The sequence below is a fragment of the Geotrypetes seraphini genome, chromosome 5, assembly GCF_902459505.1.
Source record: "Geotrypetes seraphini chromosome 5, aGeoSer1.1, whole genome shotgun sequence".
In the NCBI taxonomy this organism is placed as follows: domain Eukaryota; kingdom Metazoa; phylum Chordata; class Amphibia; order Gymnophiona; family Dermophiidae; genus Geotrypetes; species Geotrypetes seraphini.
This window is the reverse complement of record NC_047088.1, coordinates 255,190,158-255,334,336: the sequence shown is the minus strand read 5'-3', so window position 1 is coordinate 255,334,336 and position 144,179 is coordinate 255,190,158.

Sequence of the window (144,179 nt, the reverse complement as noted above, 5' to 3'; positions counted from 1 at the left end):
CCACAACGCGGCGCGATGTGTATAAAGTAAAGTGGGGGGGGGTTCCCCCCCATGCCCCCCCGTCGGAGCACCCAAAAAAGATTATTAAAAAGAGGATATGAAACTTAACATTATAAAAAAATAGGATAAACCATTTTTTTAAGGGCTCCGACGGGGGGGCGTGGACTTTACTTTCTACAGATCGCGCCTCTTTTTTATAATTTTTTTTGGGTGGCGGGGGTTAACTTTTTGGCGGGGCTTATCTGGAAAAGATCCGAAGAGTCTATGGAAATGCTCAATGAGGGCAGAACATAGATGAGAGAGATTTTAAGAGAGCTGAATCTATGGTTATTTTCCTGAAGGAAAGGGAGGGGGATCTTATCTGTTAATACCCCTTTACCTTAGGTGGAGGCACCGAGCACCTTATATAGGGTTACCAGGTGACCGGCTTTCCTTGCACATCTCCACCTTTTGTCCAGGTTTTGAAAAGCCTCCTCTAAATCGCGTTGGGCAGGAGGAAATCTGCGCATGGGCGGATGCCACGTGATGTCATCGTGTGGCATCCGCACATGCGCGGATTTCCTCCTGCCCGGCGAAAGCAGACAGCGGGGGAGGGGGGGTGGAACTGGGAGGGCCTGGAGGAGGGTCTAAGGGTCCAGATTTTACTATAGTGAAATCTGGCAACCTTAACCTTATATATAGGGGGCTGATGGAGCTGGCTCCTGGGGCTCCTGTCAGGTCACGCGCCAAACCTAGATATGCTGTTGAGGAGTCATTACACCAGGGTAAAGCCAATATTTGTGCCTGTACCTGGATAAATATCCAGGCAAGTTTAGGCTGCTATTTGTGTGGTTCTATTTGTCCAGATGGTCGTCCAGGCAGCGGCACTGGTGGTGCCGGGGGTAACTTACAAGCCAACCCTGACTCTGCCTCAACACTGCCTTAGAAATTAACCAGAGAGTGTCGTGGAGCTTAGAGCTAAACTATCCAGGTATGTACTGTCAGTGCTACTATTAGCATTTGGGGGGAAGGGGTAAAACACGGACCTGACGGACCTGGCAGATCTAAACCCATACGGCTTTAAAAATCCGAGGTCCATGTCGGTCCGGTGTCCGTGCCGCTTGTAGTTTCTGTCGCTGACAGACCTTGATGAGATTTTAGGGCTGACTGATCCGTTTCAGCATAGGGAGGGAAAAGTGTTAGGATCCGTCAGCGCTAAAAATCTCTTCGAGGTCTGTCAGAGCCAGAGACTAGTGCTGGAGCGGCAGAGCAGAAGCCAAGAGAGCGGGGACATAGGTTTTGAACGTGCGTTATGGAAAAGAAGTCTCCAAACTCCAGCGCTAGTCTCTGGCTCTGACAGACCTGGAAGAGATTTTTAGCGCTGACGGATCCTAACACTTTTCCCTCCCTATGCTGAGACGGATCCGTCAGCGCTCAAATCTCATCAAGGTCTGTCAGCGACAGAAACTACAAGCGGCAGGGACATGGACCGACACGGACCTCAGATTTTTAAGGCCGTACGGGTTTAGATCCGCCAGGTCCGTGATGTCCGCGTTTTACCCTTTCCCGCATTTGGGTTGGCCAAGTAGACAGGAACCTCTTCAGACTAGCTAAATTGCTCTGAATTAGAGAATGACACGGTGACATAATTATCACCGTTCCCGTCCCCGCGGATAACCGCGGGAAATCATCTTCATGTCATTCTTTAAGGAGAGAGGAAAGAATCAGAGTATAATTGGGCACAACCACTGACCCTCAAGCTTTGCTTTGAAAAATGCTGGTGTAGAAGGACTGAGGTTGAGATAGACACTGAAGAATGACAGTCTCTGGTATCCAGAGCAGATATTGTGATGTCATAATGGCTCTTTCCACCAGTGCCTAAGAGCCAATCATATCAGTGATGTCACAATGGCTTCATTATCCTTGGCTCCCATAAGAATCAGAGTATGAATGGCCACAACCACTGACCCACAAGCTTTGCTTTGAAGAATGCTGGTGTAGAAGGACCGAGGTTGAAATAGACACTAGAAAATGACATGGGATTATTTCCCGCGGTTATCCGTGGGGACGGGGACGGTGATGAATTCTGTCACCGTGTCATTCTCTACTCTGAATATCGACTCAGGATTTCTGATATACACGGTTTTCTCTCATGCACATTCAATGCGGATATCCAGAAAAACCCACTGGCTGTGGGCTCACGGATACAGATGAGAAAACCTGATCTTCCAGAAGCAGTTTAATAAAATTAGCAAATGAGGTAGATCCCGTCAGCAGGTCAGGAAAATAATGCACTGCCATGGCACAATAAAGCTCTACGATAAAAACCCTATCCTCATTTCTTCAGACTGTATAATAGAGTGCATCTCAGGGACTGTGTTATTGCAGAAATGCGCAGAATATACGATCTGTAGCCCCAGGGGTTTGCCGGTGTGATTATTAGCTAATAACTTTCTTTTTGCAGAATAAAATAAAGATAATTCTGCAGTGTCACCTCCCAGGAGATAAGGTATCCATTAAAAGCGCACTCCGAGACTTCCAGGTGCTTAAATAAAGATACAAATGAAGATTCAAGCTCTCGGCGTATCGCGGTCATTAAACTTAGTCCACAACATGGAAACAAGTTTAGCGCTGTCGTAATATGTTTTACTTGCAGCGTGACAGCTACAATGGGACATTTAACACACCATGAGCTGTAGTCTAAGAACATTGATGATTTCCTAAATGTTCATATGCATGTTGATAATCACACTTTTTTTGAAAAATCTTGCTGTAGTTTGAGGTACCCTCATAAAATATTCTTTGCAGATATAAAAGGCATCTATATGAAACCAACAGTCAAAGAGGGTTATGGGAAAAAAAAAAGAAGCAAATATGTTCTGTTTCTAGCAGACTTCAAGTCATAAGAACATAAGAACAACCTTACCGATTCAGTCTAATGGTCCATCAAGCCCAGTAGCCTGCCCTCACGGTAGCCAGTCCAGATCACTAGTACCTGCCAAAAACCCAAAGAGTAGCAGCATTCTAAGCAGACTATGGACTTTTCCTCCAGGAACTTGTCCAAACCTTTCTTAAAACCAGCTACGCTATCCGCTCTTACCACATCCCCTGGCAACACGTTCCAGAGCTTAACGATCCTCTGAGTGAAAAAATATTTCCTCCTATTGGTTTTAAAAGTATTTCCCTGAAACCTCATCGAGTGTCCCCCTAGTCTTTGTCATTTTTGACGGAGTGAAAAATCGATCCACTTGTACCCGTTCTACTCCACTCAGGATTTTGTAGACTTCAATCTATCCTATTTCCCCTCAGCCATCTCTTTTCCAAGCTGAAGAGCCCTAATTATTTTAGTCTTTCCTCATACCAGAGGAGTTCCATCCCCTTTAACATCTTGGTCATATCTTATCACAGATAAATTGAAGTTTTCCTTTTCTTTTCTGGATGAGAAACCTAGTTCAGACATCTATGAATGAAACCTAAAATGAAACTGGGCCTATGGCTTACTGGCACACTGCAATTTGGAGCTCGCCCAGTCCAGTTTCTTTGGAGTCTTTCACATTCTGGTTCACCCTTGGACAGTTGGATACTGGTGTACTTTATTTTCACTCTCTGTAAAAAAGTATATTCTGAGATACTCCTAAGTCTACCACCTCACAAACTCAATTTGTGACCGCCCATTTGTAGTTCCGTACTGATGGAAGCAGTAACCAACAATCTGATACCCACTGCCAACCTCACTTAGGGACGATAGACTTCCACTATTGCCCCTAAGGAGGCGTCAAACATTTGTAAACATTGCTGTCAGACTCATCCACTTAGGCCTATATTCTATAAACACATCTGGGGAGGGGCCTGAGGCTCTTATTGGCCCAGACACCTAAGGCCCCTCCCATAGGAGGGGCATTATACAACCTAAGCTAATCAGGACCCTCCCTGGTGCACCCCAGGATGCACCGGGAAGGGGAAGGCCCACCATTTTGAAGAGGCGGGCCTGCTGGCTGGAAGGAATAGGTGCCTATCTGAAAGTGGAAGACACCTTCCAAGTTAAGCACCTACCAACCAATTAAGTGCAATTAACGTCAATTATGAGTTGTTAATTGCCAATTATCAGTGCTGATTAGGCCTTTAAATAGGCCTTAGTGTATGCACTTAGCTTTAGTAAAAGAGTGCCATAGAAAAGAGGCTTGGATAAGTTCCTTGATGAAAGGTTCATAAAACAGATACTTGTCAAGAGAACTTGAGAAAATCATTGTTTATCCCTTTGCTAAATTGTGTACCATTCAGATCTTCTAGGTGTTTGTAACTTAGACTGGCCATTGTCAGAGACCAACTTCTGGGCTCAGTGGGCTTTGGTCTCACTCAGCGTGTTTTTTTCTTATGTTCCTCTGTAACGGTGTATTCAAGATTTGAACACAGACCCAGCACTACTGCTCCATCAGATTCTCTGATGCAGGAAGAAGAACCTCTGCACAGAAAAGACAAAGGAAGGGCAGATGGTACTCTCCGACTCTCAGGACAGGAGGGGAGTGCAATCCAGAGCTGTCTGCGGTGCCAGATGATGCGATGTCTGTTTTACATGTGATGCCGTGTTAGGGAAAAGTGCGAACAACTGCTCAGATCTGATGGAATGCAAATTGAAAATGAACTCCGCTGTGCCGCCTTATTAAAGAGAACTGTAAAAGGATATGAAAATGCATATTTTGCAAAAGAGATTCTGAAACGGATGATAATGCTACAAGCTATTATTACAGCTCTCCAGACAAAATGAGTCATTATCTAATAACATTTGTGCCCCCCAAATATCTGTTTTCTGTTCAGATGAAAGAGCCAAGGATAATTTCTTTTTCTTTTTTTTTTAATGCTTAATAGGGAAACAGATTTTGGCTGCTCAGTCAGAAGGATCCCACTATGTTCATAATGTTTTATTAGGGAGGTGTATTTCCAATGTCGTTTCATGTCATTTTCTAATGGAAAAAAAACCCAGTAAAAACAAAATATAAAAAATAAATATTAGGTCAGAGCATGGATTAAAAATGTTAATCGCATGATTAATCACCCAGACCAAATGCAATTCTGTGGATCACAAAGTACAGAGCATTGAACTGAGGCCAATGTCTCTAAAACTATCATTCTGAGACACATAAGAACATAAGAAGTTGCCTCCACTGGGTCAGACCAGAGGTCCATCGCGCCCAGCGGTCCTCTCCCGCGGCGGCCCATCAGGTCCATGACCTGTGAAGTAGTTCCTGACCATTTTTATAACCTACCTCTGCTTCTATCTGTACCCCTCAATCCCCTTAACCTTTAGGAACCTATCTAAACCTTCCTTGAACCCCTGTACTGTGTTCTGGCCTATCACAACCTTCGGAAGCGCGTTCCATGTGTCCACCACCCTCTGGGTAAAAAAGAACTTCCTAGCATTTGTTTTAAACTTGTCCCCTTTCAGTTTCTCTGAGTGACACCTTCTCACAACGTGAACCTTGGCCGCTTGCAAAACCAATGAAACCACAATGACGTGAAAATTCCCGTTGGAACGCAATGTGTGAGAAATGAACAAGATCAGAGCATGCCATAGTGTGCGTTAGGCAGCAGTGGTGGTTTGGCGCTAGAAAGCAATTGCTGCGGGAAAGCAGTCTATGAGCTGGACAAGAGGTGGAAACGTGCGCCGAGAACTGGAGGTTGGAAAGTTCAAGAAAAATGGAAATCCGGGCTGCAGAAAAGAAGCATTAGATTCTTGCGGCAACACAGGTAAGATAGGAAAATACTCTATGGGGTACTAGAAAAAAGCATATCTCACGAGGGAGCCAACCAAGAAGTAGGGTTACCAGAGTCCGTATTTCCCCGGATGGCTTTTCAAAACCTGGCACTTTGTTCGGGTTTTAGAAAGCTTCCTGTAAAAATTGCGTCGGGAAGGGGGGCATCCGCACCTGAACGGATACAATGTGGTGATGTCATGTGCATGGGCGGATGCCGTCTGGAGGTGGGGCTGGGAGAGGAACGTGGCATGACGCAGGCGGAACGGGGTGTAACTTTTGCAGGCCTGTGAGCGTGGCAATGGGTCCGGATTGTCCTTCAGGAAAATCTAGGTAACCCTACCCGGAAGTAACTATCCCGTGCAACTCTGGGGACATAACGATGAGCCAACCATGACCTACTTGAACTCGTAACTATGTATTTGTAACCTGTACTAGCAGCTCTATTGAATGTCCATGTCAAACTGTCCATTGTAACTTCCTAGGTAACTGACCACCGGTGTAGCGAGAGAGGCTGGTGCCAGGGGATGTTGCACCTGTATACTTTGGAGGAAAGGTGGGAGAGGGGAAATGTGATAAAGACGTTTAAATACCTACGTGATGTAAATGCACATGAGTCGAGTCCCTTTCATTTGAAAGAAATCTCTGGAAAGAGAGGGCAAAGGGTTTATGTTTCCATCGGTAAAAGTACGTCGCAGCAAGAGATTCTTAGGAAAAACTTTTGCATTCCAGACTAGTGCAATGAATTCATGTTGGAATGCTCTTATTCCCCAAGCTCAGTCTTACTATTTATTCAGAAAAATTCTTAAAACTTACTGGTACCTGTTTGATAAATATGTGACTTAATTGCCATTTGTATTCTCTGAGAAATATTTGATATGCTCATGGATGTAATTTACTGTTTGCACAGCGTCTTCTTGTTGTGAACCGCCTAGAACTGATGGTTTGGTGATATATAAGAATAAATTATTATTTTTATTAGTAAGAGGTGGTAGGCTCAGGAGTAATCTAAGGAAATACCTTTTTACAGAAAGGGTGGTAGATATATGGAACAGTCTCCCAGAAGAGATGGTGGAGACAGAGACTATGTCTGAATTCAAGAGGGCCTGGGATAGGCGTATGGGTCTTTCGGTGAGAGAAAGAGATAATGGTTACTGTGGATGGGCAGACTGGATGGGCCCTTTGGCCTTTATCTACCGTCATGTTTCTATATTTCTATAACCATAAAATTCTATGACCTCACAATGCAGGTGTAAAGAGCCTTAGCCAATAGGGAGAGGAGATGCAAATGTTAAGAGCCTTAGCCAATAGGGAGAGGAGGAGATAGTGGATGCTGTGGATGAGCCATTTGGTCTTTATCTGCCATCATGCTACTATGTTTCTATACCACTAATAATTTATTTTGAGGCAAAAACGTGAGCCTAATAGTAAATATATTGAAAATACGTTTTATCCAATTCAGTTATAAGCAGGGATTCATTCAGACCAAAAACCATACAGATAAAGCTGACATACTGAAAATCAAAAAGATGAAAAGGAGAAAAATAAACCTCAATTGAGGGTCGTTGGGACTACACAAGTACCCAACCATCCACTCATCATCACGGGTTTATAAAAAACTCCAAAACATGTATAAATAATCAATTCTCACATCTTTCATTCACACGAGGTCTTCTTTTTGTTATTTTTCACAGTCTTTTTTTATATATGTATAAAATTTCAGTTTAAATGTCAAGCAATGAAAAAGGCCCGAATCCCAAGCTTAACCACATTAATGGGCGAGGACTACAGCTGAATATAATCAGTATAAGCAGTTTTTAGAGATATGCAGCATATGTCTGAAATCGTGAAAAAATACACTCATCTGAAATCGAGGATTTTCACCAAGAGGCTTCCAATTCAAGATCCCGACAGAAAAGACTTTCTGTTTCGCCCGACGAGGGCTACTTCAGGGGAACAATATCAACTCCAATATCTCTCTGCTTCTAATTATCTGCTGGAAATAGAGCCGACTCCTCTCTATTTCCAGCAGATAATTAGAAGCAGAGAGATATTGGAGTTGATATTGTTCCCCCTGAAGTAGCCCTCGTCGGGCGAAACAGAAAGTCTTTTCTGTCGGGATCTTGTATTGGAAGCCTCTTGGTGAAAATCCTCGATTTCAGATGAGTGTATTTTTTCACGATTTCAGACATATGCTGCATATCTCTAAAAACTGCTTATACTGATTATATTCAGCTGTAGTCCTCGCCCATTAATGTGGTTAAGCTTGGGATTCGGGCCTTTTTCATTGCTTGACATTTAAACTGAAATTTTATACATATATAAAAAAAGACTGTGAAAAATAACAAAAAGAAGACCTCGTGTGAATGAAAGATGTGAGAATTGATTATTTATACATGTTTTGGAGTTTTTTATAAACCCGTGATGATGAGTGGATGGTTGGGTACTTGTGTAGTCCCAACGACCCTCAATTGAGGTTTATTTTTCTCCTTTTCATCTTTTTGATTTTCAGTATGTCAGCTTTATCTGTATGGTTTTTGGTCTGAATGAATCCCTGCTTATAACTGAATTGGATAAAACGTATTTTCAATATATTTACTATGTTTCTATAACCATAAAGTTCTATGACATCACAATACAGGTGTAAAGAGCCTTAGCCAATAGGGAGAGGAGGAGATAGTGGATGCTGTGGATGGGCAGACTGGATGGGCCATTTGGCCTTTATTTGCCATCATGTTTCTATATTTCTAATAGAGCAACCTCTCAGCTCTCCCTTTCAGCCCCCAAATAGTGTAGCCTATTTTCTCTGTTCATCCCCCCCCCCAATGCAGCTTCTCTACCTTCTCCATGGTGCAGCCTTTCTTCTCTGCTCTCCCCTCCCCCCTCCCTTACAGTGTAGCCTCTATCTTGTCGACGTCCCCCCTCTCCCCCCGCATCCCCCACAGTGCAGCCACTCTCGACTCCTTATCACTGGCTGGAATAGCTCTGATCGTCTGTCGCAATGACCGCTTTCCAGTTTGTGGCCACTAGCACGTCCAGGTTCACGGCTGCCTCTAGCTCTTGTCTGCATTTAGCTTTGGCAGCTCTAGCGTTTAGCAGCTCAACGCCCCATGCTCAACATGATAATCATTTGACATGCAGCAAAGGGAATTTTTTTTTTGGGGGGGGGCAGGGGCAACAGAGCTGCCTGCCTTCCAATCTCACAACAAGTGTCTCTTGTTGCTCTGACTCAGGAATGCAGCCAAGAGCGGGATCCTTTCGTCAACTGCATATTTTTTTTTCATGTAAGCTAATATTTTAACTGAGCAATCCTGTTATTAATGTGTTAATTGTGCAGCCCTAATATAATTCATTAGGGTTGATATTCAGAGTGATTTAAGCAGCCAGAGATGTCTTCTGGTCATTTAAATCACCTGTCCAGGACTAACCGGGCATATTATTTAGAAAAATGACAAAGACCAGGGGACACTCAATGACACTGCAGAGAAATACTTTTAAAACCAATAGGAGGAAATATGTTTTTCACTTAGAGAGCAAATTCGACCACGTGACTCCTTTGCTTTTCTCTCTTCATTGGCTCCCGGTATATTTTAGAATTCAGTTTAAGTGTTTACGTATTGTTTTTAAGATTTTGCAGGGCATCTTTGCTCCTCTTGTTCCTCTGCTATGGAATGTTTATAGATTTTCATATGCGAGAGGCATTCATCGATTTGAATTTTCGCTTCCTTCTAGGAAAGGAATTCAAGGAGTTAGGAATTTTAGAAGCTCTCTGGCTTTTAAATTTCCCCAACTATGGAATGAACTTCCCCTAATTTTGAGGTGTCCCAGTTCCTTCCAACTCTTCCGTAAACTTCTAAAAAAAAATTTTATTTGCTTTATTTTTTGTAATTTATTGTTTGTAATTCACTTTATTTTTTGTAATTTATTGTTAACCACGTCAAGCTTCTTTTGGTTGAAAACCTGGTCTCAGTGCTTTCTATGTTGTTTGCCCAGTTTTCCTTCCTGTCCATGTACACTTCTTCTGAAAAATTATTTCTTAGTAAATGTTTTATTTTAGGGAAGAAATGTATTTTATGTTGCTGGATTTCTCCGGAACCCCCTTCCTTTTGGCATTGGAGGAATCGACTTCACGAACTTATGGGCTGGGAGGCCCGTTTGGCCTGTTCTTCTCGTCGCCGGAGCTGAGACTTTGTTAACACTTGGACTCCATATTTGAACATTTTGTCCCCTGAGAGTCGTAGCCGTATCCTGAACAGACTCCGCCTTTGATTCAGTGCATCTATTTGTCATTGTTGTTCCCTGCTTGTGAGTTGTATGTTTCTCTGGGTGGGTGGGGAAGGTGGGAAGGAGGGGGGGGTCTTTCTGTGAGGTGGGGGTGTTGCTTTGATCGTGGAGGACATCAGAGTCCAGTCCTCCGCGGTTGTTGGGTGAAATCGTATACACTGTTTTCTATTGCTGTTGTACTTGCTTAATAAAATAGATTTGAACATAAGGTTAAGGTTTAGTTTAGTTAAGATCTAGAATGCATTGCCAGAGGAAGTGGTTACTGCAGTTAGCATAGCTAGGTTTAAGAAAGGTTTGGAGAAGTTTCTGGAGGAAAAGTCCATAGTCTGCTATTGAGACAAACATGAGGGAAGCCACTGCTTGCCCTGAGCTCGAGAGCATGGAATGTTGCTACTATTTGGGATCTTCACAAGTACTTTTGACCTGGATTGGCCACTGTGGAAACAGAATACTGACTTAGATTAACCCTTGGTATGACCCCATTATGGCCATTCTTATGTTCACTTAACTAGATAGTGGCCCTGAAAATGTCCAATGAGTGTCCAAACTGAAATAATTTTCTGGGTGTTCCAGGGGCGGAGTTATCACTTAGGTAGTTAAGTGCTCGTATTCAGTTAGCATAGCTAGGTTTAAGAAAGGTTTGGAGAAGTTTCTGGAGGAAAAGCCCTTAGTCTGCTATTGAGACAAACATGAGGGAAGCCACTGCTTGCCCTGAGCTCGAGAGCATGGAATGTTGCTACTATTTGGGATCTTCACAAGTACTTTTGACCTGGATTGGCCACTGTGGAAACAGAATACTGACTTAGATTAACCCTTGGTATGACCCCATTATGGCCATTCTTATGTTCACTTAACTAGATAGTGGCCCTGAAAATGTCCAATGAGTGTCCAAACTGAAATAATTTTCTGGGTGTTCCAGGGGCGGAGTTATCACTTAGGTAGTTAAGTGCTCGTATTCAGTTAGCATAGCTAGGTTTAAGAAAGGTTTGGAGAAGTTTCTGGAGGAAAAGTCCTCAGTCTGCTATTGAGACAAACATGAGGGAAGCCACTGCTTGCCCTGAGCTCGAGAGCATGGAATGTTGCTACTATTTGGGATCTTCACAAGTACTTTTGACCTGGATTGGCCACTGTGGAAACAGAATACTGACTTAGATTAACCCTTGGTATGACCCCATTATGGCCATTCTTATGTTCACTTAACTAGATAGTGGCCCTGAAAATGTCCAATGAGTGTCCAAACTGAAATAATTTTCTGGGTGTTCCAGGGGTGGAGTTATCACTTAGGTAGTTAAGTGCTCGTATTCATCATGACTGGCTAAGATAACCGTATAACTAAGAAAACACAGTCCTATCTTTATGCAGTTTTTCTTAGTCAGCTAAATAGCACACTTAACCAACGTTTTGACAGCTATTATCAGATATGGCGATTTTATTGTTTATATGTTTAAAGAATATTGAGCTAAAGTGTCGGGCACTAGTTAAGTACACACGAATGTGTGCTAATATATACTGTAAAGAGTGAACGAGGCCTAGTTAGGTCATCAGGGACAGGTTGGGTCATATGGTGTTTGCCTCCTTCTGCAGGCACTAGGTGTAAACCAGTGGTCTCAAACTCGCGGTCCAGTGGCTACATGCGGCCCGCCAAGTACTATTTTGAGGCCCTCGGCATGTTTATCATAATGACGAAAGTATAATAAAACAGTTTCTTGATCTTATGTCTCTTTAGCTATAAATGACAATATTATGATTAAGACTTAGCCAAAAGGAAAGATTTATAAACTATAAAGAGTTTTACCTCATGCAAAATTGTCATTTCTTTAATAAGACATTAACTACTTTTTCTGAGGCCCTCCAAGCACCTACAAATCCAAAATGTGGCCCTGCAAAGGCTTTGAGTTGGAGACCACTGGCTTAACTGTAACCATGACATCCTGTTTGCCTTTGGGAAGAAGAGCTGAGATTGTGATGTCATAATGCCTCATTCCACCAATAAGAGCGAGCCTCAAAAGTGATATCACAATGGCTTGATTGTCCTGTTCTCCCCTCTGCCCTCCAACCCAGCCAGCAGATTAACTGTTCCCCTTAACTCAGTGATCTCAAAATCGTGGCCTGGGAGCCACATGCGGCCCGTCAGGTACTATTTTGAGGCTCTCGGTCTGTTTATCATAATCACAAAAGTAAAATAAAACAATTTCTTGATCATATGTTTCTTTAGCTATAAATTACAATATTATTATTAAGACTTAGCCAAAAGGAAAGATTTATAAACTGTAAAGCATTTTACCTCATGCAAAATTGTCATTTCGTTAATAAGACACTAACTATTTTTTTCTGAGGCCCTCCAAGTACCTACAAATCCAAAATGTGGCCCTGCAAAGGGTTTGAGTTTGAGATCACTGGTGTAACCAAGCCGACCTATATATGGCATGTGTTGGGCCTCTGTGCTCAGCAGTACAGATTTCAAGAGATCGTTCACACGTGGATCTGTTCTGATCTGGTGCGCTTTCGGCCGTACTGGATGCTCTGCCCCCTCCGATGTCAACTCCTGTTCCAAGGCAGAAGACCGGCACAGCCGAAAGCCCGCCAAAACAGAGTGACCCCGCGCGTGAGCGGACGTTTGAAATCCGTGAACAAAGCTCACAAAAACTAGGAGCGCTGGTTCACACGCTCACGCTAGAGGGGACGTAGAACAGGATTCCTAAAAAGAAAGAGGACAGTATCAAAACCAAACTTGACAGGTCAAAGCTGTAAGTTCAGTTATGATGCGCAGCAGTGGTGGTTAATTGGCAGTTCGAGCAGTGGGGAAATGAAGCCGATGCCTGATGTACTTCTATGGCAAGACAGATCAGGATGGGTTGGAGTAGGGTTGCTAGACGTCCGGATTTCCACGGACATGTCCTTAGTCAGAGTTTTCAAAAGCCTCTCTCATAATTGCCGCCAGGCAGGAGGGCAACACGATGACGTCACGCACACGCCCGTGCGCGTGATGTCGTCTTGTCGCATGCATGCATGAGCGCACGCCCTCCTGCCCGACCAGAGCAGGCAGCAAGAGGTGGGGCTTGGGCGGGGCTAGGACATGATGGGGTGGCCTGGGCGGGCCTGGGGGGTGGGTCTAAGGGGGGTCCAGATTTTCCAAACGGAAAATCTGGTAACCCTAGATTGGAGTGTGTTTTGACGACAACTCCAACAGTGGGGCAGTGTAACCAATGGCGGACGGTCTTCTACAGATCAGGATGGACCGGAATAGGTTTTGACAGCAATTCCAGTAGCTTGGAAGTAGGGCCAGTGCAAGGCAAACTTTTTTTTATGGGCTGAGCCCTGAGAATGGCAAGGATGGATCGGGAGCAGGTCTTGCATATTTTATACTACATGCATATCATATGAGTGCAGGTCGTGTTTATCTTGGTGGGGGAGGAGAGGACATCTTAGAGCAAGTTATTCGCGGGGGATACGGGCAGAGCCGGACCGCAAATGGTGAAAAACCGCGATTATCCAGCTCTCGAGACTACGACGGGAACTCCCTACAGCCATTTCCTCATGGCGATCTGCACGGGGCAGGAGCGTAGGAAGATCGCTCCTGCCCCTGAAAGCCCGCTAGACCACCAGGTAAGGCCAGGAAGGCGGCAGGGAGGTAAAAAAATGTTTTTTTTTTATTTTCCCCCTCCCCAGAAAAAAAATCGCGATTATGTGAAATCGCGAGTGAAGAAACCGCGAATGTGGAGGGGGAAGTGTAATGCTAGTACTGGATTGTTGGCTCATTATTGCCATGATGCTGAATGTGACTTTTGGGCGGATGGATCACTCAGGTCTTTGTCTGCCGTCATTTGTTATGTTACTATGGGGCTCATATTCAAAAAAGATAGACGTCCAAAAGGGCAACATAAAGCAGCAGTTGGACGCCTTTCAAGTCAAAACGTCCTCGTGGGCATTCTCAAAACAGACTTTCTAGACGTCTCTCTGGTCGTTTTGTCTCCAGTGCGTCCAAATCTTAAAGGGGCGTATTAGAGGTGTGTTTTGGGCGGGGTCAGACATAATCAAACCTTTAACAAAAGGTTCTGGGCTTCTTTATTTAGACGTTTGAAGCTAGACCTGTTTTAAAAGCGTCTAAATGCTAAAAAAAAGGTGCCCAAACTGATCAGATGACCTCCCCTTACTCCTCCAGTGGTCACTGACCCCCCCTCCCATCACCTAAAGATGTTTAAAAAAAAAAAAAAAACACAAAACAGTACGTTCTAGCCTATATTACAAGAGGGTGCTGAAAAGTTCTCAGCCCAAGCAGCTTCAAATGTTAACACAGACATTTGAGCCCAGAAGGTTCTAAGGGTTACTGCAGTGAATTTCACATTAAAAGTTACATGTACAGATGTCACCATATCTTGCTTATATTGTGTGGCGAGGCCTCCAAAAACCTACTGTACCTACATTAGGATACTTGCAGGCATAAGGGCTATTGTTGTGGTGAACAGGTGGGTACAGTAAGTTTTGGGTGGAATTTGGAGGGCTCACTATACATTATAAGCAAGACATAGTGACATCTGTACCTGAGACTTTTAATGTGAAATTCGCCACAGTACTTCTTAGAAGAGCCCCTCTGAACAGTTTACTAAGAATGCTTTTGGGATGACTTTTGTGCGTTTTTCATGTGGACGTATTTATATTTGAGAATGGCCATAAAAGATAGACGTACTAAGGACTAAAACATCTACATAGGTCATTAAAAAAAAAAAAAAAAAAAGAAAAGATAAAGCTCTTGCAGTTTTGAGAATGGATTTCTGGACGTCTTTCCCAAAACGTCCAAACTCAGACTTAGATGTCCTATCGAAAATGCCCCTCCACGTTTTTGTCAACTGAAAATGTACACTTCTCCCTCCGTAATCGCTGTGATAGGGGATTAACAGAACCGAAAATACTGAAAAACTGCAAATAACTTTTTTATATATTATTTGTTGATTTCTATTAAAAATATGGTGGGAGACCTGGCCTGTTTCTGAAGGAGAGGCAAAACACGGTGAACAAAGTGCTGGGAATCAGCGATTTTCTCTATGCAAGCTGATGTAATTTTGGGGGGGAGGAGCCAGCAAACTAAAAACTAAAAACCGCGAATGCTGAAACCGCGAATACGGAAGGAGAAGTGTAGTTATTTCATCAACCTCAACCCCTACCCTCAATCTACAGCGCTTGCATCAAAGTCACTGCTCTGAATTATTCTCAGCTCAAGAGAGTAAGGTGTCCCTTTCTGCTTTTCTGGAAAATAATTTTTAAAAGAATGAAATAAATGTTATAAGAATGCACTGAAAAGAGATCAGCTTTAGGGTTTACTTGCAACTGTGAGCTTCAGGGGTGTCAGAAAGTGTTGACTTGTGCAAAAATTGTGCAATGCAGCTTCTGAGTTCAGTTTGATATTCACGTGCTCTCTTTTTTGCTTTGGTGACTTCAGAATAACTAATTTTTGTATACTGGAGAATAATTAGCTTTAATTTACGCTTTGACGGGTTGTGCACATCTGTGAGAGATAGAAAACGACAGCAGGTGCATCCTGTCTTGTCCTTCTTTGGAGTATCCCTGACAAACCATTATTCTAATGCAGGCAGTGGCATAGTGGGGGGGGCGGGGACCGTCCGTCCCGGGTGCCATCTTGGTGAGAGCAAAGGCACCCATTCCCCCCTTCCCTTGCCCCCCCCCCACACACTGTTGTGCGTGTGCACTGATTCCCTTCCAACCATACCTCTGTAACATTCCTGGCGCGAGCAGCAACCCCCAAACCTGCTGTCGCGCCCGTGCCCGCTCTTCCTCTGATGTCACTTCCTGGACCTGCCCCAGGAAGTGACATCACAGGAAGAGCCGACGTTGGCATGACAGCAGCTTGGGGGTTGCTGCTTGCGCCAGGAATGTTATAAATACCTAATAACTTTAAGAAACCTTCTACTGCACTTATTTTTTATTACCACAGAATAAATATATTTATATTACACTGATTTAAATAACATATTACTAAACCACACTCTCTGTAATAAACAAATCACACTACACAACTGTTTTCTTTATAAAATAGCTCAACGGGAATACCCCATTGGGCCAGAAAACCCGGACTGGAATGAAGACTTTTCTGTTTCAGTTCCTTTCCAAACCACATTGTCCCGTTTTTAAAATTACCACACGTTCTCCTGCTGTATTGCAAATTGTTACCACAGTCTCTTGTCGCTCAACCCCAATGATTATACTTTACGCTTTCAGATATCACCATTGGACTCTCCAATCATGTTGCTCAGTCGGCCCAACACGGGGCTGTGTTTCGCTGGATCAGCGTCTTCAGGAGCCGCGACTGCTTCAGGTTTTCACTGAGTTATTTCACCTCTTCTCATAAGTCATTTTATCATATAACAAAAGCAGTGGCATGAGGTTCAAAACCTCTGTAGCAACTCTCTCCTCCTCCAAACTAAAGACAGACTGTTGCAGAGGGGAAAGGAAGCAACGTACGCAGGGCAGGAGAGGGCGGGGAAGGAGCGTGTGGAGGTAAGTGGGGGAGAAGAGAGTGGGGGAGGGGTGCCTCTCACCATCGCCACGCCACTGAATGCAGGATTATATGGGCTGGAATGGAGCGCCCGCCTCTTTAGCACGATCTGTTTGCCTCAAAGCAAAGGCCTGGTCTTTTAAGTCCCAGATTCTAATTAACCTGCGAAAGTAAAGCACCATCCTCTGCTGATTGGATCCATGGTCCTATTAACAGACTTCCAGAAAATTGCTTCATGTTAAAAGTTTCCAATTTGTAATCAAAATTATAGTTTGACCTATGTCTATATGCTGCAATATATTTAGACTGGCACATCACGTTACAAACGTCAAATCTCTAACTATGCCATAGTTTCTGGTTCATCTCTTATAGCTAATTATCAGGGAAAGGGCACCCTGGCTAATGTCATCAGCCTTAATTTGAATCCCAATTAGTCCTGATCTGTCAACAGCATCTGAATGACCATTTGATCTGTCTCTTCAGATCTTTTGCACTATCGCATTCTTTATTTTCCCTTCAACGGTATTCTACCTGATCCAATTCTTATTTTCTTCTCTCTGCCATTAATATGCTGGCTGCTCTAAAAAATACAAAAAAAAAAACAAAACTTGAGAGAAATAGGAGAAAACCCCTCATGGCAGTAAATAGCAAAAAAGACAAAAAAAAGTGTTGTTTAAAAACTCTGTCTCTAGTCAATGGTAGAACGACACAGAAAGGGGAGGAGTGGGTGGCATAGTGGTTAAAGCTGCAGCCTTGGCGCCCTAAGGTTGTGGGTTCATAGAAACAGGACGGTAGATAAAGGCCAAATGGCCCATCCACAGCATCCATCTCCTCCTCTCCCTATTGGCTAAGGCTCTTAACATTTGCATCTCCTCTTCCTATAGGCTAAGGCACTGTGCACCTGCATTGTGAGGTCATAGAGCTGCCCACCTGCAGTTACCATTATCTCTTTCTCTCTCTGAGAGATCCCCACGTGCCTATCCCAGGCCCTCTTGAATTCAGACACAGTCTCTGTCTCCTTCACCTCTTCCGGGAGACTGTTCCACGCATCTACTACCCTTTCCATAAAAAAGTATTTCCTCAGATTACCCTGGAGCCTATCACCTCTTAACTTCATCCTATGCCCTCTCTTTGCAGAGTTTCTTTTCAAATGAGACTCGACTCATGCACATTTATATAATGTAGGTATATCATATCTCCTGTCTCCCGCCTTTCTTCCAAAGTATACAGATTGAGATCTGTAAGTTCAAACCCCACACTGTTCCCCCTACCCCTAGCAAGTCACTCAATCCTCCACTGCCCCAGGTGCATAAGATAAATTGTGAGCTCACCAGCACAGAAAGGGAATATGCTTGAACTACCTGTACATAATTCACTTTGAGTGTGGTTGTAAATCTACAAAAAGGTGGTATACAAACCCCAATCTCTTTAGTTCGCAGGGAAATTGAAGAAAGAAGACTCTAATTCTAAAATTGTAATTACAAACACTCTTTTATTCACAAGCAGATGAAGAGCATTCAGCGAGGAAACCTGCATCAGGAGTCTGCATAACCTTATTAAAAATCCTGAGCAAATATAAACCACAAATAACTCATATTGAGGACCTTGGCGGCAAGTTTAAAGAAGTCGAGCGATTATGCTTGTATGTCTGATAAGAATTTGTTATAGTTGTTTTTTTGTTTTGTTTTGTTGTTAAATCATATCTGGTGTCAGGTCAAAAGCGCGCCGAGACAAAGGCGCGCCCAGACAATTGAGCGCAGCGCGCGCCGCCGCACTGCTCTAAATTACTGTTTTTAGTGCTCCGACGGGGGGGCGTGGGGGGAAACCCCCCCACTTTACTTAATAGACATCGCGCCGCGTTGTGGGGGCGTTGTGGGGGGTGTGGGGGGTTGTAACCCCCCACATTTTACTGAAAACTTAACTTTTTCCCTGTTTTTAGGGAAAAAGTTCAGTTTACAGTAAAATGTGGAGGGTTACAACCCCCCAAACCCCCCATAATGTCGGCGCGATGTCTAATAAGTAAACTGGGGGGGTTCCCCAACAAAAACCCCCGTCTGAGCCCCTAAAAACTGTAATTTAGAGCGGCGTGGCTGCACGCGCTGCGCTCAATTGTTGGCGCGCGCTTTTGTCTTTCGCGCCATTGTCTATGAACCTCATATCTTTATTGAAAGCAGAAAAGGCACACTTCAGCAAATACAATAAGTGGAATATGAAATAGGTAACCATGCACAGCAATGAAGCGTCCAATGCGGCGCAGCCTCCAGCATATACCCCACATATGGAATCACAAGACTACTACAAAACAAAAGCTAACCAGATCTCAGTGTCCAAGGCAGAGGATAGAGGAAGTAGGTACCTCGGGGTGGGGAGGGTGGGAGGGTGGGTGGTAGTTTTTGGATGAGTGTTGGTGAGTTTGTTGTCGGAGAGTGATGTGCAGTGGGTGGCGAGGAGGCTGTTTGAGTGTCCAGGGGTATATGAAAATTAGCGGTGGGGTACATGATACGCTTTTCTATAGTTTTTTGTGGGTTTTTTTAAAGTAAAAAAACATCTTAGCGATAGCATTTATTAATAATCTTCTATATATATAAAATCGGAGGTATGTATGTGTGTATGTATGTATGTGTGTGTGTGTGTATGTGCCACGATCACGCAAAAACGGCTTGACCGATTTGAACGAAACTTGGTATGCAGATCCCTCACTACCTGGGGTGATATGTTCTGGGGGTCTCGCGGCCCACCTGCACACGTGGGCGGAGCTACAAACTGAAAATCAGATTTCAACCATTCATGTCAATGGCAAAAATTTAAAAAGCTGCCAACGCAATAACGGCTTGCCCGATTTGAACGAACCTTGGTATGCAGATCCCTCACTACCTGGGGTGATATGTTCTTGGGGTCTCGCAGCCCACCTGCACACATGGGCGGAGCTACAAACTGAAAATCAGATTTCACCCATTCATGTCAATGACAAAAATGTAAAAAACTGCCTACGCAAAAACGGCTTGCCCGATTTGAACGAACCTTGGTATGCAGATCCCTCACTACCTGGGATGATATGTTCGGGGGGTCTCGCGGCCCACCTGCACACGTGGGCGGAGCTACAAACAGAAATTCAGATTTCACCCATTCATGTCAATGGAAAAAATGTAAAAAGCTGCCATTCTCACAGTAATTCAAAAACGGCTTGACCGATTTGAACGAAACTTGGTATGCAGATCCCTCACTACCTGGGGTGATATGTTCTTGGGGTCTCGCAGCCCACCTGCACACATGGGCGGAGCTACAAACTGAAAATCAGATTTCACCCATTCATGTCAATGACAAAAATGTAAAAAACTGCCTACGCAAAAACGGCTTGCCCGATTTGAACGAACCTTGGTATGCAGATCCCTCACTACCTGGGATGATATGTTCGGGGGGTCTCACGGCCCACCTGCACACGTGGGCGGAGCTACAAACAGAAATTCAGATTTCACCCATTCATGTCAATGGAAAAAATGTAAAAAGCTGCCATTCTCACAGTAATTCAAAAACGGCTTGACCGATTTGAACGAAACTTGGTATGCAGATCCCTCACTACCTGGAGTGATATGTTCTGGGGGTCTCGCGGCCCACCTGCACACGTGGGCGGAGCTACAAACAGAAAATCTTATTTCACCCATTCATGTCAATGGAAACAATGTAAAAACCTGCCATTCTCACTGTAATTCAAAACCGGCTTGACCGATTTGAACAAAACTTGGTATGCAGATCCCTCACTACCTGGGGTGATATTTTCTGGGGGTCTCGCAGCCCACCTGCACATGTGGGCGGAGCTACAAACAGAAAATCAGATTTCACCCATTCATGTCAATGGAAAAAATGTAAACAGCTGCCATTCTCACAGTAATTCCAACTATAAAACACTTTCTATGACACTATAACCACTAGGGACATCGTTTCTATTCTACCACGGACACCATACATATAGAGTTTGTATATTCTAACTGTGTTTGTAACTGTTTCCTTCATGCACCCTAGTTCATAATGTTATTACATTACATGAGTACTCACATATCCTGAACTAGGAACACAGGTTCCATTCTGAACCAGAAACAAACTGCATGGAGTTTCTTTTCAACCTGAGTTTCCACATATTGAGTTGTTTAAATCAATACTGAAACTTTTGGATGCCACTTATTCCAACAGATCTTCCTTTTCAGTTTAAGATATTGCAAATTCCAGTGAGACTTGCATTCTCTATCACAATCAACAAATCACAGGGACAGACTATTACATACTGTGGAGTGGATTTAAGATCCCCCTGTTTTTCCCATGGACAACTCTATGTTGCTTGCTCAAGGGTGGGTTCACCCAAGAATTTATATGTTCTTGCTCCTGGAGGTGAAACTAAAAATGTTGTTTATAATCAAGTTTTGTGTTAGTTGTATTGTATTCATTTTGTCAAATATTTCACATTATAATTTGATTATTGTACTTTTTATAAAGCTGTAAAAAAATAATTTCATTCACCACTATAAAGTATCTTTATTTCAATCCATTTACTGTGTTATTGCTATAATTAAATACCCGTGCAACGCCGGGGCATCAGCTAGTAATAATAATAATTTTATTCTTATATACCGCCAAAGCCATGGTAGTTCAAGGCGGTTTACAACAAGAAGAGCTGGACAATCAGCGAAGATAATTACAATGACGTTGTTGAGTACAATTGGAGAACGGTGGATACAAGTTGAGTGGGTGTAAGTCAGAGTGTTAGACACAGAGTAGAGGCGTCGAGTACATGTCGGAAGCATACTTGGTAAGGTATTAAGAGTTCTTGGTTACAATCTGTCCCAAGATTGTCTGTTTCCCCATATTTTGTTTTTAAATTGTACATCGCTTAGAATGTTTTATATAGGCGATTTATCAAATAAACTTGAACTTGAACTTGAACTTGAACAAATCGGTTGAACAGGTTTGTTTTAACTAGTTTTCTAAAGTTGAGATAGGATGAGGCGTGCTTAATAATGTTACCCAGCCAACCGTTCTGTTGGCCTGCCTGGAAAGCCAGGATCCTGCCCAGATATCTCTTGAATCGGCTAAACATATGTACCCTGCGAGTAGGCCTGGTGGAACAGTCCAAGTTGAAGTGGGAAACCAGATATATGGGGGCCAAACCTTGAATGGATTTGAAGCATAGACAGGCAAATTTGAACAACACTCTTGCTTCCAGGGGCAGCCAGTGGAGTTTTTGGTCGTAGGGGGTTATATGTTCCCATTTTTTTATGCGAAAAATCAGTCAAACTGCCGAATTTTGTATGATTCGGAGTCTCTGGATGGTTTTCTTGAAGGACCCTAGATAAATGATGTTGCAATAGTCGAGCAGGCTTAAAATGGAAGATTGCCCAGTAAGCGGAATGATGCTGCATCAAAGTACTTTCTGATGGTTCTTAGTTTCCACAATGTCGAGAAGCCTTTTCTAATCAGTAACTCAGTGTGAACATCTAGAGTGAGGTAGCGGTCCAGTGTTACTCCCAGAATTTTTATGGTGTCAGCAATAGGAAAGATCTGACCATTCAAGGAAGTTGAAGTGTCTTTTATTTTGTCGTTTGGACTCGCCAGGAAGAATTTGGTTTTTTCTGAGTTGAGTTTGAGTTTGAATACGGCCATCCATGATTCGATTTGCTTTAAAGTTGATGCCAGGTGATTCTTGGTCTCAGAAGTCAGGCTTGTTTTGGGAAGAACTATGGTGATGTCATCAGCATAGATATAAAATTTGACTTTTAAGCTTTGCAGTAGGTTCCCCAAAGGGGCTAGATAAATGTTAAACAGAGTGGAGGATAGGGGGGAGCCCTGCGGGACTCCGCATGAATTTACCCAGCTGGTGGATATATTGTTATCGCTATAGACTCGGTACGAACGTGTAGTCACGAAACCATTTTAATACATTACCTGAGAGACCAATTGACTCCAAACAGTCAATTAAGATGGCGTGATCGACTAAATCAAAGGCGTTACTTAAGTCTAGCTGCAGGATTAGTGCGCTTGTACCCTGGCTGAATAAGTTCAGGAGGGAATCTAGCAATGAAGCAGTAACTGTTTGTTGCAGTATTGACAGTAACCCCCGACCCTGATGAAGATATGAAATGCCTCGGTGGGGGCTGGTGCAGCAACTTTAAAAACTAAGTTGACTTTAAAATCTTTATTTTATTGAAAAGAATTTGATGAAGAAACAAAATGAAAAATGTATATAAAAGAAGAGAATAAATAAAAGTAATTGGAAAAATATATATGTATATATATATATATATATTTAAATTTAAATCACACACAATATTGGAGGAGTTGGTGGAGCTCGGACTAAAGAGGACTGCAAAGAATTACAAAGGGACTTGAACAAACTGGGGGAATGGGCGACGAGATGGCAGATGAAGTTCAACGTTGAGAAATGTAAAGTACTACATGTGGGAAGCAGAAACCCGAGGTACAACTATACGATGGGAGGGATGTTATTGAGTAAGAGTACCCAAGAAAGGGACTTGGGGGCAATGGTGGACATGACAATGAAGCCGACGGCACAGTGCGCAGCGGCCGCTAAGACAGCGAATAGAATGCTAGGTATAATGAAGAAGGGTATTACAACCAGAACGAAAGAAGTTATCCTGCCGTTGTATCGGGCGATGGTGCGTCCGCATCTGGAGTACTGCATCCAATATTGGTCGCTGTACCTTAAGAAGGATATGGCGATACTCGAGAGAGTTCAGAGGTGAGTGACACGTTTGATAAAAGGTATGGAAAACCTTTCATACGCTGAGAGATTGGAGAAACTGGGACTCTTTTCCCTGGAGAAGGGGAGACTTAGAGGGGACAAGAGGACATGGTTTGAAGCTAAGGGGGGACAAGTCCAGGACAAATGCCAGGAAGTTCTGCTTTACACAGCGAGTGGTAGACGCCTGGAATGCTCTCCCAAAGGAGGTTATTAAGGAATCCACTGTGCTAGGATTCAAAGGCAAATTAGATGCACATCTCCTTACGAGAGGCATAGAGGGATATGGGTGACTAAAACTACATCAGGTGTATACCTGACTGGGCCTCCGCGTGTGCGGATCGCCGGACTCGATGGACCATGGGTCTGATCCGGAGATGGCAGTTCTTATGTTCTTATGATAGAGACTTACAAGATCATGAAGGGCATAGAGAGAGTAGAGAGGGACAGATTCTTCAAACTTTCAGAAAATAAAAAAACAATAGGGCATCCGGAAAAGTTGAAAGGGGACAGATTCAAAATGAACGCTAGGAAGTTCTTCTTTACCCAACGTGTGGTGGACACCTGGAATGCACTTCCAGAGGGCGTTATAGGGCAGAATACGGTACTGGGGTTTAAGAAAGGATTGGACAATTTCCTGCTGGAAAAGGGGATAGAGGGGTAGAGATAGAGGATTTACCGCACAGGTCCTGGATCTGTTGGGCCGCCGCATGAGCAGACTGCTGGGCACAGTGGACCTCAGGTCTGACCCAGCGGAGGCATTGCTTTTGTTCTTAGGAGTTCTGCCACGCTGAAAATCCCCAAGTGTGGTGAATAATATATTCAGCATGATGTGGTAATGTGGGTCCTTTTACTAAGGCACACTAACCGATTTAGCGCACGCTAAATGCTAAGGCATCCATAGAATATAATGGGTGCCTTAGCATTTAGAGCGCACTAATCTTTAGTGCACCCTAAATCAATTAGCACGCGCTAAATCGGTTACTGTGCGCTAGTTTGTCTTTAGTAAAAGGACCCCTGTGTTTGTGATAACTGTGAGTCCTGAGAAGGTGGCTGCGGACCTTTTCATAATACTGACCTCACAACAACCCAATTGCTGTATATAATAAAGGTTTATTAGCAATAGACAAAAGTCAGTTTACATGGAACAATTGTACAGCAGATTGAGCCAATGGATAACATACAGAGTACCGGCCTCTGTTTATGGATCCATCCTGAAGTCTAAGGCAACCGGTATGCTACTTATATATTTTAGTAGCCTAGAGCACAGTTCTTCAACCGCCGGTCCGCGGACCGGTGTCGGTCCGCAGGAAATTTTTGCCGGTCCGCAAAGGGCCGGCAAGACTGACTGACTTCAACTTCCTGCTGGTCCGCGCAGGGCCGGCAAGATCAACATCCGAAGTCTGCGCTGGGACGGAGAGATCTTGGGGAGCCTCCGAGAGTGGCTTTCTCCCCTCTCTGCAGCTCTCCTTTACTTCCCAGCGCAGCGATTCACGAAGGCAGCCTCGGGGCTTTTGCTGAGTCGCGGCTGCCTCTGATGATGCAACTTCCTCTTTCCTCAGAAGCGGCGCGACCCAACAAAGGACCCGAGGCTGCTTTCGTGAATCGCTGCGCTGGGAAGTAAGAAGAGCTGCTGGGAGGGGAGAAAACCACTATCAGAGTCTGGGAAGCTGCTGGGCAGGGGGGGGAAAAAGGGACAGCTGCTACTGGAGAGGGAGAAGGAGAGATGCTTCTGGGAGGGGAGGAGGGAATGGAATCTGGAAAGCTGCTGGGCAGGGAAAAAAAAGGGACAGCTGCTACTGGAGAGGGAGAAGGAGAGATGCTTCTGGGAGGGGAGGAGGGAAAGGAATCTAGGAAGCTGCTGGGCAAGGAAAAAAACAGACAGCTGCTACTGGAGAGGGAGGAGAAGGAGAGATGCTTCTGGGAAGGGAGGAGGGAAAGGGATCTGGGAAGCTGCTGGGCAAGGGAAAAAAAGGGACAGCTGCTACTGCAGAGGGAGAAGGAGAAGGAGAGATGCTTCTGGGAAGGGAGGAGGGAAAGGGATCTGGGAAGCTGCTGGGCAAGGGAAAAAAGGGACAGCTGCTACTGCAGAGGGAGAAGGAGAAGGAGAGATGCTTCTGGGAGGGGAGGAGGGAAAGGAATCTGGGAAGCTCCTGAGCAAGGGAAAAAAAGGGACAGCTGCTACTGGAGAGGGAGAAGGAGAGATGCTGCTGGGAGGGGAGGAAGAGAAGAGAGTTACTGCTGGACAGGAGGAGGAGGGAAGGGAGAATGAAAAAAGGAAGGAAACAGCTGGCAGAGAGATTAGAGGAGGGGAAGGGGAGACACAGGCATGAGAAAGTAGAGAGATTGATGATAGGAAGGGGTCAGCAGAAAAATAAGCAGAGAGGGACAACATGATAGATCTGGTGTAGGAGAGATAAAAATGAAGAGCAGTGAAGTTGGAATGAATCATGTAAAAAGGAGAGAGGGGCACAAGCTGGATGGAAAGGGGAGAGGGGCATAGAAAGAAGACAGATACCATATGGAAGGGGGAGAGGACAGACAGTGGATGGAAGGGGCAGATGTTGGATTGAAGAGACAGAGAGGGCATACGCTGGAAGGAAGAGAGTGAAAAGAAGATTGAAAGCAGAAACCAGAGACGACAAAAGGTAGAAAAAAATAATTTTATTTCTATTTTGTGATTAGAATATATCAGATTTGAAATATATATCCTGCTAGAGCTGGTGTTAGACATAACTGGGGACTGCAAAGTCCAGGCACTGGCTTAGGGCTCTCTCTGACCAGGGGGCGGTTGCCCTAGTTGCACTCCCCTAACACTATTCCTGTCATGTGTGACTGCGGTATTCTGTTAGCATGATATTTCTTTGTAGCATTCTGTAATAATTTGGCTTGTTCAGTTTTCTTGATAGTAGAGGGGATATATGTGAAGGGGAGGGGAGACATGGGTTTTGTTGATCCTTGCTCTGAATTATTTGTATTTATAAAATGACAATTGTGCAGAATATTGTTTCTTTTTATACTTTAATAAAATACATTCAATATAAAATCATAACTGAGGCTTGTGTGGATGGGATCAGATGATTTGTGGGGACCGAGCTCGCGGAGATGGGGCGGAAACGGGGTTTTTAAATTTTAGTCCTAGTAGTTTGCCGGTCCACAAAATAATTCTTTTTTTTCTGCCGGTCCACGGGTATAAAAAGGTTGAAGAACATTGGTCTAGAGTACCACCTAGTTATAGATTACATACTTGCTTTCTATTGGGTTGACACTTCTAACATATCTATTGATTGTATAGTCTGCATGATATCACTGATAATTTTTGGGAGGACATCTTGTCCTGTACTGTTGCTTGACTTTATCTTGTTTATCTTCTTGTTTGGATTTGTCTTCTTGAAAAGTCTCAAAATGTCCAAGGCTGCTACCGTCAGCAGATAACCAATGCTGTAATAGTCAGCAGATGCTTGCCAGCTTTCTGGGGCAGAGGTGAACCTTTTCACACAAGCATATTATTTCTGCTAACAGGGAGAGATATGATTGTTCAGAAACTTGAATTCATAAGCACAGTGTCTCTCTTAAAAATATAACTTTTGGGGTACCATAGGGGTCTTCACCTACATTCTCATGAAGGTCTTACTCCTGATTCTTCCTCAGTGCCAATATTTTTGAATGACTCACTAACCTCCTTTCCGTGTCCAATCCGTGCCCGATTGCATGCAGGCCGACGAATTCACTAAAGGCCTGCATGCATATGGGGGCTATCATTGGCACGCCCCCCACCAACCGCACGGATCGCTGGAGAGCGATCGTTGTGCATGCGCAGACCATCTTCCTAGACTGTTGATGGTCTGCTCATGCACTGGTGGTCCTTCGTGCCCGTTTTTTTTTCCTTTTTTTAACTTCGTGAGCCCATGGTTTTAACCCGCGGGTTAAAACCATGGGCTCATACTGCGGGGAAGGGCAGGCGAGTCGGGGCAGAGAGCAGAGCAGGAGAATCGGGACAGAGAGCTGAGAGCAGGGCGGCCAGAGCAGGAGAAGCGGGGCAGAGAGCATGGTTTTAGCACAAGTGGCTGGTCCTCACCAGTCGCTAGTTTTTGATCGGTCAGCCAGTCGGTAAATTTAGTGAATCGCGTCCTTCCTGCTTTGCATGCCGATTCTCCTCATTTGTATGCACGGATGGTGATCGGGTCAGAGGGAAATCGGATCACAAAGGGCTCGCAAACCGATCAGTACATGATCAGTTTGCTTAGTAAATCTATCCCTTATATAAGTGCAGCATTAAAGGATGCGGCTGCCACAGGGTAAAACCCTGCCTCAAGCCACTATAATCAAAACGTTCGCAGTGGTTTAGTAAAGTGGCCCTTTTATTGCTTGGAACTATGTATTGTTCCTATTTAACATACTGGTTTTCGATTCTTCTTGAATTAAAGGTTTGCAATTATTTTAGGTGGTTATTTTCTGAGGCCTGCATAGTGGCAAAGGGGTGGATGTTGTACCCTGGAATGTGTATAAGTAATATGACAGATTGGAATTGACTTATTTCTGACAGCTCATAACTTGGCTTTTGTTTGGGAATGAAGTTACTAGGCAGGAACACTTTTATTAGATCACAAATGACAGATTTTCTTATGATATTAGAAAATGTTAATGCCAAATCATCATTAAAGCATCTCTGTAGAGATTAGAATACTTCAATATTCAACCTCCCCCCTCTTCCCCTGGATAAATAAATGAATAATCACTTCCCAGCATGGATTATTTAATAAAAACATCCGACTGCACTACCTTTGGGCCTTATATTTGGCCATTAATTAGAAGCATATAAAAATTCTGATTCAGAATCCATTATACATAGGATAGAGGGTGATATTAACCAGTGGTGGAGATATCAGATGGTCATGCCATAGTCAGGTTAGATAACATAGCCAACCCTACCTTGGGTGACTCCCATACAGTTTTGGAATCGCATGCTGTGGTGTAACGATGGTGAGAGGCACCCAGTTTGGTGGTGCCCCTCCCCCATTCTCTTCTCTGCCCCCACCTCGCTCCTTCCCCACCCCTCCCCCACCAAGCACCCCCATCTCTTCCCCCTACCTCTTTAACTTTCCCAGCGTCCACTCTCCTTCTGATGTCACTTTCTAGACGCGAGACCTGAAAGTGATGTCAGAGGGAGAGCTGACACTGGCACAAGAAGCAGGTTGCAGCTCGCGCCTGCAAAGAGCTGGAGGTATGGTGGGGAGAGTGAAGGCACGGGCGCAGCAGGGGGAGGAGTGGGAAGGAGCTGGCGGAGCAGAGAGGAGGATGGTTGCCAGCACTCCCATGAAGATGGCACCTGGGGCAGACAACCCCTCTGCCCCACCTTACTACGCCACTGATCACATGGTCTGAAATAGACTGAGTCCTTGGGTCTCATCCCCACAATTTCTAGTGGTAGTTTCATGCTAACACCAGTAGAGGTCAGCCTTTCATGTAAGGGTAGAAGAGGCTTTCCAGGAAAAAAAGAGACACACTTTTGGGGGGTGGGGTTGAAGGCAGGGCCAGAGGCAGAATGGGAAGGGTTGGAGGCAGAATAAGGCGGTATTGGAATGGAATGGGGTGGGGCCATGCATCCAGGATTTTCCATCGTCAAATATGGTAACCCTGTGCCTAACATTGACTCTGAAAGACTCTACCAACCAAAATGTCCCATCCAGCTAGCATTTTGTTTACACATTGTCCATGGTCTAAACCAGGGTCTTAAAGTCCCTCCTTGAGGGCCGCAATCCAGTCGGGTTTTCAGGATTTCCCCAATGAATATGCATGAGATCTATTTGCATGCACTGCTTTCAATGCATATTCATTGGGGAAATCCTGAAAACCCGACTGGATTGCGACCCTCAAGGAGGGACTTTGAGACCACCTGGTCTAGACTGTTATTTCCTTCTGGTATAAAAACTCACTTCTAGAAGACACTGTCACTGAATCTTTCTGTCAAATATCTCATACAAGGAATGCCTCACATTGCAAAAAAATATATACTGTGAGACGATGAGTTCATCACTATTTAATCCTGTCAGAGACTCACTTAAAAAAGCAGCAATTTCATCAGAACACATTGCTATCACTGGTCCTTTGAGGATTTTCTATCTGATATATTCACTGCAGCCGAAGAACGTGTTTTGGCAAGGGTCTACTTTAAGACTGATGATAGATATACTCTCTTGTGGTCAAAAATATTGAGGGAAAAGGTCCTAAGGCTAAAGCATCCTAAAAGTAACAAATTGAATTTTCCACTCCCCATTTCTCAAAAAGATTTCACAAAGGCTGAATCAATCCCGAAAGCCGATGCAGCCAGCTTTTGTGCTGTTGGGAGCCAGAGGTGTCAAACAGATTTGTGTATTTGCATCTGTTCCCCCAGACGTGTGGGTTATGCCATGTCTCTGTCTGCATCTGGCAAATCTATATTCCTCGTACCTGCTGAGACTGCAAAACATTCCGAGCGATATCGCTGAGCTCACAAACTTTACCCAAAAATTTCAGGAAGCTTTCAAACCTTGAACGCACAAGGAAAGTTAGTAGCTCATGTGGATGTGTGTGTGGAGGGAAGGATGCAAGAGGCAGTGAACATGTTTTAAAGAGAAACACTATTCTGTATTTAAGGATACCCACAATGAATGTGCATGAGATCCATTTGAATGCAGTGGAGGCTGTGTATGCAAATGGATCTCCATGTAAATTCCTTGTGGGCATCCTAAAACCTGATTGGCTGGTGCTCCCTCAGATTAACCAAGCCCCCTAACTGTATCCATGACATCCTGTTTGCTTTGGATGTTTAGATTTTAAGCTCTTTGGAGCAGGAACTGTCTTCTTTGTGACTCTGCGCTGTGTGCGTCTGGTAGCGCTATAGAAATAATTCACAGTAGTAGTGTGAAGAGTTTCAGTCTTTGGGAAGCAGAGCTGAGATTGTGATGTCATACTGCCTGATTCCACCAATAAGAGCCAACCTCATCAGTGACGTCACAATGGTTTGATTGTCCTGTACTCCCCTCTGCTCTCCAAACTTGCCAGACGATTAACCGTTCTCCTTAACTGTATCCATGACATCCTGTTTGCCTGTCTTGTTTGCTTAGATTGTAAGCTCTTTGGAGCAGGGTCTGTCTTCTTTGTGACTCTGTACTGCGCTGTGTGCGTCTGGTAGCGCTATAGAAATAATTCACAGTAGTAGTGTGAAGAGTTTCAGTCTTTGGGAAGCAGAGCTGAGATTGTGATGTCATAATGCCCCATTCCACCAATAAGAGTCAACCTCATCAGTGATGTCACAATGGTTTGATTGTCCTGTACTCCCCTCTGCTCCCCAAACTTGCCAGACGATTAACCGTTCTCTTTAACTGTATCCATGACATCCTGTTTGCCTGTCTTGTTTGCTTAGATTGTAAGCTCTTTGGAGCAGGGTCTGTCTTCTTTGTGACTCTGTACTGCGCTGTGTGCGTCTGGTAGCGCTATAGAAATAATTCACAGTAGTAGTGTGAAGAGTTTCAGTCTTTGGGAAGCAGAGCTGAGATTGTGATGTCATAATGCCCCATTCCACCAATAAGAGTCAACCTCATCAGTGATGTCACAATGGTTTGATTGTCCTGTACTCCCCTCTGCTCTCCAAACTTGCCAGACGATTAACCGTTCTCCTTAACTGTATCCATGACATCCTGTTTGCCTGTCTTGTTTGCTTAGATTGTAAGCTCTTTGGAGCAGGGTCTGTCTTCTTTGTGACTCTGTACTGCGCTGTGTGCGTCTGGTAGCGCTATAGAAATAATTCACAGTAGTAGTGTGAAGAGTTTCAGTCTTTGGGAAGCAGAGCTGAGATTGTGATGTCATAATGCCCCATTCCACCAATAAGAGTCAACCTCATCAGTGATGTCACAATGGTTTGATTGTCCTGTACTCCCCTCTGCTCTCCAAACTTGCCAGACGATTAACCGTTCTCCTTAACTGTATCCATGACATCCTGTTTGCCTGTCTTGTTTGCTTAGATTGTAAGCTCTTTGGAGCAGGGTCTGTCTTCTTTGTGACTCTGTACTGCGCTGTGTGCGTCTGGTAGCGCTATAGAAATAATTCACAGTAGTAGTGTGAAGAGTTTCAGTCTTTGGGAAGCAGAGCTGAGATTGTGATGTCATAATGCCCCATTCCACCAATAAGAGTCAACCTCATCAGTGATGTCACAATGGTTTGATTGTCCTGTACTCCCCTCTGCTCCCCAAACTTGCCAGACGATTAACCGTTCTCTTTAACTGTATCCATGACATCCTGTTTGCCTGTCTTGTTTGCTTAGATTGTAAGCTCTTTGGAGCAGGGTCTGTCTTCTTTGTGACTCTGTACTGCGCTGTGTGCGTCTGGTAGCGCTATAGAAATAATTCACAGTAGTAGTGTGAAGAGTTTCAGTCTTTGGGAAGCAGAGCTGAGATTGTGATGTCATAATGCCCCATTCCACCAATAAGAGTCAACCTCATCAGTGATGTCACAATGGTTTGATTGTCCTGTACTCCCCTCTGCTCTCCAAACTTGCCAGACGATTAACCGTTCTCCTTAACTGTATCCATGACATCCTGTTTGCCTGTCTTGTTTGCTTAGATTGTAAGCTCTTTGGAGCAGGGTCTGTCTTCTTTGTGACTCTGTACTGCGCTGTGTGCGTCTGGTAGCGCTATAGAAATAATTCACAGTAGTAGTGTGAAGAGTTTCAGTCTTTGGGAAGCAGAGCTGAGATTGTGATGTCATACTGCCTGATTCCACCAATAAGAGCCAACCTCATCAGTGACGTCACAATGGTTTGATTGTCCTGTACTCCCCTCTGCTCTCCAAACTTGCCAGACGATTAACCGTTCTCCTTAACTGTATCCATGACATCCTGTTTGCCTGTCTTGTTTGCTTAGATTGTAAGCTCTTTGGAGCAGGGTCTGTCTTCTTTGTGACTCTGTACAGCGCTGTAGAAATAATTCATAGTAGTAGTAGTAGTATATTCCTCTTAACTAAGCTTAGAATTTGTTTTGGATATTTTCATAACCTAGCAGTGAGACGTGCAGCATTAAAAAAGCATTTTTTTTAATAAGCGTTTGTTGCTTGTTAACCTTCTAATGGCAGAGGCACTCGAGAGTTTCTTCTTGCAGCAGCTGGTTTTTAAATGTATGTACGCTTGTACGTCTCTGTCCTTTTAATCATGGAGTTCAATTTCTATTTTATGTAAACCGCCTTGATTTGCACTGCAACAAAGAGCGGGATGTCAAGAACAATAACGGTGCTTAAAAATATTAGCGTACCCTAATATGGCCATACCAAGATGTTCAGCCCTTCCTTTTGGTGCGTACATGTTTGCGTCATGATGCATGCACTTTCCCATATTTCTCTTTTTATAGAATCACGTATACTCTGGGTTGCTATATATGGCACCTAAAATTACGTGCCAACATTTGGCAGACGCTAGGCATAGGATGGGGTGCTGAACTCTGAGTGTTGGGAGCAGGGCAGGCCATTCAGCGCAGCTCCCCACGCTAAAACCGCTAGCGCGGTTTAGTAGAAAAGGGGGTTAGTCTCCCATCGAGGGCTTCAGTATACACTAAAGCCCCCTTTTACTAAGCTGCGGTAGAGGTTTCTACCACAGGCCAGAGCGCTAAATGCGCCCGATGCTGCTCCGACGCTCATAGGAATTCTTTGAGCGTCGGAGCATTTAGCGCTCCAGGCCATGGTAGAAATCTCTACCGCAGCGTAGTAAATGGGAGGTTAGTCCATCGAGTTTTGAGGTTTTTTGGGGAACTATTGATTATTCCCTTCCACGTTACGTAAGCTCAGAATCTTACTTATCAAATGGGGAAAATGTGTTTGTTTTTTTCCCTCAGTATAATCTTTCCTAACAGAAAAAAATATAATAATTCATTGCTACGCTAGAAAATTTCAGCTATGAAGAACTTATTGAGAGTGCCAGTCTAATAAAGATACTTTCACTCCTACAGTGTCTATTTTGACAAGCTCCAAGTACATTTAGGTGTTACCAGTGAAAAGCATGAGAAGGAACCTCCAGTAATCTATCTGTTATTACTTTTCCTCCCAGTGGATCACAGTCCAGGCAGCCTGCAGGAGAAATAACCCTCTCCTTTATTGTGTGTTTCAGTCCATAAGCACAACACCTCGCTGTATCAAATCATCCATAGGTCTGTGAGGCAGGAATATATAAGAAGGATAATGTTTCATGCATGTCAGGCACCCTCCACCATCCTGCCCCCCCCCCCAGGCTACGCGATTGACCGATCCACTAGTCTCTACGCACATGGCAAATTCTTTCAGATGAAGCCTTCCTTAAAGTCGATCAAACCAGTGCTCAGATTTTCATTGTAAACAGTGAGCCTCCGATCAGGGCCTGCTGCAAGGCTTTTGGGTGCCTTATAGGCAATTCCCCTTCCCCCAATTATAACCTACCTCCTTGTAGTTTTGACAAGGTTCTGGAGGTGGCGAAAAGGCTGCAGGCAGGTAGTTTAAAAACCTTCCCTCGGCCAGGGTGCCTTACCCCAGTGCTTCCCCTGGCAGCCTGTCCCCTGTGAATCGAAGGATGAAGGAAGATTAATAGAATGCATGTTTCCTCTGGCACAAGGGGATGCTTTCACAGCATGATGCAAACAGTTGCGGGATCTCATGGCTGAGATTGTGAGATTGACTCTGCGCCTTACTGCAGATGAAATTACTATAGTAGAATGACATAAGTAACATAAGTCTTTATTTGCATGCCGCAAAATGCCTTTCGGTTCGATGCGGTTACAGAAAAATAGGTACGACAAAGGGAAAAAAAGTCTTAACATTAAAAGTGTATGAATACTGGAATACTGTGTACAATTCTGGAGGCCGCATTATCAAAAAGATGTGCGGAGAGTTGAGTCGGTTCAGCAAATGGCCACCAGGATGGTCTCAGGACTCAAGGATCTCCCGTATGAGGAACGACTGGGTAAGTTGCAGCTGTACTCACTCGAGGAACGCAGAGAGAGGGGAGACATGATCGAGACGTTCAAATATGTCACAGGCCGTATCGAGGTGGAAGAGGATCTCTTTTTCCTTAAAGGACCCACGGCAACAAGAGGGCATCCGTTGAAAATCAGGGGTGGGAAATTTCATGGCGACACCAGAAAATATTTCTTCACCGAAAGGGTGGTTGACCGCTGGAATAATCTTCCACAACAGGTAATTGAGGCCAGCAGCGTGCCAGATTTTAAGAAAAGATGGGATTGGCATGTGGGATCTCTTCATGGAGGTAGTTAGGGGGTGGGCCATTAGGGTGGGCAGACTGGATGGGCCGTGGCCCTTTTCTGCCGTCATGTTCTATGTTTCTATTTGGCATGTGGGATCTCTTGATGGAGGTAGTTAGGGGGTGGGCCATTAGGGTGGGCAGACTGGATGGGCCATGGCCCTTTTCTGCCGTCATGTTCTATGTTTCTATTTGGCATGTGGGATCTCTTGATGGAGGTAGTTAGGGGGTGGGCCATTAGGGTGGGCAGACTGGATGGGCCGTGGCCCTTTTCTGCCGTCATGTTCTATGTTTCTATTTGGCATGTGGGATCTCTTGATGGAGGTAGTTAGGGGGTGGGCCATTAGGGTGGGCAGACTGGATGGGCCGTGGCCCTTTTCTGCCGTCATGTTCTATGTTTCTATTTGGCATGTGGGATCTCTTGATGGAGGTAGTTAGGGGGTGGGCCATTAGGGTGGGCAGACTGGATGGGCCGTGGCCCTTTTCTGCCGTCATTTTCTATGTTTCTATGTAAGAGGCCAAACGTTAGGTACCTATGTCGGAGGCGCCCAACTAGATAGGTGCCTAGCTAAATCGATTAACAAGCTTAAGCTTTTTAATCCGCAATAAATGAAACTTAGGTGCCTAGCAAGAAAGAGCGATTCTGCAATAAGGCGCCTGTAAAAATGTAGGCGGCCTTCAAAAAAAAAAAACAGGCGCTATGCATGTTAGGCGTGGGCGTGGCTACGTGTCAGGCGCCTTGTTGTAGAACTGCCGCTCTTAAGCGTGCTTAAGAGCTCGCACAGGCGCCTAACTTTTAGCTGTGCCTAGAGCTGGCCTACTGATTGGGCGCCTCCAAAAGAGGCTCCGCCCAGCGCGATTCATTAAGCAGCGCCCAATTTTACTCGAATCGCGCCACACGGCGCCTAACTTTTGGGCGCTTCTTATAGAATTTTACCCCAAGTGACTTGCCCAGGGTCACAAGGAGCGGCGGGGGTTTGAACCCACAACCTCCGGGTGCTGAGGCTGTAGCTTGAGCCACTGCGCCACACTTTTTTTGTAGGCACTTATGCGTGTGTACGTTTTTAAATGACATTTTAATTGTCTGTAGACTACACAGTCAAGTACCGCACCAATTAACACGAATTAAAATGATTAAGTTAGGCGGCGGTAGGGTGCATCCTGCTATCTATCTTACGGCGCTGTTTAGAGAATTTGAGCCAGAGAGCGCAAAGAGAGAAATTTGAATAGCAACTTCCTCCTATCTGTGTTCTAAATGAAGCTTCAATTTATTGCTTCCTCTGTGAGGATTCAGCTGCAGAAATTACACAAGTTTTTATATAATAATAATAATAATAACAGTTTATATAAGAACATAAGCACATAAGCAATGCCTCTGCTGGGTCAGACCTGAGGTCCATCGTGCCCAGCAGTCTGCTCACACAGCGGCCCAACAGGTCCAGGACCTGTGCAGTAATCCTCTATCTATATCCCCTTTTCCAGCAGGAATGTGTCCAATCCTTTCTTGAACCCCAGTACCGTACTCTGCCCTATTACGCTCTCTGGAAGCGCATTCCAGGTGTCCACCACACGTTGGGTAAAGAAGAACTTCCTGGCATTTGTATTGAATCTGTCCCCCTTCAACTTTTCCGAATGCCCTCTTGTTCTTTTATTTTTTTGAAAGTTTGAAGAATCTGTCCCTCTCCAATTTCTCTATGCCCTTCATGATCTTGTAAGTCTCTATCATATCCCCTCTAAGTCTCCTCTTCTCCAGGGAAAAGAGTCCCAGTTTCTCCAATCTTTCTCTCTCTCTTTCTCTCTCTCCCTTTCTCTCTCTCTGTCATTCTATCTCTCTCTCTCTATTTCTCTCTGTCTCCCTTTCTCTCTCTTTCTGTCCCTCTCTACTCTCTCTATGCCCTTCATGATCTTGTAAGTCTCTATCATATGCCCTCTAAGTCTCCTCTTCTCCAGGGAAAAGAGTCCCAGTTTCTCCAATCTTTCTCTCTCTCCCTTTCTCTCTCTCTGTCATTCTATCTCTCTCTCTCTATTTCTCTCTGTCTCCCTTTCTCTCTCTTTCTGTCCCTCTCTACTCTCTCTATGCCCTTCATGATCTTGTAAGTCTCTATCATATCCCCTCTAAGTCTCCTCTTCTCCAGGGAAAAGAGACCAAGTTTCTCCAATCTCTCAGCGTATGAAAGGTTTTCCATCCCTTTTATCAGACGTGTCGCTCTCCTCTGAACCCTCTCAAATAACGCCATATCCTTCTTAAGGTATGGCGACCAATATTGGACGCAGTATTCCAGATGCAGGTGCACCATCGCCCGATACAGCGGCAGGATAACTTCTTTCGTCCTGGTTGTAATACCCTTCTTGATTCTATTCGCTTTCTTAGCGGCCGCTGCGCACTGTGCCGTCGGCTTCATTGTCATGTCCACCATTACCCCCAAGTCCCTTTCTTGGGTACTCTCGTTCACTAACATCCCTCCCATTGTATAGTTGTACCTCGGGTTTCTGCTTCCCAGATGCAATACTTTACATATCTCAACGTTGAACCGTGAAGTTCTATGCGGTTTACAAAAGATTAAGCAAAGGTACAAATTGATTGACTTTAAGAGGGGTGGAAGAAAGAAAATTAATAGGACAGGAAATCCATTGTTGAGGAGAAAGTGGTCAATAGGACAAGTTAATCGCTATTGGGGGGAGAGAGATGAGTGGATCAGTTGTCTAGATGCTTTAGGAACAGGTGTGTTTTTAGACGTTTCCTAAATTCCTCATAAGTAGTGGGCGAAAGCAATTGTTCTAGGTCTTTACCCCACGATGCTGCCTGGTGTGAGAGAAGGTGTTCGTGGTGTTTTTTTCAGTTTACCACCTCTCACTGGGGGGGAAACGAAGTTGGAATGTGAGCTTCTCTTGTGTCTGTTGGCTGAGAAGGAGAAAAGGTCAGTTATGTATTTAGGGGCAAGTCCGTGTAGTGCTTTAAAGCACAAGTTTTTATATACAGTGGTGCCTCGCATAACGAACGCCTCGCACAACGAACGCTGCACACAACGAACTTCATGTCTTGATTCACACAACGAACTTCGTTTCACACAACGAACTTCGTTTCACACAACGAACTTCGTTTCACACAACGAACTTCACACAACGAACTTCGTTTCACACAACGAACTTCGTTTCACACAACGAAGTCGCCCGAGCTGCCGATGTATTGCATCCTTCCGCGCAGGCACTGCAGGCAGTCGTTAGTCACTGCGCTTAACTGCCCTCTCTCACTGTATACAGTCGTCCTTTTAAGATAAACTCAATATTTTTTATATACTGTATATCATGGCTTCTAAAAAAAGCAGGAAGGTGATTTCTGTTGAAATGAAACGGGAAATAATTAGAAGGAGTGAATGTGGGGTAAAACAGTGTGACCTCGTCAAAGAGTTTGGCCTCAGCAAGACCACCATTTTCACCATTTTCACAAATTTATCTTTTTTTATGTCATCTTAGCATATTTTATGCTGCAGAACGAATTATTTTTTTTTAACATGTATTGTTATGGGAAAACGCGTTTCACATAACGAACTTTTCGCATAACAAACTTGCTCCTGGAACCAATTAAGTTCGTTGTGTGAGGCACTACTGTATATTGGTTGCTGATATTAAAATGATGCCTTCTAGGTAAACTACTTTATACAGTATGACTGTAGTATCCTCCCAGAAGACTTATGGTAGGTTTGTTCAGATTGTCTATAAATCATTGTTAATTCAATAAAATATGCATGAACATTAAAACAGAGTTACGCGTATATCATTTTAATTGTGTTTAGTTATTACTGTCTAAAACTGTCGACAGTCAACATTTGCTTTCTCGGATTTCAGGAGTACCAAGGAAAATAAACTCCAAGATTTTTTTAGGCAGCCTCCTCTGTTGTGTACAAAACCCCATCAGGTACTGTACGGTATAAATTCTCATTTGTAGAGATTAATGAGGGGGTGAGTTGCAAATGCTCGCCTTACAAGTCAGTCGAAAGGTTTGAAGTCTCGAAAGAGTGATGAAAGAAGTGTCATGTTGTAAACATGACACTTGTCTTTCAGAAACAGATGGGTACAGGCTGTGATAATGCCTATAATATACCATTTGTTTAGAAGGCAGGGGGGGGGATTCAGGGCAGGATTAACTCTTTGTTGGGCCCTGGGCAAGCAGGTATGTTGGGGCCCCTCATTGTAATTGAAATATATTTTAAAGCTCCCACTAATGGAGCCTTGCATGATTCTGACTACAGAGGAAAACGGGCAGAGGAAGAAACAGCAGATAAGAGGCCTTGCTCGCTGGCTCCCCCTGCTGACTAGAAGGCAGTACACAGGGAGTAAGGAAGAACAGACAGACCTCTGTGGTGAACAATGGCTCTGCACCCTCCTGATTCTCTTCTCTGTAGCAGCAGCTAACATACCAGGGCAAAACTCTGTGTTGACTTACACATTTGAGAGGGCCCCTCCTACATATTTGGGCCCTAGGCCCATGCCTAGTTTGCCTGTGCTTTAATCCTTCCCTAGGTGGATTTAACCCTCAAGCTGCCTTTTTGGCACTGGAACAACCAGCTGCCCCCTCCCCCAACCAGGAGTTACCCCATAAAATTTTAAGTTGATGTTGGTCTACTATCTACTACGACTTATCATTTCTAAGCCCTACTAGATGTACACAGCACTGTACATAGTTAAGGTGACCATACGTCCTGTTTTGAACGGGACAGTCCCTTTTTCAGATCCCCTGTCCCGTTGTCCCCACTCACAGCTTCGGGACGCCGAAATGTTCTGTTTTCAGAGAGGGCGTCCCGAAGCTGTGAGTGGGGACAATGGGACAGGGGATCGCAGCCCGGATTCAGCAGTGGCAGCATCATCGCTTGGGCCCCGCTGACCCTCCTATCTCTCCGCCCCCCCACAAGCGAACCCTTCCGTCCCTCCCAGCGAGATGACCGAGCAGCAACCCTCCCTCCTGTAGCATCGGCAGCCACAACACGTTAAACAGGCTGCTTCGCGGCTTTCTCCTGCCGGTGAAACGTCGCTGATGACATCATCATTGACGCGGCAGAGGGACTCACCAGTAGGAGAAAGCTGCGAAGCAGCCTGTTTAGCATGCTGCGGCTGCCGACGCTACTGGAGGGAGGGTTGTTGCTCGGTCATCTTGCTGGGAGGGTCGGGAGGGAGAGATAGGAGGGTCAGCGGGGGTTCGGCTGGGAGGAGGGAGAAGCGGTCTGCCTCAGGTGCTCCAAGGCCTGGCGCCATTACCTTCTTCTAGCAGCAGAAGCGTTTACAATTCGCTGCTGTTGCCGGCTTCAGGCCTTCCTCTCTGACGGGTCCTGCCTACTTCCTGTTTTCATGAAGACAGGACCCGACAGAGAGGAAGGCCTGAAGCCAGCAACAGCAGTGAATTGTGAATGCTGCTGCTGCCCGATGAAGTTCAGGACACCAGGCCTTGGGTAACAGAAGGAGGAAAGGGAGCAGAGGGGGAGAAAATTGGGGAGAGTGTTGCTGTACCCAACTGGAGGGAATGAAAGGAGATGCCAGGGCTTGGAGGGAAGGATTGGGGGCGGGACTGAACATTAATAGATGTCCCGTTTTGATGAAAAAAATAAATGGTCGCATTATACATAGTATATGTAGATACTTTCTCTGTCCCTAGCGGGCTCACAATCTAAGTATTGTGTCCTCATTTCTCTTAACTATTTCACGTTCTGTTTATCCCATTGAATGCTTCCTGTGATCTCGGGCAAGTCACTTTCCCTCCAATGCCTCAAGTACAAAATAGATAGTAAGCTTTCTTCAGTAATGAAATAACCTACTGTATTTGATTGCAATTCTCCTTAAGCTCTGATTTGGAAAACAAATCCAGTTTGCTCATTGGGCAGTGTATCAAATGATAAGCATAAAAATAAAATAAATCTAAACCCCAGTTCTACTTGTTAAAGCCCTTTCTTGAAGGGTCTGGATCACACCAAAGACATGGCTGAATCCTTCTGCTGGCTCTCCGAATCAAAACTCCTTCCTTCCTTCCTGTATTAGGCCAAAGATGACACCAGGACACCATATCAATGCCACAGACATGGCCTAGCTACCCCCTCCCCCACCCCTTTTACAAAGCTACGTGAAGACCCTAGGCCTTCACAGACAGACCACTCAGCTCTCTCTATGCTGGTTCAAATAATATGAATTTAATAATCAAGTAATAAAATCTTACAGGAACAAATCACACAGCATACAGAGTGATAGAGCATACACCAGGCTGGCCAGACTGGTGGAGAACTTCCGATGAGTTTTGAAACTATGATCCAGGGAGCTTTCTTTTATATGATTCTGGCAGCTCTGGCCCATGTTGGTGCATGTTACATTTCATACTTTCATTGGTTAATTATATTCATTATCTCGTATATTAAGCTATGGATTGGTCAACATGATTGAGTGATTCTGTGTCACGCCTTTTTCCATATGCTTCTCCTTCACTTCCCCATAAGTGTTCTCTTAATATATTAAGACCCTCCCTCGAGCACCTGGGCCTAACGGTTTTCCAGCTCTGTGGTTAGCCTTCTTGTATACTTCTGTCCGTGGTTCGTCTTTCCTCTGGTGAAAGTTATCATGTTGCTTATATTTTTCATCAGAATTGTTTTTCTCTACAACTACGCTCGCTGTTTCTAGGAAAAAGCAGAAGTGTCTTTCACAGTTCACAGCTTCTCTCAGAGTTTGACAATTTCTAGTCAGAGAGCCTATTTGCTTTTTCAGCAACCATTTTAGGTCTTAGCTGTACTGGCCTTACTTTGGCCTGCTACTGCTGTGACAGGGAAATTCTCGGGGGTCTTCACCTGAGCTTACAGGACTTTCCCTCCCCCTCCTCACACGCTAAGCTTTTTTTTTTATTGCCAGCCACAGCAGTATTAGTTGCGACGCTCATAGATTCCTATGAACGTCGGAGCTAATATCGTCGTGACTGGTGATAAAAAAAAGCCTAACGCGGCTTTGTAAAAGGTAAGGGGGGCAGGAGTGAGATGAAGAAAAAAATGCTATTGCCTCAGGAATCAGGATAATTCAGACCCTGAACTTAACAGCGCAGACATGCTCAAAAGAGTTACCAATTAAATCATTTCTCCACAGAAACATTGTCTGCTTCTGAAATAAAATATTTGTTTTTGACAACTGTTTATCAAACAAGTGGTCCCTATTGCATATTGCTCCCATTTATATAAAGAATATTCATTGTGCAATCTGCGCGTGTTACGATTCAGTATGTGGCAATATCTCGTGCATATTTATTGCAGATATTCTGAAAGGCTAATTGGCTGCGGAGTCTCCAGGAGAGTTTTGGGAAGCGAAGACCTATTACAAACGTCACGCATCCAGACAAATAGTTGCTGATTAATAGATAAAATTACACAAACCAGACCCCCAACTTACATTGGTTTTGACCTAAGGCCTCTTTTACGAAGCCCAATAGTGCAGGCCAACACCTTTAGGGACTGAATGGGCCAGGGGACACTCACTAGCGCCATTTATACACGGCTCAAATTACACATTTTATTCTATTAAAAATAAGAGGTCGGGATTCACCTAATAGGGCGATCCAGCCTCCAAAACAATCAACTCCCCAGTTATATATATGGCCTAGACACAAAAATATTCTTTCAAAGGTAATAATAATAATAATAATAATAACAACAGTTTATATACCGCAGGACCGTGAAGTTCTATGCGGTTTACAATGGGAGATCATGAAATTGTCAATGGGAGATCAATTATCAATGGGAGATCATAAAATTATCAATCTATATAAGTCACTCAAATTTAAATTTAAGACTTGTGAAATAGGTCCTCAGTATTCACAACTCATATCCAGGAAAATCCTGTTCTCTGAGTTGTAAGCTCATAATAACCCAGCAGGGTAAATCAAACATGAAACATCCTTGGACCTTGTGCTATATGTGCATATCAAATCAACACAAACAGTGAAAAATCAAAAAATATTATAATATGATCGTCTCCAAGCGAGTATTCTCGTGAAATTATTCAAAACATAATGTCAAAAAGAGGCCCAACCCCCTAATAATGATTCCCTTCTGTATTGAGATAAGGTCAGTTGATGAACAAAGTTGTACTTATCTCCAAAAACGTTGTTGGCATACAAGTCAAGAGCGTTTTGTTGGTTAATTCTACTGAGCTCCATTTCGGAGGCACAAGCTCCTTCTTCTGGAGCGGTCGCACTGAAGAGAGACTGTAGAACGCCGAGTAAGGAGGATCTCAGACTGAATCTCAAGACAACAATGGCGCTTCGGCCTAACATGTCCTCTTCTACCTGGCAGAGCTATAGTATGTGAACCCGTGTATTCTCTATTCTCTGTCCCACAGTGACTTAGTGGTTACAGCAATAGACTATAACTGACGGTTCATAGACAACCCCGTGAAAGACAAAGGCGCGCGCCGACAACTGAGCGCAAGACGGAGGCGCGCGCCGAAGAAAATTACAGTTTTTAGGGGCTCCGACGGGGGGTTTTGTTGGGGAGCCCCCCAGTTTAATTAATAGAGATTGTGCCGGCGTTGTGGGGGGTTTGGGGGGTTGTAACCCTCCACATTTTACTGTAAACTTAACTTTTTCCCTAAAAACAGGGAAAAAGTGAAGTTTTCAGTAAAATGTGGGGGGTTACAACCCCCCAAACCCCCCACAACCCCCCCCCCCCACAACAAGGCGCGATCTCTATTAAGTAAAGTGGGGGGTTCCCCCCACGCCCCCCGTCGGAGCCCTAAAAACAGTAATTTTCTGTGTTGCGCGCCTCCGCGCTGCACTCAATTGTTTGTGTGCGCCTTTGTCCCGGCGCGCTTTTGACCTGACACCATAACTCACTCTTGCAAAGTCACAAGGAATATATTTCCCATTGCCTGTAGTAGCCATTTACAGTATATTGCAAGCTCTTTAGTGAAAGAACATATTTTTACCTGAAATAATGTTGTCAACAGCCTCAAGCTTAAAGAAAATAATTGAAGGGATTCTGTAAAATCACAAATTACCATATTAAACTGCTGCTACTTCTCCAGCATCCTGAGAATGGAGGATTTGTGTCTGAAATTAAACCAGGTCCTCTGCATTCTACCGAGCCACAGGCTGTGCCTACCTAATTGCTTTTTCATAATCACTGTATGTGCAAATATTGTATGGAAATTTTTGCCATGTGTGCATAACCCATTTTCAATGTATCAGATTTTAAATACGTAACTTATTAGTACATCACCCCTCAAGATTGGAGAAACTAGGTCTTACCTGAGAATTTTCTTTACATTAGTCCTTCACACTATTACAGACCAGTGGGACAGTGCCATCCATTGACCAGCAGGTGGAGACAGAACTCACAAAGAAGAGATGGCCCACATAGGTCCTACCCAACCACACAGGCCTTCAACATTTACATCGACAAGCAGAGTGAACCCAGATAACAAGACTCTTGTCACCACCCATGCTCGTGCTGCCTCTGGCAAACTTACAGATCTTCACTTGAGCTCTTTTTTTTTTGTAAATCTTTATTAAATTTCCAAACTACCATAGTGCAAGCAAACAATTTCAATATACATAGGTTTACACGAAATGCACATTAAACTTATAGACATTAATGTACAACTATTCCCCCCCTCCATCAAATAATCAGAAAAAGTACATACCTAATGGAAACCCTCCATATATTCCCCGAATGAGATTCATTCTTTTTTCATTTTCTTTTTTAAGAAAAGAGAGGATGGACTCAGCAAGGGCTGTACTTATTTATTACTCATCCTGGTCTACTCAGAAGCCAAAGAGCAATGAAACAAAAGAGCAATACAGCTCCAGCAGTGCAACATACCGAAAGAGGAAAGGCTTCTGGATTAGTGTAAAGGACTACGAACATAAGCATCGCCTCTGCCGAGTCAGACCATATGTCCATCGTGCCCAACAGTAGGTTCCCGCGGCGGCCCCGCAGGTCAATGACCTGTAAGTGATCCTTTACTACGACATTTTATCCTGTATAGTACCCCTCTAATTATACCCTTCAATCCCCTTTTCCTTCAGGAACTCGTCCAATCCCTTTCTGAAACCCAAAATCGTACTCTGCTCTACCACCTCCTCTGGAAGTGCATTCCAGGTATCCACCACCCTCTGAGTGAAGAAGAACTTCCTAGAATTTGTTCTGAATCTGTCTCCCTTCAATTTTCTTGAGTGCCCTCTTGTTCGTGTTGCCCCTGCCAGTCTGAAGAATCTGTCCCTCTCTACCTTCTCTATACCCTTCATGATCTTGTAAGTTTCTATCATGTCCCCTCTAAGTCTCCGCTTTTCCAGAGAAAAGAGCCCCAGCTTCTCCAGCCTTTCAGCATATGAAAGGTTTTCCATGCCCTTTATCATTCTTGATGCTCTTTTCTGGACCCTCTCGAGTATCGCCATATCCTTCTTAAGGTATGGCGACCAGTACTGAACGCAGTATTCCAGATGCGGGCGCACCATCGCCCGATATAGCGGCAGGATACCTCTTTGGTTCTGGAAGTGATTCCCTTTTTGATAATGCCCAACATTCTGTTCGCCCTCTTTGAGGCCGCTGCGCATTGTGCCTCCGGCTTCATTGTTTTGCCCACCAAAATCCCCAAGTCCATTTCTAGGTTGCTTATCCCTCCCATCCCTCCCATCGTGCAGTTGTACATCGGGTTTCCTTTCCCTATGTGCAAGACTTTACATTTCTCTACATTGAAGCTCATTTGCCATTTATTTGCCCACTCACTCAGTTTGTTCAGGTCGCTTTGTAGTTCTTTACCTGAACTAATGGAAGGAAAATGATCAAGACCTAATTTCTCGTTCCATAGCATCTTTACCACTATTCCAGACCACATACACCACTCCCCATAACATGCGCACAATAGAATTTGCATGCAAAACTTCTAGAATAGTGGCTGAGGGTAGTTGGGCACACTATTGATAATTGCTGCCAATTTAAGTCAATAATTGGTTGATAACTCCAATTAACAGCCCAATAGTAATTTAAGTTGCATGTACAACTGAAGTGAGTCTATAAATTACAGGTGCAAATTTGTACAGGAAGTATAAATCTGGGTGCACAAGTTTAGAGAATTAGGGACAATTTCTATATAGGCTGCCAGAAAAATATACACTGGCTAGAAAGGCGTTTAGCACAATTCTATAAAAAGTGCACATACTTAATCGTGTGCCACATAACTTTTCGGCACACCAAGGGAAACCAGGCCTAAGTACCTGTACTAAACTTGTGTGTGGATTGGGCGTATTCTCTAACTGTAGCCTAACCTTTAGGAATGCCCACTGTCCTAATCTCTCACTCTGGCTCTAGGATTGTCAAAAGCTTAAACTCATTGACCCTGTAGCCTACAATATTATCAGACTGGACTCTGTGGTTCCATAAACAAAAACGTTGTTAATGCAAACGAAAACCAAAGAAATGAACTCACGGTTCCGTCGTTCTTAAGGATCTCGTCTTCTACAAAGGCCAGGATTCACTAAGCAAACCGATTGTGTACCGATCGGTTTGCGAGCCCATTGCGAGCCAAATTTCCCTCCTGCACTATTTACTAAGGCCTATAGCGATCCGATCACAAACCTCCCATGCAAATTAGTAAAACCCCATGCAAAATAGCCAAGCGATTGATTCACTAACAATTGCTTGGCCATTTCAAATTGACTTTTACTATTGGCAAACCCGACTGCTGCAGACCTGTCGGTAACTGAGTTACCGACAAGTCTGCAGGTTTTTTGACAGGCCTGCCTGTCTTTGTTATTCATTTTTTTCCATGGCACAGATATTTTGCGTGTGTTACACACGTAAAATATCTGCCCCCATTAAAAAAATGAATAAGGCAGGCCTAACAAAAGTACCCCTACACATAAAAGGGCCCCCCAAGCACAGCCGCCCCCACCCCTGACCGTCACAGCTCTCGCCCTCCATCCCTCCCTCCCCATGACCGCTCAGTCCCTCCTGCTCCTCAGCCTCCCACCCCCTGGCCCACCCCTGTCGGCCCAGGGGCCCAGGCAGTCGAGCCCGGCCCACCCACCCAGGTACCTTTGAAATAGTTGGGAGCAAGAGGGGTGCCTGGTTCATCCTGCTCCTTCCGGCAAGGAGCTCCATCTTTGGGGGCAGGAGGGGTGCCTAGACCCTCCTGCTCCTATGCCAATGTTCGGGAGCAGGAGTAAAGTCTTCCTGCTCCTGCTCCCCAGGCCACCGCTGCACAATAACGGCCTTAGGCCCCGCCCCGGCGCATCATCTGATGCACGGGGGGGGAGGGGCCTAAGGCACTGATTTGCTGAGGCGCCTCGGGCTCCTCCAGCATATTCCAGAGGTAGAATGGTCAGGAGTATATCTCACATATTCCATGGAAGATAATGCTGTCCTCCAAACTTAGCCAACTAAGCTGTATCTAGACTTGCAGATTCAAAGGTTTAAACCGGATGAGGGAACGATACTTTCCTATGGCCATGCACAGCTAAAAACTGGAGTCAGCTCTCTGCACAGGTAGAAGAGAGCCTACCGAGCATACAGCAGTGCACACTTGGAGATTGAATTGAGGAAACGCGCTCTCTTTACATATTTCAACGCAATCAATTTGCTCCCATGTATGTGGCCGCGCTCCCTTTTCAGATTGCTTCTGCTTGTTTTCCAATGCTTTTCTCACCTTTCATGTTCCTTTTGTATTGAGTCTGTTACTTTGTTGATTGTACTTGCTTGTCTGGCCCGTTTGCCATTTTCAATAAACAAATATTTAAAAAAAAACAAAAAACTGGCACGCAGCACTTTACAGAATACGCCAAGTAAGTGGTATGCATAACTTCTAATTAATGGCAATTAGTGTCAATTATGAGGTGTTTGCCAATTATCATTGCCGATTAGACTTGTCAATTAAGTTGTGCTTGCAAACCAGCTGACCCAGAACCAGACCAACTCAGCCGCTCTCCAGCACCCCCTCCCCCCACACCACCACCACCACGGGCCAGGTAAAACTTTTAATTATTTTTTTAACACCATTTACAATAGCAAAAGGGGCAGCGAATGGAATGTGAAAGTTGTTCCCCCAAATCCCAATGAATATGCTTGCTCGAGAGTCGTGAAAGGCTCTGCTCAGATGACAATGCTGAACGGATTCAGTACATTCAGAAAACAATTGCCTATCACTCTGAACGCTTTCAAGGCACATTTTGCACAGAACAATTACTATTTTAATTTAGAATCTATTTTCCAGCTGCTGTGATCATGGATAATAATTGGCAGCTTCACAGCTGTAGAGGTTTTAGCTTTAATTAGGACAAGCGTCCTCGTTGCATGTCAACTCCAATGTTGCGGTAGGCTGTGCTTCTTTGAAACTGACGTGCCTTCAATCCATTTTACGGAGCTTTCCTGCTGTGAATTGCTAAACAAGGCTTTGGTGGAGGATTGTGGGAAATGAAAAGAATCTCTTTCAATATTTCTAAATGAAGTCTCCCCCCTCCCGCCCCCAACTTGATAAAAGCCCACGGAATCTTCTGAATGAGTTGTAAGATCTCGATAGGTATACATTGGAGGAAAGGCGGGAAAGGGGAGATATGACAATTATTTATTTATTTGTTTTATATCGTGTCCTTCCCAGAGAGAACGGGTTACAAGGTAACGTGAATAATATTTGGACAAACAAGCTATATAATGATAATTAGTCAAATTGTACAGTATAATATAAGTTCCTAGATTAATACTCGAATATCATAAATTAACATTCAAATCCTAAATTACCATTCACAGATAACACGATTTGATCATTCTAGATTAACGTTACAGTTACATAACAATTAGTCGACAGGTGCTTGGCATTTATAGAATACAGTTTGTTCATCTTAAAATACATTTACAGGGAGAAATTGTGTCTGGGATACATTATATCTAAGGAAATATTTTTTTACAGAAAGGGTGGTAGATGTATGGAATAGTCTCCCAGTGGAGGTGGTGGAGACAATAACTGTGTCTGAATTCAAGAAAGTATGGGACAGGCATGTGGGATCTCTAGGGGGGAGGAAGAGATAATGGATGCTGCAGATGGGCAGACTGGATGGGCCATTTGACCTTTATCTGACATTACGTTACAATGTTTCTATACCCATAAAGCTCTTACAGTATGTGTAATACATATCCTTCAGCACAATACCTGTTTCCCCTTTTGGCTGGATATGGTATTACACATTCTGTGTGGAGGAAGGAGGAAGCAGTGGAAGACAAGCAGGACTTTGCAGTTGAATTTTAATGATTTGGACTGTATTTGGACAAGATTTGAACTTTGAACATTGGATATTTTTTGGTTTTTTCCTTTTTTTGTTGCACTTTAAGCACGAAGCACTTTTTAGAACTGAGCACTTTGGATTGGCAGCAGCTGAGGCCTGGGATTTTATACAGTTTCAGCAGAGATAAGTACTCCTTCTTGTTTGACATTCACTGAATGTTATATATATTTTTTTGAACTTTAGCTACTTTAAGAGTTTTGTCTTTAGCTGTTTTATGGCAGGAAGGGAAGAGTGCTATGATGTATAAAGCCTGAACTGGCAGAGCCCCGTGTCCTCATGCTTTTGAGTTTGTATAGGCTAACACTGAGCACTATTTAGTAATTTAATAATTTATTATTTTGTAATAAGGTTATTTATAGATGAATAATTCTCTTTTAGTAGAATAATATAGTAACATAGTAACATGATGGCAGATAAAGGCCAAATGGCCCATCCACAAGGCTCTTTACACCTGCATTGTGAGGTCATAGAGCTTTATGGTTATAGAAACATAGTAACGTGATGGCAGATAAAGGCCAAATGTCCCATCCACAGTATCCACTGTCTCCTTCTCTCCCTATTGGCTAAGGCTCTTTACATTTGCATCTCTTCTTCCTATAGGCTAAGGCTCTTTACACCTGCATTGTGATGTCATAGAGCTTTATGGGTATAGAAACAGCCATTACCAAACGCCATGAAGTCCTGTACGGGATTCTATTCCAACGTGAGGCTGTATGCTGTTTGAAAAGGATAGTGCTGTACATATCTTCCTTTTGAGAAAGCTGGAAGGGAAACACTTATGGTGTCAAACAACTACTGGAGACTACATACTGTGTTGAGGAAGTCTGTGATATTTTGATATTTTGAATTGCATCGAGTGTTTGGATTGATGAACTTGGACAGTGGTTTTTTTTAAAGTGGAAGTTCTGGGATGTTGGATTTTTTCACCTGTGATTTTGTTTGGGAGCACTGAGCACTTTAGAATCTGCAGCTGAGCCCAGGATGATACGACAATTCTAGAAGATAAGTACTCCTGTATTCTGATGGATTGACTGGTTTTATTTATTTTCTAATATAAGAAAGGAGTATTTTGATGATTTTTTTATGTGATGAAGTGGTATCCTGTGCTTATATGTTTGATAGGTTGTATTGTACACTGATTGTTATGTATTTATATGAAAAATATTTAGAATTAAAGAATATTGAAGATTAATAATTATTTTTTTGTAGTATGTTTAGGAAATTTTTAAAGAATTAGATGTAATTAATTGATACTCCCATTATAGTGTGTGTGACTATGTTTCTATAACCATAAAGCTCTATGACATCACAATGCAGGTGTAAAGAGCCTTAGCCTATAGGAAGAGGAGATGCAAATGTAAAGAGCCTTAGCCAATAGAAAGAGGAGGAGATAGTGGATGCTGCAGATGGGAAGACTGGATTGGCCATTTGGCCTTTATCAGCCATCATGTTTCACCTAACTCATCTCACATTGTCACTTACAATCCCCTCATCTATTCTTTCACTCGTTCAGCCATCCTGTCACACACATCCATCCTATACACTCACTCAAACACATACGGTACTCTAATAATGAAATGCATCTTTGCGAGGCTTAATCCAGGGCTACTGACTTTAGAGGCAACGGCAGGATTAAGGCAGTACAGTATGCTGCTGGTGTCAAATTGTTTATAATAATGGACCTGAAAATGCCCCGAGGGATATTCAAGCACACAGAAAGGTTCTTACAGCCTTCCTACCATCTTTAGCTTTGAATACATTTACATACAGTTCTTTTGACAGCTCTCCATTTGTCGTATTTAGAGTTTTGTTTAAAATTCACTTCATACAGCAGAAACAGCTTGATTCTTCATCCAGCCGAATTCAAATAAGCTCTGCTATTGTGATTGGACACAGGTGGGCTCTATTTAACTTATTATAGGCCTCGTGAAGGCAATTTCTGGAAACAGAGCTGATCTGGGTTTGCTATGACAAAGAATGTGGAGCCTTCTGCAGTCAAGACTTTTTGCTTTCTTTTTTTTTTTTTTAATTTATTCTCAGTATTTCTGCAGACGTTATTTCATGTTAAAAGTGCAGATTGCACAGACTAGTGACAGCAATCCCACTTTGTCGTTTTAGGGTCTACTAATTACTATTACATATTTGCATAGCTCTTCTAGACATGCGCAGCGCTGTAAATCAAACACGGAAGAAACAGTCCCTGCTCGAAAGAGCTTACCATCTAGTTATGGCAGACAAACTGGACAAAAAGGTGCATCTGTACAGACCGATCAGATGGAGAATTACAGAGGGAAATGCAAGACAGATGAGGCGCTAGCAGATGGGTTGGAGTTCGGACTTCAAAGAAGTGTGCTTTGAGCATTTCTTTGAATACTGCCAGAGACGGACCTCGTCATCCTGAGTCAGGCAGTTCGTTCCAAGCATGCGATTGCAGCAAAGGAGTCTGGCGTTGGCCATGGAGGAGAAGGGTACAGATAAAGAGAGGCTTACCCAATGAGCAGAGCACTGAGAGAAACGAGAGAAGAGAGATATTACCGGTTACAATTTGCCATATTTATCCTTCCAGTGAAAGATTTCCTGTATGAGTTTTATCTTAACTCGACACACCGACAGTTTACAGGTTAGATATGCCATAGTATTCCACCTGAACTTACAGCACTGTTATAAATATAATCTGCTATCTTCATATTATCGTAACTTTACGTTGCTATTTATCCCCAACAGGTCCTGTCGGACATTACCTACTAAAATGTACATATTACATCTTCGCTCAGCAAATTGTATTTCTATACTATTGCCTCCTGAGGTCTCTGATCTCTGTATTTCCTCTGAATATCTACTTATTGTATTTCGCTGATTGTCCAGCACTCTTGATTGTAAACCGCCTAGAAGTCGCAAGATTGTGGCGGTATAGAAGAATAAAGTTGTTATTATTATTATTATTATTATAGTACGGTGCAAGATTTTACAATATAAGTTTCCTTTACGTGACACATGCCAGGTACCAATATACATTTTTATGTAATCCATCGGTCAAGGGCAGACGAGTTGGGTGAAGAGGTCTGTTTTTATTGCTTTCCTAAAGTCGAGGAGTCCTTCAGGGTATCTGATCTGCGGGGGCAGTCCATTCCAGTGGCTCGATATGAAGTGGGAGTAGGAACATCATTTGGCGTTTTGCAGTTGAAGGACACGACCACGGTCCGTTTTCAGGCGTATTTCATCCTGGGAGCAGAGGGACCGGTTCAGTACGTACGGAGGAAGCTTAGCCATCACGTAGCCCGGCACCATGTTTCCCCTTCAATCTGTTCAAAATTCTGCCTCGCAACTTGTCTTCCACCAGGTATACCCTCTCTTCAAGTCACTTATTTGGCTCCCTATCTGTTTCCATATACAGTTCAAACTTCTCTTATTGACATATACATGCATTCCCAGAATCATTCCACTCTGATCTCTCTGTAGTTGATCTCTCTAAAGTTAAACTAAACTAAACCTTAGGTTTGTATACCACACCATCTCCGCATGCGCAGAGCTCGGCACGGTTTACAGAGGTTGAGAGGAAAGGAACTACAAAGAAGGGATATAGGAGAGGGACTGAGAAGATAGAGAGGGACAGGGTACTAGAGAATGGGAGGTGATTAGATTTTTGAGAAGAGCCAAGTTTTCAAGTGGTTACGGAAGGATTGGAAGGAGCTAGAATTTCTGAGCGGGGATGAGAGGTTGTTCCAGAGTTCTGTGGTTCTAAAGGGGAGGGATGTTCCAAGTTTTCCTTCGTGGGATATACCTTTTATAGATGGGAAAGATAGTTTCAGTTTTTGGGAGGATCTAGAAGAGAGCGGGTTTGAGGAATTTCAGAAGAGTGGGATAATGGGAGGAAGGACGCCATGTAGAATCTTGAAGGCTATGCAGGCACATTTATAGAGGACTCTGGAGTATACTGGGAGCCAGTGAAGCTTGGAGAAGAGTGGGGAAACGTGATCAAACTTGCCTTTTGCGAAAATAAGCTTGGCTGCGGCGTTCTGAATTAACTGAAGTCTATGGAGGTTTTTCTTAGTTAGGCTTATATAGATGGAGTTGCAGTAGTCCAGTCTAGAGAGGATGGTGGATTGAACAAGGATGGCGAAATGAGAATGATGAAAGCAAGATCTTACTTTCCTCAACATATGGAGGCTAAAGAAGCATTTTTTTACCAGGGAGTTGAGGTGATCGTTGAAGGAGAGAGAGGAGTCTAAGATGATGCCTAGGACTTTGCTTGAAAACTCAAGCTGAAGAGTGGGGCCGGAAGGTAGAGGGATGGAGGTGGGTAAATGATCTGAAATTGGGCCGAGCCAAAGTAGTTTGGTTTTGGACTCATTCAGTTTCATTTGTACAGATTGGGCCCAGGATTGGAGGTTCGTAATGCATGTGGAGATGTTCTCAGCGAGGTTCGAGAGGTTCGAGTTGGTTTCGAGGAGGATGAGGATGTCGTCAGCGTAGGAGTAGAGAGTTTCTAGGGGGGATAGATGAAGGAGTTTCAGAGAGGACATGTAGATGTTGAAAAGGATAGGGGAGAAGGGTGAGCCTTGCAGGACTCCACATTTCGGCTTCCAGGCGGGGGATGAGGTACCGTTTGTGTTAACGGTGTAGGTGCGGAAGCGTAGGAATTTCGAGAACCAATCTAGGACTGTGGAGCTTATGCCTATTTCGGAGAGTTGGAAGATTAGGATGTCGTGGTGAATGACATCGAAGGCTGCGGAGAGGTCGAATTGAAGAAGAACAGCGAATTTGTTGCGAGAATGGAGTTGTTGCACCTTAGAGATTAGTGAGGCCAAGAGGGATTCGGTGCTGAAGTTGGGTCTGAAGCCGAATTGGTGGGGTAGGAGGATAGAGAATCGTTCTAGGTAGGATGAGAGTTGGGTGGATATGATGGATTCTAATAACTTGGTTAGGAGAGGGATATTTGCTATAGGACGGTAGTTAGATGGAATGGAAGGATCAAGGTCGGGGATAGATTCCGTACAAACGTAAGGAAGTTCTTCTTCACCCAGAGAGTGGTGGAAAACTGGAAAGCTCTTCCGGAGGCTGTTATAGGGGAAAACACCCTCCAGGGATTTAAGACAAAGTTGGACGGGTTCCTGTTGAACCAGTACGTGAGCAGGTAGGGCTAGTCTCAAGGCACTGGTCTTTGACCTTGGGGTCACCGTGGGTGCGGACTGCTGGGCACGATGGACCACTGGTCTGACCCAGCAGCGGCAAATTCATATGTTCTTATGTTCCCTAGGAACTCTGTTTGGGCCCCTTATGTCAAAGGCTGGCGAGATACGACTAAATGTTCCGATGCTCATTCAAATCCTATGAGCGTTGGAGCATTTACCTCACTGGCCTGCATTAAACTGCTCTATCACGGCTTGATAAAAGGGGGCCTTCGTTTAATAAGTCTGTCTTATCCAGTGACGTACCTAATATATGTGACACCTGGGTCAATCATTTTTACAACCCTTTCCTCTTTATTAAAAAAAAAAATTCTAAAAGAAGATATGTGTTAGTAATTGAATTGTGCATTTCTCCTTTTAAATTTTATTTTATGTAATTATTTTTAACTGTTTAAATGTGTGAAGTGAAAGCTGTTATATTACATTTTAAGCCCTCCAAAAAACAGCAAAATATCTGCTGTACCAGAATGTAACTTGCATTATTACCGAGAAAGGTGTGATATTAATTCAAATCCAAAATCCAGTGCCAGGCATATTGTTAATTAACACAAAACATCATTCATGGCCAACAGAGCAATTTTACCACACCATTAACAATAACTTCTGTCTCTCCCTCTCCTTTCCATGCAGCATCTGCCCTTTCTCTCTCTTCCCCTTCCATCCAGTGCCCTTGGTACACTACTGCCCCACCCCATGGTCTGGCATCTCTGTCTCCATTCCTTCCATCTCTCCTTCCCTTCTTCCTCTCCCCCATGCTCTGGCATTTCTCTCCTCTGCTTTCCTTCCTTATTTCCCTCCCTATACCTCTCCACTATCTGGTATCTCTGTCTCCTTCCCTTCCACCTCTCTCCCCACCCCTTGTAGTCTGGCATCTCTCTCTTCTTTTCCTTCCCTTGTCTTCCTTCTTTCTTTCTTTCTTCCTCCCTTCCTCTCAATTTGGTGGCTTTCTCCTTTACCCCCCCCCCCTCCCCAATGGGATGTGACATTTCTTTCCCTCCCCCTCTTCCCCTGTGGGATGGGTACCTCTCTCTCTCTTTTTTCCTCCTGGCTACCACTTACAATCTTTGAGCCACCGGCAGCATCGGTCAACTTAACATCCTGCCTTCAGCAACCCCGGAAGCTTTACCTCTGCTTCAAATTCCTATCCCAGCAGAAGCAGGACAGTGTAGAGGGAAGATTCCGAGCCACTGAAAGGAATTCATACACATGCCTTTTATGCAGATTCATAAGAACATAAGCAGTGCCTCTGCTGGGTCAGACCAGAGGTCCGTCATACCCAGCAATCCGCTCACGCGGTGGCCCATCAGGTCCAGGACCTGTATAGTAATCCTCTATCTATACTCTTCTATCCCCCTTTTCCTTCAGGAAATCATCCAACCCCTTCTTGAACCCCCAAAACCGTACTCTGTCCTATCACACCCTCTGGAAGCGCATTCCAGGCGTCCACCACCCTTTGGGTGAAGAAGAACTTCCTAGCATTGGTTCTGAATCTGTCCCCTCTTAATTTTTCCGAATGCCCTCTCGTTCCTGTAGCTTTCAAAAGTTTGAAGATTCCCTTGCCAAACTTATCATTGCTATTAATCACTTATATAGCACTGAAAGGCATACCCAGCGCTGTACATTTTGACATTTAATAGACGGTTTTTGCTCCGAAGAGTTTACAGTCTAACTTGGACAGACAGACATGTCATATAGGGTTGGGGGGATGGGTGAAGTGAGAGGAGTTAGGAGTCGAAAGCAGTCTCGAAGCCCCTCCCATGTCCGATACCTTTCTGAGCTGCGCACTATTAGAGAGAGACACCGTGGGGGCTTATTTTGAAAGCATTTAGGCACAAAGGCCTGGATTCTATAAACGTTGCCGAGCGGCTCCTACCGTTCAGCGTGGTTGTCAATCCACCGCTAGAATCCATCACTAGAATCAAGCCTTAGGCCTCACTAGGTGTCCTAGACAGGTGCCGTTCCATTAGGCCAGCTTTTCACTCACCTCGTTTGGCGGCGCCTATGTCGGACTTCTAACCATGCCTAACTCAACCACACTTATTCTCCACCCTCCTAACCATGCCTACTTTATTTCGGATAGCGTCGTTAGGCATTCTTAGGCATGGTAGGGCACCTCCACTTAGCCTTAGCTAGGCATCCTAAGAGTTCAGCGCCAAGCTCTTAAATTGTTTCATTGATCTTTCATTTTTTTGATTGGCTGAAAACCGGCACAGTCAATTGCCATGCCAATTAAGACCATTTTAAAAATTAAGTTTGACGTGGATCCTGAACTTACGCATCACTAGGCGGCCACAAATTAGGACACCTAGTGGCACCTAATATAGGCACAGTATATAGAATATGGCCCTCAAAGAATCAAAGAAACCTCCAGATGCTCAAGGCCCAGCATAGAAAAGGACGCAGATCTTCGGGCACCGGCATGTCCTCTGCGTTGGTGCCGGTGGCCAGATGGGGGTAAGCAGCGTTTTCGGGTGGGTGCTGGGGGATTTCAGATCGTAGCGGGGGGGGTGCGACGCGAGCGGGGGGATGCCGGATCACGGTGGGGGGAGGGTGCCGGATCATGGGGGGGTGGCAGATCACACGGGGGGGGGCCTTCGGGGGGAGCAATGCCGGTTCTCGGGGGGGGGGGGGGTAGAGCAGTGCCGCTGACCTCAGGGGGTGGGGGTGGGTGGGAACGTATCAAGCGAGTTTCTCTTAGTTCCTATGGGGAAACTCACTTTGATATACGAGTATTTTGATTTACGAGCATGCTTCTGGAACGAATTATGCTCGTAAACCAAGGTACCATTGTAGTTTATTTTTATATACTGCCAAACCATCAGTTCTTGGCGGTTTATACAATAGTAATTACAACAACTAATTAAAATACAGATCCATATAACAATGGGCTCCTTTTACGAAGTCGTGTCAGCGGTTTAACGCGCGTAATAGCTCACGCTAAACTGCCGGCCATGCTAGCCGCTACTGCCTCTTCTTGAGAAGGCGGTAGTTTTTCGGCTAGCGTGGGGGTTAGCGCGTGATGAAGAGTCACATGCGCCGAAGCCGCTAACGCGGCTTCCCAAAAGGAGCCCAATGTCTTTGAAAAGAAAATAACATAATTTAATAAAAGATACCGACAACAAAATACAACCCTAACTTATCGCTGCATGTACTGTCATATTGTAAATAAAATGGAAACACTTCTCAGTAAATGTCTCCATGACTGCCTGTGCTGAGGGCGCAATGAAAAAAAATTAAATAGAAACATATACATAGAAACATAGAAATAGACGGCAGATAAGGGCCACGGCCCATCTAGTCTGCCCACCCCAATGACCCTCCCCTACCTTTCTCTGTGAATAGATCCCACGTGTCTATCCCATTTGGCCTTAAAATCAGGCACGCTGCTGGCCTCAATCACCTGAAGTGGAAGACTATTCCAGCGATCAACCACCCTTTCAGTGAAAAAGAATTTCCTGGTGTCCCCGTGCAGTTTCCCGCCCCTGCTTTTCCACGGATGCCCCCTTGTTGCTGCGGGACCCTTGAAAAAGAAGATATCTTCTTCCACCTCGATGCGGCCCGTGAGATACTTGAATGTCTCGATCATGTCACCCCTCTCTCTGCATTCCTCGACTGAGTATAGCTTTAATTTATCCAGCCGTTCCTCATACGGGAGATCCTTGAGTCCCCGAGACCATCCTGGTGGCCATTCTCTGGACCGACTCAATTCTCCGTACATCTTTGCGGTAATGCGGCCTCCAGAACTGTACACAGTACTCCAGGTGGGGCCTCACCATGGATCTATACCACAGTTCTTCAACCGCCGGTCCGCGGACTGGTGTCGGTCCGCAGGAAATTTTTGCCGGTTCGCGCAGGACCGGCAAGATTGACTCATTTCAACTTCCTGCCGGTCCGCGCAGGTCCGGCAAGATCAGCATCGGAAGCGTGCACTGGGCCGGAGAAATCTTGGGGAGCCTCCGACAGTGGCTTTCTCCCCTCTCTGCAGCTCTCCTTTACTTCCCAGCGCAGCGATTCACGAAGGCAGCCTCGGGGCTTTTGCTGAGTCTGCGGCTGCCTCTGATGATGCAACTTCCTCTTTCCTCAGAGGCGGCGCGACCCAACAAAGGACCCGGGGCTGCCTTCGTGAATCGCTGCGTTGGGAAGTAAGAAGAGCTGCTGGGAGGGGAGAAAATCACTATCAGAGTCTGGGAAGCTGCTGGGCAGGGGAAAAAAGGGACAGCTGCTACTGGAAAGGGAGAAGGAGAGATGCTTCTGGGAGGGGAGGAGGGAAAGGAATCTGGGAATCGGCTAGGCCAGGAAAAAAAAGGACAGCTGCTACTGGAGAGGGAGAAGGAGAAGGAGAGATGCTTCTGGGAGGGGAGGAGGGAAAGGAATCTGGGAAGCTGCTGGGCAAGGTAAAAAAAGGGACAGCTGCTACTGGAGAGGGAGAAGGAGAAGGAGAGATGCTTCTGGGAGGGGAGGAGGGAAAGGAATCTGGGAAGCTGCTGGGCAAGAAAAAAAAGGGACAGCTGCTACTGGAGAGGGAGAAGGAGAAGGAGAGATGCATCTGGGAGGGGAGGAGGGAAAGGAATCTGGGAATCTGCTAGGCCAGGAAAAAAAAGGACAGCTGCTACTGGAGAGGGAGAAGGAGAAGGAGAGATGCTTCTGGGAGGGGAGGAGGGAAAGGAATCTGGGAAGCTGCTGGGCAAGGTAAAAAAAGGGACAGCTGCTACTGGAGAGGGAGAAGGAGAAGGAGAGATGCTTCTGGGAGGGGAGGAGGGAAAGGAATCTGGGAAGCTGCTGGGCAAGAAAAAAAAGGGACAGCTGCTACTGGAGAGGGAGACAGAGAGATGCTACTGGGAGGGGAGGAAGGGAAGAGAGTTACTGCTGGACAGGAGGAGGAGGGAAGGGAGAATGAAAAAGGAAGGAAACAGCTGGCAGAGAGATTAGAGGAGGGGAAGGGGAGACACAGGCATGAGAAAGTAGAGAGATTGATGATAGGAAGGGGTCAGCAGAAAAATAATCAGAGGGACAACGATGATAGATCTGGTGTAGGAGAGATAAAAATGAAGAGAGCAGTGAAGCTGGAATGAATCATGTAAAAAGGAGAGAGGGGCACAAGCTGGATGGAAAGGGGAGAGGGACATAGAAAGAAGACAGATACCATATGGAAGGGGGAGAGTACAGACAGTGGATGGAAGGGGTAGATGCTGGATTGAAGAGACAGAGAGGGCATACGCTGGAAGGAAGAGAGTGAAAAAAAGATTGAAAGCAGAAACCAAAGACGACAAAAGGTAGAAAAAAATAATTTTATTTCTATTTTGTGATTAGAATATATCAGATTTGAAATATATATCCTGCTAGAGCTGGTGTTAGACATAACTGGGGACTGCAAAACCCAGGCAGTGCTTCTTTAGCTTCCAGCTGGCTTAGGGCGCTCTCTGACCAGGGGGCAGTTGCCCTAGTTGCACTCCCCTAAAACTATTCCTGTCATGTGTTACTTCAGTATTCTGTTAGCATGATATTTCTGTGTAGCATTCTGTAATAATTTGGCTTGTTCAGTTTTCTTGATAGTAGAGGGGATATATGTGATGGGGAGGGGAGACATGGGTTTTGTTGATCCTTGCTCTGAATTATTTGTATTTATAAAATGACAATTGTACAGAATATTGTTTCTTTTTATACTTTAATAAAATACATTCAATATAAAATCATAACTGAGGCTTGTGTGGATGGGATCAGATGATTTGTGGGGACCGAGCTCGCAGAGATGGGGCGGAAACGGGGTTTTTAAATTTTAGTCCTAGTAGTTTGCCGGTCCACAAAATAATTCTTTTTTTTCTGCCGGTCCACGGGTGTAAAAAGGATCTATACAATGGCATAATGACTTCCGGCTTACGGCTGATGAAACCCCTGCGTATGCAACCTATGATTTGCCTTGCCTTGGATGAAGCTTGCTCCACTTGATTGGCAGTCTTCATGTTCTCACTGACGATCACCCCTAAGTCTCGTTCTGCTACCGTTCTTGTTAGGATCTCGCCATTTAGGGTGTAAGTCTTACATGGATTATGACCGCCCAGGTGCATAACTTTGCATTTTTGGGCATTGAAGCTGAGTTGCCAGTTCCTAGACCAGCGCTCCGGGAGGAGCAGGTCGTGCATCATGTTGTCATCTTCGTCCGTTGTGTTTATGCTCACTACATTGCCCAGTTTGGCGTCATCGGCGAATAATGAGCAGCACCCTCTCACAGTTATGATATACAGATAAGGATGAAGAAAGTTTATAAAAAAAAAAAAAAAACGTCCTAGATTAGCACGCACAGTCTTCGTTTCTTTCTAACATCCGTATTTCTTTTTCAGTAACAAAAATGTTTCAGTGCTTGTGAGTTGACCTCAGCAAAATCCTGTGTTATCTGCCAGGGACATTCTTAAGCAAGGGGCAGACCAGAAGTTGTTGCATGCTCTTCCCCTCACCGTGGTCACCAGGGCAGGATTAATTCGTCGAGGGCCCCCAGGCACACAAGTACACTGGGCCCCCCTGCCCCGCCCCACCCCACCATGCGCCCAGGCGGAAACAGGAAGCTGCGTCAGAGGGACAATTACAGCTTGCACAATTACAGTTCCCGTTGCCTTTCTTACCCGCGTTGCTTGCTTATCTTATTTTCCGTCGATGGGGGGAGGCGCTTTGCCGATTGGGGGGGGGGCCCGTGTTGCCGATCGATGCTGGAGGGGCCCATCGCCGTTTGGAAAAAACAATGTTGATGCCCTCCTTCATCGTGCCCCCCTGACCATTTCGGGCCTACTTGGCCTATTGGTTAATCCTGCCTTGGTGGTCACTAGTCTCAGCAGATTCCAATTTTGTCGTGCCGGTTCTTGACCTACCAACTCGAGGGGCCCTTTTTACTCCACGCTGAGGTCACTTTTACTCCCCCCCCTTTTTTTTCAAAACCATAGTGTGGTTATTAGTGCCGACCGTGGCGGTAACAGCTCCGACACTCTATGAACGTCAGAGCTGTTACTGCCGTGGCTGGCATTAAAATAATTAAAATTAATGAATTCCACACGGAACTCACCAGAACGCCTACCCGTGCCTACATGTAGGTTCCGGTAGGTGTCGTCCAACATCTAGCAGGGCCTAATGCCTAAGTAGGCATGGTTAGGGCAAAGTAGGCGCAATTCTATAAATGGCACCTAAATTTAATTAAACGGCGGGGGGGTAGGAAGCCCAGGTTGTTTGGGGGAGGGGTGGAGTTCCGACAGGAGGGACTGTGCATGCCTCCTGCCAGCGATGTACGGAGGGATGGAGGTTGGGGGGATTCCGGCAGGAGGGACTGGGTATTCCTCCTGCTGACGATGTACGGGGGGGATGGGCAGCCGCAGCCACTAAATTTATCACGGCAGATGAAAATTCTACCAACACCGTATAGGGTTCACAGATCAGATTAGTGTCTGGTCTGGTGCAAACTTCTATCAGAGCTAATAGGGAAAATAATACCTATAACCAATATAGGTAAGCGGAGAGAATTTACCCCCTCCTTTACAAGAAATCTTATGAGCGACAGAGCAGTTACCGCCGCTGACGGCGCTAAAACCCGTGATACACGTTAGTAAAGGAGGGGGTTAATGTCTTATTAAAATGAAAAATCAGAGGAAAGCGTTGCCCTCGATGGAATAATGCACCAATACAGGAACTGCTTTCAATCTATATTATTTTGAGTGTGCCTTGCTTTCTAACACGGAAATTGTAAATCAAACATTGTTGAAATTGCTATCACACTGAAAGATGGTAAAATTCACACCAGCCTTAAACTTGTGAATAGCAGTGTCACTCCCTCCCAGGCTTCAGATTTTGTACTCTGATAAGTGCCGATGGCTTGATGATGGCATTACTACCCACAGCTTTCAAATTGCTGCTCTTTCAACCAGAGATGAAGGGAGGACAGGAAGATAGAGAAGGAGGAGAGAGAGGAGAAAGAGATGGACTGGCAGGGAGAGAACATAAGAAAGGAAATGTATCCAGAGGTTGTTGAACTTAGAAAGGCAAGTGCAAAATAAAAACAAGGAAACAAACGCCACGAAAAAAAAAGTGGGTAAGGAGCTGCTTTTAAGAAAGGTTTGGACAAGTTCCTGGAGGAAAAGCCCATAGTCTGTTATTGAGAAAGACATGGGGGAAGCCACTGCTTGCCCTGGATCGGTAGCATGGAAAGTGGCTACTATTTGGGATTCTAGAATCTTGTTACTCTCTGGGATTCCAAAATCTTGCTATTCTTTGAGATTCTGTATGGAATGTTGCTACTCTTTGGGATTCTAGAATCTTGTTACTCTATGGGATTCCGGAATCTTGCTATTCTTTGAGATTCTGTATGGAATGTTGCTACTCTTTGGGGTTCTAGAATCTTGTTACTCTCTGGGATTCCGGAATCTTGCTATTCTTTGAGATTCTGTATGGAATGTTGCTACTCTTTGGGGTTCTAGAATCTTGTTACTCTCTGGGATTCCGGAATCATGCTATTCTTTGAGATTCTGTATGGAATGTTGCTACTGTTTGGGATTCTAGAATCTTGTTACTCTCTGGGATTCCAAAATCTTGCTATTCTTTGAGATTCTGTATGGAATGTTGCTACTCTTTGGGGTTCTAGAATCTTGTTACTCTCTGGGATTCCGGAATCTTGCTATTCTTTGAGATTCTGTATGGAATGTTGCTACTCTTTGGGTTTTGGCCAGGTACTAGGGACCTGAATTGGCCACCGTGAGAACGGGCTACTGGGCTTGATGGACCATTGATCTGACCCAGTTAGGCTATTCTTATGTTCTTAACTGTACATATCAAACAGATATAAAACAAATAAAATTTATTACAAGTATAAGTAAAATATTTCTGTTTGATATGTAACATAGTAACATAGTAAATGACGGCAGATAAAGACCCAAGTGGTCCATTCATTCTGCCCAACCATACATGCTCCATAAATTAATTTAGTTTAAATAGTCCTTTTTCTTAGATATTTCTGTGGCAGAAACCCAGAGCCCTGCTTAAGTTCCATCTACTGGAGTCTCCATCAAAGCTCACTCCAGCCCATCTTAACCATCTCAGCCATCGAAATCCTCCCCAGCCCGTCCTCAACTGAATGTCCATATATAGGACACAGACCATGCAAGCCTGCCCAGTACTGGCCTTAGTTCCTTCAATGTATACCCATTATTTTCTGAATAGAGATCCTCTGTCCATCCCATGCTTGTTTGAACTCTGTCTCTCCATTTTCTTCTCCACCACCTCCCTCAGGAACGCATTCCACGCATTAACCACCCTCTCCGTAAAGAATTTCCTAACATTACTCTTGAATCTACCACCCCCCTCAACCTCAAATTATGCCCTCTGGTTTTACCGTTTTCCTTTCTCTGAAATAGATTTTCTTCTACGTTAATACTTTTGAAATATTTGAACGTCTGAATCATATCTCCTCTGTCCCTTCTTTCCTCTAGGGCCCGGGAGGCCACATGAGGCCCGCCAGGTATTATTTTGAGGCCCTCGGTATTATAAAGAATGATTCTTTATGGAAAACTTGTGACTTAAGTGTCCGGTGGTCGCGTTCTGGAATGTTGCCCACCTCACTGCTGTAACACAAGCGCTTTCCTGCATCTGTACGCGATTGTCCTCTCTACTCCACCTCACATTCTCGTACAGACGCAGGAAAGCGCTTGCGTTACAGCAGTGAGGCGGGCAACGTTCCAGAATGTAAGGTAACCATTGGAGGCCGTGCATCTTGTGTGTCATCGACGTTGTGCGTGATCATAAGCAACGTGCAGGTGGGATGTCACTCGGCTGCGTAGGCTCAGATAGAGGCTCTCCAACATGTGGAAGGCACCCGGCATGGAAGGCTGGTCAGCGGACGGAAGAGGAATCCCAGCTGTAAGTGCTCGTTTATCGGGGTAGTGCTCGGTTTGCGAGACGAAAGCCTGCTGAGTGTTTTGCTCGTCTTGCAAAACACTCGGAAACCGCGTTCCTCGCAAAACAAGGTTCCACTGTATATCGAAATGAAATATGCAGTTACATGCTCGAATCTACCAGTCCCATACCACAGATGACTCATTAAGTTCTAAGCAATCTGCAGGGCTTGGAGACAAGATGATGGAATCCCCAAAAGCACGATGTTGCAATCATCGAAGCCCGCAAGGACACTAGCTTGCATCACCTGTTTAAATTCAAACTTGGATAAATACACTTGCTAAGCCTTTGCATTCCTGATTACATTCTGCACATGAGAGTGAAAAGTTAATTGAGTATGTCAAATCACCCCAAAATATTTAACTTTCTGCAGAAAAACACAACGCATTGGTTAAAACGGACACTCTTTTCGGACTTTCCAAATGCACATCCTTTGCAACGATCACAGGTTTAGTTTTAGCAATATTCAACATCATCTTATTAGGGGAGGGGGGGTGGGAGTGAGAGAGGCGTGGACTGAGAGAAGGAATAGTTAGGTGTACATTTTTCCAATAGGGGGGTCACATGACCAGAATTCGGGGATGTACTTTTTGGAACAAAGGAAGAATTTCTCTGTATAAAAAACATGTGCATCACAGATAGGGCCAGAGAGATTCACTTACTTATGCTACGGGGAACTGCTAGCCCCCTGCTAAGCATATGGGTGAAGTTCTTCTCTCCATTGCATATTCTGAACTGACAATATATTTATTTATTTCTGCTATGTTTGCTGCTATAATTTTGTAAGCCATTATACTAACAATATTGTCTGTTTTGGAAGATACAATGCCGTCTCGTAGTTATTCCAATGAGGTAATCAAAGCAGCCTTTACTTCAGCAGATAACCAATTCCTCATTTCCTCCAAAACAGCATTTAAGCGAACGATTTTTTGAGATAGGAAGTCTTCATTCAGGGGGGAGGGGAATAAACCCTTGCAAATCATCCATGTAAAGCTTATAAAAAATGCCTAACTTTTCCATTAATTTACACAAGCAGAAACAGATTAAATTAGAATATTACTGGTTAAGTTATGGGCAGGCTGGGGACAGAGCATGGATGGAGTGCCTACATATGGTTAGCAGTGATTTTCAGTCTGCTAAGCAGCTAAGCGACCGCATAGAGTCAGGATAGCAGCATGATTATATGTTGCCCATAAAGGTCAGTTCCATATGTATGAATAGGGATGATCGATGCATCTATGATTACACATTAATATGGAACGTGTGTGTTTCAGAATTCCATTACCCTTCCACCGAGGGTTGCTTGAAACATGATTGTGTCAGTAGCTCAGGCTCTGGGGATCTCTTAGACCAGGGGTAGGCAATTCCGGTCCTCGAGAGCCGGAGCCAGGTAAGATTTTCAGGATATCCACAATAAATATGCATGAGATAGATTTGCATCTCAAGGAGGCAGTGCCTGCGTATTCATTGTGGATATCCTGAAAACCTGACCTGGCTCCGGCTCTCGAGGACCGGAATTGCCTACCCCTGTCTTAGACTGAAAACTAAGTACTATTTTTCTTCTAATTTGTATATTGTAGTTGCAAACAGTGTTTACAATTAAAAAGACGTCCGATTACAAATTATCAGCGTTAATGGAGGCATGAGTTATCAGAATCTCCGAAGGCCGAAAGTATGGTAGTTCACAAACAAGATAAATCCAATTTACAAAAGTATACGATTATTGACTCTTAAATACTTTGGAATGAACTCATTTTGTGAGAATTGCTTTTGACTGCTATTCCTCAAGGATGTAGTTATATTGATAATTCATAAAGGCAAAAGATCAATATTAAGGGGTGGAGAAAACCTTACACAAACACTACATTTAAACCACTCCACCAAAATACATAGGTACCTTAGCTTACGAGCATAATTCGTTCCAGAAGCATGCTCGTAAACCAAAATACTCGTATATCAAAGCGAGTTTCCCCATAGGAACTAAGGGAAACTCGCTTGATACATTCCCACCCACCCCCCGACCCCAGAACCGGCATTGCTCCCCCGAAGGCCCCCCTGCGTGATTCCCCCCCCCCCCCCCGTGATCCAGAACCCTCCCCCTGTGATCAGGCATCCCCCCGATCGCGTCGCACCCTCCGCTGCGATCTGAAATCCCCCAGCACCCACCTGAAAACACTGCTTACCCCCATCTGGCCACCGGCACCGGCACCAACGCACAGGACATGCCGGTGCCCTAAGATCTGCGTCTTCTTCTTTACTGGGCCTTGAGCATCTGCGCATGCTCAAGGCCTTCTAGTTCACGCTCTCTCCGAGAGCTACAGCCTGGACGCTGCACATACGCTGTAACTGGGTACATAAGTGTGCTTTAACTGGAAAACTAAGCAAACACAAGTTGGAGATCTCATAATAATAATCAGTTTATATACCGTAAGGCCGTAAAGTTCTATGCGATTTACAATAATTTAAAAAAAAAAAAAAACCCAATAAAAGAAGTTGAATAGAACTAAAAAAGTTAAAAGCCAATAATTAGAGACACTAAAATGATCAAAAATAGTGCATCATAAAATTTTTACGAATTTGCCGCCTAAATACTTCGAAAACTGATATGTTTTTCGATGTCTCCTAAATTCCCCATAAGTGTCAGCAAGCAAAAGCAATTGTTCTAAATCCTGACCCCATGACGCTGCTTGAAATGAAAAAAGGTTTTGATGATGTCTTTTTTTTAAAAAAAATTATTATTTATCATTTTCAGATTACAAATGAAGTATCCACTTGTACAGAAAGATAAAGATAAGCCAATGAAAAATATTCAAATACAAATTACGACTTTGAAAACAAAGAAAATAATAATCATAATCATACTATCATATCAAATATCAATAGGAAAAGTTACTATAGCTTAACTTCAGCTCAAGTCCACAATGTTTTTAAGTTTACATTCTCTAACAGGCGGAAAAACAGAATTCAGATGTGAGTTTCTCTTATGTCTGTTGGTTGCAAAAGAGAAAAGCTCAATTATATATTTGGGAGCTAAACCAAACAAAGCTTAAAACAGAAGCCACCAAACTTAAACTTCATCCGCGCCTCCATTGGCAGCCAATGCAATACTCGATAGGAGGGTGTTACGAGAAGCGTGCAGAAACTCAGAAGATCCCCATACACTGTGGTCTTCATCACAACAGAAACCTGTACCTCCGAAAAGACAATACTGTGGCGTAGCTTTGCTCTGCAAATTTTTCCAATAACAGAATGTTCCCAAAAAAATATGTTTGATGTGCATTGTAAACAGACAAGAGACAACTCAACGTGAAATTGCTTTTCAATGGTTTCTTGTTCCTGCAATTTGAATCTTACACATAGATGTTTCAAGAACAAGAGTTCTGTACAAAAAATGTTACCAGCTAATTTACAACACAGAGTGTTAAGGAGGTCATCCACAGCTCTGGCTGTTAACAGAACCGCAAGAAATTCATCTTAATAGAGAAGATTACGGCATCGGTCTTCTCATCTGGAATCTTTTTGAGTATCGTAATAATAGTGTCATGTTGCGGAGGGACCTCAAGGTACTTATTCTTCAAACAGCCCACTTCTAATGTAATGAGAAATGGTGGCTTTTAATTCAATTCCAGCTGACCGATTGAATCACATTTTTAAGTGCTATAATAGCCTTTTTCAGTAGATCTAAGTTTGTTGCTTCAAATCTGGATTAAATGTGGCAAAAATAATGACGGCTCCAGGAAACCATTGTCAATAAATGCATGTTTTCACATTTGTGAAAAATCACTGTGGGCTATCTCACCTCAAAGAGACTTAAGGTCAAATATATTGAGAAATTCAGATTTTCTGAACAGTAGCTGTTATAAAAAAAGATACTCAGAAAATATGTGGGATGGATAGACAGAAAGAGGACCTCTCTGTTAAAAATATTTTACAGATGCTGCAGGGTTGTGAATTAACATTGGTTATTCTGAATTCCACCAGCTGATTTACCCCCCCCCCCCCCCGGAGGAATTTGTTTTTCACTCAGAGAATAGTTAAGCTCTGGAACGCATTGCCAGAGGTTGTGGTAAGAGCGGATAGCATAGCTGGTTTAAAAAAAGGTTTGGACAAGTTCCTGGAGGAAAAGCCCTTAGTCTGTTATTGAGAAAGACACAGGGGGAAGCCACTGCTTGCCCTGGATCGGTAGCATGGAATGTTGCTACTCTTTGGGATTCTAGAATCTTGTTACTCTCTTGGAATCCGGAATCTTGCTGTTCTTTGAGATTCTGTAGGGAATGTTGCAACTCTTTGGGTTCTAGAATCTTGTTACTCTCTGGGATTCCGGAATCTTGCTATTGTTTGAGATTCTGTATGGAATGGTGCTACTCTTTGGGTTCTAGAATCTTGTTACTCTCTGGGATTCCGGAATCTTGCTATTCTTTGAGATTCTGTATGGAATGGTGCTACTCTTTGGGTTCTAGAATCTTGTTACTCTCTGGGATTCTGGAATCTTGCTATTCTTTGAGATTCTGCATGGAATGTTGCTATTCTTTGGGGTTCTAGAATCTTGTTACTCTCTGGGATTCCGGAATCTTGCTGTTCTTTGAGATTCTGCATGGAATGTTGCTATTCTTTGGGGTTCTAGAATCTTGTTACTCTCTGGGATTCCGGAATCTTGCTATTCTTTGAGATTCTGCATGGAATGTTGCTACTCCTTGGGTTTTGGCCAGGTACTAGTGACCTGTATTGGCGACCGTGAGAACAGGCTACTGGGCTTGATGGACTATTGGTCTAATCCAGTAAGGCTATTCTTATGTTCTTATTATTTATTATTTCTATAGCGCTGAAAGGCGTACGCAGCTCTGTACATTTAACATACAATAGACAGTCCCTGCTCAGAAGAGCTAACAATCTATTTTGATAGAACATTTCAGGGTTGGGGAGATAATGGTAGAGGAAATGATACACTGGGTGTAGGTATCTGACAGCAGTGAGTGGGAGTTAAGAGTTGAAAACAGATGCAGAAAAGTGGGCTCTTAGCCCGGATTTGAAGACTGCTAGAGACGGAGCACGGCATAGAAACATAGAAGATGACGGCAGATAAGGGCCATAGCCCATCAGGTCTGCCCACTCTACTGACCCACCCCCAAGTCTACTATCCTAGGGATCCCACTCCTGGTGACAGGTTCCCTTGGCTTAACCCTCTAAGGGATCCCACATGGGCATCCCATTTGCTCTTAAATTCTTGCACGCTGTTTGCCTGGTGTATATTGTTAGAAGCAAACAGATTCCTGATGCAGGTTCTTCTGCCAAAATATAGAAATTCCTTTTTTTTTTTTTTTTTGCGGGTGGGCAATGTGCGCGCATCTAGAAATTACCGCAGGATGTCTCAGCGCACCCGGCGGTAATCTCTTTTTTTTGCTGCTGTTAGTGCTTAAGGAAGCCTAGTCAAGGGCTCCTTTTTGCCCACCTTATTTCCACCTCTGTTGCCGCCCACTTTGTATACTCCAAAATGAAAGTTTAGCGACATTTTGAATATAAACGTATGCACCAGGCCCTCGGTAAACTTTTTATTTCTGTGAAGCGTTTGGGAATGAAATTATTCATGTTTATTGAGAGGATTTGACTCTGCAATATGACTCCAGAAATTATGATGATTAGGCTACATTCAGATTTAATTTAATATTAGATTTAATTTTAAATTTACTTTATTATTATTATTATTTTAAGGAAGATGGTGTCTTTTTTAAGACAAATGTGATATGTTGTGTGTGTGTGTGTGTGGGGGTTTCTCCTTATTTTGTCTTTGAGGTCTTTCCTATTATTATTTGAGTTAATTTTTAATTGAATTTTTCTTTTCGATTGTATGCTTAAGCGGTATAACAAGTTTTAATAAAACATAAATTTGAAAGAGGCCCGTTTATGAGCATAACTGGTAAATTTAGGTACATAAATCCTTTGCATATGGGTCCTATAATGAATTTTCATTAAGGGGGTTTATATCACTTCATATGAAAATGACAAGAATGACGTGCAAATGCCATTGACATTTTCATGCTAATCGCAAGCAAAAGCACATCTCTGCATCCCCCCTTCTCCTTCAATTTTGATGAACATGCCTTACTTGGAAAATGTCAGCTTTGGTGATAACTCTTTCTCAAGAGGGGAAAGTGTGGCACAACCCTGAGGTTGTGGGTTCAAACCCACACTGCTCCTTGTAACCTTGGGCAAGTCACTTAATCCCTCCATTTTGACATGGGAAAAACGCTTGAGTATCTGAATAAATTCATGTAAACCATTCTGAGCTCCCCTGGGAGAACAATCTAGAGACTTAAATAAATAAAAGAAGAGGTAGCTGGAATTTTTATATAATTTTTAGACCCTCACTGTAGCTTGCAGGTCCGCAAAGGGTCCCATGGGTCTGCAAACTGATTTTTAAGAGCAAACTCCCTGGAAAGTTTCCATTTAAACACATGGCAGCACATATGCTAAAGCTACCTGTGAACTTTCCACCTTCTTTGCAAAATATGAAATATAAAATCTGCATATTAACTCCTCCCCCCCCCCCCCAATCTAATGCTGGCCTTTTTCAGAGGCAATGCTTCCAAATGGGTTATTTACCCTCCGAGTAAGGCAGGTGTATTTTGAAACGGTTCGGTGACTTTTTGCTTACTCTGACGGCAGAGTGGCAATGTTCCAAAGCGGTTTTTTGAGCAAGGTAAACGCAAGAAGACCGCTCTCTATAATGTTGGCGGGGTAAGAGGAAGTATTCGGCAGAAGCTACTTAGAAATAACTCTTGGATGAACACTGAAAACCAGTTGTGCTGCATTTGCAGATTACCATCTGCTGTAAGCGTTAAACCATAAAGGTGAGGATGTGACAAGGTTACAGGCTGGTTCGGAGAGACTGGCAACCATTACAAAAAAAAAAAGATAAAAATGAATAATGTACAGAAATGGAAGGTGATGAACTTTTCTGGAAGTAGCAGACGTGCTGTGGTCTATAAGCTAGAAAAGGAAGGAGATAATTTACTAATACGTCGTGAACATAGAGGTGTTCATTCACTGCATATCCTTTCTAATCCAATAGGGAAAGACAAAACCCAAATTGTCAGGTTACATACATCGTAAATGACAACAGAAAAAGACCAAATCAACTATTAATATACTTATTCACTCTCTGGTCATCTCCAAAATCAAGTACTGCAACTCACCCTTCTTTAATATTTCACAAAAATAAAAAAAAAAGGTTACAAATTATTCAGGATACTGCAATTAAACTAATACATAAGGCAAAAAAATTTGATCACGTTACACCTCTGATGATTGATTCACATTGGCTTCCAATAAGCCATCGAATCACATTCAAAATACTACTTCTAGTTTTCAAAGCCCTAACTTACAAGGAACTTATTCCATACAATGCAGCTAGGACTCTTCGATCATCCTCCAATAATTTATTAACAGTTCCATCTTTGAAAATAATCGGAACCAGAAGACAGGAGATGTTTTCGGTCACAGCACCTCTTCTATGGAACTCCATTCCTCAATTTATTAGAAACGAAAAAGACCTTGTCTCCTTTAAAAAATCCTTAAAAACTTATCTCTTCAAAGATGCTTTTAATCTATGATTTTCTCAACCAAAATTTCTTTTTAACTTGCTATTTTAAAGTCCTATTCCCCTTATGTTATTTTCCTTTATATGTTCTTCAATTCCTGAAAAGAAATTGTAACTTCTCCCTTTTTTACCTTCCCTATTCGTGTATTGTCTTTTTTTAGTTTGTCTTTTATTTATTATTGTATTAGTTGTTATATTTTAATTTGTATTGTACATCGCTTAGGAAATTAAATAGGCGATTTATCAAGCATTAATAAAACTTGAAACTTGAAACTTGATGGCACCATATTCATATTCAGAATCGCGCTTCTTAGAAAGATAGGCACTGGAAACGTAGGCCTATCTGGTGCCTATTTTTGCCATGATAGGTAGATGCTTTATGGTTCATAATGCAACTTCCAGCCAGTAGAAACATAGAAAATGGTGGCAGAAAAGGGCCATAGCCCATCGAGTCTGCCCCTGCCAAGTATCCGCCCCTCTGAATTTACTCCCTCAAAGATCCCACTGATCCACCACTCTTTCGGTGAAGAAGTACTTTCTGGAGTCGCTATGAAACTTCCCTCCCCTGATTTTCAGTGGATGCCCTCTGGTGGTCGAGGGTCCCACGAGACAGAAGATATCATCTTCCGACTCGATGCGACCCGTGATGTACTTAAACGTTTCAATCATGTCTCCTCTCTCTCTTCGTTCCTCAAGTGAGTACAGCTGCAATTTTTTTAGTCTTTCTTCATACGTTAGATCCTTGAGCCCCAAGACCATCCTGGTGGCCATTCGCTGAACCGACTCGACCCTCAGCATGTCCTTACGGTAGTGTGGTCTCCAGAATTGAACACAGTACTCCAAGTGAGGCCTCACCATGGATCTGTATAATGGCATGATGACTTCAGGACTCCTGCTGACAAAATCTCTACGGATACAACCCATCATTTGTCTTGCCCTGGAGGAAGCCTTCTCCACTTGATTGGCAACCTTCATGTCCTCACTAATGATCACCCCTAGGTCATGTTCTGCCGTGGTCTTAACCAAGGTCTCCTTGATAGGCTCCTTCATAGGCGTTATTCCGGCATCATTTTTTATGCACTGGTAGGTGCTTTAAATTTAATGTTAATTGCCTACCGGCACCTAAGGGCTCCTTTTATCAAGCTGCGGTAGGCGGTTAATGCGCGGAGTACCACACGTTCAAGCGCTTGCCGCGCTAGTCGCTAACACCTCCATCGACGAGGCGTTAGTTTTTTGGCTTGCCGCGGGGGTTAGCGCGTGATGAAATGTCCGACACGCTAACCCCCCCGTAGCGCACCTTGATAAAAGGAGCCCTAAGTTTAGGCGCCATTCATAGAATTTCCCCCTAAGGGGCTCATAATCAAAACTTAAACACATCTAAAATCTCGCCCAAGTTGGTACTTGGACGACCTAAAAGACAGGTCGTCCAAGTACAGATAATCAAACCGACTTTCCGGACGTGTCTCGGGACTTTTTATGTCTCTGAATGCCAAATTCTGTATGAAGCGCCCAAAACTTAGACGCTTACTTAGGCACTATTCAGCGCATTTCAAGTCATATTGGGGGCTGTTAAGTGAATCGCGCTGAGCGGCACCTATTTTGGAGGCGCCCATTAAATAGGCCAGCTCTAGGCCCACTTAAGTTAGGCGCCTAGCTGAGCGCTTAAGAGCAGTGATTCTATAAGAAGGCGCCTAAGACATAGCCACGCCCACGCCCAACATGCATAGCACCTATTTTTTTGAAGGCCGCCTGAATTTTTTGAGGCGCCTTGTTACAGAATTGGGTTTTTCTTGATAGGCGCCTTTCAATCAGTGCTGATTAAAAAGCTTAATTGAGCTTGTTCTTCAATCCAGATAGGCGTCTATCTAGTTGGGCGCCTCCGAAATAGGCTCTGGTTACAGAATTTGAGCCTGTGTGCCTAGAGCTGAAAGGGGCGTGTCTGGAGGAGGGGTTAGGATGGGATGTGGGCCGACCTAGTCTTAGTTGTCCTACAGGAATAATTGAATGTTTTACTAGACATCCAGGACGAAACTTAAACGTTGGGAGTTAGATGATGCAAAAACAGGAATGAGTGCCAAAAAGGTATCCAAAGTAGCCAGAGACAAAGTAAAGACCCCCCTCCACACACACACACACACACTCCCCCAGTGTTCACTGACCCCTTCACACCAACACAAAGAACAGAATAAAAAAAGTACATACCTGTCTCCAGAACATCAGCACTTGGTATAGGAAAGCTTAGCAGAGCTGTACACAGGTCTCCCAAATAGCCTGGGGGTGGGTGGGCTACTGAACCATAGGGAGGAGGACCGAGGCCCATAAGCCACTCTAACTGCTACATTTATGGTGGAATGAATATATGCGCCCCCCCCACCCCACCCCACCACACACACACATACACACACACTCTACTGCCATATTGATGCTACCTGTAAACATAAGGCCATCGCTGCCTTAAATTCCTTCCTTGTAATAAATAAAGAAAATTACTGAATATTTATTGAAATGTGTTCCTTCATTCCTCCTTTATTCTAAAGCTATTATGGAATGTTCTGGCATATATAAATTTCCATATGTGCCTGCTGTGAACATTACCAGAAGCTTCTGCTAACTCATCATTTATACGAGTATACCCTCAATATATCAAAAACTGCTGAAGTGAAACTGTTAGTGGAAGACATTATATAAAGCATGTCCTTCGTTAACCAGGGGTGAATTTTCTCCATACTGGTTTCAAATCCTGGTTAGATGTGGTGCAGTTAGAAAAGGTTCAAACAACGAGTGACCATATGAGGAAAGACTAAAGAGGCTAGAGCTCTTCAACTTGGAAAACAGATGACTGAGGGGGGAGGAGGGGAGGGAATATAATTGAGATCTTCAAAATCCGGAGTGGTGTAGAACAGGTAAAAGTGAATTGATTTTTTTTTATTCTTTTAAAAAGTACAAAGATTAGGGGCACGCAATGAAGTCACACGGAAATGCTTTGAGATACAGGAATGTTGCTACTATTTGGGATTTTGCAAGGTACTTCTAACCTGGAATGGCCACTGTTGGAAAGAGGATTCTGGACTAGATGGACCTTTGGTCTGACCCGCTATGGTTATTCTTATGTACCCACAAAAGACAGTGGGAACGGACTATGAGCACTTCACTGAAGATCCCTGATGTAAAAAGATCGTTTATTGCATTAAAGGACACACACACAAGCTGTGGGTCCACAGCTTGTGAAAAAAGGGTCCACAGCTTGTGTGTGTGTCCTTAATCAGATCACCTCTCTCAGGTGTTTTTTTTTTTTTTCTCCCCCTTATAACCCCATTGTATTATGTAACATCTTTCTTCTCTCATGTATTCTTCCCCCATGCTTCTCCAATTCATGATGTAACTTCCTTCTTGTATTTTGTAATTCGCTGATTGTCCAGCCTTCTTTTTTTAAAAAAATTATTTATTCATTTTCAAAATGTATATATATTCAGTCACATTAACAATAAATATATCATTTAACATTCTATCATTTGTACAGTACATAAATTTTTATCCCTCCCCCTTCCCACCCCTCCCTACCATATATTCCATAATCATATAAAAAAACATATTAATAAAATATCCCTCACCCTACCCAAATTAATTGATACATTAAAGGGAAACATTTTCAACTAATCCTTACAAAATTTTGCTAATGGTTTCCACAACCTGAAATTTCTTGAAATACCCTCTTTGTACTGCAATAAATCTTTCCATTTTATAGATATGGCACAAAGAGGTCCACCAAAAACTGTAATTTAGTCTTTTCCAATCCTTCCAATTATATGTAATTTGCTGAATGGCAACCCCAATCATTATAAGTAGTAATTTATTGTTATTCGCAGAAATCTGACTTTTTGCTCTCATTTCCATACCAAAAATCACAGTATCATAGGATAATGCCACTGGGTGATCTAATAAATTATTAATTTGGTCCCAAATTGATTTCCAAAAATTCATAATATATGGGCAATGAAACAATAAATGATCTAAAGTTCCTGCTTCCAGATGACAATGCCAACATCTATTAGACAAAGAACTATCCAATTTTTGCAATCTAACAGGGGTCCACAACACTCTATGCAACAGAAAAAACCAAGTTTGTCTCATAGATGCTGACACCGTACACCTCATCCTCCAAGACCAAATCCGTGGCCATTGAGATGCCCTCTTTCTATGTGAACCGCCTAGAAGTCAGTTTGACTATGGCGGTATTGAAAAATAAAGTTATTATTATTATTAAACAAGATCTTTTTACATCAGTTATATTTGGTTCATAGTCATTCATGTGCGAGACTTCAGCGCGCCGACATTGCAGTGCAGACAATTCGGCGCAAGACCCCAGCGCACCGCCTAAAAAGTTACTTTTAAAGAGCTCCGACGCGGGGTGTGAGCCACGCCCCCACTCCCCCCCCCCCTGTTTACTTCATACTCTTCGCGCTGCCATTGGGGGAGTTTGGGGGGTTGGAACCCTCCATTATAGAGTAAACTTAACTTTTTCCCATTTTTTTTAGGAAAAAGTTAAGTTTTCTCTATAATGTGGGGGGGGTTACACCCCCTACTCACTCAAAACAAAGCCCCACACGGACAAACGATACACACACCCAGCAACACTACAAGGCCTTAAACTTACACCCAACAGCATTCACACCCCCACAAGAAAGAGGGAAAAGAAAAAGAAAAGAAGTGGAGAAAAAGGCCTCAGTTCGGCTTCATCTGGCCTAAAAAAAGCTCCACTCCTACAAAAGCTGTTTTATATGTAAATGCCAAAGAATAGTCCAAAAACAAGGCAACTAAAGCAGCCTGCCAGGTGGTATCAACCAGCACGCCTAGTACAGATGAAAGTCAGTGGGCGAATGTAACAAAAGGCAGTATAGTCCAGCTCATAACATCCACAGTAGAAGCAAGAAAACAATAACTTAGCTGCTAATGGCTTCCAAATCCAGGCCGGGCAGTCCTTACACCCAACGGGGAACCCTCCGTTTCGCATGAAAATGCTGCGTCAGGGGTGTTCATATCATTGCTTCACATCCGGATATTCCAGACCCACCATACTCCTCAAACATCCTCACCACTTCATCAAACCCCCCCCCCACCCCCCCCACACACACACACACATCCCCAACGGCAGTGCGAAGAGTATGAAGTAAAGTGGGGGGTTCCCCCCCACACACACACACCCCCGTCGGAGCTCTTTAAAAGTAACTTTTTCGGTGGCACGCTGGGGTCTTGCGCCAAATTGTCGGTGCTGCAATGTCAGCGCGCTGAAGCCTCGGACGTTTTTATCCCGTCACCGTTATATTCAGTGGAGTGTTCATTTCCTTTAGTGTGATTTTGAACCCGTGAGTTTTTTTTTGTCCTGTTGGACTTTTATTCTTATGGACCACCATAATATTTAGGTTGCAAACGTTGTATACTAATGAGATGCAAAACATGCAAATACATGTAAAGCATCTCATTATAATGCATTATAAAGTGTATACCAAATTCCAGGAGGCTAAATTTTTTGTAGAGAATTTAAAAACAATAATAAAGCTGAAAGTTGTTCTGCTTTTTATTAACACCATGCTCTAACTATTCTAAACCATGGGCTCCTTTTACGTTGAGCTGGCGTTAGTTCTTGGTGCGTAAAAGATGCCCTATGTTTTTTTTTTGTTTTATTTCATGATTTTTTTTATCTTAAAAGGTGAGAGTGGGGGCTCCATACGGAGATGGTAAATGATGAGCAGCTCTGGTCTTTCATTGTTGTAGGTGTGACTGAGAACAGTTTAGAACAGAAAGAAATTGGGGGGGGGGGGGGAATCATAAAATAGTAATCAGAGAAAAGCCTCTAAGAGAACTTTATTTAAAGGTGGATTGACAGACTTCAAAACTGTCACCGGTGAGCTTCTGGGAAGATAAAGCTGACAGTATCAGGTCAAAGGAAAAGAAAAAAAAAAAACCCCAACACAAAAGAGTTTAAACCTTAGACAGACAAGCTCTTCTCAGGAGATCCATTCAAAGGAAAAGTTTAAGTCAGAGAAACTTCTAAAGATTCTCTTCTGAAAACTGTTACAGTGAGTTTAGATAACAAAAACAAGATTGGTTGATAAGAATTGGAAAACTGACAGAACTTATAAGACTGCGTAATATTAATGATTGCTAGATGTTATTTTGTATACTGACAATGTGTATTGTATATCAACTGCGTCCAGCACTGGTCACCGTACTTGAAGAAGGACACGGTACTACTCGAAAGGGTCCAGAGAAGAGCGACTAAAATGGTTAAGGGACTGGAGGAATTGTCATACAGCGAGAGATTAGAGAAACTGGGCCTCTTCTCCCTTGAAAAGAGGAGATCGAGAGGGGACATGATTGGAACGTTCAAAATAATGAAGGGAATAGACTTAGTAAATAAAGATAGATTGTTCACCAGACCCCTAGACCCGCCCAATTCCACCCAGCGCCCTAACTCCGCCCCCAGCCCCACCACAGCCCCGCCCCAGACGTCTGCCCTTGTCAGGCAGGGAGGAAATCTGTGCAAGCGCGGATGCCCTGCGATGACATCATGCGCACGCCTGTGTGCATGTGATGTCATCTCATGGTATCCGCACAAGAGTGGATTTCCTCATTCCCAACGCGGTTTGAGGAGGCTTTTCCAAAATCAAAAGCCGCCCGGACCCCCGACATGAAATCCGGACATCGGGTAACCCTAACTACGCCACTGGGAATAAATAATACATCACAAAATGTTAAGACTGTCGGCAGATCCACCATAGCAAACAGATCTTTTTACTAAGGTGCGCACTAAGGCCCTGATTCTCTAAAAGTGCGTCCCGATTTTAGGCAGCTGTAGGCGTCCTACAGCTGTCTAATCAGCCAATCGGGATGCACGTTTTTAAAAAAAAAAATGCTCCCCAGGCAGGCCTGAAGGCGCCTCCGGGAGCCTAGGGAGACCCGCAAGATGCCTAAGCTCGTCTAAGGGCCTTAGGCGGGCCTTAGGCTGAACCTAGGCGGTCCTACGCGTCTCCCTAGTAGATGAGAAGCTTAAAAATGTAGGCCAGCAAAATGCTGGTCTACATTGTAAGTAGACGCGGCCGCTATACTTATCGTGGCAAGGGATCTCTCTGCCACTATAAGTATAGCGGGCCGTGGCCCCTGATTGGCCAATCAGACCTTAGAATTAGTAGGGATGGGCGGACCTGCTATTCCTAAGGCCTGATTGGTCCAGGCTTCTAGAGCCTGGGCCAATCAGGCCTTAGGCTTCGGCGGGATGGGCCGGGAAGGGGCGGGCCCGCCTCATTTCGATGAGGCGTGCCTGCTTGCTCGATGTGCAAGACCCATCTGTAAGAACAGGTTTGGTGGAGTGGGGGTTGTTAGCGCCGGGGGGGGTGCGTCTTCGGGCAGGAGGGATTGGGCACCCTCCTGCCAGCGACCGATATTGTCGGGGGGGGGCGATCGGTAGTGTCGGGGGGGGGGGGCGGTCGGTAGTGTCGGGGAGGGGGGTGCGTCTTCGGGCAGGAGGGTTTGGGCACCCTCCTGCCAGTGATCGGTCAGGGGGCCACGGCCCGCTATACTTATAGCGGCAGAGAGATCCCTTGCCGCGATAAGTGTAGCGGGCCGTGTCTAATCTAACCCGATTCTCTAACCCGCGTCTGTAACATGGACGCCGGTTACAGAATCGGGGTTTAGTTTAGGCCGATTCTGAATAGGACGCCTCTCCCGGGCGTCCTATACAGAATCAGGGCCTAGGTGTCTTGCGGGCCTCGCCTTCAATATAGGCGGCCTGCCTGGGGAGCATTTTTTTAAAAAAAAAAACGTGCATCCCGATTGGCTGATTAGACAGCTGTAGGACGCCTACAGCTGCCTAAAATCGGGACGCACTTTTAGAGAATCAGGCCTAAATGCTAACATAAGAATTGCCGCTGCTGGGTCAGACCGGTGGACCATCGTGCCCAGCAGTCCACTCATGCGGCGGCCCTTAGATCAAAGACCACGCCCTAACTGAGACTAGCCCTACCTGCGTACGTTCTGGTTCAGCAGGAACTTGTCTAACTTTGTCTTGAATCCCTGGAGGGTGTTTTCCCCTATGATAGACTCCGGAAGAGCGTTCCAGTTTTCTACCACTGTCTGTATGAAGAAGAACTTCCTTACGTTTGTACGGAATCTATCCCCTTTCAACTTTAGAGAGTGCCCTCTCGTTCTCTCTACCTTGGAGAGGGTGAACAACCTGTCCATATCTACTAAGTCTATCCCCTTCAGTACCTTGAATGTTTCGATCATGTCCCATCTCAATCTCCTCTGTTCGAGGGAGAAAATGCCCAGTTTCTCTAATCTTTTGCTGTACGGCAGCTCCTCCAACCCCCTAACCATCTTAGTCGCTCTTCTCTGGACCCTTTCGAGTAGTGCCGTGTCCTTCTTCATGTACAGTGACCAGTGCTGGACGCAGTACTCCAGGTGAGGGCGCACCATGGTCCGGTACAGCGGCATGACAACCTTCTCCGATCTGTTTGTGATTCCCTTCTTAATCATTTCTAGCATTCTGTTCACCCTTTTCGCCACCACCACGCATTGCGTGGACGGCTTCATCAATTTGTCAATCAGAACTCCCAAGTCCCTTTCCTGGGAGGTCTCTCCAAGTACCACCCCAGACATCCTGTATTTGTGCATGAGAATTTTGTTACCAACATGCATTACTTTACACTTTTCCACATTGAACCTCATCTGCCTTGTCGATGTCCATTCCTCGAGCCTGATTATGTCACGTTGTAGATCGTCGTAATCCCCCTGAGTCTTCACTACACTAAATAACTTCGTATAGTCCGCAAATTTTATCACCTCGCTTGTCGTAGCTATGTCCAGATCGTTTATGAAGATGTTGAGGAGCACGAGTCCATGTACCGAGCCCTGTGGCACCCCGCTGGTGACGCTTTTCCAGTCCGAGTATTGTCCATTTACCCCCACTCTCTGTTTCCTATGCTCCAGCCAGTTTTTAATCCACGTGAGTATTTCACCCTCGATTCTATGGCTCGCAATTTTCCGAAGTAGTCGTTCATGCGGAACCTTGTCGAACGCCTTCTGAAAGTCAAGATATACAATGTCGACCGGGTCTCCCTTGTCTATCTGCCTGTTTACTCCCTCGAAGAAGTGCGGCAGGTTTGTTAAACAAAATCTGCCTTTGCTGAAACCGTACTATAATGGGCGCGTTAGCGTTTAGCGCGCCTTTGTAAAAGAGAGGGGAAAGTTTGCTGCGTTGACGTTTCCCGCCTAATTTATAACGTTCTGAGCTATAAAACAAATTGTTATTCAGCCATACATTTTAGCGCCTACAGAGACAACTGGTGTTACGCTGTCATACCTTACTGGACATTTGGAAGCTAATCTATTTTAAACTGTCAAGTCCACTGTCTAAACGAAAACAAATTGTGAGATACATGCCAGCAGTTCCCAGGAACAGTTCTCAAAATTGATGGTATAAAATATTTATTGAAATAAAATGCTGATGAAAAGTGCAGAGCAGCAAGGAGAAAGTGCAACCTGCAATCAGCCCATTAATAACCATAATCAGCAACCTCCATTACCATCAGCTGCCTCTGACAACCCTTCTAAGAGGAAGGCAAGGGCTTTCTGAAGTACAGAGCTAGCCTCTTCTTTTCTATGACATGCTCCATCCCTTAACTCACCAAAAAAACACATAGTAACATAGTAGATAGAAACATAGAAAAAGACGGCAGATAAGGGCCGCGGCCCATCTGGTCTGCCCACCCTAATGACCCTCCCCTATTTAACTCTGTGCAGAGATCCCACGTGACGATCCCATTTCTTCTTAAAATCAGGCACGCTGCTTGCTTCGATCACCTGAAGTGGAAGTTTATTCCAGCGATCAACCAATCTTTCGGTGAAAAAGTATTTCCTGGTGTCGCCGTGCAATTTCCCGCCCCTGATTTTCCATGGATGTCCTCTTGTCACCGTCGGACCTTTAAAAAGAAGATATTTTCTTCTACCTCGATACGGCCCGTGAGGTATTTGAACGTCTCGATCATGTCTCCCCTCTCTCTGCGTTCCTCGAGTGAGTATAGCCGTAATTTATCCAGCTGTTCCTCGTACGGGAGATCCTTGAGTCCCGAGACCATCCAGGTGGCCATTCGCTGGACTGACTCAAGCCTCAGTACATCCTTGCGGTAATGAGACCTCCAGAATTGTACGCAGTATTCCAGATGGGGCCTCACCATGGATCTATACAATGGCATAATGACTTCAGGCTTACGGCTGACGAAACTCCTACATATACATCCTATGATCTGCCTAGCCTTAGATGAAGCCCGCTCCACCTGTTTGGCAGTCTTCATGTCTTCACTGATGATTACCCCTAAATCCCGTTCCGCAACAGTCCTTGCTAGGATCTCGCCATTTAGGGTGTAAGTCTCACATGGATTTTGACTGCCAAGATGACGGCAGATAAAGACCTGAATGGTCCATCCAGTCTGCCCAACCTGATTCAATTTAAATTTTTAAATTTTTTCTTCTTAGCTATTTCTGGGCAAGAATCCAAAGCTTTACCCGGTACTGTGCTTGGGTTCCAATAGCAAGATTCCGGAATCCCAGAGAGTAACAAGATTCTAGAATCCCAAAGAGCAGCAACATTCTATGTTACCGATCCAGGGCAAGCAGTGGCTTCCCCCATGTCTTTCTCAATAACAGACTATGGACTTTTCCTCCAGGAACTTCTCCAAACCTTTCTTAAAACCAGCTACACTATCCGCTCTTACCACATCCTCTGGCAACGCGTTCCAGAGCGTAACTATTCTCTGACTGAAAAAAAAATATTTCCTCCTATTGGTTTTAAAAGCATCTCCCTGTAACTTCATCGAATGTCCCCCTAGTCTTTGCAATTTTTGACAGAGTGAAAATCGACCCACTTGTACCCGTTCTACTCCACTCAGGATTTTGTAGACTTCAATCCTATCTCCCCTCAGCCGTCTCTTTTTCAAGCTGAAGAACCCTAACCATTTTAGTCTTTCCTCATACGACAGGAGTTCCATCCCTTTTATCATCTTGGTCGCTCTTCTTTGAACCTTTTCCAGCGTCACTGAATCTTTCTTGTGATAAGGAGACCACAATTGTGTGTATTTGAAAAATGAATAGAAGAAAAGGCATTACAATTACCATATACAGTGGTACCTCGGTTTACGAGTGCACCGGTTTGCGAGTGTTTTGCAAGACGAGCAAAACATTCGCAAAATCGGCACCTCGGAAACCGAGCGCGCTTCGATTTGCGAGCGCCCCCCCCCCTGCGAACCGGCACCCTCCCCCCCCCGCAATCCGGCACCCCCCTCCACCGCCATCGGGCCCTCCCCCCCCCCCGCCGCAACCTGAGGTCCCCCCAACCCACCCGAATCCTCTTCTTACTTTTCTGTAGCCTCCGCAGCGGCACCGGCATCAGCATGTCCTGTGCGTGCCGGTGCCTGAAGATCTGCTTCCTGTGCTGGGCCTGAGAGTTCACGTTCGACGTGAGAGTTCACGTTCGACGTGAACTCTCAGGCCCAGCACAGGAAGCAGATGTTTGAATGTTTGGGGGTGCATCATTTACTGAATCCAGCCTTTGGATCCACCAGTAAATATATGTCCCCTGCAATGAATCCCAATGGCACGATCAGATTATAAGTCAGTGGTTCTCAACCCTGTCCTGGGGACCCCCTAGCCAGTCAGGAATAACCAAAAAAGATCTCAAGCGCCTCCAACGGGTCCAAAACGCAGCTATCCGCCTCCTACACAGCCTCAACTACCATGATCCCATCTCCTCAGCACTCCGCGCTGAACACTGGCTCCCAATTAGCCAACGCTGTGCATTCAAGGCCCTGGCAATAGCACACAAAATAATTTATGCCACCACCCCCTCCTAATAAAATCCAAGCTACCCATCTACATCCCCACCCGCGCCCTCCGCTCGGAAATGGAGATACGCCTATGCATTCTCCCCGGAAGGTCCCTCCTCTCAGAAAGCGCCCGCAAACGCTCCTACAGCCACTTCATTCCCAACTCTGGAACCAGCTCCCCCCTCAACTCAGACTACAGAACTCACTAATGACATTCCAGAAAATGGTTAAGACCCTCCTCTTCAACTAAAGGTCACCCTCAGTCTACACCCAACCCCCTTAAACCCCACCTCTACCTTTCTTTCTCCATTCTAATCTTCTGCCTAAATTTCTGTATAGTCCACTCTCAGCCTATACTCAAATAACTTGTATTTAAACTAAACTACTTATATTTAAACTACTGTTCTTAATTTGCTGTATAGTCCCTATATTTAAACTGCTGCTCAGTCTCGTATGTCCAAGTATTTAAATCTATTGTATAATCTTGAATGTCCAATTACACTCCATTGTGAATGTTTACTTGTAGACCGTTCTGAGCTACTGGGAGGACAGGTTAATGGTTAATGGAAGTCGCTCGGAGGAAGGAAAGGTGAGTCCCTCAGGGTTCGGTGCTGGGGCCAATCCTGTTCAATATGTTTGTGAGTGACATTGCTGAAGGGTTAGAAAGAAAAGTGTGCCTTTTTGCAGATGATACCATGATTTGTAACAGAGTAGACACCGAAGAGGGAGTGAAAAATATGAAAAAGGATCTGCAAAAGTTAGAGGAATGGTCTAATGCCTGGCAACTAAAATTCAATGCAAAGAAATGCAGAGTAATGCATTTGGGGATTAATAATAGGAAGGAACCGTATATGCTGGGAGGAGAGAAGCTGATACGCACGGACGGGGAGAGGGACCTTGGGGTGATAGTGTCCGAAGATCTAAAGGCGAAAAAACAGTGTGACAAGGCAGTGGCTGCTGACAGAAGGATGCTGGGCTGTATAAAGAGAGACATAACCAGTAGAAGGAAGGTGTTGATGCCCCTGTACAGGTCATTGGTAAGGACCCACTTAGAGTATTGTGTTCAATTTTGGAGACCGTATCTGGCGAAGGACATAAGAAGACTTGAAACGGTCCAGAGGAGGGCGACGAAAATGATAGGTGGCTTGCGCCAGAAGACGTATAAGGAGAGACTGGAAGCCCTGAATATGTATACCCTAGAGGAAAGGATAGACAGGGGAGATACGATTCAGACGTTCAAATACTTGAAGGGTATTAACGTAGAACAAAATATTTTCCAGAGAAAGGAAAATGGTAAAACCAGAGGACATAATTTGAGTTTGAGGGGTGGTAGATTCAAAGGCAATGTTAGGAAATTCTACTTTACAGAGAGGGTAGTGGATGCCTGGAATGCGCTCCCGAGAGAGGTGGTGGAGAGGAAAACTGTGACTGAGTTCATGGGATGAAAACAGAGGATCTAGAATCAGAAAATAATATTAAATATTGAACTAGGCCAGTTACTGGGCAGACTTGCATGGTCTGTGTCTGTGTATGGCCGTTTGGTGGAGGATGGGCTGGGGAGGGCTTCAATGGCTGGGAGGGTGTAGATGGGCTGGAGTAAGTCTTAACAGAGATTTTGGCAGTTGGAACCCAAGTACAGTACCGGGTAGAGCTTCGGATTCTTGCCCAGAAATAGCTAAGAAGAAAAAATTAAATTGAATCAGGTTGGACAGACTGGATGGACCATTTGGGTCTTTATCTGCCATTATCTACTATGTTACTATGTTAACCTTGGATTGCAAGTAACTTGGTTTGCAAGACAAGCAAAACATTTGATTAAATTTTAACTTGATATACAAGCAATGTCTTGCAATACAAGAACATACAGTATTCGCACATCCCATCATCAGAACTGAGCCGATGGTTCTTCTCTCTCTGACATGCGGGAGTGTAGTGACTGTTCTAAATGAGCGAGGTCTTCCAAAACAAGTACATATAGTATTTTGTATTAAAGTTTTTGGGTTGTGGAACGAATTGTCTTGAGTTTCCATTATTTCTTATGGGGAAATTTGCTTTGATTTACGAGTGCTTTGGATTACAAGCATGCTTCTGGAACAAATTATGCTCGCAAAACTTGAAAAAAGTGGTGGAGAATCCAAGAAAGATAGAGAACGCCATTTAATATTGGACTGTTTTGAGAGAAGTGTCTAAACTAAAATGCTGAGATGCAAAAATGCTAGAACAGTCAGTGATCCCTGTCCAGACCCCATGATGTCTCCTGGCTTAGGTTATCTAAGGCAGTGGTTCCCAACCCTGTCCTGGAGGACCACCAGGCCAATTGGGTTTTCAGGCTAGCCCTAATGAATATGCATGAAGCAAATTTGCATGCCTATCACTTCCATCATATGCAAATCTCTCTCATGCATATTCATTAGGGCTAGCCTGAAAACCCGATTGGCCTGGTGTTCCTCCAGGACAGGGTTGGGAATCACTGATCTAAGGGCCATAAGCATCTTGAAAAAGGAAAGCTTTAAGGGTGGAACGTGCTGAAATACTATTTAACCGGTCAGCGGCCATTTCTGGCTAGTTAGATAGCTTTGAATATTGGGAAGGGGGGGAGGTTTTTTTTTTTAAAGAGGCTTGATACAAGCTGATTCTTCTTCTTACCTCCTGTCCCTGCTAAAAGATTAACAGATGTTGGACAGGCAAATTTAGGACGCTTGTTTCTGTGGCGCTCGTATTGAGAGTGATCTCACTTATTTAATGAGAAATCTGGGGAATTCTCCTGTAAGAAAAGTTTGCCAACCCAGCCTCAAAATTTGGAATGTTCCGAGAGCCAAGAAACATTCTTTAGATTTTCTTTCAAAAGAAAAAAAAATAAAAATCCAGTTGTCTAATATAACTTCTCTGAGATACATGATGTCCTGCCAAGAAAAGAAATGCCAGAAAAAAATCTAATCAGCCCACCAGTCATTTCTTATTCTAAAACATGTGACCTTTACTTTGGGATGAATTCTCTCTATATACAGTCTTTGTTCTGCTTTGGAGCGGAGGGGTGGTTAGGGGTGTATAGGTGTAGCTTGGATGCTATGTAGGCTGGGTTTTTTTTGGTAGAATCTCTTGTGTGTCATGACCAGGCAGGGCCGGATTTTCCTATAGGCTAACTAGGCTTCAGCCTAGGGCCTCAAGATCAAGAGGGGCCTACATTCAAATTGTTAGCAAAATTAAAATTACACTATTCTAAAAACAGTAAACACTGAACCGAAAATAAGGAGAAATTCTACTCTTTGAGATCGGAACCAGCTCCGGCCGCAACGGGGCGCCGACTCGGCTTCTCCCTTTCTTTTTCTCGCCCTGGGAGGAGGATCGGGGAGGGAAAGACGTCAGTACGGAAACAGCTGGGCAAAGCCCAGCCCCGCGGGGAGAGAGGCAAAACGTAGATCCGTCAGGACAGGGCGGCCCAGACTGGCATCGGGGGGGGGGGGATGGGGGTTTCAGTGGAAGGGGGATGGGAGGCAGGCAGGCTGGCATCGGAGGGGGGGTGGGGGGGTTAATGGAAAGCAGGCAGGCAGGTTGGCATGGGGGGTGTTCAATGGAAGGGGGGATGGGAGGCAGGCGGGCATCGGAGGGGGGGTGAGGTGAGGAAGGACGCACTGGGGGCACTATGGACATAGGAAGGGGCAATGTTGTGTGTTATGTTTGATTAGTTATTGTTACAAGTACTATATATGGTGCTGAGAATAAATGTCCAAATAAGGGTTCTCGACTTTTTTTTATTTGTTATCCGTGTCACATTTTTTATAAAGGTTAGTACCAATAACAACATGTTTCATTTAACATACTGATATATATCACAGTAATGATGTATTTTATTATCTCTCATGTAATTTACAAACTTAAAAATGGGAGGTGAAAGGGCCTCATAAGTGGAATAGCCTAGGGCCTCTTTTCATCTAAATCCGGCCCAGACCAGGGCTTTGAAGATGCATTGCTTTTTGACTGGTAACCAGTGAGCTGCATAGAGCGCTGGAGTAATGGGGTCATTGTCACTCATGGAGCTCCCTGGAGGTCCTGTGGCTAGGAGAAAGTCTTGCTTTAACACGCATGGGTCTAGCCATGCTATCTTGGAGTCTGAGAACAAAGACAAGTGACTGTCCTTATTCAGCCTACTGTTGTATATTTTCCATTAGTTCTACACACTATAAAACTCACTACTACTTGTCTACAATATACAATTAAAGCATAAACACTAGTGAAGCTTATTTTGGCTGAAGAGTTTGTAAACACAACTGTTGCACAGTGTCATAAGCCACAGGACAATTGGAATGGCCTACTACTCCTATTATTACTATTGGGAGTGTGTGGTGCAGTGGTTAGAGCCACAGTCTCAGCACCTTGAGGTAGTGAGTTCAAACCCCTTGCTGTTCCTTGTGACCCTGGGCAAGACATTGATTTTTTTGACATTGACTAGAAATGGATTTTTTTTTACTTTGAAATGAATTTTTTTTTGCCTTTTTTTGCCTTTGAAATGTACAACTTTATGGCTAATGACATTTTAACACAGTGATCATCAGTTTCCTATTCAAAGAATAGTTGGTGCAAGGCCATTCAGATTATTGGTTGATGCAATTTGGCTCCTCCCATGTGATGTCACATGTTAGTAGCATAAAACTGGGCAGTTCAAAGCTGCGGCCATCTTTGCCATTTTGAGTGTTCACACATTCGCCGAGTAAGTAGAAGTATTCTGGCATTGGTCTTACTCTAACACCGCTGTTTTTTGCATTATTTTCACAGGAGTCCACTGCCCTGACGCAGCTATTGTGGTATGCAGCCTGTGCCTGCTAGGAGTGTCCCTAGAGCAGTGCACAAGTTTATTTCAGGCTCCACTCAAATTTCCCCTTTTAAAACACAATTTCATTCAATTGATTACTTACCTTCTTTGTCCTGTAGAGGGAGCGGGAGAGCAGGAGTGCAGGATTCCCATCCCCCACTGAAGCCTAGGGTGATTAACTGGAAATCATCTCCACCTGAGGGCTTGGGGCAGGGCTGCAGATTGCTATCCTTGAGAGCCAAGCTACTTGAGAATCAGAAGCAGCAGGAACTCAGGCAGGAGATGCCACAGCACTCAGGGCTGACAGCTCTGGATATCAGCCAAACTCCAGAATCCATGGAGCTGTTGGAGGCTGGTGAAGTTATGCCTCTTGGTTTGCTGGAAGAACCACATGATATGGAGCTGGAGGTAAACCCTGAGACAAATGCTGAGTTGCCTTGTGAAATCCAACCCATGGAGGTATGCTGCATGAAAGCAAAGTGACTGACTCTGTTCTGTGAGTAATTAAAGTTTATTTTTCTAATTGCTGGCAAGTGCTGGATACTTCAAAGCCAGCTGAAGAGTAAAGAAGTTTTGTTTTTTTCTTTTTAAGAGTTCATGGTTCTTTCCCTAGTGGGGGAAAGTGAACTGTTTTTCAGTCCCAGTAGGGGTTAGCCCCATGTTCATAGTGGTGGGATAAAGGGCCAATTTTATGGCAGATTAACACCACACGGAGCACACTGTCTGACCAGCACTCTGCTGCTGATGAAGCCAGTGCGGGTGCACTGACTTGTGCTGAAGTAGTGCAGCCCTGATCTTGTTTTTGAAAGTTTTCCTTTCTTTTGCTGTTCATACTTTTTGGACTGTGAATTAATAATAATAATAATAATAATTTATTTCTTATATACCGCTATACCGTGAAGTTCGAAACGGTTTGGACTCTACTCTGTTGGAGTATTTCCTGTTGAATGTTTTTGAACTATTTTCATTTTGATGCACCCACAGAGACTAGTGGCTTATTCAGCTTTGCCATATGAACATTTTGCCTATGTTAATAAGCAGAATCATCCTGACAAGCTTTCTGGTTATTTTTACTTTAAGGAATAAAGTTCAAGTTTATTTTGGAAAAGAACTTACCTAGTGCGGTGGCGTCCTTAAACACTTTATTATTTTTCCTTGTGCTGCCCGCAGTGGCTCACAAGAGGTTTTTCTTGTACCGGTGGCCCAAGACCCATTGCCTTGAGGCTGCCGGTTACACTATACAGCGAAATGCCAGCTAGCTTTACGTCGGCAGGAACGGACCGCAGCAAAGGAAACAGAAGCTAAGAGATAATTTATGATGGGATACAATAAGATATCATAAGAACTCCCTGCCTAATTGAAGCTAAGTTCATTATTAGTTTTTTGAGAGTTTTTTTTAATCTATATCATCTTAAAATTAGGCAGGAGGGGGAGAGTGCCGATGAGGTTAGTTCCCTATCTAGTGCTGTTGTTTAGTTAACCACTGGCAACGCCCAGGGATCTGAGGCTTCTCCTCTATAAAGAATTTCAAGTGTGTGATTGGTGGAGATAAGTCTGATATGAGAAAACTTCATCACTGTTTCTAATTAAGAATTTGGAAATTGAATACAAGGGAGATATTTTTGTGGATTTATGTAGGGTGTATGGAGAGAACACCCACCTCTATGTCCGTACACTCCAGTCCAGCCTTTTCACTGTATCTCAGGAAGTCCTAAAAAGGTGACACAGATGTCATTATCAGAACACACTAAATCGAAAATAAAACCAGTTTATTCTTGAAAAACAAAATATCACAGAAACAAGCTGCCCAGGTGCATTAGGTAGAGTGTGAGCTCACCAGGACAGATGGGGAAAATGGTTCATAGATAACCCCGCGAAAGACAAAGGCACGCGCCGACAACTGAGCGCAAGACGGAGGCGCGCACTGAAGAAAATTACAGTGTTTAGGGGCTCCGACGGGGGGTTTTGTTGGGGAGCCCCCCCCCCCCAGTTTACTTAATAGAGATTGCGCCGGCGTTGTGGGGGGTTGTAACCCTCCACATTTTACTGTAAACTTAACTTTTTCCCTAAAAACAGGGAAAAAAGTGAAGTTTTCAGTAAAATGTGGGGGGTTACAACCCCCCAAACTCCCCACAACATCCCCACAACGTGGCGCAATCTCTATTAAGTAAAGTGGGGGGTTCCCCCCCATGCCCCCCCCCCGTCGGAGCCCTAAAAACAGTAATTTTCGTGCTGCGCTCCATTGTCTGCGCGCGCCTTTGTCCCGGCGCGTTTTTGACCTGACACCGGGAAAATGCTTGAACATCTGAATGTAAATACTTAAATAAAATTTTTTAAAAAATAATAATTAATTATTTCTATAGTGCTACCAGACATTCACAGTGCTGTACAGCATCATAAAGGAAAAAGTCCCTGCTCTAAGGAGTTTACAACCTAGACAGACAAACAGGATACCATGGATACAGTTAGGGGGAATGGTTAATCTGCTGGCTAGGGCAGTGGGGAGTAGGGTTATGGATTAGAGGTCTGCACGGAAACGGGGATCGCGGGAATCCCGCGGGTCCTGCGGGAATCTCCCCCTAACCCACGGGACTCCCACAGGGACCCCCCTTTGGCCCACGGGACTCCCACGGGGACCCCCCTCTAGCCAACAGGACTCCCACAGGGATGGAAGGCTTTGGAAGCAGGGTTCATCCATATAATATAATGGACACGTCAGCCTTAGTAAAAGAGGGGATTTATAAGTTAATTACCTGAACAGAAAACAAAAAAAGGGTTCCACCAAAGAGATTCCACAAGGAAAACAGCAGCGGAAACACAAAAGAAACTGTGGAATTCATGATCCTGTCAGAAGTAATTGCTGCTTTTTATGGGGACGGGCGGGGATGGAGGTAATTCCATGCGGGGTGGGTGGGGACGGAGAGGATCCTGGCGGGGACGGGCGGAGATGGGTGGGATTTCTGTCCCCGCGCAACTCTCTATTATGGACTGAAGGCTACATCAAAAAGGAAGGGTTTCAGTCTGCTTTTAGGGAAGAGAAGGGGCTTGGAGGACAAACTTGGCTAATTTATTCCAGGCAGCTAGATGAAAGGAACAAAGTCCGGAATTGGCGGTGGAGGAGAAGGGTATAGCTAAGAGCAGCTAATCTGAAGAACGGAGTTCTCTTGGAGGTGTATAAGGAGAGAGAAGAGAGGAGAGATATTGAGGGACAGCAAAATGAACACACTTGTAGGTTAGTAATAGGAGTACTAATTGTATGTGAAGACAGATAGGGAACCAGTGAAGTGATTTAAGGAGAAGGGTAACATGAATCTAGCGAGCTTGATAGAAGATGAGTCGTGCAGCAGAGTTTTGCACAGATTGTAGGGGGGAGACACAGCACAGCGGGAGACCCGCTAGAAGTAGATTGCAGTAATCTAAGCGTGAGGTTCCAAGTGTGTGGGCAAGGGTCTGGGTAGTGTGCTCAGAGAGGAAGGGGCAAATTTTGGTGACGTAGAGATAGAAGCGACAGGCCTTAATTTGTTGGATGTGTGTAGAAAACGAGAGGTCGGAGTCGAAGACAACCCCAAGGTTGCGGGCAGAGGAGACTGGAACGACGACAGTAGAGACGGAGAACGGAGGGCGAGGCCTGGACAGTTTTAGGCGAGAACCTTAAAACAAGTGTTTGCCCAACTTTTTCTCACTAACTTTTGTTCTAGTAATAATGAAAAGGAAAAACACACGTGGAACAGGGTTTATTTGTGCTTGATAGCTATTTGTGAAATTTTTTCAGATTAAAGCATGTTGGCGTTCTGTTGAAAGTACCGTATTTGCCGGCGTATAAGACGACCCCCCAACTTTTAGTTAAAATATAGTTTTGTTATATACTCGCCGTATAAGACTACCCCTTCTTCCGCACACCTTCTCTACCGCCCCAGGTGCAGCACAGCCGGCCAGGTCCCCTTACTTTTGTGGCACTTCCCCGACCGACCGACAACAGCCCCGGTCCGACAAACCTCCCTGCCCTTAACCGCGAATCTAAATTACCTTCTTACAGCTGCTGTAAGAAGGTAATTTAGATTCGCGGCTACAGGGCAGGGAGGATTGTCGGACCCGGGCTGTTATCGGTCGGTCGGGGAAGTGCCACAAAAGTAAGGGAACCTGGCCGGCTGTGCTGCAACCGGGGCGGGGCGGGCCGCCCCTCTCCCTTGGTAGCCACTCGAACCGCGAGGCTACTCTCCTTCTCCTTATCTGCCCTGCCTGCAGCACAGAGCCGAACGGAAGTCTTCCCGACGTCAGCGCTGACGTCGGAGGGAGGGAGGGAGGGCTTTGTTTAAGCTTTGTTTAAGCCCTCCCTCCCCTCCGACGTCAGCGCTGACGTCGGGAAGACTTCCGTTCGGCTCTGTGCTGCAAACAGAGAAGGTAGGGAGAAGAAGAGCCGCGTACATCCAGAAGACTGAGTACATCCAGCCCCGCGACCCTCGGAGGCGTCCCCATGGGATCCCCGCGACCCTAAGGGGCGTCCCCACGGGATCCCCGCGACCCTAGGGGCGTCCCCGTGCAGCTCTCTAATGTAAAGTAAGGGCATGTAAACAGTACCCGGCGTATAAGACGACCCCCGACTTTGGGGAGGATTTTAAGGTACTGAAAAGTCGTCTTATACGCCGGCAAATACGGTACTTCAACTGTGCTCTAATCACAAAAATGCGAATTGTATAAATGTTATTACTTCCATTGCATTTGGGATTAGGAGGCAGAGATTGTTTTTCTGTTCTGCTGGTTGCTTTGAAATAGAAATTTGTCATTAGGTGGGCTCTGTTTTGGAATTCATTTCCTTGAAGTGCACGATATTAATATAATACAGTAATTGCCCTTGTCTCTTCATTAGAATAGATGGTTTATGATTTGCAGTAGTCAGGCACTTAGATTTCCAGGCGCTGGCGGCTGAGGACATGGTGTTTGCAAACTGCCCCTGCATTTACAAGAAGGAAAGTGGTCAGGTCCATTTTGCTATGCATTGTCCCAAATTTGCACGAAGAATCGGGATCAATCCAATTCTTTTTTTTTTTTTTCAGTTTTGTTCGTATCCTTATTAATATCCGCAGAAACAACCCATTCTAAATGGGAGCAACTGTTATTGCTCTTATGACCCCAGGGGTAATGCTGAGGGCAATCATGAGTACCAGACGTCCGGATTTCTCCGGCCATGTTCTCCTTTAGAGCAGTGTTCTTCAACCACCGGTCCGTGGACCAGTGCCGGTCCACAGAAATTTCCTGCACGTGCATCAGGCCCAAAACAGTGTTCTTCAACCGCCGGTCCACGGTGCGATCGATGCGGCGTTATCTTCGATCCAGCTCCCTCTTCCTCACTGATTCAGCGCACAAAGCCACGAGCAGCGGCTCCTACGCGCGTCCTGCGCCTGAACCGGAAGCCTTCTCTCTGACGTTGCAACGTCAGAGGGAAGGCTTCCAGATGAGGCACGGGACATGCAAGGTGCAATTAGTACTATTATGGGGGCGGGGTCTGGGGTGGAGATCGGGTAGAGATGGGCGGGGTCTGGCCCACGACTTAGCCCAGTGTTCTTCAACCGCCGGTCCACGGACCGATGCCGGTCCACAGAATAATTCTTTTATTTCTGCCAGTCCATAGGTGTAAAAAGGTTGAAAAACACTGTTTTAGAGGACATGTCCGAGAGTCCGGACGGCTTTTCAAAACCCGCCACTTTGTCCGGGTTTTGGAAATCTTCCCCTGAAATTGTGTCGGCCACGAGGGCATCCGTGAATGTAAAATCTGCCAACCCTAACCTAGACAGATCTGATTAGGCTTTAACAAACTATTAAAAACACTAGTCTTATAGCCCGTTACATTAATAGGTGCTAGAATATATGTGTGTGTGTCTGTCTTTATTTTTTTTTCTCTCTCCTTAGCCGCTTTCTGTATTTCTGTCTGTCTTTTTCTTTTTTTTTTTTCCTTGGCTGTCCACTACCACCCCTTGCCTGCTCCCCCTGTCCATTCTCCCTTCCTTTTACCTCCCCTGTGTCCTCCACCACTCCATCACTGCTCACCTTATCCAGCAGAAACCCTTCTCCCTTTGTTTTACTTCCCCCTGTCCATCATCACCTCCTTCCTGCTCCCCCTGTCCAGCAGTAGACCTGTCTTCATTTTTCTGCCCCCTCCCTGTTCCCTGTGCAGTATTTTCCTCCCCCCCATACCTTCCTCCTGAACTCCATGCCCTACTTATGTTAAAATGCTTTCCGGGTTTCTGTCTTTTTTTTTTTTTCCCCTTGGCTGTCCACTACCACCCCTTGCCTGCTCCCCCTGTCCATTCTCCCTTCCTTTTACCTCCCCTGTGTCACAACTCACCTTATCCAGCAGAAGCCCTTCTCCCTTTGTTTTACCTCCCCCTGTCCATCATCACCTCCTTCCTGCTCCCCCTGTCCAGCAGTAGGCCTGTCTTCATTTTTCTGACCCCCCTCCCTGTTCATCAGCACCTCTTCCCCTGTCCATCAACCCCTTTTCTGTCCCTCCATTTCCGTGTGTTGCAGCATTTCCCTCCCACCCCACTTCCCTGTGCAGTATTTTCCTGCCCCCATACCTTCCTCCTGAACTCCATGTTAAAATGCTTTCCGGGTTTGGCTGCCGCAGCCTGCAGCCGCCGCGGCCGACATCCGACTCGGGCCGCCGCGGCCGACATCCGACTCGGGCCGCCGCGGTCAACATCCGCTTCGGGGGGGGGGAGGAAGAGAGAGAGCGGAGAGAGTACGGTGCGCAAGGGAACGACGGCGGCGGGGACGGCCAACTTACAGGAAGGGAGGGAACGCAGGTGGGGATCGTGAGAGTAGCCACCGCTGCGTCTTTCAACAGGGAGCAGGCCGGACCGTAAGCCTCGCATGCGCACTTCCTATGGGTTGCTACAGCTCACGGAAAACTGGCGCACGCATAGGAAGTGCGCATGCGCGGCCTAGCGTTTTATTATATTAGATACTTGTTTGTCGATTCATATATGCGATGGGATTTGACTGAGGTTGCGAGGTGAGGCTTATGGTGGTAGGTCAAGGATTTGGTTTGTGTGCTCTGATGTTATTTTAAAGTTTTGTGGGATTTGCCTTTATAACCACCGTGTCTGTATTGTCAAATTTTGATGCATGTTTTTTCATGTGAACCACGTATATATGCGGTATATCAACTTTTTAAATAAATAAATACAGTAGAAAGGCTTGTTTAAACCACTTTCAGAGCTAAATTGAGGCCATGGAACATTTTAGATTTGTCAGCCTGCAGCTCAAAGTAAAAGGGATATTATGTGAAATCCATAAGTAGCAGATTACACCTTTGCAATAATAATACTGTCTCGGAGCCAAGGAGCAAAGCTTTTTTTTTTTTTTTTTTTTGCAATAAGGCTGAATGGTTATGTTTCCAAGAAAATGGTAAAAACTGAGTCCAGATCAGGACTACAGGAATACTAGAAGACATTAAGAATTAAAGGCGTCTACCAGATGTCCGTTGGAGCAGAATTCTTTGACTGTTATTGACTTCGAAAGCCGTAGTCAAGAAAAGCAACATGATTGTTAAATTAAATGATGTTTGATGTTTATTAGATAAATCTACTGGATGTGAAAAGAGGTAGGGACAGCATTCCCTGGATTTTATATCTGGCCTCCTAGTTTGCAGGCCAAAATGTAGGCGTGCTTTCGAGGTGTGTGCATAAATTAATTGACTAATGAGCTCAGAACCATCAATAATTGAGTGTCGACGACCGATCATTGATGTTAATTGGCACTTGGCGTCTGTGTGCGCATATGGCTGCACGCTAGTCTATATTTTCAAATCAACAAACCCAAATAGAAAGAATAGTCCAAGGATCCAAAATTCAAAGAATTCTTTCAAAAAGCAAAAAAAAAAAAGCAAAGACTGTGAGCTGGTCAAAAGAGCAAAACTGCTTTTTTAAAAATATTTTTTGTTCATTTATTATCTAAATATTTTAAAGTGAAAGAGAATCCTCAGTTGTCACAACTCCTGCGGAGAAACCTCTGAAAGAAGGAGTTATGGATTACAATCAACCCACTAGGGCAGGGCTGCCCAAGTCCGGTGTTCGAGATCTACTTGCAGGGCAGGTTTTCAGGAAATCCACAATGAATATGCATGAGAGAGAGATTTGCATACCAAGAAGGCAGTGCAGGCAAATCTCTCTCATGCATATTCATTGTAGATATCCTGCAAACCTGCCCTGCCAGTAGATCTTAAGGACCGGACTTGGGCAGCCCTGCACTAGGGTATTTTTTTGTGAAAACATCCCAGGACCTCTCAATGTGATAACGCAAAAGTGTTAACGGTGTTCAACTGACAACTGAAAAACACTAAAACCACATGAACAGTTCACATTCTTTTCTTTGTATGAATAACCAATAATCAGTACTCATCAAAAAGAGTCCAATATCCACTGTGATATCCAATGTTTTGAAACCAGAACTCGCACAGAATGTACTTATCTCATGGTGCCCTGAATATTGGTCCAAAACCCCTCCGAGCATGCTATTATTCGGTTCACATTTGAAAGCTCGACAGAGCTCCATTTCTGAGGTCTTCCCCTCCTTCTTCGGGAGCAAATCACATTGCTCGTGGACAATCAAAATCTGCTTTATAAGGCAGGGTGCCTAACTCTCATATAACGCATCTGAAAAGTGGGTGTGGCCAAGGCAGGGACATGGATGTGTTCGGGCCATTCGAAAAAGTTTTGTGCTACCAAAGGTTCATCGATTACATAGTAACATAGTAGATGACAGCAGATAAAGACCTGAATGATCCCTAAAATTATGTCATTTCAAAAGGTTCCTTGACAAAACCTTCTCCTTCCAGGCGGCTAAACTGAACCCATGGCTAGCCCAAATAGTGCTCGACGCCCCCACCTACCTTGACTTCAGAAAAAAACTCAAAACACACTTATTCCACAGACAGAACCCTTAACATACCCTCTTCTCCTTCCTCAACCCCTCAATGCACGTGAATCTCCACCTACTCCTTCTTATTGTACTCTCCTAACCTGTTAACTTTAACGACCTGTATTTCTCCTGTAAATAAATATTACCTTCCTATTGTACACTCTTGTATATTCCTGTCAACTTCAATGACCTATACATTCCTAAACTGTTAACTCCAATGACTTCATCGTTTGTAACCTTAATTAATTGATGTGAACCGCCTAGAACTCCCTGGGTATGGCGGTATACAAAATAAAGTTATTATTATTATTATCTAGTCTGCCCAACCTGATTCAATTTAATTTTTTTTTCTTCTTAGCTATTTCTGGGCAAGAATCCAAAGCTCTGCCCGGTACTGTGCTTGGGTTCAAACTTCTGAAGTCTCTGTCAAAGCTCACTCCAGCCCATCTACACCATCCCAGCCATTGAAGCCCTCCCCAGCCCATCCTCCACCAAACGGCCATATACAGACACAGACCGTGCAAGTCTGCCCAGTACTGGCCTTAGTTCAATATTTACCATTATTTTTTGATTCTAAATCCTCTGTGTTCATCCCACACTTCTTTGAACTCAGTCACCGTTTTCCTCTCCACCACCTCTCTCTCTTTCTTTCTTTGTCTTTCTCTCTTTTTTTCTCTCTCTTTTCCTCTTTCTCTTTTTCTTTCTCTTTCTCTCTCTCTCTTTCTTTGTCTTTCTCTCTCTTTCTTTCTCTCACTCTCTCTTTCTTTCTTTCTCTCTCTCTCTCTTTCTTTGTATTTCTCTGTCTTTTTCTTTTTCTCTCTCATAGTAACATATAGTAGATGACGGCAGATAAAGACCCGAATGGTCCATCCAGTCTGCCCAACCTGATTCAATTTAAATTTTTTTTATTTTTTCTTCTTAGCTATTTCTGGGCAAGAATCCAAAGCTTTACCCTGTACTGTGCTTGGGTTCCAACTGCCGAAATCGCTGTTAAGGCTTCTCCAGCCCATCTACACCCTCCCAGCCCAACAACACTCTCCCCAGCCCATCCTCTACCAAACGGCCATATACAGACACAGACCCAATCTACCCAGTACTGGCCTTAGTTCAATATTTACTATTATTTTCTGATACTAGATCCTCTGTGTTCATCCCACGCTTCTTTGACCTCCGTCCCCGTTTTCCTCTCCACCACCTCTCTTTGGAGCGCATTCCAGGCATCCACCACCCTCTCCGTAAAGAAGAATTTCCTAACATTGCTCTTGAATCTACCACCCCATTGGGAAGCAGAGCTGAGCTTGTGATGTCATAATGCCTTGTTCCACCAATAAGAGCCAACCTCAGCAGTGATGTCACAATGGCTTGATTGTCCTGTACTCCACTCTGCCCTCCAACCCAGCTAGCAGATTAACCGTTCCCCTTAACTCTATCCATGACATCCTGTTTGTCTCTTGGCTGTTTGGATTGTAAGCTCTTTCGAGCAGGGACTGTCTTCTTTGTGACTGTGTACAGCGCTGTGTACGTCTGGTAGCGCTATAATTCACAGTAGGAGTAATAGTGTGAAGTGTTTCAATCTTTGGGAAGCGGAGCTGAGATTGTGATGTCATAATGCCTCATTCCACCAATAAGAGCCAACCTCATCAGTGATGTCATAATGGCTTGATTGTCCTGTACTCCCCTCTGCCCTCCAGCCCAGCCAGCTGTATCCATGATCCTGTTAGCCTGTCTTGCCATTTAGATTGTAAGCTCTTTGGAGCAGGGACTGTCTTCTTTGTGACTCTGTACAGTGCTGAGTATGTCTGGTAGTGCTATAGAAATAATTCATAGTAGTAGTGTGAAGAGTTTCAGTCTTTGGGAAGCAGCGCTGAGCTTGTGATGTCATAATGCCTCATTCCACCAATAAGAGCCAACCTTATCAGTGATGTCACAATGGCTTGATTGTCCTGTACTCCCCTCTGCTCTCCAACCCAGCCTGCAGATTAACCGCTTCCCTTAACTCTGTCCATGGCGTCCTGTTTGTCTGTCTAGATTATAAGCTCCTTTGTGCAGGGACTGCCTCCTTTGGACAGCGCTTCATGCGTCTGGCAGCGCTACAGAAATAATTAACAGTAGTAGAGTCATAAGAGGCTGCAGTGGAAACTGAACCCAATGTACTAACCAGTAAGCTACTCCCCTACTCGCTTTCTGCTGGCACATTTATGTTGCTCTCAGTTATCACAAAGCAGGCGACTGGGCGAAGGCAGGCTTCTTTTAAAATCATTTAAACAGTGGGGCCATTGCCAAGAAATTCTGTTTAAGAAAGGGTTATAAAGAAATGGAAATACTTTCATTGGATCGGAATGCTTCGCTGAGCAGGTACTGAGCCACACATGTATTCCAATTTAACTTTACGGGGGAAAAAAAAGTAAGGCAAGGGACCTTTATTCCATTATTATGTGCTTTTGGTGACAACAAAATACGAGAACTGACACATTAGGTTACTCCAAATGTCAATCCAGCCCAGCATCTGGCCTCCAGGAGTGATAAACAGGGTCTACCCAGAGAAAATGCAGAAGAACAGGACAAAATTGTAATAGTTGAGATTCAATGTCATCTTAGAGTTCAATGCTAGCTTTTATCTTATAAAATCTAGGATAGGATTCAGTAATATTCAAAGCACATTAGTATTCATGATACAGGATATTATAAATACGAGGTGGTGCTAGAAAGTTCTTAGCCCAACCAACGTCCTAAATTCTAAGTGTTCTTTTGCCATGTAGAAACGTAGAAACATGACGGCAAATAAGGCCATATGGCCCATCTTGTCGGCCCATCCACAGCATCCCTATCTCCTCCTCTCCCTATTGGCTAAGGCTCTTAACATTTGCATCTCCTCTTCCAATGGGATAAAGCTCTTAACACCTGCATTGTGAGGTCATAGAACTTTATGATTATAGAAACTAGAGAATGACACGGGGAAAAATTCTGTCCCTGTCACCGTCCCGTCCCCGGACCACCATTCTCTGCACCGCCCTGTCCCCGCTGGTCCTTTCACCGCCCCGTCCCTGTCTCTGCCGTCCCCTTCACCGCCCCTTCACCGTCCCCGCTGTCTCTTTCACCGCCCCGTCACCATCCCCGTCTTCTCCTCTCCATCCCCCCATCCCCAGCACCCTTCACGCGGTCCAGCAGCTCCCTCCCGCCGGCCTGCCATGCATTTCCCTCCCTCCCTCCTTTTCCCTTACCTTTTCTTCTTAAAACTGGCGATTTCTATAAGGCTACGAGCTGTATTACAGCCGGAGCCTTGAAGTCGCGTCGGGTTGCCTGCTAGAAAAGTCTCCTCCGATGCAACCGGAAACAGGAAGTTGCGTCAGAGGAGACTTTTTCCAGCAGGCAACGCGACGCGGCTTCAAGGCTCCGGCTGTAATACAGCTCGTAGCCTTATAGAAATCGCCAGTTTCAAGAAGAAAAGGAGGGATGGAGATGCATGGACGGCCGGCGGGAGAGAGTGGGCTGCCGGATCGAACCCTCGTTCACCGCACGTTCACTACTTGTTCACCGCCCCGTGCTACCATTCACCGCTCCACGGGGCGGTGAATGGCTTTGTCCCCGAACTCGCGGTGATCTTTTTTTTATGGTCACCGTTTTGGCGGGTTACCCACGGCTAGCCGCAGGTAACAACCACCGTGTCATTCTCTAATAGAAACATTGTAACCAAATGGCTCATCTAGTCTGCCCATCTGCAGTAACCATTATCTCTTTCTCTTTCCGAGAGATTCCACTTGCCTATCCCATGCCTTCTGGAATTCAGACACAGTCTCTGTCTCCATCACTTCTTCCAGGAGACTGTTCCATGCATCTACCACCTTTTCTGTAAAAAAAGTATTTCCTTAGATTACTCCTGAGCCTCTCACCTCTTAACTTCATCGTATGCCCTCTCATTCCAGAGCTTCCTTTCAAATGAAAGAGACTCGACTCATGCGCATTTACATGACGTCGGTATTTAAACGTCTCTTATCATATCTCCCCTCTCCCGCCTTTCCTGAAAAGAGTGCTCTTTTAGTTTGCAAAGTGTCAGTCTGCAGAATCGTAATGCTATGTTTTGACATTGGATCCGATCATTGATTGAACCATGTCAACGAAAAGTGTGGACTTTTCAAGTGTGGAACTCCGAGCCATCATGAAGTTCCTATTCCTGCAGAAGAAAATTCCAAAGGGAATCCATGAATGTATGACCACTGGAGGGAAGCATGACCCCCCATCACTGGTCACTGACCTCCCTTCCCCAAAGATGTGACTGAGACAGTACATATCTGCCTGTATGACCGCTTCAGATGTTATGGCCAGTCCTATTAAAGGAGCAGTTCCCGGAGTAGCTTAGTGGGCAGTGTAATGAACCATAGAGATGGGGGACTTAGACCCATATCCTACTAACCACTACACTTGCAGTGGAACATGTGAGCCTTCCAAACCATGTCCTAATCCCACTGTACTGACATATGCCAGTAGATGACATCTGCAGCCATAAGGGGAGAGTGTGGTGCAGTGGTTAAAGCTACAGCCTCAGCACCTTGAGGTTGTGGGTTCAAACCCACAGTGCTCTTTGTGACCCTGGGAAAGTCACTTAATCCCCCCATTGGTACATTAGATAGATTGTGAGGGGAAAACGCTTGAGTACCTGAATAAATTCATGTAAACCGTTCTGAGCTCTCCTGAGAGAATGGCATAGTAAATTGAATGAATCAATTACATAAGGGCTATTGGTGTGTGTATAGTGGGGTTTGGGTGGTTTTGAGAGCTCACCATACGATATAGGGGTGTATGATGAGATGTTTACCTGAGCCTTTTTCTGTGACATTCACTGCAGTGCCCCCTAGTGTTCCCCACTGCTCTGTTGGGATGTTTGTGTGGCCAATCTATATACTTCTTCTTTTATTAATTAAGGGGAGGAGAGGGGTGAAAATGATTTGTTTTTTGAATTATTTGTGTATTTAAAGTGCGTTCTGTGTAGTTTTTTATGTTTAAATTTATATTGTATGGCACTGTTAACATTTGAAAGTTAATAAAGATTAAAAAAAAAAAAAAAAAAAAAAAAAGAGTGCTGGCCCCTCCTACACCCTAATGGCTTAAAAAGACAGACGCACTGAACAAAAACATATTTTCAAAACAAAAAAAGACAGACAGTTTTGAAAATGGGCATGTTTTGCACTCAATGCTCCCTTCCCTTGGATCATAACTGATGTCCTCCAGTCATCCCAGCTGCAACCTTACTCCAAGAAAAAACATCCAGCCACAGCAAAGATCATACATGCTCTGCTAAACCGGAATGTCTCACTAATCCTACCCATATCTCCAATCGTACACTCGCTCATCCTCCCAAGATTCCACCTCCCATCATAGGCACATATGCGAAAACCCATTCCATTCATACTCACTCAAACCCCCAACATCATCACCAAACACACACATGCAGAGCATAATCATACACGTAATGTGCACTAATTTTATATATCGATTCTTTCAAAGGGCATGAATCTCATACAGTTGGTCATCAAAATAGCTGAAAATTTACAATTTCTTGTTAAAAACCCTGACTCGAACTGCGGGCATGGTACATAGTGCTGAGCTCCATGAATGTCACTTTCGAACTGTCCTGCGGGCCTACGCCTCCCAGAGTCAGGCTTACCATATGGGTTGTGTAGATACTCAGTTATGTATCCGCTGTTCAGTGGAGGTAAATTCTTACTTTCATGGTTTCTGGAGTTGTGAGGGGATTCAGACCTTCTGGACCGAGATGGCCTCCTTTTTACAGGGCTTGTTGCGGACCCCTGTGCCAGTCTCCGTGCAGTCTATGCTGTTTGCCCATTTTTCATTCTTGTATATGTACAATTCTTATGAAAAATTATTTCTTAGTAAATGTTTTATTTTGGGGAAGAAATGTATCTTGTGTTGCTGGCTGTCTGCTGAACCACCTTCATTCTGGTATTGGAGGAATCGCCTCCATGAACTTATGTGTTGGGAAGCCCGTTTGGCTCGTTCTTCCCGACGCTGGAGCAGAGACTTTGTTCACACTTGGACTCCATATTTGAACATTTTGCCTCCTGAGAGTCGTAGCCGGGTCTTGAATAGACTCCACCTCTGAAACTGTGCTTCTAGATGTCTCTGCTGTTCCCTGCTTGCGAGTTTTCTGTACATGTGGGGGGATGGGGAGGGGTGGGTGGGGGTAGGGTTTTCTTTGTTGGGGGGTGGGGGTATGGTGGGTCCGGGGAGGACATAAGAGTCCAGTCCTCCGCGGGTGTTTGATGAAACTGCATTCCATGGTTATTATTGCTGTTGTACTTACTGTTGCTTAATAAAATAGATTTAAACATAAAATAGCTGAAAATTTTTTTCCACTATTTTGTCCCAAACTCTTTTATATATAACCTTGTCAAGATCCTCAGCAGCACCACTTAGAGCTCGATTTATCTCATTGCTCTAAGCTTTACGTGTCAAATCGTCATCGGATCTGATTTTCTTCAACTCAATTTTGTTTATACATTTAATTTTAATTTTTGCTTTCACTTATTTTAACTTATTTTGAAATACTTTAAGCATATACTTAGCTTAAATCATGTGGTCTCTGACGGTGTCCGGTCAAAAGCGCGCCCAGACAGTTGAGCGCAGCGCAGAGGCGCGCGCCGCTCAAAATTCATGTTTTTAGGGCTCCGACGGGGGTGTGTGTGGGGAAACCCCCCACTTTACTTAATAGACATCGCGCCGCGTTATGGGGGTGTTGTGGGGGGTGTGGGGGGTTGTAACCCCCCACATTTTACTGAAAACTTCACTTTTTCCCTGTTTTTAGGGAAAAAGTTAAGTTTACAGTAAAATGTGGAGGGTTACAACCCGCCAAACCTCCCATAACGCCAGCACGATGTCTATTAAGTAAAGTGGGGGGGTTCCCCAACAAAACCCCCGTCGGAGCCCCTAAAAACAGTAATTTTGAGCGGCGCGCGCCTCTGCGCTGCGCTCAATTGTCCGGGCGCGCCTTTGTCTTTTGCGCCGTTGTCTATGAACCGTCTCTGACTAGGGATTTCAATGCCGACAGGTTTCGCTTTCACAGGTTTCTCAAGCCTTAACCCAGAAATCCAGCTCAGATACAGGTTACAAGCAGAGCCCGCCTACTCTGCACCACTTCCAAGGGCAAGCAACCCCTGACCTGCTTAGAGCAATGAGATAAATCGAGCTCTCAGTGGTGCCGCTGAGGATCTTGACAAAGTTATATATAAAAGGGTTTGGGACAAAATAGTGAAAAAAATTTTCAGCTATTTTGATGACCAACAGAGCATAATCATGCAGCATTGGTTGGGCTGCAAACTTTTCAGTGGCCCTTCGTAATAGGTGCATTGCTATAGAATTATTCCCCGTGAACTTAGGCAAGTTGTTTTATTTCCCACTGTCTCAAGTACCCCAATAAATTGCAAGATTTCCAGAGATAGAGACTAGAGAATGACACGGTGACAAAATTCATCACCGTTCCCGTCCCCGCGGATAACCGCGGGAAATAATCCCATGTCATTTTCTAGTGTCTGTTTCAACCTCAGTCCTTCTACACCAGCATTCTTCAAAGCAAAGCTTGAGGATCAGTGGTTGTGGCCATTCATACTCTGATTCTTATGTGAGCCAAGGATAATGAAGCCATTGTGACATCACTGATGTGATTGGCTCTTAGGCACTGGTGGAATGAGGCATTATGACATCACAATATCTGCTCTGGAATGTTGCTGCTCAATCTCAGCATTCTTCAAAGCAAAGCTTGCGGGTCAGTGGTTGTGGCCATTCATACTCTGATTCTTATGTGAGCCAAGGATAATGAAGCCATTGTGACATCTCTGATGTGATTTGCTCTTAGGCACTGGTGGAATGAGGCATTATGACATCACAATATCTGCTCTGGATACCAGAGACTGTCATTCTGTAGTGTTTGTTTCAACCTCAGTCCTTCTACACCAGCATTCTTCAAAGCAAAGCTTGTGGGTCAGTGGTTGTGGCCATTCATACTCTGATTCTTCCCTCTCTCCTTAAAGAATGACATGAAGATGGTTTACCGCGGTTATCCGTGGGGACGGGAACGGTGATGAATTTTGTCACCGTGTCATTCTCTAATAGAGACTATACGTAATTTGGTGGAATGAAAGTAAGTTATAACTAACTGTATCTTAAGAGTGTTAGCAGTGAAGTATTTTGTTTGGGTCAGATTCGATAAATGGCGCCTAAGCATGCCTGAATTGTAGGCCCCGTTCCGTGCGGTTGGCAATCAACTGTCAGATGCCGCTTACAGAATCACGTTGAGGTAGGCGCCAGTACATTAGGCCAGGTTTTACAGGCCTAAATTAAAAGCGCCTATCTTGCAAGCCTAGCAACACCTAAATTAACCACATCTATTCCCCGCCCCTAGCCACACCTACTTTTAAGGTAGGCTTCATTAGGCACCAGAGGGTGCCTTGACTTAAGCGTTGCTAGATGACGCTGTGAGGGTCACGCAAAACTCTTAATTAGTTAATCTTAAAAAAATTTGCCAATTAACTTCAATGGTGCAATCAATTACCATGCTATTTAAGCTAATTAACATACCCCCCCCCCCCCTTTTTACAAAAACATAGCATGGTTTATAGCGTCATCCTTGACGGTAACAGCTCCGATGCTCATAGAATTCTTAAAAGCGTCAGAGCTGTTACCGCCGTAGCAGGCGCTAATAACCACGCTATGGTTTTGTAAAAGGCGGGGATAATTTGGGTTGAAAATGGAATTTAGATAGGCGTCGCTAGGCGTTCATGATCAAGGCACCTAGCGATGCCTAGCGTAAGCGCAATTTATAGAGTCTGGCCCATCCAGAACACTCAGATCGCACAAACACACAAAATCTTCTTACCGTTCCCTCACTTCGTATTATTAGCCCTACACGTACAACGACCCTTTGGAATTCATTATCCCCTGAATTAAGAACATAAGAAGTGCCTCTGCTGGGTCAGACCAGAGGTCCATCGTGCCCAGCAGTCCACTCACACGGCGGCCCATCAGATCCAGGACCTATATGGTAATCCTCTATTTATACCCTTCTATCCCCTTTTCCTTCAGGAAATCATCTAATCCCTTCTTGAACCCCAATACTGTACTCTGTCCAATCACACCCTCTGGAAGCGCATTCCAGGTGTCCACTACCCTTTGGGTGAATAAGAACTTCCTAGCGTTGGTTCTGAATCTGTCCCCTCTTAATTTTTCTGAATGCCCTCTCGTTCTTGCATTAATTGAAAGTTTGAAGAATCTGTTCCTCTCCACTTTCTCTATGCCCCCTCATGATCTTGTAAGTCTCTATCATGTCCCCTCTAAGTCTCCTCCTTTCTAAGGAAAAGAGCCCCAGTTTCTCTAATCTTTTATCATATGAAAGGTTTTCCATACCTTTTATCAAACGTGTCGCTCTTTTCTGAACCCTCTCGAGTATCGCCATATCCTTCTTAAGGTACGGCGACCAGTATTGGACGCAGTACTCCATTGCCTGATACAACGGCAGGATAACTTATTTCATTCTGGTTGAATGACGTGATACAAGTATTCTAGGATTTAAAGGAAAACTGAAAGCATTCCCCTTCAAAGACGCATTTAATCCTTAATACCCCTTCCGCTCAAACGTCACAGGTCCCTCTGGCTCTGGCTTTCAGATGAGATTCCCCCCTTCTTTATATTTCCCCTAGATGGCTACCTTTACTATTATAAAATATATTTCCTGCCTCCAACCCTTTCGTTTCAGTAAATCCTGTTTGTCTAATGTTCGTTACCCTGTTTATTAATTTTATTATGTAAAACCGCTTAGAAGTTTGATAGACGGTATATCAATTTGTATTAAACTTGAAAAATTTAGCATGATATCTGCTGAAATTGCACAGTGGTACTATTTCAATATACAGTATTATATACCATATGAGAATATATATACTGTATATATTTTTTAATATGGTACTGTGTCTTTGCTACATTTTTGTAAAGGTCACCCATGATAAAACTACAATGACCGAAGAGAATGCATACTTCCGCAGCAATAAATGTCATCTGAGCAGGATCATAGCTGCGAAACACTGATAACCAGGCCTCTGCGAACTTTCCATCTCTTTAGATCTCTCAGAGTGCTTTTGGTTTTTTTTTAAACGACCTACGATGAAATTGGCTTTACTGTTTCCTGGAGCCGTTTGATTCTACCAGCTCTGACACTTTCTCCATTCCCGAGCCTTTTCCGTAACGACAGTGACAATGTTATTTGGAAATCAAGTGCTCTGAATCTGAAAGATGTTAAGTAATACAAGAAGCAGAGTGTCCAACGGAGCCGTTTGAGGGCCTTGAAATTGGATTTTCTCAGCCTTGTCAGGAGCAAAATAGAACAGATGAGGATTAGAATGTACATTATCACACCTGTTTGATAGATACACAGAGCCAATATCCCTCGCCCAAATTCCTTCAAATATCAGTGACTACCTAATCTGTGCTTCTGCTTGCCTTTCTTTAGTTGCCCTCAGTGGCGTAGCTAGGGCGAGAGGCGCCCGGTGTGGTGAGGTCCCTCCGCCCCCCTCTCCTTCCTGAACCTCCCCCTGCTGTGAGCGCACCCCCTTCCCTTCCCCCGTACCTTTTAAATTTTACAGGCATTGCATCAGCTATCCCTCTGACATCACTTCCTAGGCGTAGGGCCCAGAAGTGACATCAAAGAGAGGCGGCACCGACACAGGCAGCAACTTCATATTGCTGCTTGCACAGGGAAAATTAAAGCAATATGAGGGGAGGGGAGGGAAGGGGTGCACGTGTAAAACGGGGAGGGGGGTGGCGGGAAGGAGCAGGGGCAGAGAGTAGGATGGGTGACGGTGACCCTTCCAAGACCACAGACAGAGTAGACTGCTCCCCGCCCCCGGCATACTATATCACTGGTTGCCCGTTTACTAAATCAAGTTAACTGTTCCCTGCACATTTAACGCAGGAAAAAGGGCTTGACACAAAATGCATTAAAGTATTTCTCAATAATTTGTCTGTCAGCATGCAATAACTGCACGCTATTTATTTTTTTGGGGGGAGGGGTGTTACATGGTAGGGAATGGATGTGGAATGGATATGGAAGCATTATCCAGCAAGCACGTTCACATCAGTGGACACGACTGAATCCTGTAAACAGTGCCATTATCGGGCGGCCACAGAGAAAGGAGGCGCCATTCCCTTGTCAGTCACGTTATGGTGACATTTGCGGACTCGCGGCCACGTCGAAAGTAGGCACCAGCAAAGTAGTCTAGGGTTTTGCAGGCCTATCTTTATGGTGCCTACATGTGATGAGAGTTGCGTCAACTACTCAAAAGGGTCCAGAGAAAAGCGACTAAGATGGTTAAGGGGTTGGAGGAGCTGCCGTACAGCGAAAGATTAGAGAAACTGGGCCTCGTCTCCCCCGAATAGAGGAGACTGAGAGGGGACATGATCGAAACATTCAAGATACTGAAGGGAATTGACTTAGTAGATAAAGATAGGTTGTTCACCCTCTCCAAGGTAGAGAGAACGAGAGGGCACTCTCTAAAGTTAAAAGGGGATAGATTCCGTACAAACGTAAGGAAGTTCTTCACCCAGAGAGTGGTAGAAAACTGGAACGCTCTTCCGGAGGCTGTCATTGGAGAAAACACCCTCCAGGGATTCAAGACAAAGTTAGACAAGTTCCTGCTGAACCAGACCTTACGCAGGTAATGCTAGTCTCAGTTAGGGCACTGGTCTTTGACTTAAGGGCCGCCGCGTGAGCGGACTGCTGGACACGATGGACCACTGGTCTGACCCAGCAGCGGCAATTCTTATGTTCTTATCTCTGGAAGAGCTTTTTTCCGCCGGTATCCGAGCCATTCAGCAACTGAACATAAACGGTGTCTTGGATGGAATAATGAAGCTTCCTAGATGTTGGGACACGGTCATTGCAAAGCAGGGAGACTATATTGAAGGACTGTAAAGAAATACTTGAAAAAAAAAAAAAAACATATAAATTAAAAAAAAAAAAGTGTGCATTATTTATGAAATGACCCTCATATGTATAGGTTGCATCTCATTGTCCTCTCGTTATCGTTATGGTTACTACTGCTTTACTGAATGTATTTGAAAAAACCAATAAAATTTCATGAGGAAAAATTTTTTTTTTTTTTTTTTTTAAGATTGAAAATGTGTTGTAGTAGTATTTTATTTTTGTTAAACTGCGTAGATCTATAGGGTAATGTGGTATACAAATGTTACGTGAAGTTAGCGGGTGGTAGGGCACCTATCATTGCCTAGCTAACGGCACAGTTTTGAGAATCAGGCCCTAAATGGAGAACCTAGACTTGACACTGAAGCAACTGGTGCCTCCAAAAAAAGGAAGCAGAAAGTGTTAATGGACAAAGTAGCACAGGACCAGCAGAAAGAAAACAGTAAAAAAAAAGCCGTCTTTTGAGGGTTAAAATGTGGTGAGTGCTGTATTTTATTTATGCATTTCTATGTTTATTTAGATTTATTAACTGCCTTTTCATGAAAAGATTCACCCAGAGTGGTATACAAGACATTGAATAGTAATCTGTTTTTCATTTCTTTGTTCCCAGAGGGTTTATAATCAGAGGGGTTAACGTTAAAATGGAGCTCCTAAAAAATAAAGTGAAAAGGGACCTGTTTTATGCTTATTTCATGAAGGCAACTGCAGCAAGTCAGTACAGGAAAGGAATTATTTAAAAAAGGGATGTCATAATGCCCCTGTATCGCTCCACGGTGCGACCTCACCTGGAGTATTGCGTTTAATTCTGGTCTCCTTATCTCAAGAAAGATATAGTGGCGCTATAAAAAGATCAAAGAAGAGCGACCAAGATGGTAAAGGGGATGGAACTCCTCTCGTATGAGGAAAGACTAAAACGGTTGGGGCTCTTCAGCTTGGAAAAGATTCGACTGAGGGGAGATATGATTGAAGTCTACAAAATCATGAATGGAGTAGAACGGGTACAAGTAGGTAGATTTTTCACTCCGTCAAAAATTACACAGACTAGGGGACACTCGATGAAGATACAGGGAAATACTTGTAAAACCAATAGGAGGAAAAAAAATTTCACTCAGAGAATAGTTAAGCTCTGGAACGGATTGCCAAAGGCTGTGGTAAGAGTGGATAACGTAGCTGGTTTTAAGAAAGGTTTGAACAATTTCCTGGAGGAAAAATCCATAGTCTCCTATTGAGACAGACATGGGGGAAGCCACTGCTTGCCCTGGATTGGTAGTATGGAATGTTGCTACTCTTTGGGGTTCTAGAATCTTGTTACTCTCTGGGATTCTGGAATCTTGCTATTCTTTGAGATTCTGTATGGAATGTTGCTACTCTTTGGGGTTCTAGAATCTTGTTACTCTCTGGGATTCCGGAATCTTGCTATTCTTTGAGATTCTGTATAGAATGTTGCTACTCTTTGGGGTTCTAGAATCTTGTTACTCTCTGGAATTCCGGAATCTTGCTATTCTTTGAGATTCTGTATGGAATGTTGCTACTCTTTGGGGTTCTAGAATCTTGTTACTCTCTGGGATTCTGGAATCTTGCTATTCTTTGAGATTCTGTATAGAATGTTGCTACTCTTTGGGGTTCTAGAATCTTGTTACTCTCTGGGATTCTGGAATCTTGCTATTCTTTGAGATTCTGTATGGAATGTTGCTACTTTTTTTTTTGGATTAGGGGGCATGCCTTCATGGGATTGCGCCCCACAGGTCTGGTCGGTGACTCTCGAGCTCGGCTGCTTGTTGTTTGCTTGAGGTGTGCTTGGTGTATGACTGGTGTGGTTTGTGTGGATTGCTTGAGAGGGATGATTTGGTCTGCTGGATGAGTGAGGGATGGTTGCGTGGGGGATTTCTAATTTTGAAAAATGATTTTGCAGTCTTTGGTATCTTTAGGAGGGTCTCTTGATGCCCATATCTGAACCCGAATTGGCAGGGTTCTCCTTTTCTATCTAGCTGATTTTGTATTTCTTCCTAGCGATTATTTCGATTGCACCTCTCCTGTTGTACGTTTTTGTATCTACCAGCAATTTACTCTTCTTCTTCTTCTGTACTTTGGTCCTCAGTTTGGGCTTTGTTGTTTGTTTTTGACTGCTTTCTCAATAAAAATTATTACAAAAAATTAAAATTTTTTTTAAAAAAAGGAATGTTGCTACTTCTTGGATTTTGGCCAGATACTAGTGACCTGGATTAACCACTGTGAGAACGGGCTACTGGGCTTGATGGACCATTGGTCTGACCCAATAAGGCTATTCTTATGTTCTTATGATCTGAATTTCAGCCAATGTCTAGTTAACGTCAAGGTAGCCACGCTTACCAGAATAGAAACATAGAAACATAGAAAGATGACGGCAGAAAAGGGCTATAGCCCATCAAGTCTGCCCACTCTACTGACCCACCCCGATAAGTCTAGATGCTAGTGATTCGTGCTATGTAGGGATCCCACGTACATGTCCCATTTACTTTTAAAGTCAAGCACGCCGGTGGCCTTGACCACCTGCACCGGAAGCTTATTCCAGTGATCTACCACCCTTTCCGTGAAAAAATACTTCCTGGTGTCACTACTAAACTTCCCTCCTCTGAGTTTAAGCAGATGCCCTCTTGTGGTCGAGGGTCCCCTGGGCAAGAGGATGACATCTTCCACCTCGACCCGTCCTGTGATGTATTTAAATGTCTCAATCATGTCCCCTCTCTCCCTGCGTTCCTCTAGAGTGTAGAGCCGCAGTCTGCTCAGTCTCTCTTCGTATGAGAGACCCTTGAATAGACATGGCCTGACATTGAATACCTGGACTTAATACAGATTGTGAGTGTCAGTGGCTTAAAAATGTCTGACCATCATGGGGTGATTATAGGGCAGCTAATTCCTAGGGCTGGAATTTGTAACATTTTCTTATGGTTGTTTTTAAAAATGATTCCATTATTGTAAAAAACAACAACAACACAATTTTCCTAAATGTTAATAGCTTCATTTACTAACATGTGTTTATGTGTTAACCTAAATCACATTAACGTTGACTAATATAATTGAACCCACACTAATTAATCCAAATCCCATTATTCTCTATCAGATCTATTTATAAACTGCACACTTAACTTGAATTAATGCATGTTTAAATGCATTAACACATGTGAAATTTAATGCACATTAGGAAAGGAAGCTCCAAATTTGTTCAGGATTCACTATTTTTTTATATACAGTGGAACCTTGATTTACGAACATAATTCGTTCCAGAAGCATGCTCATAAACCAATTTACTCGTATATCAAAGCGAGTTTACCCATATGAAGTAAGGGAAACCCGCTTGATTCGTTCCGCCACCCCCCCCAAGGCCACCAGCGGTGCATCCCCCCATGATTCGGCATCCCCCCCCCCCACCAGCGATCTGGCATCCCTCCCCCACTTGTATCGCACCCCCCCCCCCCCGCCGTGATCCGGCATCCCCCACTCACCCACCCACCTAAACACAATCTCTTACCCCGATCTGGCACCGGCACCAGCACCAACGCGCAGGACGTGCCGGTGCCCGAAGATCCTCCCTGATGTTTGGGCTGGGCCTTAAGCATCTGCGCATGCTCAAGGCCTTCTAGTTCTCACTCTCTGCGAAGGGGCACCGGCACCGGCATGTCCTGTGCGTTGATGCTGGTGCCAGTGCCAGATTGGGGTAAGAGATTGTGTGTAGGTGGATTGGGATGCCGGATTGCGGCGGGAGGCGACTCGAGTGGGAGGGATGCCGGATCGTAGTGGGGGGGCTCGCAAATCGAGTCAATGCTCGGTTTGCGAGGCACGATTTGCGGGAATGTTTTGCTCGTCTTGCAAAACACTCGCAAACCGCGTTACTCACAAACCGCGCTTTGACTGTATATATATATATATATATATTTTTAATGCATTCAAGACAACAGAAATATTGTTCCCTGTTAAGGAAAAAAAAAAAAAAAAGCAACAAGCTCATCTCATAGTAAATAGCAAATACTCATAAGAGAGATCAATTAAACCACAAAAAGAGAAGGCATTTATTAACCTCCTCTTTTACAAAACCGTAGCGTGGATTTTAGCGCCAGCCACGGAGGTAACAACTAAACTAAAGCTTAGATTTATAGACCCGTGTCATCTTTAAGCAAATAAAGCTAAACTTGGTTTGCAATATTTACTGTGAAAGAAAAGATAGTAAAAAGCAAGGTTTACAATTTGGTAAATAACCAGGTTTTTAGATGTTTGCCGAAAAGTTGAAGGGAATCCAGTTCTTTCAGTCACAGAGGAAAACCATTCCATAGTTCATTTAAAGTTAATTTAAAGGAGAGCGAATTCCCTAGTTTACTAGTAAAAACTAAGGGACTCGTAATCGAAAGAGAAAAACGTCCAAAAACCAGCCTAAGTCGGCACTTGGATGAACATTGTCCAAATACGTCCAAGTGCTGATAATCAAACCGGGTTTTGGACATATTTCTAAATGACCTAGGCCTTCATATTGCCACTGAATGACCAAAGCTAAACGGAGCGTTTCGGGAGGAATGTCGAGGGCGGGACGTGGGCGGGACTTGGGCCGGCTTAGACTTAGTCGTACAGCCGAAAGTTTAACAACAGAGCCTAGACAAAACTTGGACGTTGTGACTTAGGCCATTTAAAACATGGTCTAAGTCACATAAACCCACCTAAAGCCACCAGATAAGCACTGCAAACTCATAAAACAGACCCCACACACTACCGCAGTGATCACCGACCCCCCCGAACCGCATAAAAATCGTAATCACACCTTTAAAATTCAGCCTCCAGACCATCATCACCTGGCAGCCTGGCATAGGAAAGCCTAGTCGTCCAGCACCGAGGCAGCTTAAGCCATCTTGGGGGTGGGTTAGGGACTCATGGAGAGGAGGACCCATGCCCTAGAACCCCTGTAATCACTGCATTGATACTTAAACATGTGCACTGCCCTATACACCCCCAAAACCCTTTTTTACTGGCATATAAGTGGCTCCTGCAGCCATAAGGGCTATTGGGGTGGTAGATAAGTGGGTCTAGGGGATTCTGGATGTGGTTTGGGAGGCTTTCCATGACCTATAAGGGAGTTGTAATGAGGACAAGACATGGGACCCTGTAAGGTACACCACTATTTAGGTGCCATGCCTGGGTTAGAGAGCTGCACAGGAACGGGGACAACGGGGATCCCGCGGGTTCCCCCTTTGGTCGCGGGGATCCCGTGGGGACGCCCCCTAGGGTCACAGGGATCCCATCGGGACACCCCCTAGGGTCGCAGGGAACCCGTGGGGACGCCTCTGAGGGTCGCGGGGTTCCTGCGGGACTGGATGTATTCAGCCGCGAGGCTCATCTCCCTACCTGCCCTGCCACAGCACACAGCCAAACGGAAGTCTTCCCGATGTCAGCGCTGACATCAGAGGGAGGACTTAAGCAAAGCCCTCCCTCCCTCCCTCCGACGTCAGCGCTGACATCGGGAAGACTTCCGGTCGGTTGTGTGCTGTGGCAGGGCAGGTAGGGAAAAGGCAGAGGCGTACCAAGGGGGGGGGCGTGGAGGGCGGTCCGCCCCGGGTGCAGCACAGCCAGCCAGGTCCCCCGACCGACCGACAACAGGCCCGGTCCGACAAACCTCCCTGCCCTGTAGTCGCAAATCTAAATTACTTTCTTACAGCAGCTTCAATACTCCAGCTGCTGTAAGAAGGTAATTTAGATTTGTGGCTACAGGGCAGGGAGGTTTGTCGGACCGGGCCTGTTCTGTTGTCAGTTGGGTGGGTAAGCACCACAAAGGTAAGGGGCAGGGAGGGGGAAAGGTAGGAAAGGTGGAGTGGAGAGGAAAAGACGCTTAAGGTAAAACTGAGGGGGGAGAAGGACGCTGAAAGCACTAGGGAAGACAAAGGGGTGGAGAAGGACGCTGAAAGGGCATGGGGAAGATGGGGGAGAAGGACGCTGAAAGGACATGGGGAAGATGGGGGGAGAAGGACGCTGAAAGGACATGGGGAAGACGGGGGAGAAGGACGCTGAAAGGACATGGGGAAGACAGAGGGCGGAGAAGGACACTGAAAGCACATGGGGAAGACAGAGGGGGGAGAAGGACGCTGACAGGACATGGGGAAGATGGGGGAGGAGAAGGATGCTGAAAGGAAATGGGGAAGAGAGAGTGGGGAGAAGACACTGGCAGGGAAGAAGACAGAGATGCCAGACTATGGGGGGAATGGAGGGAAGAAGATGGGTGCCAGACCAATTTGGAAGGGGGGAGAAAGGGAGAGGCACAATAACAGAGCAAATGGAAGACGCAGAGAGAAGAGAGACAGTGGATGGAAGGAATTGAATGAGAACATGAGGAAAGCAGAAAAAACAGGCCACAAAGGTAAGAAAAAAATTCTATTTCTTTTTTGCTTTAGGATAAAGTAGTATAAAAATTTATAAACATTGGAGGCTCTGGTAGAAACCTGTTTACAAAGTATGTATTCTTCCCAATTAATATTTCCAAATTAATAAAGTCTTTTTGCTTATTTGTAAACGGTTTCTACCAGAGCCTTTAATTCAGTAGCATAATTAAATGAAATAACTATTTCTGTAGTTTATAGGGACGGGTGGGGACAGAGGGGATTCCTCGCAGGGATGGGTGGGGATGGAGAGATTCCTCGTGGGGACAGGTGGGTACGGGTGGGATTCCTCACGGGGACGGGTGGGACTTTGGCGGGGACGGGTGGGATTTCTATCCCCACGCAACTCTCTAGTCTGGGTGTTCAGTCCATCACTTTGTAAACCCCTCCCACGTCCAACAGGGCTTGTTCTAGGCGTTTTTGACTTGGACGAAAAGTTGGATGAAAATGTGGTATAAAGATGTACGATTTAGCGACTTGGACGATCAGATCGACAGGATGTATAATTAGACGATTTTCGAATCAAAAAAATTTTTGGACGTATTTTTTGAAAATGTGTCCTAGGCTGTATTTGTTTTACTTTTATTACTTAAATGAAAACGGACTTAGACGTTCCTTTTGATTATGCCCCTCCATGCCTTTCAGAGAAGGAAATGATCACTTAAGCTTATGCATAGCTCTAGCCCAGTGGTCTCCAACTCAAACCCTTTGCAGGGTCACATTTTGGATTTGTAGGTGCTTGGAGGGCCTCAGAAAAAATAGTTAATGTCTTATTAAAGAAATGACAACTTTGTATGAGGTAAAACTCTTTATAGTTTATACATCTTTCCTTTTGGCTAAGTCTTAATAATAATATTGTCATTTATAGCTAAAGAGACATATGATCAAGAAACTGTTTTATTTTATTTTTGTGATTATGATAAACATACCGAGGGCCTCAAAATAGTACCTGGCAGGCCGCAAGTGGCCCCCGGGCTGTGAGTTTGAGACCACTGCTCTATCCTGACCATATTTTGGGGGAAATCCAAAACATAGAAATTAATGAAGGGCAAATGCCGAATAATATCTTGAAGGTTAGGCATGTGCATTTGAAATGTATTCTGGCAAATATTGAAAGCCAGTGTTATTTAACGAGAAGCGGCGATACGTGCTCGTACTTGCCTTTACCAAATATCAGCCTATCTGCAGTATTTTGGATTAACGGAAGTCTTTTTAAGCTGTTTTTGGCAAGGCTGAAATAGATGGAATTACAATAATCAATTAATTATTCACAATACAAGCTGAATATCTTCAAAATTTATAACCACACCAAGTTGATATTCATAAAATTATACTGTCAAAAACCAAGTGCTATACACTTTTCAATTTATGAAAACGGTAAAAGACCTCAGTGTTTCTCAGGACAAATCCTGTGAAACCATCTATGCCAGTAATAATACTGTCATAGAGAAATACATCCTTGGTCTTATGTTCTACCGTTATACAATCATATTCTTTTCAAACTTTTCACTTTTTAACTTTTTGCTGTCGTCATTTAAGATTTTATGAAAAAGTGATCACTTATCTTATTTCAAAAAATAAGAGAATAAGAGGGCATTCGGAAAAGTTGAAAGGGGACAGATTCAAAACAAAAGCTAGGAAGTTCTTCTTTACCCAACGTGTGGTGGACACCTGAAATGCGCTTCCAGAGGACGTTATAAGGCAGAGTACGGTACTGGGATTCAAGAAAGGATTAGACAAATTCCTACTGGAAATGGGGATAGAGGGGTATAGATAGAAGATTACTGCACAGGTCCTGGACCTGTTGGGCCGCCGCGTGAGCGGACTGCTGGGCACGATGGACCTCGGGTCTGACCCAGCAGAGGCATTTATTATGTTCTTATGTTCTTATCTTGTCTCCTTCCAACAGTGCAAAACCACCGCAGTTGCCGTTTAAGATGTAGCGCGGTATCAATACATCGCTCTTGAATAATTTCAATTCAGACTGATTCATATAGAAATCCCAACAGGCCCTGTTTCGCCCTACGGCTGCATCAGGGGATTATCTCCTACCGCTCCGCCTCTGTCCTGTCTTGCACTAGATATACGTCAGTCCAGAGCGCACAACTCCACAGTGGTTTTGCACTGTTGGAAGGAAACAAGATAAGTGCTCACTTTTTCATAAAATCTTAAATGACGACAGCAAAAAGTTAAAAAGTGAAAAGTTTGAAAAGAATATGATTGTATAACGGTAGAACATAAGACCAAGGATGTATTTCTCTATGACAGTATTATTACTGGCATAGATGGTTTCACAGGATTTGTCCTGAGAAACACTGAGGTCTTTTACCGTTTTCATAAATTGAAAAGTGTATAGCACTTGGTTTTTGACAGTATAATTTTATGAATATCAACTTGGTGTGGTTATAAATTACAATGATCAAAACATGAAAGTATAATAGATTGAACAAGGACTGTTGGAAGCAGGACCTGACTTTTCTAAGCATGTGGAGGCTGAAGAAGCACTTTTTTTTTTTTACGAGAAAGTTAATATGCTCGCAAAATGAAAACGAAGATTCAATGATTACCCCTATGATTCTGAAAGAAAATTCCATTTGTAAGGGTACCCCTGATGGCAGTGGGATGGAAGAGGGGAGGCTATCCAGCTTGGGGCCGAGCCGTAGCAGTATAATTCTATGAGCGTCGGAGCTGTTACTGCCATGGCCGGCGCTAAAAACCATGCTATGGTTTTGTAAAAGGGGGCGTATATTAGGGGCCTAAGTTTAGACACCTATTTATTTAGGCATCTAACCTTAGGCACCTTCCCCGTAATTTCCAAGCGGTAATGGAGCTAGTCAATAGACCTAGCGGAAAAGGTAAGACGTACAGTATGTGGCTTTAATTAGCAACTGAACTTTTGACAGATCTGGAGTTCACAAGTTAAAGATTTCAAAGAGCGCCTAGTGGAATGCCAACATGTTGGGCCTGATTTTCAAAATGGCGTCCTGATTGTAGGTGGCAGTAGGCATCTTGCCACCATCTAAGGGATCAATCAGGATGCACGTTTAAAAAAAAAAAAAAACAATCGATGTGGCAAACAATGTCTTACTGGCGCCTAGGCACGTCTACTGATGCCTAAGGCTGGCATAGGTGTGGTTTAAGCGTTTGCGTAGGTGTGAGCCAGACGCCTTAAATGTAGGCTTGACAATCACTGGTCTATATGTGAGGCATCTGTAGAAAAATTAGATGTGATTCTGGACCCGGCGCCTACCGGTAATTGACACGGGGTAGGTGCTCATTTTGCGGGCACCCGCTGCGACAGGCACCATTTCATGAATCATGCTCTTTATGTCTCATTTGTCCCAACAAGATAATACTCTTTCACTCAAACATAAGAACCTAAGAATTGCCGCTGCTGGGTCAGACCAGTGGTCCATCGTGCGCAGCAGTCCGCTCACGCGGCGGCCCCCAGGTCAAAGACTAGTCATTTCTATAGTGCTGTTAAGACTCATGCAGTGCCGTACCTTTGAAAGTGTTCAAGTTACAGGGTGCACCAAAAAAAAATCATCCAGTTCCAACGTTACTTAATAGCAACCTTGCGATTCAAACTGACTTCCAATTCTATTAACCTGGTCATCTTTATGTGAGAAAATGTCTCGGGGCTATTCTCAAAAACAATCTGCTCTAGAAGCAGCCGCCCATTCATTTCATCACAGAGAGTGTTTCTTATTTGTTAAGCTGTGCTATCCTTCCTCATGTTACTGGAGTTATCACTCTCTAGTGGAAGGTTCTCATAAAATTTAGACTCGGCAAAAAACAATTGCATCTTCTCCAAGAATCACTAGTGCTCACGAAACCCGTCTCAGGACCAAGATCTAAATTAGGTTTAACCAATGTACAGTCCATCAAAAGAGTCTGGAAGTACCAGTTGTAGCTCCTGTATCGTTTTAAATATAAATGTTTTGTTTTTGAGTAAGAATAAAGATTTAATTATGCAATGGTTTATCTGATCTACCCCACTTGAAGTATTGTGTTCAGTTTTGGAGACCATATCAAGCGAAGGACATAAGAAGACTTGAAGCGGTCCAGAGGAGGGCGACGAAAATGATAGGAGGCTTGCGCCAGAAGACGTATGAGGAGAGACTGGAAGCCCTGAATATGTATACCCTAGAGGAAAGGAGAGACAGGGGAGCTATGATTCAGACGTTCAAATATTTAAAGGGTATTAACGTAGAACAAAATCTTTTCCAGAGAAAGGAAAATGGTAAAACCAGAGGACATAATTTGAGGTTGAGGGGTGGTAGATTCAGGGGCAATGTTAGGAAATTCTATTTTACGGAGAGGGTGGTGGATGCCTGGAATGTGCTCCCGAGAGAAGCGGTGGAGAGGAAAACGGTGACTGAGTTCAAAGAAGCGTGGGATGAACACAGAGGATCTAGAATCAAAAAATAATATTAAATATTGAACTAAGGCCAGTACTGGGCAGACTTGCATGGTCTGTGTCTGTGTATGGCCGTTTGGTGGAGGATGGGCAGGGGAGGGCTTCAATGGCTGGGAGGGTGTAGATGGGCTGGAGTAAGTCTTAACAAAGATTTCGGCAGTTGGAACCCAAGCACAGTACCGGGTAAAGCTTTGGATTCTTGCCCAGAAATAGCTAAGAAGAAAAAAATTAAAAAATTTAAATTGAATCAGGTTGGGCAGACTGGATGGACCATTCGGGTCTTTATCTGCCGTCATCTACTATGTTACTACATGTTTTAAATGTCCGTTTACATATGTCGATTATGACACATATGAGTTATTTATGATCGTTTATTTATTTATTCTTCATGTATATTAATCATGTATGACGTGTGATTTTACAATTTGGAGGTTGTTTATTTGTACAATTGAGTATTTTCAATGCATGCTTTATTCTAGACTCCTGAGGCAGGCCTTTTATGGCCGAAATACGATCATGTTGAGTCTGTTACAAATAAACAGGATTGCGCACCAACTGGTCTCCTTCGCTATTGTTTCTTGCTTCTCACCGTTGTGAAGTCAGTTTCTCTTATTTGTTCTTGAGTCAACTTAGACCCAACAAGTTCCTTGTTTCAGCTCGAAAGCCTGCCTCGTCTCGGTTAAAAAGGATAATGGACAAAGAAAAAATAATGGAACCATCTAATCTAATCTTCATTTTATATACCAAATCTACTCCCTATGAAGCTCGACTCGGTTTATAGTTCGTTAAAAAATGAAACAAGTAAAAACTGTGGGATAAAAACAGAAATTAGTTCAATTAGATGGACGGAAAAAGTTAGAAAAAAGTATGTTGAATTGCTTAAAATGACTATACGACAGCTAGAATCAAATTAACTATTGTGAAAACAACCAGGTTTTTAAACTTTTTCGAAATTGAAATAATTGATCTACCAGTCTTAGAGGATCTGGAAGTCCATCCCAAATTCTCACCAATTTAAAGGTAAAAGATTTACTAAGCTTCCCAGTGCATTTAATACCTTTCAGAGAAATAAATGCTAATTTGTGAATTGTTATAGTTCTTGAATAGCAGGATCTAAAGGAATTCCCACTAAGGGGAATCAAAGAGTCAAATATTCCATAAAGGAGTTTGAAAACCACACATGCACACTTGAACTGGATTCTATGATGGACTGGAAGGCAATGGAGTTTTCTCAGCAATAGGGAAACATGGTCGTACTTTCTCTTTCCAAATATAGTAAACTGGACTTGATGGAATATTGGTCTGTCCCAGTATGGTGATGTTTAAGTTCAAGAAACCACAGATGGTGCTGATGATAATTGCTAGGATCAAAATATTATTCTTAAACTGTAACAAGTCACTGAGAAATAATAACACTGTTTTGTCAAGTGACAGCTTGTTCACATTTGGATGTTTGGGATCATTTTAATCTCCTTAGACATAATATTGTGTTATATTTTATATTATAAATATACTGCTCTTAAATGATTGAATATTTCCCAGAGATGGATTAAAATTATTCACTTTTATATGCATGAAATCCCGTACTTTAGTTGTTTTTCATAGAAACAACATGCTCAAGTATAATTCAATCAGCAAATCCCCCTAGAAAAGAATGTGTTTAATGAAAGTGATTATTGGAGTGGAACTAGAAATAGCCAGATGCTTTCCTTAAAAGTTCCAGCTACTTTTTATACTTGTAGTGAAGTCGTAGAAATTTCTAGAAGGAATCCATATGGCAGAACCCCAGTGGAGCTAGCTCAAAGACCACCGACAAGTCACGCTTTAAAAATATTCATAATAAATATACATGAGAGAGATTTACATGCATATTACCTTCATGATATGCAAATCTCTCTCATGCATATTCATTAGTGATATCCTGAAAATCTAACCTGCTGGTGGCCCTCGAGGACTGGGTTCTCAAAGACATAGCAAGCCATGAAAGCAGAGGGAGCTCAAGCCAAAGGTGAGGGGGCCCAGGCTTCCGAGCCCCTCCCCCCATGGCTATACCACTGGTTCCAGTGGACCTGTTCCACATTTGACCTCAGGGTTCCTGATCTCAGTTCTTCTATGGCACTATTTGCACATCTAGGTGCCTTCCAAGCAAGTCCTCAACCTACTTCAGCCAATTCTTTATGGATCCTTATTAGACCTTCTTCCAACCAGGGTAGAACCCCGATTTGACCTCACAGCCCTGGTCCATCATCAAACCTCTTCAAATACATTTTTCCTTGTATACCATTTGCCTCCCGCTTCTCATGCATATGTGACGTGCAATAATCTGCTAGAGTGTAGTTTACGTGTAGGGATTGATAGCAGTCAAGCTCATTTTGCTGGCCAAATTTTACCTCCCAAGTAGAGTAATATTGAGTGTTCAAGGAAACTTTGTAGCATTAACAGTTTGGGGCACTTTCTTTCTGCTACTACTACCACTATGAATTATTTCTATGGCGCTACCAGACACACGCAGCGTTGCACAAAGTCACAAAGATTAAGAAAACAGTCCCTGCTTCAAAGAGCTTACAATCTAAAAGCCAAGACAGACAAACAGGATGACATGGATACAGTTAAGGGGAACAGTTAATCAGCTGGCTGGGTTGGAGGGCAGAGGGGAGTACAGGACAATCCAGCTATTGTGACATCACTGAGGAGGTTGGCTCTTATTGGTGGAATGAGGCATTATGACATCAGAGGAATAGGGTTAAGGATTAAAGGCTATATCAAAAAGGTGGGCTTTCAGTCTGCTTTTAAACAAGGGAAGGGAGGGGGCTTGAGGAACAAACTCGGGTAGGAACAAAGTCTGGAATTGGCAGTGGAGGAGAAGAGTAACATTAAGAGTGACTTATCTGAGGAATTGAGTTTTCTAGGAGGTGTATAAGGAGAGAGAAGCGAGGAGAGATATTGAGGAGCAGCAGAATGAACACACTTGTAGGTCAGCAATAAGATTCCCCCCCCCCCCCCCATGTCTTTTCTCCTGGGGTCCAAGGAAGGGCTCCTTTAACTGTGTGCTCACTGCCTCTGTCCTTTTTGGATGATGGGAGCTGATTCCCTAGCCATGCACTCCTTCTGCTTTCTTTTTCCTCAGATCCAGGAAGGAGATTCTCAGGCAACACTAAACAAGTGACACAGGAGTGTGGATGCCCCAAGCAGCTTCACTAGCAAACACACAGAACTCTATTATTTAAACATTTAAATACCATATCCCTTCTTTTCATAAGATATATCAGGTAGATATCCTGCAAACAGAATGGTTGGATAGGACGGAGTGAGCTTGGACGGCAACCAGGTGGACTTTACAGTTTATGACCCAGAAATATCAAAGAAGAGACAGGTTAATTTAATCATGTGCAAACTGGATGGACCTTTATCTGCCATCATTTACTATGTTACCTGGCAGAAACTCAAAGAGTAGCAACATTCCAGAGCTGAGATTGTGATGTCATAATGCCTCATTCCACCAATGCCTAAGGGCCAACCTCAGCAGTGATGTCACAATGGCTTAATTAGGTGGCAACTTCAGCATTTGGAACCTAGGACAATACCAGATGGACTTTACAGTCTATGATCCAGAAATATCAAAGAAGAGACAAGTTAATTTAATCAGGTATTTTTAATGGGAATAACTAATGAGCAGACTGGATGGACCGTTCAGGTCTTTATCTGCCGTCATTTACTATGTTATCTGGCAGAAACTCAAAAGAGTAGCAACATTCCAGAGCTGAGATTGTGATGTCATAATGCCTCATTCCACCAATGCCTAAGGGCCAACCTCAGCAATGATGTCACAATGGCTTGATTAGATGGAACCTAGGACAATACCAGGTGGACTTTGCAGTCTATGACCCAGAAATATCAAAGAAGAGACAGGTTAATTTAATCATGGGCAAACTGGATGGATCTTTATCTGCCATCATTTACTATGTTACCTGGCAGAAACTCAAAGAGTAGCAACATTCCAGAGCTGAGATTGTGATGTCATAATGCCTCATTCCACCAATGCCTAAGGGCCAACCTCAGCAGTGATGTCACAATGGCTTGATTAGATGGAACTTCAGCAGTTGGAACCTAGGACAATACCAGGTGGACTTTGCAGTCTATGACCCAGAAATATCAAAGAAGAGACAAGTTAATTTAATCATGTGTTTTTTAATGGGTATAACTTATGGGCAGACTGGATGAACCTTTCAGGTCTTTATCTGCCGTCATTTACTATGTTATTATACTACCGTATATATATGTTACTAAGACTGCAGAGATATTTTGGCCACATGGTGGAGGGAGAAAGTATGGAACACCTAGACAGAGTGTCGCGAATATGGGGAGAGTTCCTTCTAAAGATACAGGATTTTCCATTTTGACTTTTATATGCAGTTTCTCTCGCAGTAACTAAACACCAAGGCATTGTCATGTGAGCAACTTATTTGAAGAGTCTCAGTAGTTCAGGAACTTTGATGGCTCAGATTCCCAACTTACCATTTTGGCGAGACACTACAGAGCTTAGATTAACAGAGAAATGATTTCTAAGCTTCTTATATCTAAAGAAAAAGTACTTTAGAAGTCTGAACTATAACATCAAAGCACTGGGTTTTTAGGCAGAGAAAGATAACAATCAAACAATACCTGGCAGATACTGACCCAGAAGAACAACCCCCCCCCCACACACACACACACACAAAAAAAGCATTTTCCCTTTATAGAAAAATGCTGAGCATTTGTGCCTCTGCTGACTTTTTTTTTCCTGGTTTTCTTTTGTGCAAAAGCTATATTTTAGTAAAGCTTTAAGATCTCTCTCTCTAAAGCAGGAGAGACTAAACCGGTTAGGGCTCTTCAGCTTGGAAAAGAGACGGCTGAGGGGAGGTATGATTGAAGTTTACAAAATCCTGAGTGGAGTAGAATGGGTACAAGTGGATCAATTTTTCACTCCGTCAAAAATTACAAAAACTAGGGGACACTCAATGCAGATACAGGGAAATACTTTTAAAATCAATAGGAGGGAAAAATTTTTCACTCAGAAAAAAATTAAGCTCTGGAACGCATTGCCAGAGGTTGTGGTAAGAGCAGATAGCGTAGCTGGTTTTAAGAATGTTTTGGACAAGTTCCTGGAGGAAAAGTCCAAAGTCCGTTATTGATCGAGACGGGGGGGGGGGGGGAGCCACTGTATGCCCTGGATCGGTAGCATGGAATGTTGCTACTCTTTGGGGCTCTAGAATCTTGTGGGATTCCGGAATCTTGCTATTTTTTGAGATTCTGTTTGGAATGTTGCCACTCCATGGGTTTTGGCCAAGTACTAGGGACCTGGATTGGCCACCATGAGAACGGGCTACTGGGCTTGATGGACTATTGGTCTGACCCAGTAAGGCTATTCTTATTTTCTTATGTAGTCCTCAGAACACACCAAGCCAGCCAGGTTTCTAAGATATTCCCAGTGAATATACAGAAATAAATTTGTGTGCACTGCTTACATTGTATGCAAATGTATTTCATACATATTCATTGCGGATATCTTGAAAACCAGACTGACTTGGTATGTCCCAAGGACTGGGTTGAGATCCCCTGTTGTAAAGTAAGGAAGGTAAAGAAATACATCTGTATAAACCAGAGGAATGCCTCTCATAAAGAGAGAAGAAATGCCAAGAGGAAAGATCTGAATCAGAAGAAACCTTGTGAGAACGGCTGAACTCTTTTAACCCGCAGTGAGATGAAAGAAATGTTTGAGGTCAGGTGTGAGAAATAGTCTTTCTTTTTAGAGCATACAGTATAAGAATATAAGAATTGCTATACTGGGACAGACCGAAGTGGCCAACCCAGGTCTCAAGTACCTGGTAAAATGCCAAGGAGAAAAAATAGATTTTAGGTCACTTATCCTAGGAATGCTCATAAGCGGTGGATTTCCCCAAGTCATCCCAATAATGGCCTAGGTATTTCTCTTTTAGGAAGTTATCCAAGCCTTTTTTAAACCCTGCTAAGCTAACTGCTTTCACCACATTCTCCGGTAATGAATTCCAGAGTTTAATTACCTGTTGAGTGAAGAAATATTTTCTCCGGTTTGTTTTAAATCTACTACTTAGTAGCTTCATCGCAAGCCCCCTAGTCCTAGTATTTTTGGAAAGAGTAAAGAAGTGATTCACATCTACTTGTTCTACTCCACTCAGTATTTTATAGACCTCTACTGGATCTTCCCCGAGCCATCTCTTCTCCAAGCTGAATATCCCTAGCCGCTTTAACCTTTCCTCATAGGGAAGTTGTTTTGGATATCAGTCAAGAAGAAATTCAAGCACGTAAAGAGCCGTTGTGAGAAATGGTAGAGCTACAGAAACTGAAATGTAACTCAAGGTTCAAATTCAGAAATGCACTGAATGTGAAAACTGTGTCTTCTGGACAACGCTATGATGGGATGGTACTGATGCTAATGGTGACTGTTGGTAACAATGCATGAGCGTTCAGCAAACCCCTGAAATTAAGGGATAAATGTCCATCCGGCAGCACTGAGCGTTTTTTAAAATGTTAACTGCCGCATGCAAAAGCAGTCCTGGATATTCAGTGCCTGACCATGTCCAAGCACCAGAGTTTATGCGGACTTTGGATGAATATTGGCAGAGACCTGCATAAGGGAAGCCGATGCCTTCTGCTCCCCCCCCCCCCCCCCAATTCCATTGCCCCTCTCTCCCACCTTTCTAGAACAAGATGCAGCCTCCTCTCCGATCCTCCCAACATTTCTCCCTGGAACAAAGTACAGTCTATTCTAATCCTCCCTCCATCCTTCCCATGTCCCTGGAACAAGATGCAGCAGCCCTCCCCTTTGATCCTCCCTCCCTCCCTTTCATCTCTGATGAGCAAGTTGCCTTCCCAGCTCGCCCCATGGTCCATAAAGTCCTCCCCCCCCATCACCATCACCACGATAGGCACCATGGTAATACCTAAAGTCTCTGGTGATCCAATGGGGTGATGGGAACAGGAGCAAACCCACAGAAGCCATGTTCATGAAGTGGCTGCTAGAGGCAAGAACAAGTGGGGTTTCCTCTTACCCCCATCTCTCACAGCCATTTAAGTCACTTGTCCTGTGATAACCACGATATTTCATGGCACTTAACTAGTTAATGCCACTGCATATAAAGCCAGCTACATTAACTGCTCTTACCACATCCTCTGGTAACACATTCCAGAGCTTAACTATTCTCTGAGTGAAAAAATATGTCCTCCTTTATGTGGTTCAACTTATTGGTCAAATGCTGAATATTGCACTTAGCCACATAATAATAATAATAGCTTTATTTATATCCCATCATACCTTTCAATTCAAGATGGTTTACAAGTGAGGCTGCAGGAATGCAGTGAAGTTACATTGAGAGCACGAAGTAGGAGGAAACAAACAGGTGTCAGCCAGCCACATACTGTATATATATTCGAATATAAGTCTATCCAAGTATAAGCCGAGTTAAGAGTTTTTTCCCCAAATAGAGGGAAAACTGTTAACTTGAATATAAGCCGGGAGAGTTATAATCAAGTATAATCTTTCCTCCCCTGTAGAGGCCTGCATTTATGCCTTACTCCCTCCCCCTTGGTGTGCAGCATTTTTTCCCTCTTCTCCTCCCTCCTGTTCCGCAGTAACTGCCCCTCCTCCAAAACCTTCAACAAATGTCTTGTGCAGGGTTTGCACTTCTTTCAAACATATTTCACTCCTTCTGCATTCCACTGTAAGTACCGGTATTTAAAATCAAAATGTTCCTACCAGGCTTCCACCCTTTTACTGCCACTTCTTTCCCTCCATCCCCCCTTGTGACTGGCATTTCTCTCTTGCTTCTCCCTCTCCCCACGGTGACCTGCATTTCTTACCATTCCCGCCTGGCTGCTGCTGCTACCGCAGACAGACAAATAATAGCATAACTGGGATGGTATGAGACCTTGAGCATCTGCGCATGCTCAAGACCTCCCAGCTCCCGCCCTCTCAGAAACTTATAAGGTGTATGGGGACAGACTTAAAAATCTCAATCTGTATACTTTGGAGGAAAGGTGGGAGAGGGGAGACATGATAGAGAAGAGATTTAAATACCTACATGGCGTAAATGCACATGAGTCGAGTCTCTTTCATTTGAAAAGAAGCTCTGGAATGAGAGGACATAGAATGAAGTTAAGAGGTGATAGGGTCCAGAGTAATCTAAGGAAATACTTTTTTTACAGAAAGGATGGTAGATGTGTGGAACAGTCTCCAAGAAGAGGTGGTGGAGACAGAGACTATGTCTGAATTCAAATGGGCCTGGGATAGGCACGTGGGATCTCTCGGAGAGAGAAAGAGATTATGGTTACTGCAGATGGGCAGCTCTATGACCTCACAATGCAGGTGCACAGAGCCTTAGCCTATAGGAAGAGGAGATGCAAATGTTAAGAGCCTCAGCCAATAGGGAGAGGAGGAGATAGTGGATGCTGCAGATGGGAAGACTGGATGGGCCATTTGGCCTTTATCTGCCATCATGTTACTATGTTTCTATAACCATAAAGTTCCATGACATCACAATGCAGGTGTAAAGAGCCTTAACCTATAAGAAAAGGAGATGCAAATGTTAAGAGCCTTAGCCAATAGGGAGAGGAGGAGATAGTGGATGCTATGGATGGGCCATTTGGCCTTTATCTGCCATCATATTTCTATAACCATAAAGCTCTATGACTTTTCACAATGCAGGTGTAAAGAGCCTTAGCCAATAGAGAGAGGGGATGCAAATGTTAAGAGCCTTAGCCAATAGGGAGAGGAGGAGACAGTGGATGCTGTGGATGGGCCATTTGGCCTTTATCTGCCATCATGTTTCTATAATCATAAAGCTCTATGACCTCACAATGCAGGTGTAAAGAGCCTTAGCCAATAGGGAGAGGAGATGCAAATGTTACGAGCCTTAGCCAATAGGGAGCGGAGGAGATAGTGGATGCTATGGATGGGCTATTTGGCCTGTATCTGCCATCATGTTACTATGTTTCTATATTTGTTATACCCAGATATTCAGTGCTTTTTGCTTGGACATAGCCTGGTTTTGAGTATCAGAGAATAATGCTAGTGATGATCAAAAAAACACTGACCTCTGCTGGCTGAATACGAGTTTACCCCTTTAATTTTAACACAAATGGTGCTTCCTGTTACGTGCATACGTGATAGAATAAAGGAGTTACTGGCTAATAAGGCTACAAAGTAATACATGTTTTACTGTATAGCCTCCCTTTTGTAGATGCAAGACAGACAGACCGACACTGATTCTATATTGATTAGGATGCTCCACTTACAATAAGCCGAAATTCCTTTCTGTCTGATCAAATGGATAAACATAGCCTGTTCAGCACAATTCTGCTCCTGCTTCATAACTGCACGACAAAGAAAAAGTAAACCAGACCTGATTAAAGAGAATTAAACTCTGCGGCAGGTACTGTAGAATCGGCACTTTCCCCATTTCTGCTGCCCTCGCAGAATTTGCGATCCCATAGGTGCTAGAAAATCTTAAGTACCGGTCTCATTACGCCAACAGAACATTGCATTAAGTCTGGATGACCAACATCAGCTCAAAAAACTGTTATTAAAACCGCGCTTCCTTTTCTCAAATTGCATCATGAATATGGTTTAGCAGACATCTGAAAGCTTGTATTTGCTTTTTTTATATTTAACTACTAGTACCACTGCTGAAACTGGTAAGGAAAGCTAATACTTTATTATAAAACTTGTAAACGTACATCATACACTTTGCCCTCAGCAGAGAAAATTAATATGATTCTACTAATTTCTTTGTAATGCCTTGCCAGGGCAACTAGCCAGAGAGAGGAAGTGGCTTCTTGACTAAAACAAAGGGCTGAGATAAAATTACATTATTCGCCGATGACGCTAAACTATGCAACAGTGTAGGCAGCACAGCAGAACCTGATAGCGCAATCATGCCCGGCGCAATGGAGCAGAACCTACTTTTACTAGAACAATGGTCCAGTACTTGGCAACTGAATTTTAATGCCAAAACATGTAAGGTTATGCACCTTGGTAGCAGAAATCCACGCAGAACGTACACCCTGAATGGTGAAAACCTAACCAGAACTGCAGCAGAAAGGGACTTAGGAGTAATCATCCGGGAAGATATGAAAGCTGCGAATCAAGTGGAGAAAGCAACAGCAAAAGCTAGACAAATGCTGGGCTGCGTCAGAAGGAGCTTTATCAGTCGTACGCCTGAAGTCATACTGCCGTTGCACAGATCAATGGTGAGACCTCACCTGGAGTACTGTGTTCAGTTTTGGAGGCCACATTATCAAACGGATGTGAAGAGAATGGAGTCGATTCAGCGAATGGCCACTAGGATGGTCTCAGGACTAAAAAATCTCCCATATGAAGAACGTTTGAACAAGCTGCGCTTATATTCTCTCGAAGAGCGCAGGGAAAGGGGGGACATGATAGAAATATGTCACGGGCCGTATTGATGTGGAGGAAGAAATATTTTGTCTTACGGGTCCCATGGCGACAAGAGGGCATCCGCTAAAACTCAGGGGGGGGGGAAGATTTCATGGGGACACCAGGAAGTATTTCTTCACCAAAAGGGTAATTGATTGATGGAATGGTCTTCCACGGCAGGTAGTCGAGGCCAGAACCACGCTCGACTTCAAGGGACGATGGGACAGACAGGTGGGGGTCACTCCAGAGGAATGCTTAAAAGATGGATTCCCGAAGGAGGGAGGGTTCTTGAGTGGGCAGACTTGTTGGGCTGTCGGCCCTTTTCTGCCATCATACTCTATGTTTCTATGTTTCTATAATGGAGAAATTGGCTTACAAGCTGAGAGGCATGATACCAGTGGCATAGCGAGGGTAATAGACACCTAGGGTGGTGCCCTCATGCCCTCCTCTCCCTACCACAGCCGGAGGTGCCTAGGTTCTAGTCTATCCCCGGATAATTGTTGCCTCCCTTGCAGTTGTATTTAATCTTGTCCGTCATCTCTCCATCAGTTTCTTCGGACTGCCCTGGGGGTCGGTAGTAGATGCTGATCTTCGTTTCCGTTCTTTTAGTTCCCAGAATTTTGGCCCACTTATAATTTTTTTGCGGGTTACCGACCCAAAGAGCAGGACTGAGCCCTTGGACTGGCTAAGAGGTGGGTCTACGGTTACATATACAAGAGTTAAATACTTATTTTTATTTTGTTGCTAAGCTTGGAAAACTGGGCATTCAAGTGGCAGATGAGATTTAATGTGGACAAATACAAAGTGATGCACATTGGGAAGAACAGACTGAATCACAGTTGCCAGATGCTAGGGTCCACCTTGGGGGTTAGCGCCCAAGAAAAAGATCTGGGTGTCATTGTAGACAATACAATGAAACCCTCTGCCCAATGTGTGGTGGCGGCCAAAAAGCAAACAGAAATTATTTAAAAAGGATGGTTAACAAGACTAAGAATGTTATAATGCCCCTATATCGCTCCATGTTACGACCTCATCTGGAGTATTGCGTTCAGTTCTGGCCTTCTTATCTCAAAAAAGATATAGTGGCGCTAGAAAAGATTCAAAGAGCGACCAAGATGGTAAAAGGGATGGAACTCCTCTCGTATGAGGAAAGACTAAAACGGTTAGGGCTCTTCAGCTTGGAAAAGAGACGGCTGAGGGGAGATAGGATTGAAGTCTACAAAACCCTGAGTGGAGTAGAACGGGTACAAGTGGATCGATTTTTCACTCCGTCAAAAATTACAAAGTCTAAGGGGCACTCAATGAAATTACAGGGAAATACTTTTAAAACCAATAGGAGGACAATTGTTTTCACTCAGAGAATAGTTAAGCTCTGGAACGCATCATCAGTGGTTGTGGTAAGAACAGATAGTATAGCTGGTTTTAAAAAAGGTTTGGACAATTTCCTGAAGGAAACATCCATAGTCTGTTATTGAGAAAGACATGGGGGAAGCCACTGCTTGGCCTGGATCGGTAGCATGGAATGTTGCTACTCTTTGGGGTTCTAGAATCTTGTTACTTTCTGGGATTCCGGAATCTTGCTATTCTTTGAGATTCTGTATGGAATGTTGCTACTCTATGAGATTCTAGAATCTTGTTACTCTCTGGGATTCCGGAATCTTGCTATTCTTTGAGATTCTGTATGGAATGTTGCTACTCCTTGGGTTTTGGTCAGGTACTAGGGACCTGGATTGGCTACCATGAGACTGGGCTACTCGGTTTGATGGACCATTGGTCTGACCCAGTAAGGCTATTCTTTTATTCTTATGAATTCAGTGAAGCTCTTTAGTAAATATACAGGTCCTTGTCGACTTATGACCGCAATTGGTTCTGACTGACAGGTCGCAAGTCGATCTGGATGTAAGTCGGCCTGTACTAACTACAGTATTTTTTACCCTTCCCCACGTACCTTTTCCCTGGTGGTCCAGTGGTGAGGGGTAGAAATTAGTTAGTATGGGCTGGGATGGGAGATGGGAGAAACGTGTCGTAAAGTCGAACCGTCGTAAGTTGCATAAATCATAAGTCAACGAGTACCTGTATACCAAGAGGAGAAATATGGTCAATTTCTAGCATTATACAGCATTTTAGCAGCAGTGGGATGAATCAGTTGAATCTGTTTGATACTTCTCAGGGAAAGGCTATTATATCAGGTATTACAATAATCAAATCTAGAAATCATAGAAACATAACATAGTAAATGACAGTAGATAAAGACCCAAATGGTCCATCCAGTCTGCCCAACCATACACGCTCTATAAATTAAGCATTTAATTTAAATGGTCCTTTTTCTTAGATATTTCTGGGCCTGGTAGTGTGCTTCAGTTCCATCTACTGGAGTCTCCATCAAAGCTCACTCCAGCCCATCTTAACCAGCCCAGCCATCGAAACCCTCCCCAGCCCATCCTCAACTGAATGTCCATAGACGGGACACAGGCCGTGCAAGCCTGCCCAGTACTTGACCGCTATCTCACTCTAGATATGAACTCAGAGCTACTAATCAGAAAAGGCTTCTCGACACTATGGAAACTAAGAACCATCAGAAAGTACTTCGACACATCATTCCGCTTACTGGTGCAATCCTCCCATCTTAAACCTACTCGACTATTGCAATATTATTTATCTGGGGGTCTCTCAAGAAAACCATTCAAAGACTCCGAATCATACAAAAAACTCAGCCGTGCGACTGATTTTCGGCCTAAAGAAATGGGATCACATAACACCCTACTACCAAAAACTCCACTGGTTGCCCCTGGAGGCAAGAGTATTGTTCAAATTCACCTGTCTCTGTTTCAAATCCATTCTCGGTCTGGCCCCTCTGTACCTGGTCTACCACTTTAAACTAGACTGCTCCACCAAGCCTGCATGCAGAATATGCATGTTTAGCCACCCTACAATAAAAACCTGCCGATACAAAAGATTCCTTGACAGAACGCTTGTCTTCCAAGCAAGTCTACAGAATGACTGGCTAAGCAGCATCATCATGCACTCCTCATCCTACCTCAACTTCAGAAAACTAATTAAAACCAACCTGTTCAACCAATTTGTGACAAAGAATTCCTAAAGTCTCCACTGCTTATCCCTCAATGTATGACCTATCCCTTCTTATTGTAAATCGCCTCGACCTACTTCCTATTGACCAAGAATTCCTAAAGTCTTCACTGCTTATCCCTCAATGTATGACCTATCCCTTCTTATTGTAAATCGCCTCGACCTACTTCCTATTGACCAAGAATTCCTAAAGTCTTCACTGCTTATCCCTCACTGTATGACCTATCCCTTCTTATTGCAAATCGCCTCAATCTACTTCCTATTGACCAAGAATTCCTAAAGTCTTCACTGCTTATCCCTCACTGTATGACCAATCCCTTCTTATTGTAAATCGCCTCGATCTACTTCCTATTGACCAAGAATTCCTAAAGTCTTCACTGCTTATCCCACACTGTATGGCCTGCTCTTCCTATTGTAAATCGCCTCGACTTACTTTTTATTGTAAACCCGCCTCTACAATGTTACCTTACTCTGTACAAATATTCATGTACTCAGAGACTTCATTGTTTTTTTCGCTGTATGTCCAGCTCTTCTTGATTGTAAACCGCCTCGAACTTCTTTGGCTTTGGCGGTATATAAACAATAAATTATTATTATTACTATTTCTTCAATATATACCCATTATTTTCTGATTAGAGATCCTCTGGTGTTCATCCCACGCTTGTTTGAACTCTGTCACCATTTTCCTCTCCACCGCCTCCCTCGGGAGCGCAGTCCACGCTTCAACCACTCTCTCCGTAAAGAAGAATTTCCTAACATTTCTCAACCTCAAATGATGGCCCTCTAGTTTTTACCGTTTTCCTTTCTCCGGAAAAGATTTTGTTCAAGTGCCAAAATAAAAGTACGAACAAGAGGTATAGAGAAAAAGCTCTTGACAGCCCTAAATGATGCTCTGCTATTTATAACAATGCCCCATTCCTTGGTTTCTCCAGGAGAATTTCAGATAATAGAGATTTTAGACACCTACCAACATTTTTTTTTCTAGTTAATGTTACTCATGTACATTTCTAATACTGCACATTGGCAGTATTAGAAATGTACCCCGTCTCATAACCTTGACGCCACCAGGGCAAACTTCTTCTCACTGTCCTAACACACTTAAATACTGCTCTGGAGGGACCCTCACAGGGGACGATAGTCATGTACGCTCCCTGTTTGTGCAGTCGCTGGTCTTTCTGCCAAAACTGCTAACAAGGATGCCAATTAGTGCTAAATTGATTTAGTATTTGAGAGAACTGGGAATTGGATTAAGATCACCAATTCGCTTCTAATAACGTAGCAAAACAGCTTTTAGAGGGAAATTATCTTCAGTCACTATTGATCTGCATTAACCTGAACTGAATTAGAACTGCTGACTTACCAGGGAAAGACTGTAAAACCTACAGTGGTCGTAGTTGGCATCACATAGATTGTAAATGGTGCATTTGGCATGCATACTTCCAACATACTAAAAAGGAGAAGGTGGGTAATATTTTCATATAACATAGAGTATGACGGCAGAAAAGGGCCGACGGCCCAACAAGTCTGCCCACTCAAGAACCCTCCCTCCTCGAGAATCCATCTTTTAAGCATTCCTCTGGAGCGACCCCACCAGACGGTCCCATCGTCCCTTGAAGTCGAGCGTGGTACTGGCCTCAACTACCTGACGTGGAAGACCATTCCATCGATCAATTACCCTTTCGGTGAAGAAGTATTTCCTGGTGTCCCCATGAAATCTTCCTCCCCTGAGTTTTAGCGGGCGCCCTCTTGTCGCCGTGGGACCCGTAGGATAAAAGATTTCTTCCTCCACTTCAATGCGGCCCATGACGTATTTAAATGTTTCTATCATGTCCCCCCTTTCTCCGCACTCTTCGAGAGAATATAAGCGCAGCCTGTTCAGACGTTCTTCATATAGGAGATCTTTGAGTCCTGAAACCATCCTAGTGGCCATTCGCTGAATCGACTCCGTTCTCTTCACATCCTTTTGATAATGTGGCCTCCAAAACTGAACACAGTAATCCAGGTGAGGTCTCACCATGGATCTGTGAGACCTTCAGGCTTCATCTACTATAGGTGGAGCGTAATTTTATAAGGGAATATGTATTATTTATTTATTAAAATATTTATATACCGCATATAACTATGCGGTTTCCATATCACATACATAAAATCTTGTTTTCCTGCGATTACCACATATAACATAGACATATCTAACAACCTCATTAATCATCCCTGTTATAAACAGGAATAGAGCGCAAATTCAATCAATTCAGAAATACAATCAAACTTTAAATCATACATTGCTGTCAAAAGAGTTCTAAAAGGCAGTTATCAACTGAAATATATCTTAGCATAAGAAGGCATCTAATATAATAAAAGCCTAAGCCGCGCATGCGCACTCTTAACTGCGTGCTCCCATTTTCCGTGCGCTGTAGGTCTCCGGCTGCAGGCCGCCGCGGCTGTTGGCGGAGGGCAGAAAGCACATGATGAACTGGGGCGGGGCCTATGGCCCACAGTTCGTCAGAGGAGCAAGAGGGACTGAGCACCCCTCCTACTCCCAACTTTTAGAGGTAAGGGGAGGGGGAGGGGAAGTGGGGGTCCGCGTCCAGTGGCAAGAGGGAGTGGGCATCCCTCCTGTGTATTTTTTTTTTTTGGGGGGGGGGGAGGAAAGGAGTTGGCCCGATGGCAGGAGGAAGTCGGCATACCTCCTGCCATATTTTAGAGCGCTGTGGGGGGAGCGCTGATGGTAGGAGGGAGTCGGCATTCCTTCTGCCATTTTTTGGGGTTCAGGGAGGGGGGAAGGAAGGGAGCGCTTTGTCAGGGGAGGTTTTTTTTTTAAAGGGAGGCCTACTGCTGGACGGGGGAGCAGGAAAGCGGTGTTGATGGACAGGGGAAGAGACGGAGGGGGGAAAAAAAGGAAGGGAGGCTTACTGCTGGACAGGGGGACAGGAAAGAGGTGCTGCTGGACAGGGGGGAGATTAAAAAAAGGGAGAAGGGCTGCTGCTGGATAAGGGGAGCAGTGAAGGGGTGGTGGTGGACACAGGGAAGGTAAAATGAAGGGAGAATGGGTGGACAGCCGAGGAAAAAGAAAGACAGAAAGAAAGACAGAAATACAGAAAGAGAGGAGAAGAAGGAGAGAGAGAGAGAGAGAGAGAGAATGAAATAAAGACAGACACACACACATATATTCTAGCACCCGTTAATGTAACGGGCTATAAGACTAGTTGGCAATAATTGAGTTGTCAGCATTTCCTTAACATTCATCCTCCCCATACAAAACCGCAGGATACCAGGCAAGGCATCCCATAGTTCTACGCCAGCCATGGATATCATTGACGCTCCGATCCTAGCATGCATAGTCGACCTTCTACCCTCCAAACTTAATTTCATCCCATTTACATCTCTAAGCTCTCTTCTCGGTTTATAGATCTCAAAGAATTCTTGTTAGATCTTTGGGGAAGCAGGATACAACGTCTGATGTATAATCGCAAGAATCTTAAACTTAGGGCTCCTTTTATCAAGGTGCGCTACGGGGGTTAGCGCGTCGGTCATTTCATCACGCGCTAACCCCCGCGGCACACCAAAAAGCTAACGCCTCGTCAGTGGAGGCGTTAGCGACTAGCGCGGTTGAACGCGCGGTATTCCGCGCGTTAACCGCCTACCGCAGCTTGATAAAAGGAGCCCTTAATCTTAATCTTAAGTATGGTGAATTACAATAGTCCACCCTACTCAGGATCAACGTCTGAACCACAGTACGGAAACCATATGCTGGTAATATTGGCTTCAATCTATAAAGCATTTGAAGTTGCATGTATTCCCACCCTGATTATTTTTAATATTTGGTTTTCCATTGTCAAACAACTATCTAAACACACTCCCAGGACAGTCATCCTCTTTTTTACTGGTAGTTTCCCCCCCCCCCCCCCCCAACAACCACATTTTTAAACTCAAAATTGTCTCGTTGACCTTTCACCACCATTACCTCCGTTTTGTTAACATTTCATTTCAAATCAGGTTCACTCATCCAACTTCCAATCATTTCCATATACTTTTGCAAGCAAAGATCTATATTAATGATGTCTTTTATCGGGAAGAACAGAATTTCATCAGCATATATTCTGCATTGCACACCCATCTGGAAGATGGTTGTACTCTGAGTGGTACCTTGAGAGTCCACTTTACAGCTGGTGTTTCGTCTGTGTAGTTGTATCATCAAGCCATCCCTTCACCAGCTTGCTCAAAAGTACTAACTGTTGCAAAATGATTTGCCCGCCTTCATCCTCGTGCAATAAGAAGTGTGGCCACACCAATAACCTGCGGCCCAAGAAGAAGGTCAAATAAACACCTCAGGCTTTGTACTTATATCTTTGTCAGTGTCTGAAATAGTTGGCCTTTTTAATGCTATGCAGAATTGCTCTGGTGAAGAATGAACTTGCTCAATAAACTACCATAGCTGTTAGAGAGAGAGAGAGAGAAAAAAAGCAAAGTACATGCCCACTTTGGTGGTATTTTAGTCACGTATGCGTGAGCCCCCCTGAGAATGTCCCTGCTTAGGGTGGTGGGAAGGAGGATTTTCAGAGTGGTCACTTAGCAAGGGGGGTTGGAATTCGTAGCCTGGTGTATGGTTTGGGAAAGAGCCTGTCCATGTGGGCAAGGTCAGAAAGTACATAAGAATAGCTTTACTGGGTCAGACTAATGGTATTTTGTTGAAGGGTAAAATGGCTTAATGATTAGAGGGAACTGAAGGGTTAAGGAAGAAGCTGGGAGTGAAGGGAGCGGAATGGGTAGCCGATGAGGAGAATGAAAGGGAGAATGAGGATTGGTGGATTTGGAAAAAGGGAGGCGTGGAAAAAGTAAAAAGATTGGTGGCAAGGAATGCCGCAATAATTTGGGGTTTTGCCAGGTCCTTGCGACTTAGATTGGCCTCCGTGAAGACAGGATAATGGGCTAGAACCAGTAAGGCTGTTCTTATGTTTGGGCAGGAAGAGTTGGTGTTTGTTTTGGGTTAAGGTGGTGAGGGCAGTGGGAGGCCACGTGGAGAACGCTGTCCCACCCAACCCGACCCCTTTTTCTTGGGGAGGGCCGTAGATGCCATGGGTAGGGAAGGTGATCTGTCACAGCTTACGGTGAAGAGGGAGGGGACAAGAAGAGCCATTAAATTATGTAAGATGTGGGGTAGAGAATGACACGGTGACAAAATTCATCACCGTCCCCGTCCCCGCGGATAACAGCGGGAAACCATCTTCATGTCATTCTTTAAGGAGAGAGGGAAGAATCAGAGTATAATTGGGCACAACCACTGACCCTCAAGCTTTGCTTTGAAGAATGCTGGTGTAGAAGGACCGAGGTTGAAATAGACACTAGAAAATGACATGGGATTATTTCCCGCGGTTATCCGCGGGGACGGGGACGGTGATGAATTTTGTCACTGTGTCATTCTCTAATGTGGGGTTCAGTATGTAAGCTGGACTCATGTGAGGTACCGCTATGAGTTAGAGCGTGCATTTGGGATTGGAAAGTTAAAGACTGTTTGAGATAAAAAGGTCAGCCAGTGCGGTACTGCCTAGCTGTGTAAGGCTACAGTTTGATGGAAATGCTTCTGATTTTAAAGAATAGATGTTTTGTTGTAATAAAACTTTGGGCCATATCTTTGCCACTGTTGAAATGAGCTGAAGTTCAGTTTTTTTGGGGGGGGGATAAGCGAGAGTGAATGGGATTGTGAGTTGCCAATGTTAAAATCACACATCATTGCCTGTGATTCATGCAAATAGAAAAAAAAATGCCAGGATAACCACAGATATCTTCAAATTATGGTTTCATAAATATTTTGTAGCCGAAGTACGCAAGCACTTACATGCAAAGAAACGGGAGGTCAGGGCCCAACTCGTCCTCCTGCTGCTGACGCTTTTATTCGCCAAAGATGGTAAAATCCCTGCGATGTCCTTGTCAAAGATTACAATATCTCAAATTCAGCCCTTGGACCAAAGAATCATTAGAAAAATAAAATTAAATTAAGGCAAACTACAGGAGAGAAATAATAACTGTGATGATTGCCACTCCTTCAGATGAAATTAGCTTCGTTGGAAAAGTTAAACATGAAAGAAATCATTTAGTTAAAGCTGCCTAGGATGGAGTTAAGAGCAAATCTATTGAGAATTGTTGTCTTAAAGGCCTTGGGGAAGTTTGCAGTAGAGAATGACACGGTGGCGGTTTACCCGCGGCCACCGCATTTTAGCCGCGGGTCACCGCCGAAAACGGGGAAGAAAACTAGCAGTTGCTGCGGCGACGGGGACAAGCCCCCAATGGTCTTGTCCCCCGCAGTGAGGCATGAAGGATCGCGCGGTCCCCGCAGCTCACACCCGCCCGCCCAATCGATTCCAGTGTCCAGCCAGCTCTCTCCCCTCTCCTCACCCCAGTCCGCAGATCCTCCTCCTCGGCGACCCGCACGCTACCAGAGAGCCGCGCACACCCGCCGCTGCTCAGCCTCGATCTTCTGCTCTGACGCAACCGGAAACAGGAAGTTGCAGCAGAGCAGAAGATCGAACACTGAGCAGCCGCGCGTGTGCGGCTCCCTGGGAAAGCGCGCAGGTTGCCGAAAAAGAAAACCCACAAACCAAGGTGAGGAGAAGGGAGAGAGCCGGCCAAACACCAGGATCGACCGGGCAGGCAGGTAGTGGCCGCGGGGACCGTGCGATCGCTAGTGTTCCCGGCTCAAATTGGAAGGAGGGAGTGAAAGGAAAAAGGCTTATATGGATGCAGCGGGGATGGTGACGGGGCGGTGAATGGGATGGCAGTGGCGGTGACGGGGCGGTGAAAGGGATGGCGGTGACGGTGACGGGGCGATGAAGGGATCGGCGGTGACGGGGCGGTGACGGGGACAGATTTTTTCCCCGTGTCATTCTCTAGTTTGCAGCTCTCCGGCATGTAGATGACAACGCCTAATTTGATGAAGGAATACAGCTGCTAATTATGAAGCCCAGTTTAAGTGGTTATCTTACGGTACATGGTTAAGGGCTGACGGCACTTCTGGAGCATGCACAAGCTAGCCAGTTTCAGTTCAGACGCTGTGAAATTCCAGGAGCAGTTAAGTGCCACTGAATATGGGCAAGAGATGTAAAGGGCCAGAATCCTCTCCAGGCCGTTTAAATCACTTTAAAATATCGAGCAACTAGGTTATAGAATAGTCATCTATAGGGATCATGCCAGCCATTCTGGAAGACTTTTCAGCGGTGCTATATCTTTAATGCCACTGAAAATTAATGGATAGAGCACATATACTTTTAATTTCATAAGGATCCCAAAAAAAAAAAAAAAATCATGCAAATGATGATGTTCTGGTCATTCAAATCCAAAGCACGGAGCAGCAGAAAATGTGAACCAGCTGCAGGCTTGAAACCTTAATTATATATTTAGAAAAAAAAACCAAAAAAACACACCTCAGAATACTTTCCCATTCTTTGAATGCCATAATTTCACCTCACAATATACAGAAGAAGGTCTGCAAAGCAGATCTAAATCAGAAAGAGGCAGAGAGCTTGAAAGAACGAGATTCTTTTTATCTGAATAAAGTTTTAAGACTAGCTGGGTTGGACTCTCTGCTGCTTTGTGATATGGATATGCTTTATTTATTTATTCATTCAATTTTCTATACTGTTCTCCCAGGGGAGCTCAGAATGGTTTACCGTATACTGTATACTCGAATATAAACTGAGATTTGTAGGTTAAAAAAAGCCCCAAAATGGAAGTCTCGGTTTATTTTCGAGCCACTTCCTGACCACCAGGCATGACTGCCCTCTTCCTACTTCCTAATAAACTCAGCGACACTATTCTGTATACAGGGGCGCCAGCCCTCATCCCGCCCACGAACTGCTATCCACAAGAAACACGCCCTCCCCGGAGCCGCTATCCACAATACATCCCCCCCCCCGAGTCACTGACCTCCATATACCCATTGGTGCCGCCACCACCACAGATCTGCTGACCTCCATGCATCCCCCCTTCCCCCCAGAGCCGCTGACATCCATACACCCACTGCCAATCCACTGTATGTTGAACCGGGTGGGACCTTGAGCAGACAGATCGTTGAGCTCCCGCCTTCTCTGAGAATCTCGGACCGGAGCCCTGGGCCGCACTGAACAGTCCCGTGATTAAAGCGCAGTGCTGGGCCGCGCTCAAATGCCGGCTCTTAAAAGGCAGTGAAGTATGATCCTAGACCAGGTGTGTAAATGTCTCTTCTCGAGGGCTGCAATCCAATCGGGTTTTCAGGATTTCCCCCATGAATATGCATGAGATCTTTTAGCATACAATGAAAGCAGTGCATGCAAATCTCTCTCATGCATATGCATTGGGGAAATCCTGAAAACCCGACTGGATTGCAGCCCTCGAGGACCGACATTTGACATCCCTGTCCTAGACCCTTTACACGTCATGCCAGAGCAGTGGTTCCCAAACCTGTCCTGGGGGACCCCCCAGCCAGTCAGCTTTTCAAGATATCCCTAATGAATATGCATGAGAGAGATTTGCATACCTGTCACTTCCATTATATGCAAATCTCTCTCATGCATATTCATTAGGGATATCTTGAAAACCTGACTGGCTGGGGGTCCCCCAGGAAAGGTTTGGGAACCACTGTGCCAGAGGGAAGCATTTCCTGATTCTTTTCCCTTTAGTTGCCCCTGATGCAGTTTTGCAGAGGAAACTTGGCCATGCCCGGCATTGTGATTATATTTGTGCATTAAAGCTTCAATCTTTATAGCTGCTTCATGCCTACTCAGCGGTCTGCTGTTGCCATTGCTGGTCATAGCATCGTAGGTCTCTGCCTCTTATTTCTTCCAGATCCCTAATTGTGGGAGCGTGTGGCGCAGTGGTTAGCGCTACAGCCTCAGCACCCTGAGGTCATGGTTTCGAATCCCACACTGCTCCTTGTGACCCTAAGCAAGTCACTTAATCCCCATTGCTCCAGGTACATTAGATAGAATGGGAACCCACCACCGGGGCAGTTAGGGAAAAATGCTTGAGTACCTGAATAATTTGTAATCCACGTAGAATTATAGGCAATGCGGAATATAAATTATAGAATTCAATTCAATTATAAGGCTGGGGTATGTGGTTGAGACTAGATATCTCTGCCACTTGCATTAGAATTCTGAAAAGTAAAGCAGACGGCTATGTTTCTTTCTAAAATAGGGGCGGAGCGGGACATCCGGGTTTTACTTTCACTGAAAACAATGCAGGGTGGATCGAGGTGTCCGGGTTTTACTTTACGTTGACTCAGGCCTGCCCCTGCCCTCATGGGATCGGAAAAGTTAAGAGGGGACAGATTCAGAACCAATGCTAGGAAGTTCTTCTTCACCCAAAGGGTGGTGGACGCCTGGAATGCGCTTTCAGAGGGTGTGATAGGACAGAGTACGGTATTGGGGTTCAAGAAGGGATTAGATGATTTCCTGAAGGAAAAGGGGATTGAAGGGTATAGATAGAGGATTACTATACAGGTCCTGGACCTGATGGGCCGCCGCATGAGCGGACTGCTGGGCATGATGGACCTCTGGTCTGAACCAGCAGAGGCACTGCTTATGTTCTTATGCCTTTATCAGTGTCCTGTCATACAATTAACCCCAAAATGACTGCCACTAAGCATACTTTTGAATAGTGTACTGGACGTATACAAACTGGTCCTTCCCGCGTTCAGTATTTGTATGCCTTCATTTTCTGAAAGGACGTTCTTATTAAATAAGCCTTACTGGGTCAGACCAATGGTCCATCTAGGCCAGTAGCCTGTCTTCGTGGAGGCCAATTCAAGTCACAAGTATCTGTCAAAAACCCAAATAGTAGCAGCATTCTATTCTACCGTCCCATATCCTCTCTCAACAGCAGACTATGGACTTTTCCTCCAGGAACTTGTCCAAACCTTTCTTAAAACCAGCTACGCTATCCGCTCTTACCATATCCTCTGGCAACACGTTCCAGAGCTTAACTATTCTCTGAGTGAAAAAATATTTCCTCCTTTTGATTGTAAAAGTATTTCTCTCTAACTAAACTAAACTAAACCTTAAGTTTGTATACCGCATCATCTCCGCAAAAGTAGAGCTCGACACGGTTTACAGGAATTGATAAAGAAAGGAACTCCAATGAAGAGGGGAAGGACTTAGTAAAGAGGAAGATAGAGGGACTTAGCATATCGAAGAGGGGGGGGGGAGTAGTTACATTTTAGAAAAAGCCAGGTTTTCAAATGTTTTCGGAAGCGTTGGAGGGAGGTCGTACTCCGAAGCGGGGCAGTAAAGCCGTTCCACAGCTCGTTGATCCTGAAGAGGAGGGATGTCCCTAGTTTTCCTGTGTGGGATATGCCTTTTAAAGAGGGGAAGGATAGTTTGAATTTTTGTGTAGACCTGGTGGAGTTAGGATTCGAGGAGATCCAAGATAGTGGGAAAAGAGGAGGAAGGATACCGTGTAGAGACTTGAAGGCTAGACAGGCGCATTTGTAGTGAACCCTAAGGATTACTGGGAGTGTCCCCCTAGTCTTTGTAATTTTTGACGGAGTGAAATATCGATCCACTTGTACCCGTTCTACTCCACTCAGGATTTTGTAGACTTCAATCCTATCTCCCCTCAGCCGTCTCTTTTCCCAGCTGAAGAGCCCTAATCCTTTTTAGTCTTTCCTCTTACAGGAGGCCAACTAAGAGAATACATGCAAAAATGCCAGGCCTAAGAATGACCACCTTAATGTCACTTGTGTGT